This window comes from Stomoxys calcitrans, chromosome 5 (genome assembly GCF_963082655.1).
Source record: "Stomoxys calcitrans chromosome 5, idStoCalc2.1, whole genome shotgun sequence".
Taxonomy (NCBI): Eukaryota; Metazoa; Arthropoda; class Insecta; order Diptera; family Muscidae; genus Stomoxys; species Stomoxys calcitrans.
The window spans coordinates 43006935-43139685 of NC_081556.1; the positions used below are offsets into that span (position 1 = coordinate 43006935).

Below are 132751 nucleotides of genomic sequence, written 5' to 3' on the forward strand. Positions count from 1 at the left end.
ATACGGGCCGTAGGCTCGAAATGGGGCCTGAATCCGAGGATAGTCCACTGGCTCTAAGAAGCGTGATTAGATCAATACTTAGTTGCAGCTTTAAGACTTAAGGCGTTGGGAGAATGGAAAGAGGATAGGAGCAGCTTATACCATAGCGGTATAAACGAGGCGACGATTAGAAACCTGGAAAGAATGGAAGAGGTTTCCGATCGGATACCTGAGACGACATTTGAGGTTGAGTGCAAGGCAATGCTGCCATCGGCACAGTCTTGGATTGACGGAACCCTTGTATTGCCATCTGGAAGATCATGTTACACGGATGGATTAAAGCTAGAGAACAGAATGGGCCTAGGGGTCTACGGTGAGAAACCATGAACTGAGATCTCTTTTAGACTGGCTGAGTATAATACGGTCCTGCAGGCAGAGGTCCGGGCAATCACGAAATGTGTGAGTTGGTGTGGTGCTAACGCAAGGACATGGAGTGCGAACATATTTACGGACAGTAAACTGGCCATTAGGGCAATAACACCGGGACGGTGAAGTCACGAACAGTCTTGGAATGTAAGAATGAGATATACTCCTTCTTTGAGTATGACACGAAGGGGAAGTGAAAAAGGATACTATTTGGAAGTGAAGGGCAGAGGTCTGCGTCAACAAACTTGGTTATCCCGTAGCCTTTTGGGTCGACGCAGTCCGAGTTAAGAGCGTGAACACTGTAACACTGTGGAACAGTGAAGCGCTCGGCAGGAAACGAAAATCTTATGGGAAGATCCGGATTGTGAGAAGACGAGGCTATTACTGAAAGTAAGCAAGCAGGAGATCAGGGAAGCTTTCAGTATCATAATAGGACACATAGGACTACAAGCTCACTTGTGCAAAACCGGTGGGGCAAATGATAGCATGTGTGGGGCATGTGTAGGGCATGTGAGGAAGATGATGATACGTTGGAGTATTTTCCATGTCTTTACCTGGCTTTCTCGGCTAAAAGACACCGGTACTTTAGTGGGGATACAATACCAGACATGAACCAACTTAGGGTAGTGGTATGGAAAACAATTAATAATTTTGTAAATAGCGCCGAATTCCTAACTTAACGTTTTCTTTTTAGAGGTTACTTTTTAGTTTTTAGAGCGTACGACAAGCCGATTAATATCCTCACCCTCTTTTCAACCTAATGTAACCTAACTTAATCTATTCATTTTGTTTGTAACACCGCGAAATATTGATTTGCGACCCCATAAAGTATATAGGAAGTCATAACAAATCGGACAACATTTACGGCTTGCAGGAGCTCAAGAAGTCAAATCGGGAGATCGGTTTATATGGGAGCTATATCCAAATCTGAACCGACATGGCCCATTTGCAATCTACATTAATAAGAAGTATCTGGGCAAAAACTTAAGCGGCTAGCTTTACGCGTTCGACTGCTATCTTGATTTCGACAGAATGACGAACGGAAGGACATGGCTAGATCGACTAAGAATGTCGAGACGATCCAGAATATACATACTTTATGGAGTCGCAGATCAGTATTTCGAAGTGTTACAAACGATAAGTATACCCCCATCCTATGGTGGTGGGTATAAAAATACAAACATGACAAAAGTCTGAGAAAAAAACTGCAAATCAAAATCTGGAGGCTCGATTCTCATCGTAAACGTATGGTCTGATGGACATTTTTGCTCAACAAAATCCCAAGAATCAGAAACGCGAATGTTAATCGCATTACTCTAATGAGCAGATCTCCCGATTTAAAGTCTTGGGTCCATAAAATATGGTGTAGATCGGACTATATTTAGATGTAGCTGCCATATAGACCAATCTCCGGTTTAATGGTCTAGGTAAGTGAGGTGGGTTGGACCCCTTGACATTCCTGCAAGTTTGGTCGAAATCAAACAGTAATCCGATATAGCTGCTAAGGTGTCGTAATTGGTGTATTTTTCACCCGTCTTTCATGCACGGCGTATTTTTCACCAGACTTGCTTAAATGAGGTTAACACAATGCTGCCATGAAGGTGGTGGGTATCTAAAGTTCGGCTCCGCCGTTTTACTTCCATTTTATACCCTCCACCATAGGATGGGGGGTATACTAATTTCGTCATTCTGTTTGTAACTACTCGAAATATTCGTCTGAGACCCTATAAAGTTTATATTGGGTTGCCCAATAAGTAATTGCGGATTTTTTAAAAGAAAGTAAATGCATTTTTAATAAAACTTAGAATGAACTTTAATCAAATATACTTTTTTCCACTTTTTTTCTAAAGCAAGCTAACAGTAACAGCTGATAACTGACAGAAGAAAGAATGCAATTACAGAGTCACAAGCTGTGAAAAAATTTGTCAACGCCGTCTATATGAAAAATCCGCAATTACTTTTTGGGCAACCCAATATATTCTTGATCCTCGCGACATTTTATGTCCGTCCGTCCGTCTGTCCGTCCGACCGTCTGGCTGTCGAAAGCAGGCTAACTTCCGAAGGAGTAAAGTTAGCCGCTTGAAATTTTGCACAAAAAATTCTTATTAGTCGGTTGGTATTGTAAATGGGCCATATCGGTCCATGTTTTGATATAGCTGCCATATAAACCGATCTTGGGTCTTAACTTCTTGAGCCTCTAGAGTGCGCAATTCTTATCCGATCGGAATGAAGTTTTACGCGACGTGTTTTGTTATGATATCCAACAACTGTGCCAACTATGGTTCAAATCGTTTTATAACCTGATATAGCTGTCATATAAACCGATCTTGGGTCTTGACTTCTTGAGCCTCTAGAGGGCGCAATTCTTATCCGATTGGAATGAAATTTTGCACGACGTGTTTTGTTATGATATCCTACAATCGTGCCAAGTATGATTCAAATCGGTTCATAACCTGATATAGCTGTCGTATAAACAGATCTGGGGACTTGATTTCTTGAGCTTCTAGAGGGCGCAATTCCTATCCGATTTGGCTGAAATTTTGCAAAACGTGTTTTATTCTTACTTTCCACAACTGTGTCAAATGAGGTTCAAATCGGTTCATAACCTGATTAGCTGCCATATAAACCGATCTGGGATCTTGACTTCTTGAGCCTCTAGAGGGCGCAATTCTTATCCGATTTGCTTGAAATTTTGTACGACGGATTCTCTCATGACTATCAACATACGTGTTTATTATAGTCTGAGTCGGTCTTTAGCCTGATACAGCTCCCATATAAATCGTTCTCTCTATTTTACGTCTTGAGGCCCCAAAGGCGCAATTCTTATTCGAATTGTCTGACATTTTACACAGGTCTCCAACATATAATTTAATTGTGGTCCAAACCGGACCATATCTTGATATCGCTCTAATAGCAGAGCAAATCTTTTCTTATATCCTTTTTTGCCTAAAAAGAGATACCGCGCAAAAAACTCGATAAACGCGATCCATCTAGGAGGGTATATAAGATTCGGCCCGGCAGAACTCTGTACGCTCCCTCTTGTTATTCCCACCACCGAAGGATGGGGGCATATTAATTTTGTCCGTTAATACAACGAAATATCCATTTCCGACCCTATAAGTATATATATTCTTGATCAGCGTAAAAATCTAATCCTTCTAATCTGTCCTTCCGTCTGTTGAAATCACGCTACAGTCTTCAAAAATAGAGATATTGAGCTAAAATTTTGCACAGAGTCTTTTTTTGTCCATAAGCAGGTTAAGTTCGTAGATGAGCTATATCGGACTATATCTTGATATAGCCCCCATAAAGACCGATCCTCAGATTTAGGGTCTTCGGCCTATAAAAGCCTCATTTATTATCCGATTTTGCTGAACGTTGGGACAGTGAGTTGTGTTGGGTCTTTCGACATCGTTTGTCAATTTGGCCCAGATCGGTCCAGATTTGGATATAGCTGCCATATAGACCGATCCTCAGATTTAGGGTCTTCGGCCTATAAAAGCCTCATTTCTTATCCGATTTTGCTGAAATTTGGGACAGTGAGTTGTGTTGGGCCTTTCGATATCCTTTGTCAATTTGGCCCACATCGGTCCAGATTTGGATATAGCTGCCATATAGACCGATCCTCCGATTTAGGGTCTTTGGCCCATAAAAGCCACATTTATTATCCGATTTTACTGAAATTTAAGACAGTGAGTTGTGTAAGGCCCCTCGACATCCTTCTTCAATTTGGCTCTGATCGGTTCAGATTTGGATATAACTGCCATATAAACCGATTTCTCGATTTAATATTTTGGGCCCATAAAAAGCGCATTTATTGTCTGATGTCGCCGAAATTTGGGACAGTGAGTTAAGCCCCTCGACATACTTCTGCAATATCGCTCAGATCGGTCCAGATTTAGATATAGCTGCCATATAGACCCATATCTCGGTTTTAGGTTTTGGGACCATAAAAGGCGCATTTATTGTCCAATGACGCGGAAATTTGGAAAGTGAGTTGAATTTGGCTCTTCGACGTCCTTCTTCAATTTGGCCCAGATCGGTCCAGATTTGAATATACCTGACATATAGACCGATCTCTCGATTTAAAGCTTTGGGTCCATAAAATGCGCATTCACCGATATTTGATACAGTGACTTATGTTAGGCTTTTTTTATTTTTAGATATAGCTACTGTACTTATTCGTATTTGGTCCAAATCGGAACATACTTCGACATAACTGCTATAGGACATAAGGTATGAAATTTTCACCGAATTTTGATAAAAGGTGGTTACGTATATTTCAGAGGTGGTGGGTATCCAAAGTTCGGCCCGGCCGAACTTAACGCCTTTTACTTGTTTTTTTTTAATTAGCTTTGATAACTCAAACTTTTTCCAGTCGTTTTTTATTTATTTTGTTCACCCACCCAAAGCTGTAGTAAGCTTTTTTGTTGCCACATATTTCAAATAAAATTGGAGGCAAAAAGCTGTGGTGAAAGCTCTCTATGCTCGGAGAATTTTGATATGGCAAATTTTGGTGGCACGTGCAGCAAATAACCCCAAGAGTTGTTGGTTTTTCTTTATTATTCTTTAAATAATCAACAGAGCAACAGAACTCAACTCTATCTGCTCTCTGCTATGGAAGTTTTAGTAAACTTTGTTATGGTTGTTGCTGTTGTCTCTTGATGTTACTTTGCCATAGCAGAGAAAAATAAGGAAAACTAAACTCAAGCAGCCGTAACAGCAGCCTCCTCTTGTATGCTTAGCATACTTGCTGCCCCTCTGTTTGTCTGTCTGTCTGTCTGCATGCCTGCCTAAGGGGACCCAAGAAAAAGCCGCCTATGTTGTTTAGTTTAGTTCAGTTGTAGGCAGGATATTGCAGGCAAACGTACTCGACTAAGAAGCGCGCGTGTCGGTTTGCAAAGGTGCTTGTGCGTGGAAGCAGAAAAAATAAATAAATAAAAATAATAAAAAAAAATACAAAATAAAAGTGAATGTACCAGGGTAGCAAAAAAAAAAAAATATTAAAAAAAAGAAACGAAACGGAAATAAACTTAGTAGCCAAGAAGATGATATAGAGTATATGCATGCTTGTATATATATATAGGTACGTGGTAGGTTTGTGTGGAAATGTAAATAAAAAAATACCTGAGCGAAACTAAAAAAACGCAAAGGGGAAAAAGAATGCAACACTTTACCAAGAAAAGCCCTATAAAGAAACTGAAAGTCCATATACCATCAAAAAGCCAAAAAGAAGAAATGATCCCAAGTAAGGTCATGAATTTTCACTGCAAGAAAACAAAAAAGGAAAACAAGAAGTGAAGCTCCTTTGTGTTAATGATTAAATAATGCTGAGATTAAACGTGCCACAAAAGAGTCAGCGAGCAAGCGAGCATATTAATGGGCCACATTAACGCAGCGAGTCCTAGGCCTAGACTCAATGTGTACCCCATGTGGGCATGTGAATGTAGATTTACTTTAATGTAACTCCCACCTCACAGGGTGACAGAGTATAGCATGCAAGTCATCATAAATATAGCGTATGGCAAAGAGAGTACCATGGAATATATCTTTGCTAAACTGACAAATATAGTAGAAGAAGTGGCAATACCTTTGAAACACTTGCTTAAATACAAAGGCACATACATGCAAATGTAGTATAGTGTGTAGTATGTAGTAGTGGAGTGTTTCGGAGAGAGTGTGTGTAGCCAGCCAGCCCTAGACTAGGCTCCACTAGAGTACTTAAATTTTACATGGTTGTCTATGAAAACCCCACAACACACACCGACACACACACACACACACTCACACTCGTTGGGAGATAAAGAGCAAGTCAAGAGAGTGAGGATATAACTGTGCTGTTATGCTATGAGTAGCTATGGTGCCGATGCCGCGTACCGCATATCACATATTATTGACGCTTATGTCCTTGTGATTCTTTACATTTCCGCCACAACACAAACAACCACAGCAGCAGCAGCAGCAACAACACTACTCTATTCAAACATCAAACCTAGTCAGTCAGTCACTCACTCTCTTACACGCTTTTGTTGATGTTTTTCCTTGTTGTTTTTTTTTTGCTTTGTTTGGGTTTGGTGGGTTTTGTTACCATTGCTGTTGCTATTACTCTTCTGGATTCTTTGTTATTGTTGTCATTGTTGCTTTTGTGGTTGGTTACGGTGCTGTTGCTCTTGCTGTTGTGGCCTTTGATTTTATTAATATTGTTTGAGGTTTAATCCAACTCTCTCCTCTCTTTTTTTGCCCTCTGGTTCAGCGAATCTTTCTGTTGCTGCTGTGTATGGTTTTTTGTTAGAGTTTTATTGTACGTGAAAAATGATGATGATTTTAGTTTATGGGGTATTCCATGGAAAGAAAACGGGATATTTTCAATTAATTGTCCTATGGAATTACTGTGGGATGGGAGGGTTATCATAACATGGTAATATACTTGTAATAGCTAAATAAAGAGAATGTTAGCTTAACCGGCATGATATTCTTTAAGTCGATTTATAAATGCCCGACTTTTTTTGATATCATGGAAAAAGGTGTCTAGGGAAGAAGAGAAGCATACAGAAAGAATTTCACCATAGTAGGGTGTAAGGCAGTATAATGAAAAGAGGAGGGTAGGGGTAAGCAACGCCTACGGCAATGATGAAAGGAACCAGGCGACCCAGAGAAGAATTTTCATCAGTGAGAGCTTCTCCAGTCAGCTACTTTAGGGTGACAAAAGCACGAGTCACTGACACTTAGTACGAGGGTTGCCTTTTATATTCGGAATTAGAGAACAACAACATCGAAAACCGTCATCGAAAATCGCTTTATTGTTTTTCAAAATATTCCCTATTAAGATCTATACACTCATAGAAAAAAGTTTGCTAAAAACAAATTTCTCCAACAAAATTTCTAAAAAAAAATCTAAGAAATGGCTAACGTAATCAAAACAAGTAACAGGCAACCATAAAAAGTAGCATACGCAGTTTTTTTTAAAATATGTCCCATTAGGAACTATACACTCATAGAAAAAAGTTTGCTTAAAATAAATTTCTCCAACAAAATTTCTAAAAAAAATTCTAAAAAATGGCTAACGTAATCAAAACAAGTAACAGACAACCATAAAAAGTAGCAAACGCATTTTTTTTTCAAAATATTCCCCATTAGGAACTATACACTCATAGAAAAAAGTTTGCTAAAAATAACATTCTCCAACAAAATTTCTAAAAAAAATTCTAAGTAATGGCTAACGTAATCAAAACAAGTAACAGGCAACCATAAAAAGTAGCATACGAATTTTTTCAGCAGACTTGTGTACTCTAAACAGCAGATTTTGTTAGATGAAATAGCAGTAAGAAATAGTTGCTAAAACAGCAGCCCTATGTTTTCTGAAACAGCAGTAATGTCTGATTTCCCATTTTCAGCAGACAAAAATTGCTGTTTTAGCAAATATTTTTGCTGTTTTGAATAACAAATTTGGTTGAGTGTACACTCTTGCATGCGTTTGTACCAATTGTCGAAGCACTTTTACCACTCTGATTGAGGTATCTCCAAAACATGGATTCTGAAAACATCAACTGCTTCTTCAGGTGTCGAAAATGTTGACCTCTCATTTTATTTTTTACGTAAGGAAATAAAAAGAAGAAGTGCCAAATCAGGACTATACGGTAGATGACTCATCAAACCGATGTTTTGAGTGTTCAAAAATGTAGATGTTTCCAAATTTTTGGAGCATTTCTTTCGACACGAGCCTTTTTTTGAGAGATTGACAAATTGTGTGGGATCCAACGCGAACAAATTTTTTGACTGTCAAATGTTCATGCAATATTGAATGTATGCTGGTCCCACTTATGCCAAAGGTTGTCTCAATCTCACGATAGGTCACATGACGATCTTGCAGTATCAGTTGGCTCACACCATCAATGGTTTTTGGAACAAAAACTGATTATGCACGACCTCCACGAAATTCGTCTTGGAGTGAACTACGACCTCGGTTGAATTCACCATACCATCAACAATCACAGGTCCTTGATGGAGCAAAAATTTAATTAAGTTCATCGATGCACTGTTGTTGAGTTAGTTTATATCGAAAGTTGCAACAAATAATCGCACGAAAATGTTCAAGATTTAATTCCATTTTTTTGGCGAGATGAATCTTTTATGTTACTGTAAACAACACAAATATAGCTCGTATATCAAAATGTTCTCAGTACGTATAACCTCAAAAAGTCCAGCTTTACGATAGAGCTGTCAATTGGCAGATTGCAACCCAAGAGTTGTCCAATCCCGAAATATAAAAGTCAACCTTGTATCAGTTTCAGCAATCATAGCTCGAACCAAGGGTTGTAGCAGGGAGTTGGAGTAATTTTATACCCTACACCATAGAATGGGGGGTATAGTCATTTCGTCATTCTGTTTGTAACATATCGAAATATTGATCTGACACCCAACAAAGTATATATGTTCTTGATCGTGTTGATTTAGTCATGTCCGTCTGTCTTTCAACTAACTTTCGAAGGAATAAAGCTTGCCACTTAAACCTAAGACTCACTTAGACGTTTTCGTCCATTGTGATACCACACGAACTGAAGAAGAAAGATGCCTTCTAGTTCCTACCGTTGAAACCATTCAGGTCGCCTTAAAAAGCCCATCAACTTGCGAATGTTCATATCCGCTTATTCCGACAGGTTCTCAAAGAGAGAATGAGAAATTAAAGTGGAACTCCTTCTGACTGCCAGTGCGGGACACAGAAGGTGTTCTGTAGTCCCTTCTTCTTCGATATCCTCACGCACACACAGAAGGTGTTCTATAGTCTCTTCTTCTTCGACGTCCTCACAGCTTCTGCAAAAGTCGTTACTGGCAACCTTCAGTCTGTCAGCATACTTTCCGATTAGACAGTGACTTGCCATGACGAACACAATGACTCAGACGTCTGTCCTTGCCAGTGGGGGAAAACGGTAGACCTCTTCAAGTCTAGATAAGGCCACATAGTTTTGGAATGCTCACAACCCCCTCTTTCGTTGTCCTTCGTGTCTGATCCTGAAAACTTAGCTTAAATTTCGCTAGAGGAATAGCCACCGATTCCAGTTTTCCTGGAATGTGTAAGGTAGTTCCTAGTCTCGAAGGTTGACCGCTTTACAGTTCCTTGGAATATCTCTGTGACCCGGCACCTAGAACAGGTGAATTTTGAACTGAACCATCTCGTTAGGAGATATCTGCGACAGTCGAGGGCGTTTTTTGTGTTCAGAAATACGATCTCCAGGGATTTAATGGCTTCCTGGCTGTCTGAGAAGATGTTTATGCCAATCGTCGCGACTCCTCCATGTCGCGAGAAAACTGAAATATGCCTGTTCACGAGGAAGATGAAGGTGGGTCAAATCGACGCACCATATTTCCTCAACAAACGATTTCGATATCTGACAAGGTCAAATACTTAGGAGTGATCTTGGTTAGGAAACTTAATTGGAAGTCTCACATTCAGGAGCTTACTGAGAAAGCTCCCCTATGTTGAATCCGAATCCGAGGATAGTCTACTGGCTCTACAGGAGCGTGAGTAGTTTGGTGAACTGCTACGCCTCAGTAGTTTAGTGGAATGCTATGCACAAAAAAGTGAAACATCAGGACCATACCACAGGTTCAAAGAACATGTTGTCTTGCCATAGGCGGAGCGGTGAGGACCAAGCCCACTAGAGCACTGGAGACTATTCTAGATATCCGCCACTGCGGCTATGCGACTTAAAGCAATGCGAAAATGGATAGAGGAAAGAAGCAGCTCACACCACCGCGGTATAATCGAGGAAACGATAGAAAATCTGGAAGGAATGAAAGAGGTTTCCCATCGCATACCTGAAACGACACTTGTGGTGATGACTGACGAAACCCCAGTTTTACCATCTGGAAGATCATGTTACACGGGTGGATCTAAGCTAGAGGACAGATTGGGACTAGGGGTCTACATTAAGAACCCAAGGACTTATATCTGTTTTAGACAGCCTGATCATTATACAGTCCGCCTATGCCAAGACAACATGTTCTCTGAACCTGTTGTATGGTCCTTACGTTGCATTTTTTCTTTATCGCAGTCCATCAAACTATTGAGGCGTAAGTAAGTATTGGTCTTGTCACGCTCCTGTAGAGCAAGTGAACTATCCTAGGAATCAGGCGCCAATTCTAACCTACGGCTCGTCTACATAGTGCCCAACATCTGTGAGCCTTCTCGGTACGCTCCTGAATGGGACACTTCCAATTTCACTTTAACCTTGTCATATATCAATATCGTTCTATTGAGCAAACGTGGTCTGTCAAATTGGCCCACCTTCGTCTTCCTCGTGAACAAGCAAATTTCAGTCTTTTCTGGGTTAACATTGTGCCAGTCGTGTGCCGTATGCACGACCCTTTCGTCTCTTCTGCATAGCTGGTTCGGATCTTTCCCCCTTAAAAGTATTATAACATTGTCTACATATCATGCGGTTCAAATCCCTCCATAGTCAGACTCCGTAATAGGTCATTTATGGTGGTTCCCATAGGAGTGGCGGTAAAATGCCCCCCCTGTGGCGTGCCTTGTGCCACTTTCTCCCTTATATTTATGTCATGGGACACACAATGTATCTACCAGTTCCTTAGCATATGATTTATCCTGTCTCTAAGGACCGGGTCCACCTGATACTGGTCTAAGGATTAGATCAATGTGTCGGTCCGCACATTGCTAAAAGCCCCTTCGATTTGTATGTATTCCGCCGGTGTAACGTTTTGGCATCTAAGGATTCTTCGCTTTTATGCACAACCTCCTGCAGGGCAGTCTTCACTGACTTTCCCTTGACATAGGCATGCTGTTTGTATTTGAGGATGTTCGCTGGATGTCCTACTCTTTATCATGGTGTCGACAATACGTTCCATGGTTTAACCGTGTGCCGTGTCGAGCTTGAATATAAATAAAACCCTTGCTTCCTGCCAGGCTTTCGGAGTATATGCAAGTCCTAGGCACACTGTGAAAATAATGACCATATGAGGCGCCAAATAGTTGATCTCCTTTTGTAGTTATGCCTGAAATATTCCATCAGGTCAGAATTATTTGAATGGTTTGAAGCTCCTCAAGGCTTCCTTGATTATAAAGGGTGATTTTTTTGAGGTAAGGATTTTCATGCATTAGTATTTGACAGATCACGTGGGATTTCAGACATGGTGTCAAAGAGAAAGATGCTCAGTATGCTTTGACATTTCATCATGAATAGACTTACTAACGAGCAACGCAACAATCAGTGTTCGGTTCGAAATGTGTTCATTCACCGTAACGTTGCGTCCAACAGCATCTTTGAAAAAATACGGTCCAATGATTCCACCAGCGTACAAACCACACCAAACAGTGCATTTTTCGGGATGCATGGGCAGTTCTTGAACGGCTTCTGGTTGCTCTTCACTCCAAATGCGGCAATTTTGCTTATTTACGTAGCCATTCAACCAGAAATGAGCCTCATCGCTGAACAAAATTTGTCAAAATTTGAACACATTTCGAACCGAACACTGATTTTGGTAATAAAATTCAATGATTTGCAAGCGTTGCTCGTTAGTAAGTCTATTCATGATGAAATGTCAAAGCATACTGAGCATCTTTCTCTTTGACACCATGTCTGAAATCCCACGTGATCTGTCAAATACTAATGCATGAAAATCCTAACCTCAAAAAAATCACCCTTTATATATATCGCCCGATTTAAACTTCTAGAGTCACAGCAAGCGCATTTATTGATCAATCGTGCCAAAATTTTGCAAAATACTTTCCTCGACGACTGCCAAAGTATCTGAGAAGTTGAAATCGGTTCAAATTTGGGTACAGCTCCCATATACATATATGTTCGTCCGATTTTGAGAATTTGAGTAGTTTTCAATAATGTTGTAATTTGTCAATCGCAGTTACTACAGTTTGAACATATTTACTCGAAATTTGATAGGGATTTCTTAATAAACCATCTAAAAACATCCGCCAAAGCAAATCAAAACTGGATCTATTGGGTTGCCCAAAAAGTAATTGCGGATTTTTCATATAGTCGGCGTTGACAAATTTTTTCACAGCTTGTGACTCTGTAATTGCATTCTTTCTTCTGTCAGTTATCAGCTGTTACTTTTAGCTTGCTTTAGAAAAAAAGTATATTTGATTAAAGTTCATTTTAGGTTTTATTAAAAATGCATTTACTTTCTTTTAAAAAATCCGCAATTACTTTTTGGGCAACCCAATAGCTCCCACATTGTACTTATGGGATAGGTGTAAGGCATTATACAGTCGGCACCGCCCGAATGATGGCCTTCCTTACTGGTTTTTTACTCCATATGTCCACTAAATCCATGCTGCAAATTTACTAAAAATTTCGCATTTGAAACCATCTTTGCTCGAAAGTGATATTTTGGAGATTTTTGTAAAGAAATTCGTGTAGAATTTATTTTTTGTTTTTAAGGATACTTTTATCTGCCCAATTCAAGAGGATATCTTATTGCTTAGATATCTCTGTTCGATTTTTCTAAGAATATTTTTCAATTTGAATTTCGAAAATCGGTCCATAAATGAAGATTTGGCAGTTCCAATAAATTTTTGAAATACCGAGGTGACAAATTTTATGAGCCTCTTAAAAGGCGCTCGGAAAACCTAGGGCTTGAGATTTTGCACACGACCTCGCTAATATCTCAGTTAATATAGTTTCAAATTTCACAGAGATATCTTTACCCATTCTCGCACGGCATATTTTTATACCCACCACCGAAGGATGGAGGTATATTCATTTTGTCATTCCGTTTGCAACACATCGAAATATCCATTTCCGACCCTATAAAGTATATATATTCTTGATCAGCGTAAAAATCTAAGACGATCTAGCCATGTCCGTCCGTCTGTCCGTCTGTCCGTCTGTCTGTTGAAATCACGCTACAGTCTTTAAAAATAGAGATATTGAGCTGAAATTTTGCACAGATTCTTTTTTTGTCCATAAGCAGGTTAAGTTCGAAGATGGGATATATCGGACTATATCTTGATATAGCCCCCATATCGACCGATCCGCCGATTTAGGGTCTTAGGCCCATAAAAGCCACATTTATTATCCGATTTTGTTGAAATTTGGGACAGTGAGTTATGTTAGGCCCTTCGACATCCTTTGTCAATTTGGCTCAGATCGGTTCAGATTTGGATATAGCTGCCATATAGACCGATCCTCCGATTTAGGGTCTAAGGCCCATAAAAGCCACATTTATTATCCGATTTCGCTGAAGTTTGGGACAGGGATTTGTGTTAGGCCCTGCAACTTCCCTCGTTAATTTGGACCAGATCGGTACAGATTTGGATATAGCTGCCATATAGACCGATCCTCCGATTTAGGGTCTAAGGCCCATAAAAGCCACATTTATTATCCGATTTCGCTGAAATTTGGGACAGGGATTTGTGTTAGGCCCTTCAACTTCCTTCGTTAATTTGGACCAGATCGGTTCAGATTTGGATATAGCTGCCATATAGACCGATCCTCCGATTTAGGGTGTAAGGCCCATAAAAGCCACATTTACTATCCGATTTCGCTGAAATTTGGGACAGTGAGTTGCCTTAGGCCCTTTGACATGTTTCTTTATTTTGGTCCAGATCGGTTCAGATTTGGATATAGCTGCCATATAGACCGATTTCTTGATTTATGGTTTTGGGCCCATAAAATGCTCATTTATTGCCCGAAGTCCCCGAAATTTGGAACAGTGAGTTAAGTTAAGCCCCTTGATATACTCCTGCAATATCGCACAGATCGGTCCAGATTTGGATATAGCTGCCATATAGACCGATATCTAGGTTCTAGGTTTTGGGGCCATAAAAGACGCATTTATTGTCCGATGTCGCTGAAATTTGAGACAGTGAGTTTGGTAAGGCTCTTCGACGTCCTTCTTAAATTTTGCCCAGATCGGTCCAGATTTGAATATAGCTGCCATATAGACCGATCTCTGAATTTAAGGTTTAGGGCCCATAAAAGAGGCATTTATTGTCCGATTTCGCCGAAATTGGGGACAATGCTTAGTGTTAGGCTCTTCGACATGTTGACGCAACTTGGCCCAAATCGGTCCAGATTTGGATATAGCTGCCATGTAGACCGATATCTCGATTTAAACTCTTGGCCCCATAAAAAGCGCATTTATAATCCGATTTCACTGAAATTTGACAAAGTCTTATGTTAGGCTTTTCGACATCCGTGTCGTATATAGTTCAGATCGGTATGAGGTATATGAGTATAAGGTATGAAATTTTCACCGAATTTTGATGAAAGGTGGTTTACATATATACCCGAGGTGGTGGGTATCCAAAGTTCGGCCCGGCCGAACTTAACGCCTTTTTACTTGTTTACTATTTTTTTTTCGATTTTCTCCAACTGTGTGTTTGTAGAATGCAATGCCAAGTATTTACATTCGTCTGCATCAGTGCTTCCATTGTTCAGGAAGTGGACAACACGAGTAAGCTGGAGATTTGTTAGCGGATATCGTGCAATATGGATGAGGAAGACGTTAGCAACATGCATTAGATGAAACATTTAGGCCACCCGCCGGAAGTTGGAATAGGTATCTTCTATTCTAACTTCCGGCATCCTCTATTCCAACTTCCGGTATCCTCTATTCCAACTTTCGGTATGCTCTATTCCAACTTTCAATGGTGAAAATTCCACACTTTTTTAATGGAATATGCCATATGTTGCTATTGTTGCTGCTGCTACTGACCATTCTTGTGCTTTTTGTTTTTGTGATTTACCTTATCATATGTGTGTGTGTCTTTGTATCGGTGTGAGAAACATGTGTGCCGTCTCCGTTTATGTTTGCCTGATTTGTATTTCTGGTATTGTATTATTGTTGCTGCCTTTTTTGCCCCCAAACGTCTTGAAATTTTGCTTTCACTTATTGCGAGAGTTTTTTTTCATTTTCACTTTTCTTGTTGCCGAATGGATTGTTAGTTTTCCTTTTTCTTGCTGTCGGTGTTGGTAAGAGTTTTTGTTGTTGCAGAAAGGCTTTATCATAAATGCAATCCTATGTGTGTGTGTGTATGTTTGTATGTGAGAGGCAGGCTTTGTAGGTTTTTTATTTTGCCAAAGAAACGAAAACAAGAAACACAGTATGTGAAATGAAAAGAATTTCAAAGAATCATTGTGGTTTCAAAATAGCGTTAACTCAGGTGTATAATTTTGAGCAAACAACAAAAAGGACGCTGAAAGAAACTAAACACAGAGCACATTCGATTGAGCATCTGTGTGAGTGTGTGACTTTGTCTTTGTATGTTGGAATTTGTATTTAATAGTTGCCTTTGAACACTCACACACACATACATTGATAGTCATATCTTAACAGAAACCCATCAAACCAAATCGTTTTGTATGTGATGGCATAAAAGCTTTTGGGATTCTGCACTTCAATTGAAAATTTGATTGCTTAACATATTTTTAGGCTCCTATATAGAACGAAGGTATATTAAAGTAGTCATAACATTTGTAACAATTTGAAATCTTAAGCTGAGATCCCATATAAGGAATATATGTTTGGACATTCTGCCTTATAAACCGATTCCAAGAGTTATCTTCGCAAACCCCTTTAAGCCACATTTTTCTATCCCATTAGTATGACATTTTATTTAACAAATACGTTATTGAGTATCTTAGCCAATTCTGCTACGGAAGTGTGTGCTGTTTTCAATGCACTTTGACTGGCATGGTGGATCGCGATTTCTGATACACCATATACCTTCATCAACAACTTTCTCAAATGGATTAAGGTGCTTTACATGATTTTTGGAACATATTGTAGCGCGAGATCATATTCAATGGTATCTATTCAAAAAATAGCATGGCACAGGAATTATAAAAGTGAGGCAAGCGTGCGCTGTTTTCAATTCACTTTGAGTGGCATGGCGGATCGGGATTTCTGATACACAATGTACTTCATCAACAACTTTCTCCAATTGATTAAAGTGCTCTTCATACCCAACGACTATTGAGTCCAGGAAAGAGCATACTTTTGTTTTGAAATAGTCTTCTATAAGTCCTCTAACTCCCCTTAGCGCAGTAAGTTGAAGAGGGTGCAGATATTAATCTGCCCCATGCCGTTTAAGACATACGCCTAACCCAGTAATCGGCTTGTTGTGCGCTCTAAAAACTAAAAACGTAGTCTCAAAAACGAAAATTTAAGCTTCGAATTCCGTAGCACTTACCAAACCCTTAATTGTTTTTCATGCCACACCCCTAAGTTGGTTCATGTCTGGTATTGTGTTCCCACCAAAATGCCGGTATCTGTTAAAAAGCCGGGCAATGCCAAAGGAAATGCTCCAACGTCTCATCATCTTCGTAGTCCTAGTGTGCCCTCACGATACCGAAAACTATACCGACCTCCTTCTTACTTCCTTTCAGTAATTGCCTCGTCTTCTCACGATCTAAATCCCCCCATAGGATTTTCGCCGTCCTACCGACCGTTTCGCTGTTCTATTGGGTAGCATGCTCATTCGTCGCCCACGCCCTTAACTCTGACTGCATCCACCCGAAAGGCTTTGGGTTAACCAAGTTTATTGACCGCAGTCCTCTGTCCTTCTCTGCCAAATCTTCTGAACTCTTACTCCGTTGTGGTCCGGCACCCAAATGATGCGGATTTTGTCATTCTCAAAGAAGGCGTTAATCTCCTTCTTAGACTGCAAGAATGTTCGTGGCATCATCGTCCTGGTTGTTATTGCCCTTATGGCAATTTTACTGTCCGTAAAAATGTTCACACTCGATGTCCTCGCGTTAGCCCACACCACCTCACGCATTTCGTGATCGCCCGGAACTCCTCAGAGGCTGTCTCACATTTAACCAAACTACTGAGGCGTAAGTAAGTATTGGTCTAATCAAGCTCCTGTCGAGCCAGTGGAATATCTTCGGTTTCAGGCCCCATTTCGAGCCTATGGGCCGTCCACATAGTGCCCAACATCTGTGAGCCTTCTCAGAACGCTGTCCTGAATGTGACACTTCCTATTCAGTTTCCTGTTCAAGAACACACCTAAGTATTTGACCTTGTCAGATATCGAAATTGTCTTATTGAGGAAACGTGGTAAGTTAAATTGGCCCACCTTTGTGTTCCTCGTGAGCAGGCATATTTCAGTCTTCTCTGGGTTAACAATGAGACCTTTAGGTCTAGCCCAGTCATATGCCATATGTAAGACCCTTTTGGCCCTTCTGCATAGCTCGTTCGGGTCCTAACCCATTAGAAGTATTATAACATCGTCAGCTTAGCAGACGGGTTCAAAGCTCTCCTCAGTTAGCATCCGTAATATGTCATTTGTGGTGGTCACCCAAAGGAGTGGCCATAATATGTCCCCATGTGGCATGCCTTGTGTCATTTTCTCCCTTATATTTTTGCCATGGGACACACAATTTATCCAGCTGTTCCTTAGCATATGGTTTATCCAGTCTCTAACGACTGGGTCCACCCGGTACTGGTGTAAGGATTGAATCAGTGTGTCGCTTCGCACATTGTTAAAAGCACCCTTGATGTCAATGCATTGCCGTTCGTTTTCGCATCGAGGGATTCTTCTATTTTATGCACAACCTCGTGCAGGGCAGTCTCCACCGAACTTCCCTGGACATAGGCATGCTGTTTGTATTTGAGCAGTTCGCAGGATGTCCTACTCTTTATCGTGGTGTCCACATTACGTTCCATGGTTTTGAGCAGAAATGATGTAAGGCTTATAGGTCTGTAGGCCTTTGGTGTCGCATAGCTTGCCTTGCCGGGCTTTGATATAAACATCATCCTTGCCTTTTGCCAGGCTTTCGGACTATATGCAAGTTCTAGGCACGCTGTGAAATTTTTTTCCAGATGAGGCGCCAGATAGTCTGCCTCTTTCTGTAGTAACGCCGGAAATATTCCATCAGGTCCGGGTGACTTAAATGGTTTGAAGCTTCTCAAGGATTCCTTCATCATAAATTTCGTAATTATAAACCTTCGATCAACGTAATTTTTCCTAAATTCCGGTGTCTCCGTGAGTCCCGTAGTATCCTGTGGAAATGCGTTTTCATCAAAAGCCTCACCATATTTCCGTTGTCTCCGCTCTCACACCCATATCGTCTACTAATGTTTCAGTTTGGACATGGGTTTTTGAGAGAAACTTTTTTATCTTGGCGGCGTCATTAACGCTATCGACCTGTTCGCAGAAAAGCTTCCAGGAGGCACTTTTTGCCGCTCTGGTAATCTTTTTGTATTCCTTGAGCCGTGTCGGATTCGGCGTTGGCCGTGCTATTCTAAGCCTAATGTAGCGAAGGTCAGAGAAAAAGTGTTTCATGGAGACCCTCCAATCCTGAACCTCATCGATTAGATTTTCCCAACATATCGTCACATCTAATACCTTCTACTTAATCCTATTAACAAAGGTAGCGGTGTTGTCTACTAAGTGTTATAAGGTCGTTGGTATTCAAGAACTCTGCAGAACTTGGCCCCGCTTATTAATGTTGGTACTACTCCACGAAATGTGGTGAGAGTTCGCATCGCACCCTATTAGAACCTTGTTTCCTGTCTGTTTTACTTTCCTCAATAGATGTTGCAGCTCCGACGTGGGTGGCGGTTTCAGAGAGTCGAAAGGCAGATAAAGTGATGCCAGGTATGCTCCACCGTCTCCCTGCCTCACCACTGTTGCATCCGACGTTGACAACTTTGGGGAGAATATATGGTAAAAATTTTTATGACAAATAACGCTGGTCCATGGCCGAGTACCAGTGTTAGCATAGAACAATTGGTAGTTGATATGGTTCAGTCCAGATATTTTGTTCCGGATCATCCATGGCTTCTGATTTAAGGCAATATAAATCTTGCACTTGCTGATTTTCTCCATCAGAGCGTGTGTAGCAGTCTCGCCCCGATGGAGGTTTATCTGGATTGCCTCCATCATTGGTAGATGGGCATCTTGGAATCGTCTGCACACACTTGCCTAACTTTCACAAATTTTTTGCTTTGCTATATTTAGAATAGAAAGCATTGAATATGACCTAGAGCTAGAGTTTGTTCAAAAAATCACGAAAAGATTTTAGGAGGCCCCTTATCATCGAGCTTAAACTTGAATCGGACTGTACTCATTGATATGTGAGAAGTTTGCCCCTGTTCCTTAGTGGAATGTGCATGGGCAAAATTTGCATCGGGAAAGATAGGACTCTGAGCTCACTTATGCACAATTGGTGCGACCAATAATAGCATGTGTTGGCCATGTGGGGTTGATGATGAGGCGTTGGAGAATATCTTATTGCCCGGCTTTCGCGGATAACAGACACAATGTCAGACATGAACCAACTTAGGGCCGTGTTATGGAAAACATTTACGGATTTTGTTAACTGTTTGGAATATCAGACTTGGATTTTATTTTTCGAGGTTACTTTTGAGTATTAGAGCGCACAACAAGCCGACTAATGGCTTAGGTGTATGTCCATAGTGGCATTTATTTATTAATTCCCCAAAAAAGGTTGCTAACTTGTAGCCCAGTGTAAATTATTTTGGGAACCACAACAGTCTTTGACTGTTTTCTTTTGTATTGTGGTTGAAATTTATAACCCATCTAAGTCGCTTCTCCATGTTCAGCTCGTGCTATGGCCTCTTTCTTATCGCCTTTGACAGTTGATCCATGACAGTTGATCGACAACTGACTGTCTTCAGTATTCATTAGTCAACTGTGGTGTCATCATCAGAATTCTTTCGCTTCCTCTGAAGCCAATTTCCAGTATTTACCAAAGGGAAAATGAGAAATATTTTCTACCTTATATTCTGTTCGCGTCCCATCCGCTGGAAGAAGAAACCTTTTATAAGTTATATCAAAGAAGAACACTATGGCAAGTACCCAAAAGATTTCAATTTGAATAAGACGATAAGACGTTGACTATAATGCTTGATATTTAAAATTTATAGAGGTCTTTAAGTGATAAAACTGATATTGTTTGTGCATATGTATCTAGGTATTGATTTTTTTCAAAAAAATTGTCAAAAAATAAACATAAGCTATGAGATTACATAGATAAGTTCCCTGTGTATTTTGTGGTAAATATTTTTGTTAAAAAAAACGGAAATAGCGTGGCCCAAGTTACAGATTAAAAAAATTAATATAAAAAAGTTTCTCTATATTAAACGATATTTTTTTGATATTCATAAAATTGATGAAAAATTTTTTGTCATTGATATCTTTGCCCTTAAATCAAAAATGTTGGCCAAATTCTACACCAACTTCATAAAAGTAGCACTTTACCTAAAATGTGTTTTCGATTTTAATTGATTTACTAGCTGAAAGGCCCCTCACCCCTGCGCCATCTTTTGAATTATTTGAAACCAAAATTTCAAATCTATACTTCAATAGATGTGGCCTTAAAACCAAATCAAAAACTAACAAGTAAAAAGGCGTTAAGTTCGGCCGGGCCGAACTTTGGATACCCACCACCTCGGGTGTATATGTAAACCACCTTTCATCAAAATTCGGTGAAAATTTCATACCTTATGTCCCATATCAGTTATATCAAAATAAGTTCCGATTTGGACCAAATACTAATAAGTATACTAGCTAAATCTTAAAATAAACCGATCTGAACTATATACGACACGGATGTAGAAAAGCCTAATGTAAGACACTGTGTCAAACTTCAGTGAAATCGGATTATAAATGCGCCTTTTATGGGGCCAAGGCTTTAAATAGAGATATTGCTCTACATTGCAGCTATATCCAAATCTGGACCGATTTGGGACAAGTTGCATAAAAATGTTGAAGAGCCTAATACAAATCACTGTCCCAAATTTCGGCGAAATCGGACAATAAATGCGCCTTTTATGGGCCAAGACTTTAAATCGAGATATCGGTCTATATGGCAGCTACATCCAAATCTGGACCGATCTGTGCGATATTGCAGAAGTATGTCAAGGCCCTTAACCTAACTTACTGTCCCAAATTTCGGCGACATAGGACAATAAATGAGCATTTTATGGGCCCAAAACCATAAATCAAGAAATCGGTCTATATGGAGCTATATCCAAATCTGAACCGATCTGGACCAAATTCAAGAAAGATGTCGAAGGGGCTAACACAACTCATTGTCCCAAATTTTAGCAAAATCGGATAATAAATGTGGGTTTTATGGGCCTAACACCCTATATCGGAGGATCGGTCTATATGGCAGCTATATCCAAATCTGAACCGATCTGGGCCAAATTGACGAAGGATGTTGAGGGGCCTAACACAACTCACTGTCCCAAATTTCAGCAAAAACGGATAATAAATGTGGCTTTTATTGGCCTAAGCCCCTAAATCGGCGGATCGGTCTATATGGGGGCTATATCAAGATATAGTCCGATATAGCCCATCTTCGAACTTAACCTGCTTATGGACAAAAAAAGAATCTGTGCAAAATTTCAGCTCAATATCTCTATTTTTAAAGACTGTAGCGTGATTTCAACAGACAGACGGACAGACGGACGGACATGTCTAGATCGTCCTAGATTTTTACGCTGATCAAGAATATATATACTTTATAGGGTCGGAAATGGATATTTCGATGTGTTGCAAACGGAATGACAAAATGAATATACCCCCATCCTTCGGTGGTGGGTATAATAAGAAATCATTCGATCTAAAGTACACATCTATTAATTATTCTCTTAAATTTTATACCGATGAAGTGGCGAGAAGAATGAAAACAAATAAATATGTATATACTAAGTTCGACCCTGCCGAATCTTTGGGAATCCACCACCATGGATTCATAGGAGCTAGTCAGGTTATTCCTCGATTTTGACCATACTTGGCACGATTGTTGGTCATCGTAACTGTATTCTAAGTGGAAAATTTCAGCCAAATTTGGACTGATGTGGTCCATTTGTAATCCCCAAAGGCTTGCATCAATATAAATTATCTCTGAAGAATTTTGGTATGAATTTAAGAAAACATACATCAAAAATGTATGTTGGATAAAGAACACTGTGTACAAAAGTTCAGCCAAATCGAAATTAAGTGAACATTCCAGAATTATGTGGCCTAATCTGGACTTGAAGAGGTCTACTGATTTGTTGTCTAGCACAGACGTCTCAATCATTGTGTTCGTCATGAGACGCTGTCAGACTGAAGGTTGCAGGTAACGACTTTTGCAGAAGCTGTGAGAATATTGTTGAAGAAGACACTATAGGACATCTGCTGTGTATGTACCCGCACTGGCAGCCAGAAGTCTCTCATTTCTTAGAGTTGTTGGACTTTTCAAAGCAATCTGTATGGTTCAACGGTAAGAACTCAAAGACATCTTGCATTCCCTGTTCCAGTAGTGTCACAATGGACGAAAACATCGAAGTGAGCCTGATAGCAAACTGCCACTTAAACCAGGCCCAACCTAAGCATGGTAGTGTGTTCCCAAGATTCGGCCCGGCCGTACTTTTCACATTTGCACATGTTCCATTTTTAGTTGACCAATGTTTGTCAACTAACGTTATCCTGCAATATAAGGTTAGGCTAGTTGGAGGCCTTGCAACCTTAGTAGCAAACCGCTTTACTCGGTGCATTGGATTCGCCCTATAAGAAGAGAAAACAAGTGAAAAGGCATTCAATTCGGCTGGTATATAGGTATACCACCTTTCGTCATAATCCAGTGAAAAATGTATCATATATGCATCCATAGCAACTATATCGAAACATGGTCCGATTTGGACCACATTCGTGGTCTAATAAGTTTTGGCAGCTCTATCCAAATATAGATCGATCTGAACCATATAGGACTCGTTTGTCGAAAGACTTTACATTATTCACTGTGTCAAATTTCTGCAAAATCGGATAATAAATACGCCTTTTATAGGGCTACAACAGTAGAAGTCATTTCATGAGATCAGTTTATATAGGAGCTATATCCAAATCTGAACCGATATGGCGCAATTGCAATCCAAAATGGCCTACATCCATATTAAGTATCTGTGCATACTTTCAAACGGTTGGATTTACGCGTTCGACCGCTATCATGATTTTGACAGACGGACGGGATTAGCTAGATCGACTCAGTATGTCGAGACGATCAAGAATATATAGGTCAATATTTCGAGGTGTTTCAAGCGAAATTACTAGATTAGTATATCCCCATCCTATTATGGTGGGTATAAAAAGCTCCAAAAATCCAAATGGGGCGAAATCGGGGAGAATAATTATTTATATCTCCATGTATTTTAAAATCGCAGAAATTTGTAATTTTACGATATGAAAATATTTGGTTTTTATTGTGACAAAATTTGCAAAATTAGTTCAACGCCTAAAACAAATAGGTTTAAAGTTTCAAGATCATATGATTTATAGTTTTTCCGAAAAAATCTTATAAAAATTATACGTTATAATGTAAAAATAAAAAAAGTGCATGTTCATGAACCTGCATGCAACCAGGTTAAATAACCTAAGACCATATTTTTTTCCGGAATGTAAAAGATAAATTTGTACCCTTTCGAGTGGTGTATCATATTTTATTATAGCTTGAAATTTCAATTTTGAATTAAACGACAATTTTAAGGTCGAGTTCACCACAGTGCGCCAATCGGAATCGCCTATAAAAGGGAGGCCCCTTATGAGCTTAAACATTAATCGGACAGCACTCACTGATATGTGAGAAGTTTGGCCCTGTTCTTGAATGGAATGTTCATGGGCAAATTTGGATTTGCCTCTGTGCGAGGCCTGACTCATTTTAACCAATAAACCACTCTTTTCCCTCTTGGTTTGTTCTTACCTCGCTTCTGATTGCTTGGTCGACCCCTTTTATGATGCCGCATTCGCCTTGATGGTATCATATATCTTCACCTTTTTAGGCGATCCGACCCTTGAGAAGAGTAAGCTGGCTTCATAGGCAACTCCGTATCCTCATTTGATGGGGTCAAATCACCTATCACGCTTATTTGAACAACCTTCTGACCACGTTAGTGGTCAACTTAGCACTACGTGTTTTCTCCACACTTTGAGTAGTTCAAAAGACGTGTCAGCAGAGGAACACCTCAAGGAGGTGTACTTTCCCCTCTACTTTTGAATATAGCCATTAACAATATATTGTAGGCTCTGAAATAAAAAGGTGTAAAAGTGCTAGCGTAAGCTAAAGATGTAGCAATTGCGGTTAGGGCAAAGTTTCCCAGAGATATACTTCAGGAATTTCTATGTGCTACAGCAAAGTGGGCTACCGAAATTGGTCTAGGTATATATCCGTGCAAGACAGAAGTAGTTCTTTTCATCAGGAGATACAAGTTGCTTACAGTGGCATGTGTCTCTTTGGGAGGAGGGAATGTTCCATTTACAGAAAGCGCAAAATACCTGAGTGCTTTGCTGGACAGGAAATTGAACTTAAAATTCAACATTTTGTAAAGGGCAAGAAAGGCACCTCTTACCCTATACTCCCTCAAGAGAGCCACTGGCAAAAGCTGGGGGTTGAGACAGCCCGTCATGCATGGGGTATATACCGCAGTTGTCAGACCTATAATACTATATGGTGCTGTGGTCTGGTGGACGGCGCTTCAAAAGTTCACCTACTGCTCAATACTCAACCAAATCCAAAGGATGGCTTGCTTGTGCATCACAGCCGCACTGACAACGACATCATCTGATGCACTGAATTAAATGCTACAACTAATGCCTCTTGACATTATGGCTAGACAGATTGCTGCGACCACTGCCGTGAGGCGAAGGGAGCTTTCTCATTGACCATATGGTGGCTACGGACACTGTGTTATCCTTGATACAATGCCGCTTTTTGATAAAACGTACTGTACCACTATTCCTGAAAGAACTGATTGGAACTATGATATCTCTGGTAATCGAAGTTACATAGATTTCTATACGAATGGTTCCAAACTAGACGACCATGTGGGCTTTGGGGTATACTCTAAAGATAGAGAACTGATCATATCGAAGAGGTTACTCGACCACTGCAGTGTGTATCAAGCAGAGATCCTTGCAATTATGGAAGTGGTGGAATGGCTAAGATATAATGTCATTACGACGATTGGTAGCCATTAAATCCCTGGAGAACGAATATCTGAACACAAAAACCGCCCTCGACTGTAGCAGATCTCTTAACGAAATGGCTGAGCAGTTCAAAATTCACCTGCTCTGGATGCAGGGCCACAGAGATATCCCAGGGAATTCTAAAGCGCACGAGCTTGCGAGACTAGGAACTACCCTACACATTCTAGCGACATGGAAGCTAAATTTTCAGGATCAGGCCCGAAGGACAATGAATGATAGATGGTCACAAAGAAGAAGCTGTGATCATTTCAAAAGTATGTGGCACCTGCACGAAAACGTTTAAGTTAGTCTGCTGGCAGACTGCAAATTAAACCTAACCTAACCTAGAGTAAAAATTGCAAATTTTGCCCATCAACATTCCGCTAAGGAACACCTTGTGGCACCTTTTGTGTGTGTGTCCTGCATGGGCAGTCAGAAGGAGTTTCAATTTCGGTTATCATTTCTTTGAGAACCTGTCTGATTTAGCGGATGTGAACATTCGCAAGTTGTTGGGCTTTTTAAAGCGATCTGGATGGTTCCAACGGTAGGAACTAGAAGGCATCTTCCTTCTTCTGTTCCTGTGGTATCACAATGGACGAAAACGTTTAATTGAGTCTGCTGGCAGACTGCAAATTAAACCTAACCTAACCTTGGGTAAACATTGCAAATTTTGCCTATGAACATTCCACTAAGGAACAGTGGCAAACTTCTCACATATCAATGAGTGCAGTCCGATTCAAGTTAAAGTTCAATGATAAGGGGTCTCCTTTTTATAGCCAAGTCCGGGCGGCGTGCCGCAGTGCGACACTTCTTTGGAGAGAAGTTTTACATGGCATTGTACCTCACAAATGTTGCCAGCATCACAAATGTTGCCAGCATTACAAACGTTGCCAGCATCACAAATGTTGCCAGCATCACAAATGTTTGCCAGCATCACAAATGTTGCCAGCATCAGAAATGTTGCTAGCATCACAAATGTAGCCAGCATCGCAGTCCATCAAGTCCATCATTACAAAAGAAAGAGCAGAAAAACACATGCGGTGGAAAAGAACATCTAGAATGAAAAGTGTCAACTTGGTTAGTGTCATGCTTTCATCGTAAACATGTTTTCGCGGTATATTCGATAAAAGTACGGCTTACCATTGTATGGCTCTTGACGCCTCCATACCTAATGTTGTTGTATAAGTCCCATAACCAAGGACAAAACACCTCCCACAGTGATGGGTGTGTTGTGAAAAATCACAGAAAAATCTTTGATCATTAAGCTTGTCTTAAAACGAAAAATTATGAAAAGATAATCTTCGCCCTAACATTAGAGCTGGCAAACCATCGATAATTTCAACTTTGGATATTTTCTATAGTTTTAATAATAAATATCGACAGTATCGATACTATCGTAAATTTCCCATCATCTATATTGCAAACGGAAATGAGAAGTAAAAATCAGGAGATCGATTTATAGAGAAACAATGTCAATGTACAGACCAAATAAAACCAAGGTTAATAAAATTTATTGGGAGTTATGAGCGAAATCATTGTACAAAATCTTAGTCTAATCGGATGAAATTGCGCCCTCTATATGTGCAATGTGTTATTGTACAAAATATTAATCTAATCGGATGAAAATTGCGCCCTCTATAGGCGCAATGTGTCATTGTACAAAATCTAATCCATTTCTATCTTTAAATATTTGCGGTAACACAGTCTATTTAATTCCCATCTACATAAACTGTACTAGCTGGAAGCATGAGGCTGAAAAATTTGACTCCTTTTTATTGGATCTTGGCCCAACAAACTTTTGCCTAATGGGAGATATGAATGCCAGAATTGGCAACGTCCAGATTTTAGACAACAACATGATTCGTGGTATTTCTCATATTAATTCCGTTAGAAAGTCCAAAGATATAACTACAAACTCTCGTGGGAAACAACTATTGAACATTGTTGAGAACATTGGCGGTATTATATTAAATGGTAGGATAGATGGCGACGTTGAGGGAGAATACAGTTTCTGCGGTGTAATGGGTAACTCTGTTATTGATTACTGTATCTGTTCCACTACTTTCATTCATTATGTCGAGAAACTTGTGATTCCCCCTAAACCATATTCTGACCACATGCCTTTGTGCCTTCAAATCAGAATTCCTAGGCTAATGGGCAGTGGAGGCGATAACAACATTCAACACCGTCTTTATTGGAAAGGAATATATAAAGCACAGTATGTACGAAAACTTAATACCATGCTACTTGATCTAGGTCAAATGAATAGTTTACCTGTTGATGTTATGGTCGAGAGCATTTCCCGGGCAATTAGACAGGCTCATATCCACAGGAGGAATAGAAAATTTTTTGAACCTAGGCAAAGATGGTTTGATTGGTCTTGCTTCCGTGCACGGTCTGTTATGTACAGAAGGCTAAAATTGTACAAAAGAATGAATACGGAGAACAATAGGAGGCTCTATTACTCATCAAGGAAAAGTTTTCGAAGGCTGTGTAGTGAAAAGAAGTTGGAATATTTTAACAACAACTTGATGAGGTTAGACGAAGTAAAGTGTAGCAAGGAATGGTGGGAACTATCTAAATCATTAAGTACCAGTTCGAACAGCATGAAAGGAAACATTGATGCAAATGAGTTCAAACGATATTTCAGCTCGCTTTTGGATAAGTCTGGTCAATCCCAGGAAATTAGTTGGTGCATGCCGTTTTTCGTAGACCCGTTCTTAGATTCCCCTATTGAATATTATGAATTATATAATGTTATAAGGAAGTTGAAACCGAATAAGTCCCCAGGGCAGGATGGTATCCCTTATGAGTTCTACAGACATGCTCCCAGATGTTTCCTTCAAAAACTGTTATACGTTTTCAATCAAATCTTCCTTAAGGGAGACATACCAATCACATTCACTGAATCCATTCTGATTCCATTACACAAAAAAGGTGATGTAAACGTACCAAGCAACTACAGAGGCTTATCGCTTATTGACTCGGTTTGTAAAATTTTCAACTCTATTCTTTTGAATAGGATAACGAACTGGTTGTCAATGAATAGTATTTTGAATGAATTTCAGGCTGGCTTCAGAAAGGATTATTCTACGATTGACAACATTTTCAATTTAGTTAGCATTGTGAAGTTGAACCAGGCTAAAGGTAAGACCACTTATGCCTTTTTTGTTGATTTTTCCGCGGCTTTTGATCTTATCCCAAGAAACAGTCTGTTCTACAAACTCTCATCTTTAGGACTTTCAACGAAAATTGTATCGATAGTGACATTACTGTACAAGAATACTAAAAGCAGAGTATGGGATGGAAATACATACTCGGAATATTTTCCTGTAGAGTCGGGAGTGAAACAGGGATGTATTCTTAGCCCAGTTCTTTTTTCACTATATTTAAATGACTTACCCGATGCTCTAACTGGAGGAATAAATATCGCGAACACACACGTGAAGATACTACTCTATGCCGACGATATTGTGATCTTGTCTGATACACCTAAAGATTTACAGATTATGATTGACACTTTGCAGGAATATTGCAGTACATGGAGCTTAAAAGTAAACCTTACTAAGTCGAAAGTTATGGTTTTTAGAAAGAGTACTAGGATATCGTCCGGTCTTCGTTTCCGCTACAACGATGAAGATATAGAAATAGTTAACAGATATACTTATCTCGGTGTGGAAATCGCGTACAATTTGTCTTTCAAAGACCATTTAAAGAACAAATTATCGGCATCGAAAATTGCTATTAACTCCACGTGGTCGAAATATATAAATAACCCAAGAATCTCTCACGATAATAAATTAAAAATATTTGACTCTTGTTCAAAGTCTATCATGTGTTATGCTGCTCAAGTATGGGGTTACGAAAAATATGATGATGTTGAAAAGTTGTTTCGTTTTTTCATTAAAAAGATGTTTTACTTACCTAACAACACACCTAATTATATGTTGTATCTAGAATCCGGACTATACTCCTTATACTCCTCCACCCTTAAAACTCATTTTCTTTACATCAAGAGGGTACTTCAACTAGAAGTTAGTAGACTTCCTCGAATTCTAGCAGAGGAAATCCTTAAACTAAATATTTCCTGGGCAAAAGTGTGGTCGGAATTATGTCAGGATTTGAACTATCTGCCCGCCAACAATAGATTGCCCTTATGCGCCTATTGGAGGGAAATAATTGATGCCTTGAATGTAAAGGAACGATATAGTTTTGAATCGGCAGCCAGAAATTCTCAGTTTCACGATCTCTACCCACATCTTGATTATAATATGATCCCAACACTGACAGAGAATCTTTCTGCTCGTGCTACCAGCTTGATCATTAAAGCCAGAGGTGGATTGCTTGATCTGAATTCCAGGGCATTTCGAAGTAACACTACTGGCATATGTTCTATCTGTAACACAGATGAACCTGAAAATACTTTACATTTTATTGGAAAATGTCCTATTTTGAAAGAATTTAGGAAACTTTATTTTAACAAAATAAGTCTCGAAGAAAATGAAACATTAAACATACTAAATGGCACGAATCTTACCTCTCTGTACTCTTATTTAGAAAGCTGTATCAAATATAGAAAATTAATAATAAACTGTTTTGATGTTTGAAAATTATATAAATGATTAAATATTTTAACATGGCAAGCAGCATATGTGCTAAGCCATATATAGATTGTATGCTTAAGAATCAATATTATATACATGCATGTATTATTTTGTATTTCTTAATCAATCTATTAATAAATAATAATAATAATAATCATTGTACAAAATCTTAATCTAATCGCATGAAAATTGCGCCCTCTATAGGCGCAATGTTTTTTAAAGGATACATTCAGTGTCGAACTGCTTATTTTTGTCAAGGAGGCTATAAAATTGCGCCCTCTATTGGCGCAATGTGTCATTGTACAAAATCGTAATCTAATCGAATGAAAATAGCGCCCTCTATAGGCGAAATATGATATTGTACAAAATCTTAATCTAATCGCATGAAAATTGCGCCCTCTATAGGCGCAATGTGTCTTAAATGATACATTCAGTGTCGAACTGCTTATTTTTGTCAAGGAGGCTATAAAATTGCGCCCTCTATAGGCACAATGTGTCATTGTACAAAATCTTAATCTAATCGTATGAAAATTGCGCCCTCTATAGGCGCAATGTGTCTTAAAGGATACATTCAGTGTCGAACTGCTTATTTTTGTCAAGGAGACTATAAAATTTCGTCCTCTATAGGCACAATGTGTCATTGTACAAAATCTTAATCTAATCGGATGAAAATTGCGCCCTCTATAGGCGCAATGTGTCTTAAAGAATTCATTCAGTGTAGGACAGCTTATTTTTGTAAAGGAGGCTATACAATTTCGCCCTCTATAGGCACAATGTGTCATTGTTCAAAATCTTAATCTAATCGTATGAAAATTGCGCCCTCTATAGGCGCAATGTGTCTTAAAAGATACATTCAGTGTCGAACTGCTTATTTTTGTTAAGTTTTGCAAAAAGTTTAACTTTTGCAATAGGCCATCGAGAAAATATCAATCGATATTCAGCCAAAAAATTAAATATCGATACTACCATCGATATTTTGCCAGTCTTACCTAACAAGCAAAAAATTTGAATTATACTCGTACTTTTACGGCTCATTCACTAATCCTTATGTAGATTCGAAAAGTTTTTATTTGGCATATTTCCTTTATAGAGCTCTCAAATAAACCTATTTTAAGGCTTCATATATTGTAGTTTTGTGAAGAAGGCCCTTAGCTTTTAGTATTTTAAAAATAAATTTAAAAAAATATTTTTTGATATTTTTTTTTTTGGTTTCAATTCAAAGTCCAGCTGCTGTAGTTGTCTTAACAAAGAGCATCTCCATTATTATGCTTGCATGCTCGTTGTTTTTTGGCTTTTTCCAAAAAAATAATCCGCCATTTGAAAGGCTTCTAAACACATATGGCTTATAAAAACCAAAAGCTTCGAAAAAACAAAGAGTGGTATAAAAAGAAAAATAATTTGAATATATAAAGCCGCAAATAAATCAATTTAAATATCCGCTTCCTTTTCATCTCTTCCCCAAACAAATAAAAAAGCATGCACAATGTGGGCAAAGAAAGTGCTGAAGATGGTATGAAAATGTTGAAGATGGCAGCAAACAAGAAAATCCCCATCAATAACAAATGACACCGTAACAAAAAACCATCGAAAACAAGCAAAACCAAAAAAAAAGAACAAAATTTATGGAAAATGCCTGAAACTTAAGCGCAAGGATTTGCAAGAGTGTAATACCTTCTAAAAAGCCTGTGAACGGAATATATCGTCGTCAATTACGTGAATCAAACGTGAGTGAGTGTTTCTTCGCGCTACGCCATAGTCACTGCAATTCAAATTCAAACCGCCTTAAATTTTCTTAAAGTCCAAAATTCAAATGTGATGATGCCCATTCCCTTAGCTTAAATCAAATCCAAACTTAGAATGTGATGCCTATACTCGTACACTCGCACACACTCGCCTGCATACAGCACATATGGTTTTGTGTGTGTATGTGTGTTGGAGTGGTGCCTGCATTTTTGTTTATAGTAGTATTAATAATTTAACATAAGTGTTAGTAAGAGTGTGCTCGTTACCAAATGAGTGATCGCGTTAGCCTCAATCCAACGGGGCGTTATGCTCGCGTCAGCCCCTCACCGGGTCGTGGCATGAAGGTTGCCTATGCACCATGTCCCCTATTCGATGCTCAAGATGTGGAACTGGGCGGCAATTGTTTGGCCATACCCATGTCATCGTTACATCCACCACAATCCAAGTCTTCGAAAGCTTCCACGACGACGGCAACAGCAACGGCGGCAGCCAAACCTCCGGGGCCCAATGGAAATAAAAAAGGTTTGTTAAAGAAAACGAAAGAAAAGACATACAATTATTTATACAGCTCTTCGTTTATACATATATACATACAAAAATATAATACACATATGCATATCAAATAATGATTATCTTAATGTAAGGCTCTACTGAAAAGGATATAATTTCGAAAAAAAAAAAATGTTAAGGACTAGGTAGAATAATACCCAAAAATAGAGCTGTTTTAGAAAAATTATTATTTGTATTGTTTGGGAAAGAACCATCAATTTGGGTTTCTGGGCATTTGCTACAATGATTGAATGGATGTTTATTAATATACGGGTATAAGAACCCTTTTTTATGGAAGAATTTAAAAAAATTATGTAATTTTTAAATAGAAAAAATTCTAACAAACTATTTGGGGAGTTATTCTTGGAGTCCCTTGAATTTGAACAAAAAAAAATTCTCAAAAATAGCATCACGGGACGCATTTCGTCTTTGGTTAGAAGGCTTTTCAACCATATTAGATATATGACTTCAAGGGTCGTGCGTTGGTATGTTATATTTGAATCGTATTAATTGCGAAAACGCATCTATGATACAATTACCGCATTTACCACGCTCGACAACCCTGTCTATTAGCTGTACTTTTTCCCATTACATGTGTTTTTGTGTAATGACAGATTTTTTTGTCTGTGGCAATTACACTACTTCCGTTGTTCACATGATTCCGTGCATCTATTGGAAGTTGTATCGATGGGTTCGAACGGCCGAGCACTGCCGAATTGTTTCATTTTTCAAGATTTTTGCCTGTTGGGGTGCAGATTATTAAATTGGTTGGTGTGTGTTGCTATCCTTGGCTTTCCTTTTCCATTTGCAATCTCCGATCATTGAGCTCGTCTCGAAAGAGAAACAAACAAAACAAGTAAAACCGTGCTAAGTTCGGACGGGCCCAATCTTATCGCATGGATCGCATTTATCGAGTTCTTTTCCCGTCATCTCTTCTTAGGCAAAAAAGGATATAAGAAAAGATTTGCTCTGCTATTAGAGCGATATCAAGATATGGTCCGGTTTGGACCACAATTAAATTATATGTTGGAGACCTGTGTAAAATGTCAGCCAATTCGAATAAGAATTGAGCCCTTTGGGGGCTCAAGAAGTAAAATATAGATATCGATTTATATGGGAGCTGTTTCAGGCTATATACCGATTTAGACCATAATAAACACGTATGTTGATGGTCATCAGAGGATCAGTCGTGCAAAATTTCAATCCAATCGGATAAGAATTGCGCCCTCTAATAGCTCAAGAAGTCAAGACCCCAGATCGGTTTATATGGCAGCTATATCAGGTTATTGACCGATTTAAACCTAATTTAGCAAAGTTGTTGGAAGCCATAGCAAAACACTTTGTGCAAAATTTCATTCCAATCGGATAAGAATTGCGGCCTCTAGAGGCTCAAGAAGTCTAGACCCAAGATCGGTTTATATGGCAGCTATATCTGGTTATTAACCGATTTGAACTATTCTTGGCACAATTATTGGAAGTCATAATAAAACACTTCGTGCAAAATTTCATTCCAATCGGATAGGAATTGCGCCCTCAAGAGGCTCAAGTAGTCAAGACCCAAGATCGGTTTATATGGCAGCTATATCAGGTTATGAACCGATTTGAACCACAATTGGCACAGTTATTGGAAGTCATAACAAAACACCTCATGCAAAATTTCAGCCAAATCGGATAATAATTGCGTCCTCTAGAGGCTCAAGAAGTCAAGACTCCAGATTGGTTTATATGGCAGCTATATCAGGTTATGAACCGATTTCAACCATACTCAGCACAGTTGTTGAAAGTCATAGCAAAACACCTTAGGCAAAATTTCAGCCAAATCGGATGATAATTGCGCCCTCTAGTGGCTCAAGAAGTCAGACCCCAGAACGGTTTATATGGCAGCTATATCAGGTTATGAACCGATTTGAACTATTCTAGGCACAGTTATTGGAAGTCATAACAAAACACCTTATGCAAAATTTCAGCCAAATCGGATAATAATTGCGTTCACTAGGGGCTCAAGAAGTCAAGACCCCAGATCGGTTTATATGGGAGCTATATCAGGTTATGAACCGATTTCAACCATACTCAGCACATTTGTTGGAAGTCATAATAAAACACCTCATGCATAATTTCAGCCAAATCGGATAAGAATTGTCCCCTCTAGCTCAAGAAGTTAAGATCCCAGATCGGTTTATATGGCAGCTATATCAAAACGTGGACCGATATAGCCCATTTACAATCACAACCGACCTACACCTATAAGAAGTATTTATGCAAAATTTCAAGCGGCTAGCTTTACTCCTTCGAAAGTTAGCGTGCTTTCGACAGACAGACGGATGGACGGACGGACAGACGGATGGACAGACAGACGGACCGATATGGCTAGTTCGACTTAAAATGTCATGACGATCAAGAATATATATACTATATGGGGTCTTAGTCGGATATTTCGAGGATTTACAAACAGAATGACAAAATTAGTATACCCCCATCCTATGGTGGAGTGTATAAAAAAGATGCAAGTGATCGTCTGTACGTTTTCCAATCGCACTTGATAATGCTGCTGCCTGAGCAATATCTTCCAAAAATCTTGTTAAATGATATCCATTATGAGGGCTTTCACTTTCCTAGGTTTGTATTTTTATTTTCTATCATAATTTATAATTAAGTAAAGACTTATGCCAAAATAGTCCTTCCCAGTATAGAAGCCCAAACTGGCAAAAGAAACATTAACTCTCTATTGACATTTTATTATATATGGCTTTTTTTTAAGAAAAGGTTCCATTTAACTGTTGACCTTGTAATTGTTACAATAGATCTGCAAAAAGAAAATTTATCTTGCCTTACATTCTATTTCAATACATTCGTACACACAAACATACATATATAATTCTTGCTGTTATCACTTTTATTTGTATGTATGGGTACATTAAGATTGTGATTTATTGCAATTTATTGTATACGTGTGTACGCCCAAAGAGCAAGAGCCGTTGGTAAGTGCGTATGGGTATGTGTGTGTCTATGTCCTGCAGATGGTATGATTATTTTTTTTATTATTATGATTGTTGTTGATTATACGTACCAGGGTCCGTATATGTGTGCTTTGTATAAATATTACGTATACGCATTGCAGTACTTCTTTACTTTTTTTTTTCTTACTCCTCTTGGTCTTGGACTGGTTGGTGTTTTTGTTTTCGTTTTTTTTTTCTACCAGTCTGCCTTCTTTGCCGTCTTTCTCACATTTGTTTGCAATCCGTTAGAAAGATGTGAAAAATCATTGAAGCAATTTAACACAAAAATGCCCATCATTTTGTTCCGTTTATCATTAAGGAGCCATAGCAAGGAGAGACGAGAGAAATGAGAGGAGACAAAAAACCCAAACACTTTTATGTGAGTGCCAAAAAACTGTCAGCCAAATGAGAATGAATGGTTTTCTTATAAGTCAGGCAAACCCAACAAGAAAGGCAGCCAGCCAAGCAACCAAACCAGCCTGCCATTCAGGCCCAACTGAAACGAGCCGAACCAAAGCTAAGCAAAGCAAAGCAAATTGAGCCAAGTCAAGTCATTGAGCGGATGCGGATGTAGTCATATGTCACTTGGATTATACTAAACACTCGATATGGTATGAGCCTTTATGCCTTATGGCAAAAAATGGAGAAAAAGAAACTCAACGCATATATAAAGAAGTCATTGCCACGCCGTGGCTGTTGTTTTTTATGGGAAAATTTCTTTACATTTTAATTACTTACTACTGTGCTTTGGGTGCTGAGAGTGAGTGAGTGGGTGCGGCGTGCTGCATGCGGCTTAAGCGACCGCATGGGGTTGAGGGTTTTCATTTTCTCTAAAACGCTATTGAAGTTAATGATCCCTTAACGATGCGAAATGTTGCTAATTTTTTATTTAACAACCTAAAGTGTTATTTCGTTTTGGATTTTTTGTGCTGCCAGCAGATGTTCATTAAAATTAAATTTTAACTGTCCCGCGTTTCTTTTATGATGAAATGTGGGAAATTGTTAGGTGTTTTTGTTGTTGTTGTTGATTTCATAATGGCCCAAGTTTTGAATGAGCTCCCATTTCTGTCTTTCTCTCAGTGTGTTTGATGTGGGTGTTTATAATATAATTTTCTTATATATGAATTTGAAATTTGCGCTTTGAGCTTCTTTGACTTTTTTTGCCACACATCATCCTTTGACAATTTTAAAAAATTCCTTTAACAATTTTAATAAGCATATGTTGAGTGTTATGGTGAAAAGGGTTCTTGTGTTGTTGCTCGCTCTTCTGGTTGCATAATTATTTTGAATATTATTATTCATTATACGCACTATGGTCTTTCAAAGCCTTTTTGAATAAATATTACTAATACGCAGTAAAAGACATGGCATTCTTCGTTAAAAATTATATGACACATTAAAACAAAAACATAGGAGAATCTAAAGTCGATTGAGGCTTGTGGGGCTGCATCTAGTCACATTGTGGTATCAGATTATATGGGGGCTGAGAGATGACGGCAGAAGTGAGCGATGGCTTTGCTAAGCTCACAAGCAGACCGAGAAAGCGATTCGGTGCATGATGAAGGAGACAGAGGAGTATGTACCGGCACAACGCAATCGGGCGAAAGTGCAGGATGCTGGAAGGGATAGAACTGACATTCCAAGCACTTCTACGGAAGCTGGAAAAAGGATGAGATCTCCCGAAGAGCAAAACACTGCTAAAATGCTGAAGAAGAAAAAGATCTTCCCGCTTTCAAGTACTCAGCCATCTCGCAATGGAGACTCCAGACAGTGTTCTGCGGAGGGAGGCAAAGTCGGAAGAGGAACGAAGGAAGCGCGCACGGCCCCTGAGTCTTTATGATGGACTGTGACTTCCAAACTGAGGCCACAGCCATCACGAAAAGGGAAGAAGGTCGCTGTGAATGGTAAGGAGCCGCCCTCTTACTCCAGAGTGACAAGGAAGCACAACAGAGATGAGCTGACTTATGCAGTCATCAATATCGGCTACGCATCCGGTAGGATTCCACCAGATCATCGGTCCCAAGTGGAGGATTTGGTTTACGATTGGATTTTCGAACATGTGTAGAACTATATAGAGGGTCCACCCTTACAAATGATGGGCTGCGAGTATAGAGAGGACATCTTTACGTTGCGTTTTGCATCGGCGGAATGTTGTAATACGGCCAAAAAGCTCGTTGGAAGTATCCACACTCTCGTGGGCGCAAAGCTCGACCTTGTGGGAATGATAGACATCCCACAGCTCACAAAGGTGACGGTCTCCATCAAGGATGTGGGCGGGAAAATCGCGACGGATCACATGATAGCAGTCTTAAACAAGCAAACCCAAGATTTGGTCGTAAAGAAATGGGTGGTCTTGGACGGGGAGGAGAAGGAGGAAGGAACTCTTCTTGTGGTGGGCATTGATCAAGTCTCCGTGAGGAGTTTGGCTAAGACTAAAGGCAAAGCTATCTTTCTAAGATTGGGAATACTAGGATAGGCAGAAATTCTCATTTTCAGACATCAGGCCGTACAGTGGCATGTGACTCAACACCGCCCAACAAACAGGGGGCTGACAACGAGACAATCACGGCCTCTCTTAATATTGGAAAGACTAGGAGAAGCAAAGACACTAATACTAAAATATCAGGCAGTGCAGTGGTTAGAGACCCAACACAGGGACCCGACGATGGACCCATCACCGACTTCAAAATTCGGAATAGGTAACGGTCCTAATATTGAAACATTAGGCAGCGCAGCAACAGGAGTCTCAATGCAACCTAACGAACAGGGAACCGATGATGGTACCATCACCTACTCCTAAGAAGCCCATTTATTTAAGATTGGAAAGCCTAAGATAGGTAAAGATCCACAATTGAAACATCAGGCAGTACAGTTGGGCACTATGTAGACGGGTCGTAGGCTCGAAATGGCACCTGAATCCGAGGATAGTCCACTAGTTCTACAGGAGCGTGATAAGACCAATACTTACTTACGTCTCAGTAGTTTGATGGACTGCTATGGAGAAAAAGTGCAACATAAGGACCATACAACAGGTTCAGAGAACATGTTGTCTTGGTATAGGCGGAGCGATGAGGACCACGCCCACTAGGGCACTGGAAACTATTCAATAATTCAATATATCCTACCCATTGACATACATAGTGTGAAGCAGCCACTGCGGCTATGAGAGACTTAAGGCGATGGGAAAATGGATTGAGAATGGGAGCAGCTCATACCATGATATAATCGAGGCGATGATAGGAAACCTGGAAGGAAGGGAAGAGGTTTCCGATCGGATACCTGAGATGAACCTTGTAGTCGAGTGCGAGGCACTTCTGCCATCGGCACAGTCTTGGATTGACGGAACCTTAGTATTGCCATCTGGAAGATCATGTTACACCGAAGGATCAAAGCTAGAGGACAGAGTGGGCTTGGGGGTGTACATTGAGAATCCATGAACTGAGATCTGTTTTAGACTCCCTGATCATAATATGCTCCTGCAGGCGGAGATCCGGGCGATCAAGGAATGCGTGAAGTGGTGTGGTGCTAACACGAGGGCGTCGAGTGTGAACATCTTTAGCGACACTAAAATTGCCATAAGGGCAATAACAACCAGGACGGTAAGGTCACGAAGAGTCTTGCAGTGTAAGAAGGAGATTAACGCCTTCTCGGAGGATGGCAAAATCAGCATCGCTTGGGTGACGGACCATAACAGAGTAAGGGGGAATGAAAGGGCAGACGATATGCCAGTGAAGACCAGAGGACTGCTGTCAATAAACTTGGTTAATCCAAAGCCTTTCGGGTCGACGCAGTCCGAGTTAAGGGAGTGGGCGACGAATGGGCATGCAACAATTTGAAACAGCGAAGCGGTTGGTAGGATGACCAAAATCCTATGCGGGGATCCAGATCGTGAGAAGACGAGGTTATTATTGAAATGAAGTATTATTAGTTATTGTTATTGAAATAATTTTAAATATCGGATCACAATTCAAGTCCTTTGGCTTTCACTGCCAAATCATCTGCTTTTTCATTCCCCCTTACTCCGCTACGGCCCGGCACCCAAACGATTCTGATCGTGCCATTCTCAGAGAAAACGTTGATTTCCTGCTTACACTCCAAGACTATTGGAGACCTACCATCCTGTTTGTTTTTGCCCTGATGACCAGTGTACTGTACGTAAAGACGTTCACACTAGACTTATAGCAATTATTGGACATTTTTATACCCACCACCGAAGGATGGGGGCATATTCATTTTGTCATTCCGTTTGCAACACATCGAAATATCCATTTCCGACCCTATAAAGTATATATATTCGTGATCAGCGTAAAAATCTAAGACGATCTAGACACGTTGGTCCGTCTGTCAGTTGAAATCACGCTACAGTCTTCAAAAATAGAGATATTGAGCTGAAACTTTGCACAGATTATTTTTTTGTTCATAAGCAGGTTAAGTTCGAAGATGGGCTATATCGGACTATATCTTGATATAGCCCCCATATAGACCGATCCGCCGATTTAGGGTCTTAGGCCCATAAAAGCCACATTTATTATCCGATTTTGCTGAAATTTGGGACAGTGAGTTATGTTAGGCCCTTCGATATCCTTCGTCAATTTGGCCCAAATCGGTTCAGATTTGGATATAGCTGCCATATAGACCGATCCTCCGATTTAGGGTCTTAGGCTCATTAAAGCCACATTTATTATCCGATTTTGCTAAAATTTGGGACAGTGAATTGTGTTAGGCCCCTCGACATCCTTCGTCAATTTGGCCCAGATCGGTACAGATTTGTATATAGCTGCCATATAGACCGATCCTACGATTTAGGGTCCTAGGCCCATAAAAGCTACACTTATTATCCGATTTTGCTGAAATTTGGGACAGTGAGTTGTGATAAGCCCTTCGACATCCTTCTTCAATTTGGCCCAGATCGGTCCAGATTTGGATATAGCTGCCATATAGACCGATCCCTTGATTTAGGGTTTTAGACCCATAAAAGCCACATTTATTACCCGATTTTGTTGAAATTTTGGGACAATGAGTAGAGTTAGGCCCTTCGACATCCCTTGTTAATTGGCTCAGATCGGTCCAGATTTGGATATAGCTGCCATATAGACCGATCTCTCGATTAAAGGTTTTGGGCCCATAAAAAGCGCATTTATTGTCCGATGTGGCCGAAATTGGGGACAGTGGGTTAAATTAAGCATCCTCGACATACTTCAGATTTGGATATAGCTGCCATATAGCCCTATCTCGCGATCTAAGGTTTTGGGTTCCTTTTTACAGATCCAGATCTGCCATATAGACCGATATCCCGATTTATAGTCTTGGTCCCATAAAGTCGCATTTATAATCCGATTTCACTTAAATTTTACACAGTGACTTATGCTAAACATTTCGACATCCGTTTAGTACATGGTTCAAATCGGTTTAAATTTAGATATATCTACTTAAAAGACCAATATTTTGTTATACGCAATTAAAAAATGACTTGTACTTGTATGGGGCATAAGGTATGTATTTTTCACCGGATTTTGACGAAAGGTGTTTTACATGTATACCCGAGGTGGTGGGTATCCAAAGTTCGGCCCGGCCGAACTTAACGCCTTTTTACTTGTTTCAACTAAAATCCATTTTATGAATTTTCAAAATATTGAAAACAAAATTAGTTTTTTTTACATAGGCCATTTCTAAAGATGCCGAACACATTCATTGGGAGTTTTCTGCTGTACACAGTGGCGTATGACTGACGTATGCTTTGCAATGGCATAAAGTATACGTTCCATGGTCCCAATAACTATTGCTGGTACTTAATTTTTTACTCTTAGATAATTGAGAGAGAAAAATCCCACATATATTTGTATGTGTATTTGGTTTGTTTTGTTTATGTTTTTGTTTTTGTTTTTCTTTTAATCAACACAAACATATCAAAAATGATGACATTGACAAATTGACTCACTAATCGAGCTACATGGCTGAATGCAAACAATGCAATGCAATGGCAAACAAAGGAAACCCCGACAAATATTAGCACAGTTGGTATGACATCAGTGTCATATGTTGGCATGTTAGCGTCATTATTGTTGTTGTTGTCAATATTGCTCTTCAATGGCATATCCTTTAACATATGCAGCATTCCACTTAGCACACAATATTTGTTAAATATATTAAAATAACGATACCATTTTCACACTTATTCCACTATGGAGGCTTCTCACGTTTCACTCTACCTCCCGCATACGATGCCCTAGAACATGAAAGCCTATTATTGTAGGCGTACGATGATTGTGTGGCAATTGAAGAACCCTAGAGCGACTTGGTGAAATGTCATGCATCCATGACACAGCGGTGAAGGCAGCAAAGCATACCATAACACGCCCAAAATTGCAAATAATGTTCTTAAGTGTTTTTGAGAACATTCAAAATACCAACACATGGGCTTACATATACGAATTCATACGTTCATAGAAACACTCACACACATACATACACACACACATAAATACCCATTGAGAAAGACACATGGTTCTTTGGCAGTAACCCGCTGTTTTACATGTCCCTTCTTAATGGCTTTACAGCATATTTCTCACATGCCACTTGTGCTGAGACAGTGGCTCAAAAAAATTTGAGGGTATTAAACAAAATAGCGAATTTTAATTTAATGAACATTAAAACATTATTTTCAAGAAATGTTTTTCAAAGTATTACAATTTTACTTTTATAGAAAAGTCCTCAAATCTAGTTTGGCAATGTCCTACCTAAAAAAACTTTCTAAACGGGTACATGGACTGATCAGTGCAGTAATGGGATTTAAATGATATGACATAAAAGTAGGAGTTCGCCCCACTTCCAAGAAACTCCCCAGCCTAAGAAACCCCTAACCCTAATAAGCCTCTCAACGGGCACATAGTGGTCTGTGGGTACACATTGGATGCAAATAAAAGGTATTTAAGTGTTGAGTACCCATTGATAAGCATACCGATCGACTCAGAATCATTGTCTAAATCGATTTGGCCATGTCTGTTTTCCTGACCGTCTGTCTGTTTGTCCATTTTGACTTATGTACAAAGTACAGTACGCATTTTAGATTGGATTAATATGAAATTTAACATGGAGATTGATATGAATACAAATTGGTTCTGATTTATTGGCAAGTCCTCGATCCAAAACTATCTTGGAAAAGGAATACGGAGGAAAGTTGCCGCAAGGCAATGTGCATCTTCTACTTCTGCAGAAGGATGTTCGGTAGGAAGTGGGAAGTCAGCTCTATGATAATATACTGAATGTACACCGCCATTATGAAACCAGTGCTACCATATGGAGCATTGGTATGGTGGAAGGCAGGGAACTTCGAAAGGTGCAGCTGCTGGCCTGCTTAGGCATCACAGGTGTGTTAAGATCCACACCGTAGGACAGTCTGGAGGCGATGCTGACTATACAACATTTTGAGGTCTATAATCGGGGCTGTGCCGCTAAGGTAGCGGAGGCATGCTGAGAGAAGGCGTACGCGTCCACTGCTCCCTTCTGGATGCCATATATGCAGGGGGTAGACTGAATAGGGTCTCAGACAACATGTCACCGAGACCGATTTGGGAGTGTTTATTCCGGATTCCCTTTTCCGGGAGAGAGGAGTGGGAGGCGGATGCTATGTTTGAGTTGGATGAGACTTAGGTTTCACTGACGGCTCCAAGATCGTGTCAGGGACGAGAATGGGTCTCTACTCAGAGACACTCGAGAACGGTATATCAGTTAGACTGCCGGATGAGTGTACGGTCTTTCAAGCAGAGGTTTGTTCTATTAACGTTCCCGCAAAAGAGATCCGGAGGAAAGGTCCACCTTCGTAACTTAGGATATTATGGCGGACATCAGGCGTTAAATTCAAAGACGATGAGATCGAAGTTCGTGTCGGAGTGCCGTAATTATATTCGGACACTGTGCGATTGGCTTCCGGAAAGGAGGAGTAGGAAGCGAATGCTGTGTTTGAGTTGGATGAGGCCTCGGTCTTCATTGACGGCTCCAGGATGGAATCAGGAACAGGATTGGGGGTCTACTCAGAGACATTCGACATCGGTATGGCAGTTAGACTGCCAGATGAGTTTACGGCCCCAGGATTAAGTCAAGGACGGGATTGGTGCTCTACTCAGAGACACTCGACATCGGTATGTCAGTTGGACTGCCAGGCGAGTGTACGGTCTTTCAGGCAGAGATCTGTGCCATTACGTTGGGCGCAAAAGAGATCCGGAAGATGGACCTATAACCTTGGAAACTCAAGACATATACGATTATCTTGACAGTATGGCGGCCTTCAAGGTCTTAAATTCGAGGACGATGAGTTCGAAGTGCGTGTGTATGAGTTGGATGGGACCTCGGTCTTTATTGACGGCTCCAGGATGGAATCAGGAACAGGATTGGGGGTCTACTCAGAGACACTCGATATCGGTATGGCAGTTATACTGCCAGATGGGTTTACGGTCTTTTAAGCAGAGGTCTGTGCTATAAACATGGCCGCAAAAGAGATTCGTAGGACGGACCTATTACCTCCGAAACTCAGGACATTATGACTGACCACAACGCCTTAAATTCAAGGAAGATGAGGTCAAAGTGGGTGGAAGAGCTCATGAGTTTGTGTGTGTGGGTTCCCGAAAACATCGGTGTTCTGGGAAATGAGAAGGCGGACGAGTATGTCAAGAGGGGATTCTCCATGGCAGGCAAACCTGTGACCAGTCTTGTACACGCGTCTTTTGTTGAACTAATGAATATGGCAGAGGAGATGGCCAGTGCAGAGGGGGTGGAGAGATTAAAATCTGTGTATGGATGTCGGTGTGCCAGAAAACTCTGGAAAGCTGTTGACCAAAAAAAGACGAAGGAATCCGTGGATGGATGTCGGTTTGCCAGAAAACTCTGGCCAGCTGTTGACCAAAAAAAAAAAACGAAGGAATTGCTGGCCCTTTGTAAAGAGTCACTGAGTACGATTACAGAAGTCATAAGCGATCTCTGAGCGATAGTATCCCGGAAGGGAGGAGTGGGAAGCGGATGCCATGTTGAAGTTTTATGAGACCTCGGTCTTCACCTCCAGGATGGATTCAGGGACGGGTCTGGGGGCCTACCACAGAGGCACTCGACATTATTTCGTCTGATTCGTCTTCAGGTCCAGGAACTCTGCGACAAAGGTGGGGTGTGTTCAGAATGATCTGTGTCTGAGTCGAGTGGGTCTGCCGTTGTCATCAATTCTTGATCTGTAGGCGTTAAAGCGGATTCATTTGCCTGATTATAAAAGAGCCAGAACTACTCTGGTTTGTCAGAGATAGTCATTTTCCTCAGGTGCATTGGGAGACCGCCTTACTGCACGGACAACATTCACCCGACAGCTATTCACCATATCTGATACTGTGTCTGCATGAATGTTCCCTAGACCTGCTAGAGGTTCGCTCTCGCTCTATCATGAATATCCGCCTTAAAGTTTCTGCGCGGTGGATACCTATCCACAAGATGATGATTTGAATGGTCCCTTCGATAACAGTCCAGAAGGTATTGCTTGGACAGCATGTAGTTATGTCTTCGCAAGGTAAGGAACTTTATTTTCAGCCCGTCGCAATTCAAAGAAATACATTTTGACAGCTCTCAATATTATTTCGATGCGTGCCACATAGCTGACGAGACCACACTGGCGCTGCATAACTTACCACAGACAGGCCAATTCAAAAAGGTTTCTTTGTCAGCAACCCAAGTGCTGCCGGCAAGTGACTTGAGGGCCATGTTTTTACTTTTGGCTTTATAGCAAATTGCTGTGGCAAGTGAGGAGAATTCGTAAGAGCTGTCCCATGTGGCACTAAGTATTTTGGGACATTTGATGATCGGAAATATCACTTTGGCGACCATCACTTTCAGCTCCACACCCACTTCATGCGTGTATGTAGTGAAAAGTGTGGCTGCAGATTTGGTGGCAGATGTCTTCAGATCTCTTGTTGCGACATAAGAGGCAAGTTCGTTGTGCTACACGTTTAACCAATCGCAGATGTAATCAATGGTTGGGGGCCTGATGCCATGATCGTATAATCGTCCGCATATGGTACGATCTCTATGCCGTCTGGTAGAGGTGGAATGGAGTACAGTGCCGGTGTTTCGACTTCTAATCCCTAAATTCCGCAAATGACTGGCGACCACACAGATAATCGGCAACCCAGCATTTCAGGCATGACTGGAGGGACGTGTTGACGAAGTCCTCAAATGGTTTGGCATGGCTGGCCGTGTCGAATGTCTTCGATAAGTCCAGTGCAACGAAGACCGTCCTATTACATGGCTGTCGCTTTAATCAACCCAGGTGACATACAAAGCATTTGTTGTGCTATGCAGTCTTCTAAATCCATGGAAAGTCTCTAAAAAGAAGCTGGTGGAGTAGTAGTAGTTCTCTGAGAATGGCAAAATCCGCATCGTTTGGGTGCCGGGCCATAACGGAGTAAGGGGAAATGAAAGGACAGACGATTTGGCAGTGAAGACAAGAGGACTGCCGTCAATAAACTTGGTTAATCTGAAGCCTTTCGGGTCGACGCAGTCCGAGTTAAGGGAGTGGGCGACGAATGGGCATGCAACATTTTGAAACAGCGAAACGGCTGGTAGGATGACCAAAATCCTATGCGGAGATCCAGATCGTGAGAAGACGAGGTTATCATTGAAATGAAGTATTATTAGTTATTATTATTGAAATAATTTTAATTATCGCATCACAATTCAAGTCCTCTGGCTTTCACTGCCAAATCATCTGCTCTTTCATTCCCCGTTACTCCGCTTCGGCCCGGCACCCAAACGATGCTGATCGTGCCATTCTCAGAGAAGACATTGATCTCCTGATTACACTCCAAGACTGCTGGAGACCTACCATCCTGTTTGTTATTGCCCTGATGACCAGTTTACTGTACGTAAAGATGTTCACACTCGACTTTTAATAATTATTGGACATTTTTTCAACTACTGGTGGAGTAGTCCCCCAAGCGTCTGGGCTACTAGTGAAGGGAGACCGGGCTGTACAACACCACTTTTTCGGGTGCTTTCCGGGCTTCAGAAGAGAGATCACTTTGGCCATCTTCGAGACATCGGGTACTATACGAGTGTTCAATGGTGTCTGTGAATGGATATCATATTGCCAGAAAACTCGGGTCAGCTGTTGACCAGAAAAAGACTATCGAAATGCTGGCCCTTGATAAGGGTTGACTCAGTACGATTACAGTAGTCATAATTGTGCGACAGGTCACATGGTCGTGCGAATATCGGCCCCGCACAACCACTTTTACGGACACTGTCTTCATGAGAATGGGGAGGAGACAATCGAACACCTGCTCTACTTATGCCCAGGTCTACAGAGACATTTGCTTTCCATCTAGGTAGGTGGTTTTTCTGCTATTTCGGCGAACTTGCAGATGTGTCTCTGGGAGTCTACTCAGATATGTGGATAAGACGGGGTAGTTTCAACGAAGGAAGCCATACAATCTTTACCACAAGGCTCTGCCCTCTGTCTCCACCCTTTTTCTTATTTTCATTGACGATCTTTTGAGTCAGATTTCGAGTACGATCTTTTCATTTGAGGAGGACAGCAACCACTGTGATTCATAAGCTTTCGACTATAGGCCGAATCTTCAAGAAATTGTCGAAAAGAGACCAGGACTTGCTGGCCATTTCGGTGTGGGATAGAGTTGATTTGAGCAGTGTAGGTTTTAGTGAACGTAAGATTTTAATGAAAGTAAGACCCATTGCTGTAATATAAATGATTCCTTGACTCTTTTTGATCGTCATTATCTATCGGCGCTAAAGATGTTGATGCTCTGATTTCTAGGATTGAGCAAAAAATGTGATGTCCGCTGGTCAAAACATATACTAGATGTTTCGAAAGAAGTATTGAAGCTATTAGGCTTTCTTAAGTGGTGTAAGAAATACTCCACCTACTCTGATCTTCTCAATATCTATACAACATACATCAAGCCAAAGATGGAATATAACTAACATATAGGGACGGTGGCATCAAAGTCTTTCTAGGAGCTACTTGACCGGGTTCGGAGGAGAGCGATGGCGTTTATCGACGGGTATGCAAAATCTATTGTTTTCCTTGAGCACCGTGGGAATGTTAGTTGCTTGTTGCTGTTATCGATGCTTTCACTGTGATTTTCCCCGTAGAGATACGTCTTCGTAGCCCTGGTGTAAGGAGGTTTGCTATATCGGTTCTAATTTGGATATAACCATGCCAGCATCCATGTCTAATATGATCCGAGTCGCTCTATAAACATATTTAGACCCCATATAAACCGATCGGAGGCTGCCGTAGCACAGAGGTGAGCATGTCCGCTAAGACGATGAACGCCTAGGTTCGAATCCTGGCGTGAACGTCAGAAAAAAAAAATTAGCGGTGGTTATCCCCTTCTAATGCTGGTGCCATTTGTGAGGTACTTTGCCATGTAAAAACTTCTCCCCAAAGAGGGTCGCACTGCGGCACGCCGTTCGGACCTGAAAAGGAGGGTCTTTACCATTGATCTTAAACTTGAATGGGACAGCACTCATTGATTTGTGAGAAGTTTGCCCCTGTTCCTTATTCGAATGTTCATTGGAAAATTTGCATTTGCCAGTTTTGACTTCCTGAGTCCCTAGAAATCTCAATTTTCATTCGATTTGACTGAAATTTGGCCATGTGCATGTGTAATGACTTCCACCATCCTTGTCAAGTACGATTTTAGTTGGCCTAGAAACTGATATTAGGAGGCCACCGTAGCGCAGAGTTTAGTATGTCCGCCTATGACGCTGAACGCCTGGGTTCGAATCCTGCCGAGACCATCTGAAAAAATTTTTCAGCGGTGGTTTTCTTCTCCTAATTCTGGCAACATTTGTGAGGTACTATGCCATGTAAAACTTCTCTCCAAAGAGGTGTCGCTCTGTAGCACGCCGTTCGGACTCGGCAATAAAAAGGAGGCCCCTTATCATTGAGCTTAAAACTTGAATCGGACTGCACTCATTGATATGTGAGAAGTTTGCCCCTGTTCCTTATTGGAATGTTCATGGGCAAAATTTGCAATTTTATAAACTGATATTGCCCCCATATAAACCGATCCTCGGATTTGATTTCTTGAGCTCTTAGAAGCCTCAATTCTCATCCAATTTGGCTGAAATTCAGAACAAGGACTTGTGATATAACTTCCAACATCCGTGTCAAGTACGATTCTAGTCGGTCTATAAACTGGTATAGCCCCCATATAAACTGACCCCCTGTTTTGACTTCTTAAGCCGCTAGAAGCCTAAGTTTTCACTTGATTTGGTTGAAATTTGACCCATAAACCTATCTTATGACTTGAAACATCAGTGCCAAGTTTTATCTTAATTGGTCAATATGGAGATATAGGCTCCCCAAGTACCCTAATCACTAAATGACTTCTTGAGACCATGGAAGCCTCAATCAATTACCGATTTGATTGCTAAAAAATAATGCAAACAGAAACTCCGTAAGAGAGGGCACGTTTTAAGCAGAAACCATGATGATGGGTACCCAATATTTGGCCATGTCAGTCCGTCTGTCAGTCTGTCTGTGAAAAGTACGCTTACTTTCGCAGAACAAAGGTAGGCGCTTGAAAGTTAGCATAAAAACTTTCTATTACTGTAAGTCGATATCCCGAATTGACTTCTTGATCCTCTCCGATTTTTTTTTTCTATGACATTTAGCAGATGTATCAAGTATGGTTTGAATCGGTTCAAACCCTGATATAGCTCCCATATAAACCGGATAATACTTCTCGAGCCTATAGAGGGCGCAATTCTTATCCGAATTGGCTAAAATTTTCACATTTCGATGAAATTTGCCACAAAAACTTCTGTTATGACTTTCAACAACCGTGACAAGTACTATCCTAATAGGTCTATAACGTGCTATACATAGCTCCCTCATAACCTGAAATCCCGATTTGTCAACCTGACCCCTTGGAAGCCGCAATTGTTATACGATTTGACTGAAATATTGCGTCTATTACTAATTCCAACATCCAAAGTAGGTATGGTCTAAATCGGTCCATGAGTTTCCAAGATTTAACCCGGCTGAACTTGGCAAGTTTTTACTGTTTTTGACCTCCCATTATTCTTTTTGTCAGCTTCTTCTATGACATTTAATGGATGGATTCATTAGTACGAATCGGTTCATAACCTGATATGGCTTCTATATAAATTGATTTCTCGATTTTACTTCTTGAGCCTCTAGAGGGCGTAATTCTCATCCGGTTTGGCTAAAATTTGGCATAGTGACTTTTCTATGACCTCTAACAAACGTGATAAATTTCGGTCCCTAACCTGATATAGCTACCTTGTAAAACAATTTGCCGATTTAATTTTTTGAGCCCCTATAGGCTTTTGCACAATGGTATCTACTATGGTCTCCAACAACCAAGCCAATTATGGCTCGAATCGGTTTATAAGCTGATATAGCTCCAAAGGAATAAAACTATCCGCACAAATACTTCTTATAAGTGCTGATAGGTTGGGATTGTAAATGGGCCATATCGGTCCATGTTTTGATATAGCTGTCATATAAACCGATCTGGGACCATAACTCCTTGAGCCACTAGAGGACGCAATTTTTATCTGATTTGGTTGAAATTTTGCATGACGTGTTTTATTATAACTTCCAATTACTGTGCCAATTGTGGTTTAAATCGGTCCATAACCTGACATAGCAGTCATATAAACCGATCTGGGGTCTTGACTTCTTGAGTATCTAGAGGGCACAATTCCGTTCCGATTTGGCAGAAATTTTGCGTGCGGTGTTTCGTTATGACGTCCAATAACTGTGCCAAGTACGGTGTAAATCGGTTCATAGCCTGATATAGCTGCCATATAAACCGATCTTGGATCTTGACTTATTGACCCACTAGAAGGCGCAATTCCTATCCGATTTGGCGGAAATTGGCATGAAGTGTTTTGTTACGACTTTCAACAAATGTGCTAAATATGGTTCAAATCGGTCTATAAAATGATATAGCTGCCATATAAACCGATCTGGGATCTTGACTTCTTGGGCCTCAAGAGGGCGTAATTATTATCGGATTTGGCTGAAATCTTGTACAACAGCTTCTCCCATGACCTTCAATATACGTGTCAAATATGGTCTGAAACGGTCTTCAGCCTGATACAGCTCCCCTATAAACCGATCTCCCTATTTTACTTTTTGAGCCCCTAAAAGGCCCAATTTGTATTCGATTTCGCTCCAACACTTAATTCAATTAGCATAGTAATTCTTTTCTTTTATCCTTTGTTTGTCTAGAAAGAGATACCGCGAAGGAACTCGACAAATGCGATCAATGGTGGGAGGTATATAAGATTCGGCCCGGCCGAACTTAGCACGCTTTTACTTTTTTAGTTTAAAATTTTAAAAATTTTAGGCAAATGCGTTGTCAAAAACACCTTAGGTCGTTTCCGAACTTTTTGAGAATTCCAAATTTGTAAATAAATTTTCACTGCATTAAGCCACTGTTAACACTACAAAACCCCTAGAAGGTTTCGTGGAGACGTCACCATGTTCTCCATACTAATTTAAGTTGCTGCTGCTGTTGCTGTAACACACACACACAAATAAAGGATGTTCTGGTTGGGTGTTGGCAATCAGGCAATAGTGGCAGCAACTAAAGCTGCTGCTGCTGTTGTTAGTCGATTCAACCAAATTGAAAAACATTCTGTGGCAATTACACACGCATACACAAGTATGCCAACAACCATGCAACCATCCACCGATTCGCATTGGCACACCTGCCAATTGCAGTGATTGTGCGAAAGCTTAAAACCAAAGAGAAGGTAAGGTGGGAAGCGGGTCGTTGCGGGCCAGCACCTAAGTATTTGAATCCTGTGAACAAATGTCTCAAACCATATCGCAAAAAAAAACCAACAACTCTAAAACACATGAAATGTTTTTCAGTTCAGTTCAGTTCAGTTTCCTTAACCACAGCACCACTACGTTAACGTCTATATTTAGAAAGTCCCCAAGAATATTGAGAGCGGAAAAAGAGAACATTCTCAAGCGAATAATCACAAAGGGGTAGATGTTGAGTGGTTTTTGGTTGCTTGGTTGGGTTAGGATATCATGGTGTGTATGTGTTGCGGTATTTGCACGTTTTATGATGACAATGATATTGTTGCTGTTGTTGTTGTTGTTGTTGGAAAGTAAACAAACTTTTAATTAGGGTCAAGTGCGAGAGCATTTGCATAAATCACAGCCCATCATTATCATCATAATCAACATCGTCGTTGTCGCCAGTGCAAATGTTCACACATGCATTCCTATGGCAATTGCTTGAGAACACTTGAGTGTTCATTCATTATGAGAAAATTGCTTGCAAGACAGGAAGGCAGATATGTGCATGCATGAGTCTACGAAGCTCGACAGACAGACAAACGGATGTTTATGCATACACTTAGAAGAATGTTTAAAATGCATGGCTTCTATAACAAAAAATATGGGGGTTTTAAAAAATAAGATTTCCGGTATACTCAGTATTCTAAAATCAGTAAGGAAAGGAAAAATTCGGGCTGTGTAAACTTTATAATACCCTACACCTGCCCTATAAGTACAGAGTGGGAGCTATATCTCCCAAGTACAAGGCCGAACCTATTCATTCTTCGCATGCCTATAATTTGCCTAGGCCATCGGCCTTCCCTGGCAAACCAACACGCTCTTTAAAAGGTTGAATTAATCGAAGACGCATCGCTCTCAGGTTTATTGAGAGGCTTGGTGCGAATGATATTAAGATTCTCACTAATAAAGAGAGAGACTCCCTAAATTTGGCTTGGGATTTCGTTGCACAGGCTATCCCAAAGACTACATGTCTCGATTCGGAAACTGCTCCGCCGTCAGCCAAAAGGCTGCGGTCAGCTGGAGGGCATCCCATGCCTAAAGGAACTAGGGCGAACAACAGTAAGATGGGTCCAAGAACCTTTGGACAGTTTGGTGATGGCAGTTGTGGACAAGGGAGAAGAACAGGGCTGCATACCTAGGAATAATTGGAGTGGGATAGTCAATGGACTGTCATCAGTATACTCCGATATCCTTGCGGAATTTCCTGAGTCCCCTCCAGTTTGTGAGGATGCAGGCTGATATCGAGGCCGATACAGACCAATTGCTTTCGGAGATCAACGCTCAATTGAAATGTATCGTTGTGCGCTAAAAAAGATTGGTGAGATCTGGCCAGGTGCAGCACTAGATTGAGTCAAGAAGGAAGATATTCCTTCTCAACCAATGGCGCATGCTTGAATACCAAGGATTCCCTCAGATCCTGAATCCATACTTGGAAGACTAAGGGATTGTAATTCCAATCATTCAACCACCAACTGGAAGATTGGTAGATTGGATGAGGCTGATGGTGACCGGAGACATGCAATATTCGTATTGAACTCCGGCTGTCTCGCAGACCTCAACAAGTCTGAGGGGGTTGTATCCTACGGATTCAACAAGTTGAAACTGAAGGTCTATAGAAGCCGTGGGGTTGGGGAATCAGGAGACGACTCAGCAGTTGTGGCTGAACACTTGCCTGAGGCACTATCGACCACATCGCTAAAGTCTGACGGATTGCAGGAGATTGAAAATCCCCCTGCCACAATCGACACAGTAGGGGATGACATTGAAAGGGGTTTCGACAAGCCCTGTGCGGGTGGGTCACAAAGTTGGACTGGGCTCAAAGTGTGCGCCAGCGGGGAAGCACGAAACTCAAAAAGTACTTTGACAGCAGCAGTTAGTGAAGTATCTAAGGAGAAATCGTGCACACCGCAAGTGTCCAGTGTCTTGAGGAAGAGTGGTTCCACAGCCTTCTCAACTGCCCCTGGATGCGTACGGAAGCTCATCATGACAAGTTGTAACGAATCTTGTGAGGATGAACTCATGGTGGAATCAGAAGACGAGGCAGCATTGGCGGAAGTTCTGAATCCTGACTATGGTTTCTGCAAATAAATCTCCACCATCCAGGAACCATGGGTGTGTGGAGGAATGGTACGTAGACTAAGAATTCCGGGATTTAACTTCTCAAGGGTACGGGGAATGGGAGACAAAGAGCCTGTGGTCCATAGTGGTCAAGCGGATCACGAAGGCCCTGAATGACTCGCTTATGTCAGCATGCCCTAGTGCCAAGCCAAGGGGCAAACAGCGACCGCCATGGTGGACCCCAGAGCTGGTTGGTCTAAGGAAGGACTGCAGAAAACTCTTCAACAGAGCACCACACGATTGGGACATCTATAGGGCTGAGTTAAGAAAATATAAGGGCGAGCTGAGAAAGGCTCACAACAAGTCCTGGGTGGAATTCTGCAACTCCGTGGAGGATACATCTGAGGCCTCTAGGCTAAAAAAGAGTCTGTCCTCGAGACCTATTATATTTCGAGGGCGAGCTGAGAAAGGCTCACAACAAATCCTGGGTGGAACTCTGCAGCTTCGAGGAAGATACATCTGAGGCCTCTAGGCTAAGGAAGAGTCTGTCCTCGAGACCTATTACGGTGGTGTATATCCAGAAGTAAGAGAATGTAAGGTCTAGTGAGGAAACACTAGAACTACTCGTTGATACACATTTCCCGGGAATTTCTCCAACGGACAACGTGGCACCAGAAGAGGTTGTCACTGATATGCATTTGTCGAAGTCCCTTAGGGAAATTTGTCGAAGCTGTGAGGATATCGAGGAAGAAGAGTCTATGGTGCATCTGCTGTATGTGTGTCCTCATTTCTTTGAGAACATGTCTGTTTTTTTTTTTCTATCAACCAACACGCAGGGGATGTCCCCTATGAATGCAGTGCATTGCGTTGGCGAAAGGAAATTAGGAATGGGATGGGGGAAAAGGATGTAGTGTTTATTGACATTTGTCTTAAATCTCTGCATGTCATAGTCGGAGGGAAAAGCATTAGCCGGAAGTCGATTCCACATACGAACGGTTCGGGCGAAGCAAGACATTGTCGACCGGACAATGCACATCGACCGTTGGGCAATCAATTAAAAACGAGTGTGAGTTTCTGGAATGTCTAGTATCTCTGACAAACGTCCTTATATAAGGAATAAGAAGACGAATATCAGACGGACACACACCATGGAAGTACCGATAGAACAGCGCCAAACAACCCACATTGCAACGATGTTCAAGAGAGGCAATAGACTGTCTTCAATCAACGCCATCACTTTCCTCTATACACGGTCCAGTAGCTCCAGGGATGATTTTGAAGCTTCAGCCCATACATGTGAGTTGTTTTCCATTTTCGGCTTAATGAAAGTGGTGTAGATGTTAAGAAGATGAAAAGGAGTGAAGTAATTTTTACACCGTTTAAGGAAGCCTAAACACTTGATAGCTTCTTTCGACACTTCAAATATATGTTTAGCCCAACGGACATCACTTTGTATTTTCATGCCCCGAACATCAAGAGCTTCTGATTGTTCAACATCTATACCGTTGATAGACAAAGATGATCGTAATGGATCATCGAATGGTTTGTGTGACAACAAACAGCACTAAGTACTCCGTGCATTCATTCAACCAGCAAATCCTGGCATAGTGTATCGTCCATAACCAGCCTCTTGTCCTCAATCTCTCAAAGACTCGGCCTATGGTCCAATGAGTACGAATGACAGAGATTACTGTCATCCGCAAATTGGTAGATCGGATTCGATGTCTAACTCAAGAGATCGTTGGTGAAAATATGAAAAAGAGAAGGAGAAAAGGCAGAGCCCTGGGGTCAATTTATGTCTATTGGATGCGAACCCATCTATAACGACTCATACAGTGCAATCTCTGAGAAAGCTCGAAATAAATCGAACGAAGTCAATGCAAATTTTGCCCATGAACATTCCACTAAGGAACAGGGGCGTACTTCTCACATATCAATGAGTGCAGTCCGGTTCAAGTTTAAGCTCAATGATAAGGGGCCTCCTTTTTATAGCCGAGTCCGAACGGCGTGCCGCAGTGCGATACTCTTTGGAGAGAAGTTTTACATGACATTGTACCTCACAAATGTTGCCAGCATTAGGAGGGGAAAACCACCGCTGAAAATTTTTTTCTGATGGTCTCGCCAGGATACGAACCCATGCTTTCAGCGTCATAGGCGTACATGCTAACCTCTGCGCTACGGTGGCCTCTATTATCGATACCAAATGCGACAAGCTTTGATAGTAGTGCACAGTGCCAGACCCTATCAAAAGCCTTGGAGATATCGGTAGGAACTAGAAGGCATCTCCCTTCCGTTGTTCCTGTGGTATAACAATGGGCGAAGAGGTCTTACTGAGTTCGATGGCAGATTGCATCTTAAACTTAACCTAACATATATCATGTAGTGTAGGGTATTAAAATGTCGGCTTTGTCCGACTTTATTCCGTCCTTACTTGTTTCAAAATAATTCTAATAAAATTTTGTTTCTTATTTTTACCCATTCTTACAAAGCTTGACAGTTAGAAAACACCCTTCATCATTCTGTTATATTATATACAAATGTATATTTTTGAATTCATGACATTTTAAGTCGATCTTGCCATGTCCGACCGTATGCCGAAAGTGCATCAATTTTCGATCAAGTAAAGCTAACCAGGCGTAATTTTGCATAAATAGCCCGTATGTAATACCATCTCCATTAAAAACCCCTAAAATGTGTAATTTTTCTTCTATTAGCACAAAAGCTTCTGGAATTACTTACAGAATGTATGCCAGGTATGATCTGAATTGGCTCATAACCCATGGGAAACAATTTCTCTATTTTAATCCTTAATCCTCTAGAGGTCGCATTTTGTTTGCAATTACTTTTTATGACCCCCAAATGAGTAATTTTTCTTCAATTAGCACAAGCGCATTTTTTTGCAATGACTTTTTATGATCCCCAAATGTGTAATTTGTCTTCAATTAGCACAAAAGCTTCTGGTATTACTAACAGAATCCATGCCAAGTATGATCTGAATTGGCTCATAACCCATGTGAAACAATTTCTCTATTTTAATCCTTAATCCGCTAGAGGGCGCATTTTTTTTTGCAATGACTTTTTATGACCACCAACATCCATACAGAGAATGGTCAAAGTGGTCTTAACCTGAAATACCTCCAATAAAAATCGATCTTCTAATTTAACATCTTGAACCTCTAGATGTCTCATATCGCTTTGTTCACATATTGTAAGCACTTAATTTTTCCCAGTGTAAGAGATTGTTGTCATTCGAAATTTCGAAAATACTTCTACAGCCAGATGATCTAGTTTTGTTGACAGAGCTTTGGGAAGAACTATATATGTATGTATGTTTGTATTGGCCCAGTGGTCTTGATGATCTTGTTAATTTTCTTGCAAAAAAAAATGTGTTGCTCTTTTTTTTTGTTTTCTACTTAAGCTTTCAGTTGACAAAATTTTATTTCACATATGGCTCTCTTAGTTCTGCTTATGAAAATATCACTTTGGTCAGTCAGATTTCAGAGGTCCGAATGTTCAAACCACAAAAAGACACATAAGCGAGACGCGATCGATACGAAAAGATAAAGAAAAACATTAGCAACGGCAACAACAAACATATATATTGAAATAAAAAAATACAAAAAATCAAAGCTAAACGTATAAACTATACACATATGTATGTATGTATGAATACATATATATGTATGTAAAAGAGAAAGAAGAAAGCATTCACTTGCTACTTTGTTTCAAAATTAAATTTCTGTAGAAAAAAAAATATAAAGCCAATTAGTGAACCAATTTACCAATCAACGAAACAATTGCAAACAAGTTCTAGCACGCTTCCTCAAACGCACTGACAAAGAAAAAGAAAATTGCTTGAATTATACATAATAAAGCGAAAGAAAAACCGCAAAAAGCAACGTAACAGAAAGAAAATTAACGGCCATTTCGAATTAGAGTGACTCCATGAATTACTACTACTCTGTATGTATTAATTGTGTGGAAAGCAGTGAGAAAGTATAATCATGAATAACAGCTGTTCTAAACCGGTGAAATTGTGTTCAATATCTCTCTTTCTCTCTACTGCACCCACCTAAACTCACACACACACACACACACAAACACATATGTACAAACACTCAACAACCAACTAAGCAAACAAGCTAGCTATCAACCACCCAAGCCTCCCTCTCTCTCAAAAACAAAGAGCAAATGCATGCTCCATTCATAGGCATAAATGCTGGAAATGATTTATAGAAGTAGTAGACAACACACCGACATGCATATAAACAAAGCCTACATATCCTGTTATTTTTCTTTTTTGTGTTCCCTACAAACATTTTGCAACATACATACACATTCCCAGCAATGTTCATGAACTCGTGTTTGTGTGTTCAAACTTTGCTAGATAAACAAAAAACAGAAAAAAGAACGAAAGCAAAAACATAAACAACAAGCCTTCAAAGGAAAGGATGAACTTTTGATTACATCCACATGTGTGTGGACTCTGAAACGCATCTGTTCAGATTTATTTTTAAACACCTCGGTTTCGCCTATTCACAGCACACACTCGCATACGCACACGTGTGTGTGTGTGTGTTTGTGTGTGGTTGGTTAGATACTTACATACATTCCTTGTTCTTCTTCATTCTTCTGTTATTTTTTGCCGTTCTCTAAATGTTGCTGCAATCAAGGTCAAGGGCTTTGTCGTTGTCGTTCTCATCCACATCATCGTCTAGGCATAGCAAAAACAAAGCTAAAGCCAAAAGATCTCGGTAAAAAAATGAGAAAACAAAAACAAAACAAATAAGTTGACAAACTAGAAAGAAAAAACAAAAACCACACTTTTTCACACGCACTCACAGCGAGTCAGTGCTGGCTGTTTGGCTGCTCATTAAACAAATCAAAATTAAGCTCTCTCTAGTTTTGCTCTTCGTCTCCTTATTAAGATGTGCTAGGAGAGAGTTGCCGTGTTGTTATTGCCTAATTGAGATAAAAAAGATAACTAAATAAGATAAAATAAAAATAAATACAGTTAAAGAAAAATAAAATAATAATAAAAAATGAAATAAAAAAAAAATTAAATAAAAAAATTCAAATAAAATAAAAATAAAGAAAAAATAAGATAAAATAAAATAGAACAAAATTAAATAAAATTATATTAAATAAAAAAAATAAAATAAAATAATAATAAAAATAAAAATGAAGAAAAAATAAAATAAAATTAAAAAAAAAAATAAAATAATATATAAAATAAAATAAAAAAACAAAATAAAATAAAATAATAAAAATTAATTAATATAAAGTAAAATAAAATAAAATGAAATAAAAAAAAACAAAATAAAATAAAGTAAAATAAAATAAAATAAAATAAAATAAAATAAAATAAAATAAAATAAAATAAAATAAAATAAAACAAAATAAAATAAAATAAAATAAAATAAAATAAAATAAAATAAAATAAAATAAAATAAAATAAAATAAAATAAAATACAATAAAATAAAACAAAATAAAATGAAATGAAATAAAAAAAATTGAATAAAATGAAATAAAATTGAATTAATAATACTTGGCATCCATGGCAAGTAAATATGATTTGAATCAGTTAATAAACAGATATAGCCTCTATATAACCCCATGCCCGGTTTTGTTTCTGGGCCCACTAGAAGCCTCAATTTTCATTCGATTTGGCTGAAATTTGGAACAAAGACTTGAGTTGTGACTTCCAACATCCATGCCAAGTACGATCCTAGTCGGTCTATAAACTGGCATAGCCCCCATATAAACCGATCCCCGGATTTGACTGCTTGAGCTCCTAGAAGCCACAATTTTCATCTAATTTAGTTGAAATTTGGAACAAGGACTTCCAGCAACCATGCCAAGTATGATTTGAATCAGTCCATAATGAGATATAGTCCCCATATAAACCGATCCCAGGATTTGACTTCTTGATCCCCTTGAAACCTCAATGTCCAACCAATGTGGCTGAAATTTGAAACAAAGACTTGTGTTTTGACTTCCAGCATCCATGCCAAGTACGATCCTAGTAGGTCTATAAACTGGTATAGCCCCCATAGAAACTGATGCGCTAATTTGACATCTTGAACCCCTAGAAGCCTTAATTTTCATCCGATTTGGCTGAAATTTGGAACAAAGACTTCTATTATGACTTCAAACATCCATTTCAAGTATGATCAGAATCGGTCTATATACAGATATAGCCCCCATATAAACCGATCTCTCGGTTTTGATTTCGTGATCCCCTAGAGGCCTACATTTTCACCTATTGGTTGAAATTTGACCCTAAAACCTAACCTATGACTTATAACATAAGTGCCAAGTTTTATCCGAAATCTATGGTGGTGGGTACCCAAGATTCGGCCCGGTCGAAATTAGCACGTTTTTACTTGTTTTCATCTTTAAGTGTACTATGAGTTTTATGTCAAAAAGCGTTGAATATGGCAACTCTAACTCCCTTACTCGTATGCAAACAAACTTTTTTAAGTTTGGCGCACATTTGCAGCTCTTCAGATTCTTACGTACAAGACACTTGTCATATCAACAGCATCCACCTATCGCATATGGGCAAACACACACACACACAAACACTGGCAGACACAAACAATCGACAACAATGCCAACAAATGGTACTCAATGTGTTGAGAATAATATTGCTACTCGTATTGTGATTGTTGTTCATAGTGCTGTTATTGCATTGTGCCCATCGGCAATTTGCCATCATTTTATCTACTTTAGATTTTGCAGCACAATGGGTTTTCAGATAATGATAGTTGAGACATTGTCTCAATGAGACATTTTGTTGTAGTGTGCAAATTAAAAAAAAAATCAAACAAAACAAGTAAAAATGCAAAGAGTTCGGCCAGGCAGAAATTTTGAATACCCCTACCATGGATATAAAAACTTATTGAACAAATATTCTTCAATACGGTGACAAATGCATTATTTACGAACCCATAGCATCTATATCGAAATATAGTCGGATCTGGACAAAACTCGATATCAAAGGGTTTTACACCACTCTTCCAAATTTCAGCGAAATCGGCTAAAAAATGCTCCTTTTATGGGATAATTAATGGGGAGTTCGGTATATTTCGCAGCGGTGGTTATCCCCTCCTAACGCTGTCGACACTTGTGAGGTACTATGCCGTATGGAAACTTCTCCTTAAAAAGAGATTTCGCACTGCGGCATGGCGTGCGGACTCTACGGTAAAGAGGAGGTCTCTTATCATTTAGCTTAAATTTGAATCGGACAGCACCCATTAAAATGTCAGATGTTTGCCCCTGTTCCATAATGAACAAATTTGCATTTGAATTGATGTAAAAACAACCAAACAGTTTCTTTCTGCAGAACTTACGTAATGTTAACAAGTAAATACGTGCTAAGTTCGGCCGGGCTAAATCTTGGAAACCAACCACCAAGAATTCTGCTAAAAATTTGCACATACAAACGTGCACATGCGTACTTTGCGTACCGAATTTCTGTTAAATCAGTCAAAAAATTAAACTTCTAGGGGTCGTAGAGGGCTAATAGCTAGATTGGTTTATATGGGAGCTATAAAAGGTTATAAACCGATTTGACACGGTTGTTGGAAGTCATAACAGAACACCACTTGCAAAATTTCAACTAAATCGGACGAAAATTTAAGCTACTGGTCAAAGTCAAATCGGAAGATCAGATTATATGAGAGCTATAACAGGTTATAAAACTATTTGGACAGTACTTGGCACAGTTGTTGGAAGTCATAGCAGAACACTACATGCAAAATGTCAACCAAATCGGACAAAAATTGCGGCCTATATGGGCTTAAGAATCCAAATCGTGAGATGGTTTATATGGGAGCTATTGGGTTGCCCAAAAAGTAATTGCGGATTTCTTAAAAGAAAGTAAATGCATTTTTAATAAAGCTTAGAATGAACTTTAATCAAATATACTTTTTTTACACTTTTTTTCTAAAGCAAGCTAAAATTAACAGCTGATAACTGACAGAAGAAAGAATGCAATTACAGAGTCACAAGCTGTGAAAAAATTTGTCAACGCCGACTATATGAAAAATCCGCAATTACTTTTTGGGCAACCCAATATACCCAAATCTGAACCAATATGGCCCATTTGCAATCCCAAACGACCTACATCACTAAGTATTTGTGCAAAACTTCAAGCTGCTAGCTTTACGTGTTCGACCGCTATCGTGATCTTGACAGACGGACGGAAGGACGGACGGACATGGCTATATCGACTATATAGAAATTCGAGGCGATCAAGAATACGTATACTTAACGGAGTCCTAGATTAATATTTTGCGGTGTTTTAAACGGAATGACTAGATTAGTATACACCCATCCTATGGTGGTGGGAGATGTATCACAAAATTTAAAAAAAAACAGTAAGGAAAGGCAAAAGTCGGGTGGTGCCGACTATTTAATACCCTACACCACCTAATATATGCAGTACTTTTTATATGTAGAACTTATCTCGAAATCTAGTCAGACTTTAATTTGGATACCAATTAAAAAAGCAATTTAGAACTTTGTAAAATTTTCCTACCATAGGACAAATGATTTGGATTTCCACATCTTTAAAAGGCCATATCGAATAAATGATTATATGGCAGTTACATCGAAACGTGTGCCAATTTAATTGACACATACCGGGACATGAAATAGAACATCTCACGCCCTATATTGTAGAGGTATGAGCAAAATTGTGAATTTTGCTGCCTTAAAAGTCCATATCGTATGAAAAATACACATTGGAGCTATATCTAAATTAGGACTGATTTTAATGAAATTTTGCGCACGTATTGGAACGTCAATTTAAACATCTCATGCAAAATCGAACGAAAATTGTGGATTCTAAAGTTTAAAAGGCCATATCGGATGAACGATATATATGGGAGCTATATCTTAATCTGGACCGATTTTCATGAAATTTTCCACACATATTAGGACATCAAGTAAAAAACCTCGCGCAAAATATTTTAAAGATCGGACTAAAATTGTGGCTTCTATAGCCTTAAAAGGCCAGATCGGATGAAAGATATATATGGGAAATTTTGTGCAGATCGGTTGAAAATTGTAGCTACTACGGCCAGTTAAGTGCAAATCGGGCGATACATATATATGGGAGCTATATCTAAATCCGAACCGATTTCTATGAACACACACATATGGATACGTCAAATAAAACACCCCTTGCCAAGTTTTGTAAAGATCGATAAAAAATTGTGGCTTCTACAGCCTTAAACGGCCATATCGGATGAAAGATATGTATGGGAGCTATATCTAAATCTGGACCGATTTTCATGAAATTTTCCACACATATTAGGACATCAAGTAAAACACCTTGCGCAAAATATTTTAAAGATCGGACTGAAACTGTGGCTTCTACAGCCCTAAAAGTCCATATCGGACGAAAGATATATATGGGAGCTATATCTAAATCTGAACCGATTTTTTCAAAATCAATAGCGTTTGTTCTTGGATCAAAAAAGTGAAATGTGCAAAATTTCGTGACAATCGGACAACAAATACGACCTGCACTTTCATTACAAGAATACATGGACTCACAGACGGACATGGCTAAATCGAATCAGAAAGTGATTCTGAGTGGATCGGTATACTTATCAATGGGTCTAGCTCTTCTCCTTTTTAGCGTTGCAAACAAATACACAAATCTATAATACCCTGTACCACAGTGGTGGTGTAGGGTATAATCATAAAGAAAATTAGAAAAGGCTATGAACCGATTTAGACCTTCTTGTACATTTATTGAAAGTCAGAACAAACCACTACATGCTACATTTCAGCCAAATCGGATAAGAATTGCGCCCTGTAGAGGGGCTCAGATCGGTTTAAATGGCAGTTATATCAAAACATGGACCGTAAATGGACCATTACAATCCCAAGTGACCTACTAATAGGATAGGATGACTAATAGGAAGTGTTTCAAGTGCCTAGATTCAATCCTGCACAAAGTTTCAGCGCAATCTTTATTTCATCATACAGATAGACAGACGAACAAGGATCAAGAATATATCTACTTTGGGGGTCGGAAATGGATATTTCGATGTGTTGCAAACGGAATGACAAAATAAATACACCGCCGCCCTTCAGTAGTTGCTACAAAAAGGAATTTTCTATTGTCTTTTTATATTACACTTGAACACATCATAGATTTGTTGAGCCATAAACTCTCAAAGCCCCTTCGGTGTATAAACACTCATTGTGTGATTTCATTTTAAATGTTCACATTTCATGCAGAAATTAAATATTTATCGCAAAGCCTTTTGATATTTCTTCAAATTTCCCCATAGTGAAGTTTAGTATCACCCAGACGATAAGCAAATACTGTGGCATGACGTTCATATATACTCTACTATGGCACACTCATCAACTTGTGTGTGTGTGTGTGTGTGTCCATTTGTTTAAAATTTTTCTGTGTGGATTTATGAGAGAGCGCAAAGGCAAAGCAAAGCAAAGGCTTTGTGTGTGACATCAAGTCTAACGGAATAAACGATCTCATAAATCACATATCCATTCGTAAGAGGGCGGCAAAGAGTCAAACATACATTCACACAAACACACTGACAAACATCTGTTGATAGTTATCGCATCATTTATTTGGGTGTACGCTCATATCTACTGCATAGTATGTTTATCTTGTTATGTGAGAGCGAGTGTATATCTGTTTGTCTGTCTGTCTGTCCGTCTTTGGGTATTTGTCACTTTGAATGGATTAATGTTAGATATGGATGTTTATCTATTAAAAGAGAGCTTAGTGTGCACTCAAAACATTTTTATTGTAGCTTTTTTGTTTTTGTTGTATTTTTTTTTTGACTTTTTGTTTTGGTTTCGAATGCCAACAAACACAGTTTTGGGCAGCAGTATCGCCTAATTTATATGTTGTAATATTTAATGGCAGCAAGCAAATAAGCAATGCAGACAAGCCAAACAGCCTAGCCAGCCAGCCAGTTGGCCAACTAATAGACCATGCAGTCTAAAAGAAGAAGAAAAAGTGGGAAAAAAAACAAAAACAAATACTTGTTGCTTTCTAGCAATCATTCACCCCAAAGAAATGCTTAAAATTTTTTTCAAATTGCACGGTATTATGAAAAAAATAAAAAAATCTCAATAATTGAAAAAAAATCACACACAAAGTGGAATGACAAAACTCATTTGCCATAGACTGAAATGAATAATAATGAGAATTTCTAAATTTAGCCAGAGACAAGTGTATGTCCATAGTCGAGTCCTTATTTCATGTGATGGTTTGCTTTAGAAACTTTTTGTATGGGTGTGTGAGTTAAATATAAATATCCTTGATATGGTTTCATTTTTGTTGTGTGTGTGTGTGGTTTTTTTGGTAGATTGAATTAATAACGCATTGACGTCACCACAAATGATTGTTATAATTTAAAAGTATAATTTTAGGTTTTTTTTTAACCCCAAGGTGGCTCTGTTAAGTCTGTCTATATTTAAAAAATTTTATCGATTTGAGTGTGTGGTCACTTATGCAGGGCAGCGTATGAGTGTCAAAAGAGTGGCCAAAACCGACAATTTCCTTAAAGGGCATAAATATCCAATGGCTTTTATTTGAAATTTTAAGTGAATGGGGCTTGAATCCGAGAATAGTAAACTGGTTATACAGTAGTTTGGTGGACTGCTATGGAGAAAAAGTGTAACATATGGACCATACAACAGGTTCAGAGAACTTGTTGTCTTGGCATAGGCGGAGCGGGCCATGAGGACCACGCCCACTAGGGCACTGAACACTATTCTAGATATCCGACCCATTGACATACAAATTAAATGTGAGGCAGCCACGATGGCGATGGGAGAATGGATTGAGGATGGGAGCAGCTTATACCATCGCTGTATAATCGAGGCGACGATACGAAACCTGGAAGGAAGGGAAGAAGTTTCCGATCGGATACCTGAGATGAACCTTGAAGTCGAGTGCGAGGCACTGCTGCCATCGGCACAGTCTTTGATTGACGGAACCCTAGTATTGCCATCTGGAAGATCATGTTACACGGTTGGATCAAAGCTAGAGGACAAAGTGGGCCTGGGGATCTACATTGAGAACCCAGGGACTGAGATCTGTTTTTAACTGCCTGACCATAATACGGTCCTGCAGGCGGAGATCTCGGCGATCACGGAATGCGTGAAGTGGTGTGGTGCTAACGCGAGGACGTCGAGTGTGAACATCTTTACAGACAGTAAAATTGCCATAAGGGCAATAACAACCAGGACGGTGAGGTCACGAACAGTCTTGCAGTGTAAGAAGGAGATTAATGCCTTCTCTGAGGATAACAAAATCCACATCGTTTGGGTGCCGGGCCATAACGGAGTAAGGGGAAATGAAAGGGCAGACGATTTGGCGGTGAAGGCGAGAGGACTGCCGTCAATAAACTTGGTTAACCCAAAGCCTTTCGGGTCGACGCAGGCCGAGTTAAGGGAGTGGGCGACGAATGCGCATGCAACATTGTGGAACAGCGACACGGTCGGTAGGACGACGAAAATCCTATGGGGGGATCCCGATTGTGAGAAGACGAGGCTATTACTGAAAGGAAGTAAAATGGAGGTCAGTATAGCTTTGGTATCATAACGGACACAAAGGGCTACAGGCTCACTTATATAGAATCGGTACGGCAAGTGATAGCATGTGTAGGGCATGCGGGGATGATGATGAGACGGGATTTTGTAAGTAGCCCGGAATTTCTAACTTTCAATTTTCTTCTTCGAGGTTACTTTTACGTTTTTAGTGCGCACAATAAGCCGATTACTGGCTTAGGTGTCTCTGCACCCTCTTTTCAACCTAACCTAAGTGTAAATGATACCACACACTCATCTGCAAACTTCGGCAGATTGCATCTTTTTAGGAGCTTTCTTGAAACCTTTGCCGATATTTTGCTGTATAGTTTGTCATGGAACTTGGGTACAAAAGCAACTTTGCATATGTAGCCCATAGAACAGCCTATAAAAGTAAACACGGAGGTTGACTTAGTGTAAATGAAGCTACACATTCATTTAAAAGTTTCTGCAGATGAAATGTTTTTGGTTTTTAATTTTTGCCAATGGGTGCCATCACTGTGCGTTGGAGAGTTTCCTGGCAAATGTGTATCAACGAGTAGTTCTAGTGTTTCCTCACTAGACATTGTATATGCATTCTCCGGCTTCTGAATATATCCCACCGTAATAGGTTTCGAGGATAGGATGTCTCTTTAACCTAGAGGCCTCAGATGTATACTCCACGGAGCTGCAAAATTGCAACCAGGATTTATTCTGAATCTCTCTCAGCTCACCCTTGTATTTTCTAAGCCCAGCCTTATTCCCAATTGTGTGGTGCCCTTGTGGCTTTCGCTCTGTTGAAAAGTTTTCTGCAGCCATTCCTTAGACCAACCAGTTCTGGGGTACACCATGGCGATCGCTGTTTGCCCATTGGCTTGACACTAGGACATGCTGACAAGAACGAGTCTTTCAGGGCCTTCGTCAATCGCTTGACCATTATGTTAATGTCCTAAACAGTTTTTATTTCTTTTTCTATTATAGAAGGAATAGTGGTGCAGAATTTGTGCCGAAAATTATCCCAATCCGACTTTCTTCTGTTTAGCCGAAGGCCCACTTCTGTAGTGTTTTCTCCAAGACTGAGAAAATTATATCTATAATTAGAGAAGCTGTGGTTATCCAACACTTCCCAGTCGCATATTCTTCCGCTTCTATGCTACGGTACAAAAGTTATGTTTAGTACCTCCTGCCTGTTCCTGATAATAAAGGCCGGTTTATTCCCTAAATTACAAATTGCCAGATTGCAACTTATATTGGGTTGCCCAAAAAGTAATTGCGGATTTTTCATATAGTCGGCGTTGACAAATTTTTTCACAGCTTGTGACTCTGTAATTGCATTCTTTCTTCTGTCAGTTATCAGCTGTTACTTTTAGCTTGCTTTAGAAAAAAAGTGTAAAAAAAGTATATTTGATTAAAGTTCATTCTGAGTTTTATTAAAAATGCATTTACTTTCATTTAAAAAATCCGCAATTACTTTTTGGGCAACCTAACATATTCAATTAACAGCTCGCCCCTTGCGTTGATTTCTTAAATTCCCTAAATCTAGTGATGTCCATTAACATCTCTTCTTATAATGAGGCTTTATACCTTAGCATATGGCTTATCCAGTCTTTAAGGTCCCGGTCCAACCGAATCTGATCTAAGGATTGAATCAATGTGTAGATCCTCATATTTTTTAAAGGCCTCGTTGTCAACGCACACTATTAAAGTAAACATTTTGGTATCGAAGTATTCTTCTTTTTTGTACACAACGTCGTGCTGAGTGGTCTCCATTGAGCTCCACATATGCATACTGCTTGTATCTGAGCTATTCGCTGGGCATCGCTATACGCTCCAAGGTTTTGAGTAATATAATATATATAATAACGTAAGGCTTACAGGTCTATTGGACTTTGATGCCAGATAACTTGCCTTGCTGGGATTGAATATATTAGCCACACTTGCATCCTGCCAGGATTTTGAAGTATATCCAAATACTCCGCCTTCTTTCTGAAGTAATGCCGGAAATATTTTACTTTTTCAATATATTCTAAATTCGAAACTTCATAACATTTCTATATCCATATTTGGATTTAATACCGATCCCAAAATGCCTTCTAAACCATCTAGCAACAAAAACAATAACTGGAAATCGTGCTTAAGTTATCCCTTTTTGGGCCATACAACATTTCGTTGAGCCGGGAATAACTTTCTTGGACCACGAAAAGGTCTATTTGACATATTTAAAACAAACATCATATCAAATTTCGTAATATTATATCTTACCGTTCAAAAATGACATATTATTTTTTATTTGTTTTGTTTCCGATACCACTGTGCTTCCCTGGATATGTTTGACTGGATATGGGTCAAAAATATTTAAATGGCAAATATTGCTAGATTGAAGTTTGAAGATTGATTGCCTAACAATTTTTGACAGATATTTAAGTGGAAAGCCTTCGGTGCGTATACTTGTTGTAGACGAAAATCCTTACAAAACTCATACGCCACAATGGCACCATTTGTAAACATCTCTACAAAATGCCTAAATATTAAAAACTAATTTTTGTGTTTGGAATAAAAGGAACGATTTTTTTATGGAAATGGAACAAAAGCTCATAAAATCCTTCAATGGCGTTGATAAATCATATGAAGTAGATTTATGTTCTAAATAGATAATGAGATCGAACTTGACGTTGTTGTTGTTGTAGCAGTTTATAGTGTTCTATCTTTCGTCTGCTTGATTCTGTTGAGTGTCAAGACCCAGGAATTCTGCGACTAAGTTGGGGTGCGTTCACAGAGACCTGGGTCTGAGTTGAGGGGGTCTGACCGGGCAGTTAAACAGGTGACGTGTATTGTGCGGTCCCTGGTTACAATCGGGACATACATCTCGCACGTCGGCATCACTCCTAGCTCTGTAGGAGTTGAGGCGGCTGCATCTGCCGGCACGTAATTGAGCCAGAACTACTCTGGTTTGCCGAGGGAGGTCAATTTCTTCAGGTGTAATGGGAGGCGGTCGTTGTCCAAGGACTACATTCACTCGGTGGCTTTTTACCGCATCTGCTACCGTGTCTGCATGAATGTTGTCTACATCCGCTTGATAAGCCGCTTGATCTAGAGGTTCTCTCTTGTAGCGCTAAACCTCATGCTCTAGATCATGTAGATCTACCTTAAGGCTTCTGGGCGGTGGATAGCTATCCAGAAGATGATGATTTGGATGGTCTCTGCGATAACAGCCCAAAAGGTATTGCTTAGACAGCATGTATTGTAGTTATGTCTTCGCACTGGTAGGATCTTTGTCTCCTGATGGAGGTGGTCCACATGAGAACTGAGCAGACAGCCCGTCGCAGTTCGGAGGGTGGCTTTCTGCCAGATCTGAATAAAATTACACTGCGTGTCACAGAGCTGGCGCTGCACGCTTACCACAGACCGGCCAATTGCTTTGGACGTAGTCAACAAAGTTTCTTTGTCTGCACCACAAGTGCTGACGGCAAGTGACTTGAGGACCTTGTTTCTACATTTGACTATATCGTAAATTGCTGTGGCATGTGGGGAGAATATGTAAGAGCTGTCAAATGTGACGCCAAGCATTTTGGGACACTTGATGGTCGGAATCATTTCTCCATCGACCATCACAGTCAGCTCAGTATTCACCTCACGCGAATTTGTGGGGGGCCTGATGCCATGATCGTACAATCGTCCGCATATGATACGATCTCTATGCCGTCCCACAGATGTACAGAATGTAAAAAAATTTACTAATAAGTTGATTATTTTTACTAATAAGTCGCAGCAGGGCACGCCACAGGGAGGCATTTTATCGCCACTCCTAAGGGTGACCACCATAAATGACCTATTACGGATGCTGACTGAGAACGAATTTGAACCCGTCTGCTACGCAGACGATGTTATAATACTTCTAAGGGGTAAGGATCCGAACGAGTTATGCAGAAGGGCTCAAAAGGTCTTGCATATGGCATATGACTGGGCTAGACCCGAGACCTCTGGGTTTCTTAATCCAGAGAAGACTGAAATTTGGCTGTTCACGAGGAAGACGAAGGTGGGCGAATTTTTCGCACCACGTTTCCTCAATAAGACGATTTCGATATCTGACAAGGTCAATTACTTAGGAGTGATATTGAACAGAAAACTGAATTGGAAGTGTCACATTCAGAAGCGTACAGATGTTGGGCACTATGTAGACGAGCCGTAGGCTCGAAATGGGGCCTGAATCCGAGGATAGTCCACTGGCTCTATAGGAGCTTGATTAGATCAATACTTACTTACGCCTCAGTAGTTTGGTGGACTGCTATGGAGAAAAAGTTCAACATAAGGACCATACAACAGGTTCAGAGAACATGTTGTATTGGCATATGCGGAGCGATGAGGACCACGTCCACTAGAGACTATTGTAGATATCCGATCCATTGACATACAAATTAAGTGTGACGCAGCCACTGCGGCTATGAAACTTAAGGCGATTGGAGAAAGGATTGAGGACGGGAGCAGCTCATACCATCGCGGTATAATCGAAGCGTCGATAGGAAATCTGGAAGGAAGGGAAGAGGTTTCCAATCGGATATCTGAGATGAACTTTGAAGCCGAGTGCGAGGCACAGCAGCCATTGGCACAGTCTTGGATTGACGGAACCCTGGTATTGCCATCTGGAAGATCATGTTACACGGATGGATCAAAGCTAGAGGACAGAGTGGGCCTGGGGGTTTACATTGAGAACCCAGGGACTGAGATCTGTTTTAGACTGCCCGACCATAATACGGTCCTGCAGGCGGAGATCTCGGCGATCACGGAATGCGTGAAGTGGTGTGGTGCTAACGCGAGGACGTCGAGTGTGAACATCTTTACAGACAGTAAAATTGCCATAAGGGCAATAACAACCAGGACGGTAAGGTCACGAACAGTCTTGCAATGATGGAAGGAGAATAACGCCTTCTCTGAGAATGGGAAAATTTGCATCGTTTGGGTGCCGGGCCATAACAGAGTAAGGAGAAATGAAAGGGCGAACGATTTGGCGGTGAAGGCGAGAGGACTGCCTTCAATAAACTTGGTTAACCCGAAGCCTTTCGGTTCGACGCAGTCCGAGTTAAGGGAGTGGGCGACGAATGCGCATGCAACATTGTGGAACAGCGAAACGGTCGGTAGGAAGGCGAAAATCAATGGTGGCATCCCGATCGTAAGAAGACGAGGCTATTACTGAAAGGAAGTAAAATGGAGGTCAGAATGGCTATTGGTATCATAACGGGACACAAAGGGCTACGAGCTCACTTATATAAAATCGGTGCGGCAAGTGATAGCATGTGTAGGGCATGCGAGGATGATGATGAGACGTTGGAGCATTTCATTTGTCATTACCCGCCTTTCGCTTCCAACAAATACCGGTACTTAGGTGGAGACACAATACCAGACATGAACCAGCTTAGGGGAGTGGCATGGAAAAAAATGAAGGATTTTTTAAGTAGCACAGAATTCCTAACTTAAAATTTTCTTTTTAGAGGTTACTTTATAGTTTTTAGAGCACAAAAAAAGCCGATTACTGTCTTAGGTGTATGTCCATAGTGGCAAGGGGCGGATTAATATCTGCACCCTCTCTTCAACCTAACCTAAGTCGCAGCTTTTGATCAAACATTTGTAGTAAAGGATAAAAACATACATCTGGCCGTTTTTGCAAATGCAAATTTCGCCCATGAACATTCCACTAAGGAACAGGGGCAAACTTCTCACATATCAATGAGTGCTGTCCCATTCAAGTTTAAGCTCAATGATAAGGGGCCTCCTATTTATTGCCGATTCCGTATGGCGTGCCGCATTGCGACAACTCTTTGGAGAGAAGTTTTACATGGCATAGTATTGGGTTGCCCAAAAAGTAATTGCGGATTTTTTTTAAAGAAAGTAAATGCATTTTGAATAAAACTTAGAATTAACTTTAATCAAATATACTTTTTTTACACTTTTTTTTCTAAAGCAAGCTAAAAGTAACAGCTGATATCTGACAGAAGAAAGAATGCAATTACAGAGTCACAAGCTGTGAAAAAATTTGTCAACGCCTACTATATGAAAAATCCGCAATTACTTTTTGGGCAACCCAATACCTCACAAATTTTGCCAGCATTAGCAGGGGATAACCACCGGTGAAAATTTTCATGATGTTCTCGCCAGGATTCGATCCAAGGCTTTCTGCTTAAGTTAAGTCGCAGCTTTTATCAAGCGTTTGTAGTAAAGTATAAAAACATACATCTGGACGTTTTTGTAAGTGCAAATTAGCCCATGAACCTTCTATAAAGGAACAGGGGCAAACTTCTCACATATCAATGAGTGCTGTCCGATTCAGGTTAAAGCTCAATGATAAGGGGCCTCCTGTTTATTGCCGAGTTCGAAGGGCTAGCCGCAGTGCGACACCTCTTTGTGGAGAAGTTTTTACATGGCTGCCATACCAAATGGTATGCAAATGCAAATTTCGCCCATGAACATTCCACTAAAGAACTGGGGCAAATTTCTCACATATCAATGAGTGCTGTCCGTTTCAAGTTTAAGCTCAATGATAAGGGACCTCCTATTTATTGCCGAATCCGAACGGCGTGCCGCAGTGCGACACCTCTTTGTGGAGAAGTTTTAGCATGGCTGCCATACCAAATGGTACAGTACCTCCGAAATATCGACAGCATTGGGAGGGGACAGCCACCGCTGAAAATTTTCGTGATGTTCTCGCCAGGATTCGATCCCTCGATTCAGCGTCACGTGCGGACATGCTAGCCTCTGCGCTACGGTGGCCTCCGTTTTACTTTACTTTTGACTATGACAGAACATTTGTCCCATCTCGCCGTAGTGTTTACCTGAAATGCCAGCATTACGCTGAATCGGAAGCCTTGTATTTTCAAGAATTTCCAAAAGGTTGGGATACTTCAGCTCCCCTTCGGTTTTTTTCCAATAACATTCAATGTTCCGCTATATAATAATAGTCCAACACCATGTCATCAGGTGAAGCACACATAATCGAATTGCGCAAATGGATGTGTTTCAATATCCAAATGCCTAAATGAGAGTCATCATATTCATGCTTGATTATTGAAAATCTAATCAACCTATTTCTCAATTTTTGGGTGAACAAAAAATGTATTTTCACTTCAAGGACACTTTAGCGTTTTTCCATCGTTCATTCATCCATTCATTTATTTGGTAACGAAAGGCAAATTTTATGCCACAATTTAATAAAGTGTGCAACACACACACACACACACAATATTTATACAAGTGTGTGCTTAATGATTGCTCAATCTCCATTATCCATCTGCCTCTAGGTGAGAGGGAGGAGGGAGACAGGGCAAGAGCAGAACCAAAAGCCAATTATAGCCATGCGAACTTTTGTCCCTGCATGTGAGGAAAGGTTCATAAAGTTCAATTTTCTTTGCCCAAAACATGGTTAATTTACGGCTATGCCTTTGTGCGTGTATAGGAGAAATTTACCAAGAAAAATAAAATAACAACACAGAAAAGTAGATTTCGTTAAATGCTATGACTTCCTGTAGGGAATACTATAACCATTTCCTTCCATTCAAATCCACTTAATACACAACGTTGACGATGCGGGGAGGGGTGCGGTGCAAAGGCTACGACTCATAGATTTGTTTAATTTATTACAACAATTATATGGCATGTATTGTCAGAACACAACAAATATGGTTATTGTTATTTTGATTGTATTCTTATATTATACTACGATTAAAGTAAATAAACAACCTGCCATTTTGCTTAGTCCTTCCGAAATAAACAATCATAGCCACACACAACCAACACCATGGAAATTGAATTTGAATTTCTATAAATACAATGGATATGTGTCGGCGTTTATTAAAGTATGAGTGTGTGTGTGCGTGTGTTCAATGTGAGTGTGATAGGCAATTTGGCGCACCAAGTGGTGATAAAGTTTTGAGAACCGTCTTATATGGTACAGGGTATTGTTTGCAATGCTAAGAAGGAGAAGAGTTATACCCATTGATAAGTATACCGATCTACTTCGAATCACTTTCTGATTCGATTTAGCCATGTCCGTCTGTCCGTCCGTCCGTCTATCTGTCTGTGAGTCCATATATTCTTGTAATCAAAAGGCAGGTCGTATTTGTTGACCGATTGTCACGAAATTTTGCACATGTCAATTTTTTGGCCCAAGGACAAACGCTATTGATTTTGAAAAAAAAAAATCGGTTCAGACTTAGATATAGCTCCCATATATATCTTTCATCCGGTATGGCTATTTAAGGCTGTAAAAGCCACAATCTTCTTCCGATCTTCACAAAATTTGGCATTGGATATTTTATTTAAGGTCTACATATGTGTACAAAATTTCATAAAAATCGGTTCAGATTTAGATATAGATCCCATATATATCTTTCATCCGATTTGACTTTTTAAGGTTGTAGAAGCCACAATTTTGGCCCGATCTTTACAAAATTTTGCATGAGGTGCTCCATTTGACATCTTCATATGTGTGCAAAATTTCATAAAAATCGCTCCAGATTTAGATATAGCTGCCATATATATGTATCGCCCGATTTGCACTTAAATGGCACTTAGTAGCTAAAATTTTCAACCGATCTGCACAAAATTTGGCACTTTCATAAAAATCGGTTCAGATTTAGATATAGATCCCATATATATCTTTCATCCGATTTGAACTATTAAAGCTGTAGAAGCCGCAATTTTGGCCGGATCTTTATCAAAATTGGTGTGGAGTCATTTTTGTGAAGTCTCAATGTATGTGCAATATTTTATAAAAATCGGTTCAGATTTAGATATAGCACCCATATATATCCTTCGTCCGATTTGGCTTTCAAGGTTGTAGAAGCCAAAAATTACAAAATTTTGCATGAGGTGCTTTATTTGACGTGTTCATATGTGTGCGAAATTTCATAAAAATCGCTCCAGATTTAGATATAGCTCCTATATATATGTATCGCCCGATTTGCACTTAAATGGCACTTAGTAGCTAAAATTTTCAACCGATCTGCACAAAATTTGGCACAGACTGTTTTGTTACTGATCTTAATATATCTGGAAAATTTCATAAAAATCGGTTCAGATTTAGATATAGATCCCATATGTATCTTTCATCCGATTTGAACTATTAAAGCTGTAGAAGCCACAATTTTGGTCCGATCTTTATCAAATTTGGTGTGGAGTCATTTTTGTGAAGTCTCAATGTATGTGCAATATTTCATAAAAATCTGTTCAGATTTAGATATAGTTCCCATATACATCGTTTATACGATTTGGGTTTTTAAGGTTGTAGAAGCCACAATTTTGGTCCGATCTTCAAAAAATTTAGCATTGGGTATTTTATTTAAGGTCTGCATATGTGTGCAAAATTTCATAAAAATCGCTCCAGATTTAGATATAGCTACCATATATATCGTTCATCCGATATGGCCTTTTAAGACTGTAGAATCCACAATTTTCGGCCGATTTTACATGAGACGTTTTAATTGACGTTCCAATACGTGCGCAAAATTTCATTAAAATCAGTCCTAATTTAGATATAGCTTCAATGTGTATATTTCATCCGATATGGACTTTTATGGCAGTAAAATCCAAAATTTTGGTCACATCAACGACACATACTGGGACGTCAATCTCTATTTGACGCCCCAGTATGTGTCATTAAAATTGGCAGAGGTTTCCATATAAATCCCATATAATCTTTTATCCGATATGGCCTTTTAAAGATGTGGAAATTCAAATCTTTTGTCCTATGGTAGGAAAATCTTACATGGTTCTAAATTGCTATTTCAATTTGTATCCAAATTAAAGTCTGACTTGATTTCGAGATGAGTTTTACAAAGTACTACAGGCACTTGGTGGTGTAGGGTATTATATAGTCGGCACCGCCCGACTTTTGCCTTTCCTTACTGGTTTTCTTTTGACTTGGGTTTTCTTTTGACTACTATTAATAAGACACTAATAGACTTTCGGAAAGCACAAATGTTGATTGCAGTTTTGAGTTTAGATGTGTATCGCACAACGAAGTTTTACATAGTCTTAGATCAGTCAAGTCAAATGCCATTAGAATTAGGATATTAGTTTCTAAACTTCTACCTTATTTTACTCATCTCTTTAATTCAATTCTAATCTCCCGTGCATATACAACTATTTGGACAACAATCCCTAAATCGAATAGTGATTTCCGTCCGATTTCTATATTATGTTACCTCTCGAAAGTTTTCGAGAAGATTTTGCATAAACAAGTGTCCGAATATCTCCATGATGAATCTTTGTTGTCCGATAAACAATCCGGGTTGCGTTAGTATATTAGTTGAAGTTTCGGAATCAATTAGAAGTGAAATTGATGATGGCAATGTTGGTTTTCTCGTCCTACTAGATCACTCAAAGGCTTTCGACTCGGTTGATCATCATAACATATATATGAAGTTCAGAAGATTTTCATTTTCATATCTTAGTAATAGGCAACAGTCAGTGTACGTAGGATATTCAATATCAGAGCCAATTCTAGTACCCAAGGGAGTTCCACAAGGCTCAATAATTGGTCCGCTCCTTTTTTCGCTCTACGCAAACGGGCCGGATCCATAGCTAAGCTGTCATTTTCCTTGAAAAAGTGTACTCAAACTATCCTTGGAAAAGTGTACTCAAACTATCCTCTAAGAAGCTGCTACAACTGCCTATTTCCTTCGAAAAGGGTACAAGAAACTATGTTTCCCTTAGAAAAGGATACTAATACTATCTTTTCCCTTAGTCAAGGATACTTAAACAACCATTAACTCTGGGTTGTACTCAAAACTACCCCTTTCCTTAGGAAATGTTAGTAAAATAACCCTTTTCCTTTGGAAAAAGTACTAAAACCAACCTTTGCCTTAGGAAAGGGTACTAAAATTACGCTTTCCCATAGGAAAGGGCTATTAAAACTGCACTTTCCCATAGTAAAGGCTATTAAAACTGCCCTTTTCCTTTTGCCAAGTGACCTAAAACTACCATTTTCCATAGAAAAGGTCTAAAACCACTTTCTACTTGAAAAAATTTACTAAAACTGCCCTTTTCCTTAGAAAAGCATACTAAAACCTGAGATTCGCAGCGAACCGGAGCGGGGCCACAGGGCCTTATTTTCACGGGAATGTTAGCAGAATTCCCACAATTCGGAGCTAAACGGTTTCCAGTCTCAATCCCGCTCTGTCTATTATGCTCCCTTCTAAGCTATCACTTAGCTCCACTCCGACCCGCTCCAAATCCCTGAATAAAACTTCCCCTTTAATTGGGAAGGGGAACTAAAACCAGACTTTTCCTTAAGAAAGATTACGAAAACTACCTGTCCCTTTAGTATTTATTTACGGTACTAAAAAATTTTTTCCTTAAAAAAATGGTACTAAAACTATCATTTTCCCTAAGAAAAGGGTGCTTAAACAATCCTTTTGCTAATGAAAGGATGCTAAAACTAGATTTTTCCTTAGAATGGGGTAATTGAACTACCCTTTTTCTCAGGCAAGGGTACTAAAAGTACCGTTTTCCCTAGTAAAAGATATTTCTTTTTCCTTGGAAAATGGGAAAGGTTTTAAAATTACCCTTTTCCCTAGGAAAGCATTCTAGAAGTAAATTTTTCCTTAAGAAAAGGTAATAAACTTACCTTTTGCCCAAGGAAAGGGTACTAAACCTGCCCTTTTCCTAAGGAAAGGGTACTACAACACTCTACAAAGGGGACTTAAAAACCAAGTTTTTTCTTAGGAAATGTACTAAAACTACTCTTTTGCTAGGGAAATGATACTAAAACTACAGTTTTCCTTAGAAAAGGGAAATTAAACTACCATTTTCTGAGGAAATGGTATTAAAAGTGCAATTTTTCCTAGAAAAGGTACTAAAAGTTCCATTTTCTTTAGAAAAAGGTACTAAAAGCACCGTTTTCCTTAGGAAAATGTTACTTATAGTACATTTTCCTAAGGAAAACGGTGCTTTTAGTACCTTTTTCTAAAGAAAATGGTACTTTTAGTACCTTTTCTAGGAAAAATGGGTACGAAAATTACACTCTTGCTTGGGAAAGGGGGAACGATACTTGGGGAACGATACTTAAACTACTCATTCACTTGGGAAAGGGTACTTAAACTATCATGTCATGAACACTCTACTAAGGAATTGGGGCAAACTTCTCACATATCATTTAGTGCTGTTCGTTTCAAATTTAAAGCTCAATGACTAGGGACCTCCTTTATATAGCCGAGTCCGTATGGCATACCGTAGTGCGCCACCTTTATGGATAGAAGTTTTTATATGGCATAGTAAATCACAAACGTCGCCAGCATTCGGAGTTGATAAACACCGCAGAAAATGGTTTCTGATGTTCTTGCTAGAATTCGAACCCTGGCGTTAAGCGTCATAGGCGGACATGCTAACCTCTGCGTTAGGGTGGCCCTCACTTAAACTATACTTTCACTTGCAAAGGTATCAAAAATTACTTTTACTTAAAAAAGTGTACTAAATCTAGCCTTTCGGTTGGAAAAAAAACTAAAACTACCTTTTCCCACGGGAAAGGGTTCTAAAGCTACCCTTTTACCTGGGAAAAGGTAGCATTAGAACACTTTTCCAATGAAAAGGGTATCAAAACCACCCCCTTTCCATAGGAAAAGGTAGTAAAACTACCCTTATCCTAAGGAAAGGTTACCAAAACTGCTCTTTTCCTTAGAAAGGGGTAATAAAAGTACCGTTTTTCTTAGGAAAGCGTACTAAAACAATCCTTTTCTTTAAGAAAGGTTACTAAAACTATGCTTTTCTATAGAAAATGTCAATTAAACTGACCTCTTCCAAAGGAAAGAGTACTAAAAATACCGTTTTCCTTACGAAGATTACTAAAACTACCCTTTTCCCTAGGAAAGTGTACTAAAGCTACCCTTTCACTTTGAAATGGAATTAAAACTGTCGTTAATCTTAGAAAAGGTTATGAAATTACCCTTCCACTTGAGAAAGCTTTTAAACTTACCATTTCACTTGGAAAAAGTACTAAAACTCCCCTTTCAATTGGGAAGGGGCAAAAATGTGCCACAATTACTTTTACTTAAAAAAATTTACTAAACTACACTTTCAGTTGGCAAAAGATACTAAAACTAACCTTTTAATTGGAAAAAGGAACTAAAACTACCCGTTCGCTTGGAAAAGGGCTCTAAAATTTTCCTTTCACTTAAGAAAGGGTAGTAAAACTACCCTTTCACTTGGGAAAGGGTACATAAGAGCTACTCTTTCACTTGGTAAAGTCAACTTAAACTACTCTTTTACTTAGAAAACGTACTTAAACTAACATTTTGCTTGGGAAATGGCACTAAAGCACTTGGCTTGGTTAAAACTATCCTTTCACTTGGAGTAGGGTGCTAATAGTTACACTTCCACTAAGGAAAGTGTGCCAAAAATTAATCTCTCACCTAGGAAATGGTACTAAAACTATCATTTTACCTGGGAAAATGAACTAAAACTACATTTCTCTTGGAAATGGTTTTAGGGCTGCCATTTAACTTGGGGAAAGTTTTAGTACACAACCTTTCACATGACGAAGTGTACTAAAACTTCCCTTTGATTTGAAAAGAAGAACTGAAACATGATAAATTTATATTTGCCCCTATCAAAGGGCGCTAAAACAACCACCTTGTAAATTAATTTGTACTAAAACTACATATTAGACACCCTTTCCCAGGGTAAATGATAGTAAGACTACCCTCTCCAAAGGAAAATTGTAGAAAATCTATCCGTAGTACCCCACAAATGTCACTGAACACCTGAGTTCAAATCTTGGAAAGAACATCAGAAAAAATTTTCAGTGGATAATAATCGCTGTAAATTTTTCTGATGATCTAGCCAGGATTTGAACTCGGGTGTGCAGCGAAATTTGTGGGCTGGTATGGATAGATTTCCTACAATTTTCCTTTGGAGAGGATAGTCTTACTATCATTTACCCTAAAAAAGGGTAACTAACTACCATTTTCGAACTCAGGTGTTCAGCGTCGTAGGCGAAGGGGCTAACCGCTGCGCTACTGGGGCCTCCTAAAACTTCACTTTCCCTAGGGAAGATATACTAAAACTACCCTTTTTTCTTGGGAAGTGGTTCTTAAACTTCACTTTCTGCAGGAAAATGGTACTAACGCCACGTACTCTCTCTCTCTCTTTCTCTCCCCTCTTTCTAAGAGGGGGTTTCCAAATGTTTTCAATAAAAAAATTTCAACTTTTTTTAATTAATTTTTTGCCTCCTAAACCAAAGCAACAACAAAAGTCGGTTCAAGTGCCCCTTATGGTTTTTGGCATCACTATACAAAAGTATAAAAATTTCCAGACACGTATTTGGTGTTGCATGTTAGTGGTGAACATAAATTTCGCTAAAATTTCCAAAAGGAAATCCCTTAAATCCTTTACTGAGGGATATTAAGTGATTTGAAAGTTAACACCCAAAATCCTTTGGCCTAAAGTTAACTACAAATAGGCAGGCATAGCGGATATTAATCATTTCCGGTTTCCGGCAAACGCAAACATTACTGAAATGGCCAACAAAACTCATGTGCAGTCAAGCGAAAAAAAGAAAAAAAAACTAGCGTATAAAAGCTGTTGCATGTTAAAATATTTTTTTTTAAAGCTTTCAAAGTGTGAAGAACGCAGACCTCTGAAGAAGAACAATAAAAAAACACAACAAAAGAAAAAAGTGAAAATCTAAAACAATACCTTAATTGGTTGAATTGGCCTTGCAAAGAAACAAAAATTTCAAAAAAAAAAAACAATACAGAAATTTTTATATACAAAAAAATTCAAATCAACATCAACACCATACCCTTAGATAGTATCCATCAAACAACTTTACCTGCACTTGAGCGCACTGTCACCCCCACCAAAATACCACCTCCCCGTTCACTGCACCTTAGACCAGCAGTTAGTTAGTGAAGCTTGTGCTTCGGGCCGCCGTCATCAGTCAAAGGCCATTCATTACATCCATTTTGGTTTTTACGAAACACACCCACCTCCTCCCCCCTCAAAAAAAAAAAAAAAAGAAAAAATCAAACAAACACACATAAACAAAGAGAAAAACGAAAATAATCAAAAACAATGAATTTAATGTTTCGCAAGAATTTTCGTGAGGGTGCCAGCGGAAAATCCGGTGGTGGCGGTAGTAAGCTACAATCGAAAGCCAATCGTACCAAACGTTCGCGTGACATGGGCCTCACATCGCAACCCGAGGAAATTCACTACAGGACACATCTGTTTTTTGCACCCAATCGTCCGGGTTATGATGTGGGCGAAGGTAGGCGCTCACTCTTTCCATACCAAAAGAAAAACGTACACAATCGAAAAATAATCTCTCTCTCTTACACACACACACACACACTCAAGTACATACTGACACTATCACATATGTATAAGCAAAAAAAAAAAACAAAACTCATTACACTACTCACAACAACAAATCACATTCAAGTCACTGTAATACTAATGAGTGTGCGTGTCACACATACACACTCTCGCTGTACTTGCTGTCACATACAATGGAAAATAAAAAACAGCCACGCACACACACACAATAACAACAAATGAAACTAATATACAACATAAGGATTTAGTCCCCATGTACATATCAAACGATTCTCATGTGAGTAATTTAACCAAATTATGTAATCTTACAATATTTCCATAAAAATTAGGTTTTGTATAAAAGCAAATTGGAATAGAAACGGAGACAGTAAGCGTTTGGGTTTATCTGATTACATATTCAAATATTATAACAAAAGTAATAGGACTAATCATTGAACGATATGTGGTCAGAAAACTAAAGCAACAGTTAAACTTAACTCAGTTTTTTTAAGTATATCTACTTGGAAGTTTTTATTCCAGTGTTTACCTGACCACAGAAACTCAAAATTTCTTTGTTTTTGTTTATATTCCCATTGGACAGGTTTTAAAACTATCCCTTGCTGAGTTTTTAAAAAGAGAAGCAATGAAAAGGAAGAAATAAACTTAACCTCCTAAGGAAACTGGTACAAAAACTGGTTCTTAAATTAACAATTTTCTAGGAAACTTGTACGAAAGAGAGCGCTTTTCCAAGAAAATGATACTAAAACTATCCTTTCATAGAGAAATGGTACTAAACCATTCTTTCCTTATAGAAATTGTGCCCAAACAACCCTTTCCTAGGGATATGGTACAAAAACTATCCCTTCATAACTAAATGGTACTAAAACTACACTTTTCTAAGGAAATCGTATCATGAAAATCTTTTCCTAAGGAAATGATACAAAAACTACTCTTTACCAAGAAAAATGATACAAGAACTAAACTATCCCAAAGGAAATGGTACTAAAACTACAACTCCTAGGGGTAAGGGTACTAAAACTACACTGCTCTAAAGGAACTGGTATTTAAATTACCAATGCTTAATGAAAATAGAAGGTTAGGTTAGGTAAGAGTGGCAGTCCTTTACAGACTCACTTAGACAATTTTAAGCCGATTGTGATGCCACAGTAGCGACAGACCAAGTCTTCTGGCGGGAATCGAACCCATGACCCCTGCACTGGTAATCCAAGCACGCTACCAACTCAGCTACCGGGGCGCCAACGAAAATAGTAAGAAAAACACCATTTGCCAAGGGAACTGATACTAAAGCTAGCTTTTGCCAAAGGGAGTGGTGCTAAATCCACCTTTTCCCAATATAATGAAGAAATGGAATGGCATTAAAACACTTTCCCAAGGGAAATGGTACTAAAACTACCCTTACCCAAAGAAAATGGTACTTAAACTACACTTTCCTAAAGGAACTGGTATTTACATTACCATTTCTTAAGGAAAATCGTACCAAAACTTCATTTTCCACTGAGAAATGGTACTAAAATTACATTTTGCCAAGGGAAACGTTACTAAAAACTCCCCTTTCTAGTGAAAGTGTACTAAACTAAAACTACTTCTTCTCGAAGAAAATGCTACTCATGCTACCTTTTCCCAAAGGAATGGTACTCGAGGTACAATTTCCCAAAGGATTGGTACTAAAATAGCCACTTCCCAAAGAAAATGGCATTAAAATTACCACTCCTAAAGAAAGTTGTATTAAACTATCATAATCCAAGGAAAAACTACCCAATGAAAATGGTACTAAAACTACCCTTTCTTAACTGAAACGTTACTACAACTAACCTTTCCCATGGGATATGGTATTAAAACTACTCTTTCGCAAGAGAAATGAAAACTACCAATTCCCAAAGGAAGTGATGATAAAACTGCCATTTTACAAGGTAAATGGTACTAAAATTACACCTACCGATGGGAAATTGTACTAATATTACTCCTTCCAGAGGGGAATGGTTATAAAACTATCCGCTTTCAAGGGGAATGGTACTAAAACCTCCCTTCCACAAGGGAAATTGTAGCAATACTATTTTTTCACAAATCTATCCTCTCCAGGGAAAGTGGTGCTAGAACTTACCTTTTCCAAGGACACCAAACCTTTTCCAAGGACACCAAAACAAACCATTTTAAAGGAAAATGGTACGACAACGGTAAGAAAAAAATAGTGCTCAAACTATCCTTTCCCAAGGGACGAGGAACTAAAACTATTAGTACAAAGCTTGCTTTAGCGAAATTGTACTCAAACTACCCTTTCTCAAGGGAAATGGTATTTAAACAAAAATGTCCAAAGGGAACTGGTATTAAAACTCAAATTCACCAAGGGAAATGGTAATGAAAATTCCATTTCCCATGAGAAATGCCAATTCCTTTGGGTAATGGTACTAATATTTATATTTCCTATGGCAAATTGTGCTGAAACGTACATTTCCTATGGAAAATTTTACTAAAACTTTCCCAAAGGATATGGTAAAAAAAAGTTCATTTCCCAAATGAAATGGTACTAAAACTTCCATTTCCCATAGGAAATGGTACTTAAACTTTCACCTCCCATGGGAGGAAGTGGTGCTAAAACTACCCCATCCCAAGAGAAATGGTACTAAAACTATCCTTTACCAGGAGTACTAGGACTACACTTTGCCAAAGGAAATGTTACCAAAACTGCCCTTTCCCCGAGAAATTGAACCAAAACTACCATTTCCAAAGAAAAACAGTACCAAAACTACACTTTCCCAAGGGACATGGTACTAAAACAACCTTTCCCCAAGGAAAATGGTATAAAAACTACCTATCCCTAAGAAAAGTTGTACTAAAACTACCTTTCCCCAAGGAAAGTGGTATTAAAACTACCTTTCCCCAAGGAAAGAGGTACTAAAACTACCTATCCCTAAGAAAAGTTGTACTAAAACTACCTTTCCCCAAGGAATGTGATACTAAAACTTCCTTTCTCCAAGGAAAGTGGAAGTAAAACTACCTTCCTTCAGAGAAATGGTACGAAAACTACCATTTCTCAAGGGAAATGGTATTTAAACACCTTTTTCTAAAGGAAAATGGTACTTAAACTAATATCATTCCCAAAGGGAAATATTACTAAAACTTCCATTTTCCATGAGGAATGCCAATTCTCTTTGGGAAATGGTTCTAAAACTTTCATCTTTTATGAAAAATGGCATTTAAACTTCCATTTTACTTTGGAAATGATACTAAAACTTACATTTCCGATGGGAAATAGTACTAAAACTTCCATTTCCCATAGGAAATAGTACTGAAACTTCCATTTCCCATGGGAAATGGTACTAAAATTTACATTTTCCAAGGAAATTGTACTAAAACTTCTATTTCCCAAAAGAAGTGGTGCTAAAACTACCATTTGCCAAGGGAAATGATTCTAAAACTAGGTTTGCCTAAAGAAAGTAAAGCTACCTTTCCTTAGGGAAATGGTACTAAAGCCACCCTTTTCAAGGGAAATGATACCAATACTACAATTTCTCAAGGGAAATGGTATTAAATGATACTAAAACTACCCTTAGTACCCTTTCCCACGCGTAATATTTATAAATGGTATACAAATTACCACTTTCCTTGGAAAATGGCACAATAACTATCTTCACTTAGAGCAAATGGTACTAAAACTACCATTTCCAAAGGGAAGTAGTATTAAAACTGCCCTTCTTTAGGAAAATGATATTTACTCTCTCCTCTTCAAAGGAAATGGTACTAAGATTATCCATTTTTAAAGGAAATTGTACTCAAGCTACCATTTCTCAAGGGAAAGGGTACTAAATTTACCCTTTCCCAAGAGAAGTGGTGCTAAAATTACCTTTTCCCAAGAGAAGTGGTACTAAAATTACCCTTTCCCAAGAGAAGTGGTACTATAACTAGCCTTTCTCAATAGAAAGTGTACTAAAACTACCATTTCTTAAGGGAAATTGTATTTAAAACACTCTTTTCCAACGGAAATAATACTCAAACTACTCTTGCTTTAGGGAAATGGTACTAAGTTACCCTTTCCTAAGGGAAATTGTATTTAAACCAGCCTTTTCCTTTGAAAAAGGGTCATTAATTACTACTATTTCCCTTGTATTAAAACTACAATTTTCAATGGGAAATGATACTACAACTACTGTTTCCCCAGGAGAATGGTACTAAAGCTACCAAGTCCTAAGAAGATTGTTACTAAAACTATCAGCTCTCAAGAAGAATGGTACTATTTATAACTACCACTCTCCAAGCCGGGCACGGGATAGCTGTGAGCACCACACAGGCCGGAACACTGAGGTCCGATCTGTGTGGTGTTCATTGCTGGCACGAAAAGCTTAGCTGCGAGCTACCGGGCGCATCCACAGGTTGAGCATAGTGGAATACTCCATATGGAGTAGCTGCAACGGCAGCCGCGGACAAGCAGCGGTATCGAGCGGAGAGTCTCAGTGAGAGGCTGGGCGGCACCGGCTTTTACACAAATACGGAGTGCCTATGATGATCAATATGACAAGGCGAGTTATTGGCGCCTTTAAATAACCAATGACCACCCTGTTTCCCCGTCGATCGGTACTATGGTTCGGAACGAGCTTGCTCACCAATAGGCGCTTGATGGGGATCGCCACATCCATATAAAAATTTGGCTACAACAACAACAACCACACTCCAAGAGAAATGGCACTGAAACTATGTTTTCTAAGGGAAATGGTACTAAAACTACTCTTCTTCAAGGGATATAGTACTAAAACTAACCTTTTCCAAGGGAAATTCTACTAAAACTTTGCATTATGAAGGGGAATGGTAATAAAACTACCCTTTTCCAAGGGAAATGTTGAAATTATACTAAAACTACCCGTTCTGGAGAGAAATGGCACTCAAAAAACTACCACTTCCAAATCGAAATTGTACCAAAACTACCATTTTCCCAAGGAAATGGCACAGAAGCTACCTTTTATCGAGAGAAATGGTACTCAAACCACTATTTCCCAAGAAAAATGCCACAAAAACTAGCATTACTCAATGGGAATGGTACTAAAACTACCATTCGTCAATGGAAGTTGTGCTATATTAACCATTCACCAGGGGAATTGGCTCTAAAACTACCCTTTACCAAGAGAAGAGAAAAAAGTTTTCCCTCACCAAAGAGAAATGGTAATAAAACTACCCCTTTTCTAAGGGGAATGGTGCTTTAACTATCTATTCCCAAGGGGAATGGTACTAAAACTATCCATGCTCAAAAACTATCCACTTCCAAAAACTGCACATTCCATGTTTTAAGAGAAAATGTACTTAAACTACCCTCTTTCGCAATAAAGAAACAAAAACTGCCGCTTCCCTTGGAACTACAGATTCCCTTTACTTAGAGAAATGGTATTATAACTACCCTTTCCCAAGGGACGTGTTACCGAAACCGTCCTTACCATAGGAAAAGCGTATAAAAATTTCGAAATACAAAAGGAAAAAGTTCTAAGGCTATTTGTACTCTTTTTCCAAGTCTCAATAAGACGATTTCAATATCTGACAAGGTTAAATACTTAGGTGTGATCTTGGACAGGAAACTGAATTGGAAGTGTCACATTCAAGAGCGTACTGAGTAGGTTCACAGATGTTGGGCACTATGTAGATGGGCCGTAGGCTCGAAATGGGGTCTGAATCCGAGATTAGTCCACTGGCTCTACAGGAGCGTGATTAGACCAATACTTACTTACGCCTCTGTAGTCTGGGGGACTGTTATGGAGAAAAAGTGCAACATAAGGATAAGTTCAGAGAACATGTTGTCTTGGCATAGGCGGAGCGATGAGGACCACGATTTTGTTTTTCATAAAATTTTATTTAAATTATGGAAACAAATCTACTATACATGGAATTATTGTAAGAATGACTTTAAGGTGTTATGGATACACTGCCTAAATTGTTTACCCGAGAACATTGGTCAGTGTTTCCATGGTTACACTACTCACTTATCTCAACAATATCGAATGAGGTTACACATAATTCAGTTTCACATTTATTTGTTAACACATCCACTTTGTAACATACATCTGTACATACAATTGTTAACACAATAACTCTATTAATCTGAAACAAAAATTAACAATACTGACATCAATATAAACAAATAACAAAAAATAACCAACTATGGTGTGGACAATGACTAGAACAATGACTGGATAACTCTACCAATGATGCTGATGATCAGTGATTTAATGAAAAAAAAAAGATGTGTAAAAATTGTATTAGAAGTTATTGTGCTACTAAAATTTGTTAAAAAAAATAGTTATTGGTTTGAGTAATATTTTATAATTTATTGTCTGAGAAGTCTTTGTCTGTCTACATTTGTCTTTCTGTCTTTGTCTCGATTAACCACACAAAAATTAACAACAAAAAAAAAAACAGCTTATTTATAGAATCAAAAAACTATTCAAAAAGCAAGTTATAACTCCATGTAAGTTAAAATTTTTCGTCTAATATGAATTCCAAAATAGAATTTCGCATACATAGTTATCACAGCATTGGCATTATAAATAAACTCATTGCAATTGGTAGTTTAGAAAATTATTTTTTAAGTCCTCTCTCAATTTCCAATGGACAAATTTAAACTTTGACATTTGCATTATCCCTTTTTTGTGCGGAAGCAGCTATCATCAATAGAAAAATCGTAAGCTAATAAAAAAAAAGTAGAATTGAAAAGAAAACTCGAAATTTATCGATATCTTTATTTTCTAGGAGATTCAAATCATATTTAAAGAAATCGATAAATTTTAAATCGAAATTAACGAAAAAAATTGTTGACTCAACAATTGCTGTGTTTTATTTTTGTACCATACAGCGGAAATAACGGTTAATTGGTTGTTATTGTCTGTTATCGCCTGATTTCGATGACAATCCAGTACAACTTTGCACTGAAATTCCATCCAGAACATTTTATCTGTACTGGATAGGACTAAAAAAACACAAAACAAATCGTTTTATATGTCATTAAATCTCACAAGAGTTCGCGAACCAAATTTATCGAGTTATCGAAAGTTATATTTTGCAAGGACTCCATATTAATTAAAACAAGTAAAAGCGTGCTAAGTTCGGCCGGGCCGAATCTTATATACCCTCCGCCATGGATCGCATTTGTCAAGTTCTTTGTGCGGTATCTCTGTTGTGTTGTTTCAGGCTACAGACCGATTCAGACCACATTTGACTAGTATGCTGAAGGTCATGGGAGAAACCGTTGTACAAAATTTCAGCCAAATCGGATAATAATTGCGCCCTCTAGAGGCTCAAGAAGTCAAGATCCCAGATTCGTTTGTATGACAGCTATATCAGGTTATGGATCGATGTGAACCATACTTAGTACAGTTGTTGGATGTCATAACAAAACATGTCATGCCAAATTTCAGCTAAATCGGATGAGAATTACGCCCTCTAGAGGCTCAAGAAGTAAAGTAGGGAGATCGGTTTATAAGGCAGCTGTATCAGGCTATAAACCGATTCGGACCACATTTGATATGTTGAACGTTATAGAAAAAGCCGTTATTCCAAATTTCAGCTAAATTGGATAATAATTACGCTTTGTAGAGGCTCAAGAAGTCAAGATCCCAGATCGGTTTATATGCCAGCTATATTAGGTTATGGACCGATTTGAACCATACTTGGTACAGTTGTTGGATATCATTACAAAACACTTCGTGCAAAATTCGATTTAAATCGTATAAGAATGGCGTCATCTAGTGGCTTAAGAAGTCAAGACCCAAGATCAGTTTATATGACAGCTATATCAAAACATAGACGGACTGACATGTCTAGATCGTCTTAGATTTTTACGCTGATCAAGGATATATATATATATACATTCTTTATAGGGTCGGAAATGGATATTTCGATGTATTGCAAGCGGAATGACAAAGTGATTATACCTTAATCCTTCGGTGGTGGGTATAAAAACTAATCGATGATGATCGATAATCTAAAACTCCATAAATTATCGATAAAAATTAACCAAAACTCGATAATCAACCAGTTAAGAAAATGTGTTTAATTTATGTGTTTTGCCAAAATAATGGAATATTGGGACAATCATATTAATCAAATCGGCTATTATAGATCGATAATGATCGAAAATATAAAAATCGGTAATCGTTAAAAAATAACTCAACTGAAATTCGTGGAATCTAAGAAATTGTAAAAATCCACAAAGATGAGAAAAGGTTTGCTAAAGTAGTCGATATCTTCGGCAAATACTTCCATCGTAGGAGGGCAAGAGACTTTCAACCTCGGTTATTAGCCGCTTCATACGGAGGTTCATTCCAATCGCCCTAGAAGAAGTTAGAATAGAATGCTGAAAAACAGATAGGAATATACCACATCGCGATACAAGCCTGCAGTGAAAACAAAAAAATTAAACCAAGGCTCAGGAAAAAAAAACTCTCAACACCAATTTAGGCCTCTACAGAATTCCAGAATTACAATTTGACTAAGATCCTGAAGGGAATTCAGGCACGAAAAGAAGTGTTCACCCACTTCTTTTCGTCACCCACTTCTTCTCGCAATTTGGAGAGCAGTGACACAAAGGGTGCTCAAACGTCTTCCTGCAGAAGACTGCCTCTTTCTGCGTCCAGCATGATGACAAAGACCTGAGGTTGTAGTGATCAGTCCAGACTCCTTTCAGTAGTTCGAAGTCATGCTTCCTCAGTCCCAGAATAGAGTGATGTACTGCAAATTTCCTCATGAATAGAGATGGGTTTCTACTGGGTAAATACCCAATGAATAAATTTTTGGGTATTTATTTGGTTATTTATAAATTTTCAGATATTTTGGGAATTGAAGTCATTTTCCTAACAATTTTTGATGATTTCGTATTTTTTGTATATAAACCTGACCTTCTGATATCATAAAATCGGAATTTGGCTATATATAGCCGCTATTGACCGATCTCCAAACATAAAGTTTTGAGGCAATAAATTGGTAATTTTTTCATCCTATTTCGATAAAATTTCATAGTGAGTTCTGGTAGACCCCTAGCAAATTTTGTGAGGTTTAGTTCAGATCGGACTATATTTGGATATAGCTGCCCAACAGACCGACAGCCCGATCTCCGGTATTGGGCTTTTAAAATGGCAATTTTTCATCCGATTTCGATAAAATTTGACACAATGAGTTCTGGTAGACTCCTAGCCATACCTTTCAAATGTGGTCCAGATCGGATGGTATTTGGATATAGCTGCCATATAGACCGATCTCCCGATATAGTGTTTTAAGCCTATAAAATGGGAATTTTTCATCCGATTTCTATGAAATTTGGCACCTTGAGTTCTGGTAGATCCCTACACCTATTTGTTGAATGTGGTCTAAATCGGACCATACTTGGATATAGCTGCCATATAAACCGATCTTCCGATATAGAGTATTGAGCTCATAAGAGGGGCATTTTTTAATCGATTTCGATGAAATTTGCTACAGTGAGATTTTTTATTAAATGTGGTCCAAATCGGATCATAGTTGAATATAGCTGCCATATAGACCAATCTTCAGACATAGGGAATTGAGTCCATAAAAGTCGTATTTTTCATCCGATTTGGATGAAATTTGAAAGAGTGAGCTTTTTCACTCCTGTACACCTTTTTCTTGAATATCGTCCAGATCGGACCATATTTGGATGTAGCAGCTATAAAGATCGATTTTCCCATATTAAGTATTGAGCCCATAAAAGGAGAATTTTTCATTTGATTTCGATGAAATTTGAAACAGTAAGTTCTTATAGTTCGAAGAAGCTCTTTGCACCTGTACACAAGCCTGACTTCCAGGAATTCAATGAAACCTTCTGCTCCGGTTCCCCTATCCAATTAAGACCTATGCGTATATACAGAAGTTTCAGAGTAGGTCGGTGTAACCCCAGCCCGATGATACCTTTTCAAAAAAACGACGTCCAACCCTTCAACAAGGAAGAGCTCCTCTGACATCGATAAAGACAAAAATTGATAATGAAGTTATCGGTTAACCTAAACGATTAAAAATTGCCGAGTTTAATTTAAGCGCTATTCAGTGTAAATCGGGTATTATAGGCTGTTATCGATATCATGCGATTAAATTATCGTTGAGTCGAGCTAAGTTGACCAAGTAAATGAACACCACAAGAAATTAATGATTTTTTATTGATTACGGAAAAGAAATTGCAAGACTACAGATTAATTTGATCACAGGCAACCCTCTACTTTGTAGACATTTCGTAGCGGGCAGACTACTCTTCAGTAAAGTTGTGTTGCTCTCTAACCTCTTCTTCTATTGGGCCTATAGTTCATAGCATGTTATTTTGTAGTTTTGAAATCAGATCCACATTTGCATTTTTTCGTTATGTCTTTCAAGTGTTAAAAATTTTATTTTTCTTTAAACTCAATATTTCTTTCGATAATTATAAAGAAATTATCGAAATGAAGTTTTAGAAATAACAAAGTTATCAAACTAAAGTTTCGTAATTAAAGAAGTTATCGAAATTAAATAAAGTTGTGAAATTAAAGAAAATATTAATTTAATAGGTGCTTAAATTTAAACGTTTGATCGTGGAATATCGAACTTTTTCGATGATTGCAATGAAGTTATCGAATAAATGTTTTAAAAAGGATTACGAAAGATTTTAGACACACCGGAAAGTTATCGTAATTTTTGTAACCGCTTTAATTATTTAAATGGTCTTATGTAAACGATTATTTCTTTGCCCTTGTGTAGGATGAATTTAAAACATAAACTAACTTATTGTTACAATTATCCAAAAGCATCTCAAAAATGGTGCTTAGCTGTAGACCACCTTGCTGCTTTCTAGGCGCACTAACATTATAACCCAAGAAAAAAAGTGTTCAACATTTATTCTCCAAAAAAGGATATTCAAGCTTTCTGTCATACTACATGCACAATCATATAACCCCCCACCAGCAATCATTGCATTGCACACATACACCGACACCCTCATCATGCACTAGCCAAAAACACATACGCCATAGGCATGTGGTATTCACTTGAATGCCGAAAACATGCGCCACCCATGTACTTCTTGTTAAAGAGAAGCAAAAAAAAATAAAAAACCAAAAAAAACAAATTCAAAATCAAAAGAGAAACAATGAATCAATCGAAACCCAAAACTCATTGCAGAACGGTGCAGTGGCTTCACAGGTGCTTGTACTCCAACCACCACCACCACGCTTCCACTGTCACCCATGCAGCATGAAATGGATGCACCGCAGCCTTTAGTTGATCGCAAGCCTTCCATATCGCTTTTAAGATGGAACAACGGCAGCAGTAACCACAACTCAGCCTTAGCAGCCGCCGCCACCACCAACAATACCAACAACAACACTACTACCACCACCATACTCAACCAGCAAACACCGTATAACAGTAGTATTAGAAATCAGTTCGATTACATACCAATGACAGAAAGCAACCGCAACTACAACATCGGCATTAGCAACAGCAACATCAACTACAATGTGGGCAGCAGCAACAGTTACAACTATAATGCCAACACAGGGTCCACCGGTGCTGCTAGGCAAGGTTTGAAATTGATCAGCCAATTTGGAATGAAATTCTACTTCTACTTCTCAACTTCTTTAATAGCTCTCCATTATAATTGAATATTACCAACACATACATACACACCTATATAACTATATTTTATACAGCCGACACAAATACATACACACATATAAACTAAACTGATGAATACAATATGAAGAGGACATTGGTATGCATAATGGAGGATATCATCGTGGATATTTAAAAACAGATATTTCCGGTATGAAACTTGAGAAAGATAAGTAACATCATTTGGGGAGTAAATGAGCATTGGAGTCGTTAGAACTCAGGTCATAGGGTCTACGATAATTTTTTGAAGTCAAAATCTTACGACCGTATTCCCAAAACTTAATGAAGCCTTAAAATAGGTTTATTTGACAGTTCTAAAAAGGAAATCTGTCAAATAAACTTATTTCAAAGCTACATTAAATTTTGTGAATACCGGCGTTAAAATTCATATATAATTGTACAACATTTTGAAAAGATTGGTTCGATTCCCGTCGATAACACCAGAAACAAAAAATTTCAGAGGTGGTGGCGACATTTTTGAGGTACCATGCCATAATTGCGCCTGTTATGGGTTAAGACCCCATACCGGAAGATCTGTCTATATGACAGCTATATCCAAATCGGTTCCGACCGGGACCATATTGGGTGTGGTTGCCAATAGGCCTAATACAAATCACTGTTTCAAACTTCAGTTTAACCCTGTAATAAATGCGCCAGTTATGGGATTAACCCCCTATAGCGGGAGATCGGTCTATATGGCACATATATTCAAATCGGATCCGATCGCGAACATAATGTCCAGAATATTTATAAGCTAACAGTTTTAAATTTGGGAGACATCGGGTAACAAAAGCGCCTCTGCTTAGGACGCCATAACGGGAGATCAGTCTATTTGGTAGCTATAACTAATTAGAGGCCGAGAGGAACTACTTCCGATTCGGATGTTGAGGGGATTAACATAACTCTCTTAACTTTAACGAATAGGGGTAATAAAGTGAAGTGAAGCTTGTGCATATCACCAGATATGGGGAAGTTTGGGGTGAGCTGCCTATCGAATAAATTGTAAGTTGCAATCTGGCGATCTGTAATAAAGGGAATAAACCTACCTTTATTATCACGAACAGACAAGAGGTGCAATCATTGTATCGGCAGATATAAGCGGAAGGATATGCGACTAAGAAGTGCTGGATGAATACAGCTTCTCTGATCATCGTTATGTTAGTGTCATCCTCGGAGAAAATACTGCAGAAGTTGAGGGGTCACTTCTGCAGTATTTTCTCCAAACAGAAGAAAGGCGAAAGACTACCCTTCTAGACCGGAAAAGGAAGTGGAAACTGCGGAGAACATAGACATAATGGTCAAGCGGATCATGAAGGCCCTGAATGATTTGCTTGTGTCAGCATGTTCTAGTGCCAAGCCAAGGGGCAAATAGCGACCGCCATGTTAGGTTAGGCATGGTAAGGTTGAAAAGTGGCTGCAGATATTAGTCCGCCCCATGCCACTGTGGACATACATCTAAGCCAGTAATCGGTTTGTTGTGAGCTCTAAAAACTAAAAAGTAACCTTGAGAAAGAAAATTGTAAGCTAGAAATTCCGTGCTTCTTATAAAATCCTTTATTGTTTTCCATACCACTCATGTCTGGGATCGTATCGGCCGACGAATACGCATGCAACCCTATGGAACAGCGAAATGGTCGGTAGGGCGGCGAAAATCCTATGGTGGGGGTCCAGATAGTGAGAGGACTAGGCTATTACTGAAAGGAATAAAGAAGGAGGTCAGTATAGCTATTGGTATCATGGCGGGACACATAGGACCACGAGCTCACTTATGTAAAATCAGTGCGGCAAGTGATAGCATGTGTAGGGGATGTGGGGAAGATGATGAGACGTTGGAGTATTTCCTTTGTCATTGCCCACCTTATGCGGCTCTTAGGTGGGGACACAGTACCAGAAATAAGCCAAGTTATCGGCGTGACATGGAAAACAATTAAGGATTGTGTAAGTAGCACGGAATCCCTTACTAAGATTTTCTTTTTTTACGTGACTTTTTTTAGTATTGAGAGCGCACAAGCGGATGACGGGCTTAGGTGTATGTCCATAGTGGCATGGGGCGGATTAACATCCGCAGCCTCTTTTCAACCTAAACTAACATAACCTATGGTGGAGTAATTTGCAAATTTGCCTTAGAAAAAGGGGACAAATTTCTGACATATCAATGAGTGCTGTCCGATTCAATTATAAGGGGAGAAGTTTTTGCATGAATGAGATAACAACCGCTCACAATTTTCTTGAAGTTCTCACCTGGAAACCAGGCGTTCAACATCATAGGCGGACAGTTTACCTCTGTGTCACGATGGCCACTACCCACCACCATGGGATGGGTCGCATACTTATCTAGCCATTCCGTTTGTAACACTTCGAAATATTGATCTACGACCCCGTACCGTATACACATTCTTGATCGCCTTCACATTCTGAGTCGAAACCACGATAGCGGTCATATGTCGAAATCACTAAAGCGGTCGAACGCATTAAGCTAGTCGCTTAAAATTTTGCATAGATACTTCTTACTGATGTTGGTGATTGGGGAGTGTAAATGCGCCATATCGGTCCAGATTTTGATATAACTTTCATAGAAACCGATCTCCCTACTTGACTTCTTAAGCCGCTAGAGGTCTTAATTTTCATCTGATTTTTATGAAATTCTGCACAAAGACTTCTGTTCCGACTTCCAACATGTATGTGCCATGTATAATTCAAATCCGTCCATTACCTGATATAGCTCCCATATAAACCTACTTCCCGATATGATATCTTGAGACCATGGGAGCCACAATTGTTGCCCCATTGGGCTGAAATTTTACACGTAGTATTCTTTTGTAACTTACGGCTGTTGGAAGTTATAATTTAAATCGGTCTATAACCTGATATAGCTTCATATAAATCGATCTTCAGATCAGAATTATATGGCCCCTAGACGCTTGAATTTTTGCCTGTGTGGCAGAAATTCGGTACATAAAGTACACATATGCCCTTAAATTAATTGCATTTGTAGTCAATTTTAGCAGAATCCAAGATTCGGCCGGCTGAACTTAGCACGAGTCTATTTGTTATAGAAACGGAAACCCCTATGGTCTGCAGTCGTACAATATCCGATTGTATGAACTGTTTCAAGTCAAGTAAATGTAAATCGGGTGGTACCCCAGACGCTTGGCCCTGAAAACATATCAGCATCGTGCTTTTCTCTCAAATACCATTTATTTAAACCCCATATTGCCATTGGTTTCGAAGAGGAGTTTACAGGATGAGGCGTCCCCAAAACACATGACCCCAAAATTGGTTATCAAATTCTAATTCTAATCTTTCATTTGAGCCACATATTGGCATGGTCGAAAAATTTTTACCCTTGGGGTGGTGTTTAGGGGAAGGGGTGATGCCCTAAATACATGGGCCTACATTTGGATATAAAATTCGTATTCTACTCCCAAATATCTTTATTTGAACCCCATATTGCGTTGGTCAGTAAAAAATTGCTCTTTGTGGGGTATTTTGGGAAAGGGGTAGACCCCTCAGTGGGTATCAATTTTTGCTCAGTAAAAAATTGCTGTTTGTGAGGTAGTTTGGGAATGGGGTAGACCCCTCAGTGGGCATCAATACTTGCTTTGGCCCCAATACCTTTCATTTAAGCCCCACATTGACATGGCCGGCAAACATGACCGGTTTGGGTGGTGTTTTAAGGATGGGGCGGTCACACAGTGACTTGGCTTTGAAAATGTATATCAGATTTGTGTTTTACTCTACAAAACCTTCTATTTGAGCCTCATATTGCAATGGTCAGCAAATACTTCCTACTTGGGTGGTGTTATGGGGGTGGGGTGGCCTCATGGACATTTTTCCCAATATTGGTATCAGATTTGTGCTTTACTTCCGAAAACCTTTCATTTGAGCCCCATATTGCTATGGTCGTAAATTTGTCCTCTTTGGTGGATGTTCCCGGGGATGGGCTGTCCCCAAACACTTGGTGCCACATCTGGATATCAGAATCGTATTCTACACTAAATACCTTTAATTTAAGCCACATATTGCCATGGTCAGTAAATAAGTCCTGCTTGGGGGTGTTTTTGGGAAAGGGTGGACCCTCAGAAACTTGGTCCCATATTTGGATATTAGATTCGTATTCTACTCGCAAATACCTACCATTTGAGTCCCCTATTGCCGTGGTCGGTAAATATGTCCGATTTAGGGGTGTTTTGGGGGTTGGGGTGGTCCCCCAAAAACACTTAATCCGACAATTGGATATCAGATACATTTTCTAATCTTAAATACCTTTTATTTGAGTCCCATATTGTTGTGATTGGTCTATATATATATTTTTGGTAAGTTTTGGGGGTGGGGCGGCCCCCCTAGGTACCCCATCTGAAATTTGAATACCAAAATTTTCTTTTAAGTTACTAAAAGAGAGCACGCAAAATTTCGGTTAAATCGCAACACCCATTTCCGAGTCTGGCGTTTCTGAAATTTAAGGTAAGGGGAAGGGTCCCCTCCCTTTCAGATATCAAAAAATGTACTGCCCTATTTTCACCACGGAACCATTATGCACCATCGGCGTAAATTTCAAGAAAATTGGTTCAGCCGCTTCTAAGTCTATAAGGAACACACAAACAAACAAACACAAATTGATTTTTATACATAAGACAGTCCGATTCGGACCATAAGTGAATTGAATGCTGAACATTGTAGAAGTCATTGTGAAATATATCAGTCCACACGGATAAGAGTTGCGCCCTGTAGGGGCTCAAGAAGCAAAAGCGGAAAATCGGCTCAAGAAGTTAAGATCCAAGATCGGTTTATATGGCAGCTATAGCAGATTATGGACCGATTTGCGTCATACAAGACACAGTTATTGACACAGTTATTTGCATGATGACACAGTTATCATGCAAAATTTCAGCCAAATCGGATGAGAAGTGCGCCCTCTAGCGGCTCAAGAAGTCAAGATCCAAGATAGGTTTATATGGCAGCTATATCAAGTTATGGACTATTTAAACTTATATTTAACACAGTTGTTGAAAGTCATAACAGAGCACGTCATTCAAAATTTCAGCCAAATCGGATGAGAATTGCGCCCTCTAGCGGCTCAAGAACTCAATATCCAAGATCGGTTTATATGGCAGCTAAATCATGTTATGTACCGATTTGCACCATACTAAGCACAGTTGTTGGAAGTCATAACAAAACATCTCATGCAAAATTTCAGCCAAATCGGATTAGAATTGCGCCCTCTAGCGGCTCAAGAACTCAATATCCAAGATCGGTTTATGTGACAGCTAAATCATGTTATGTACCGATTTGCACCATACTAAGCACAGTTGTTGGAAGTCATAACAAAACACTTCATGCAATGAGAATTGCGCCCTCTAGCGGCTCAAGAAGTCAAGTTCCAAGATCGGTTTGTATGGTAGCTGTAGCAGGTTATGGACCGATTTGCGTCATACAAGACACAGTTATTGGAAGTCATAATAAAACATCTCATGAAAAATTTCAGCCAAATTGGATGAGAATTGCGCCCTCTAGCGGCTCAAGAAATCAATATCCAAGATCGGTTTATATGGCAGCTATAGCATGTTATGGACCGATTTGAACCATACTTAGCACGGTTGTTGGAAGTGATGCCCAAACACCATGTGCAAAATTTCAGCCAAATCGGATTAGAATTGCGCCCTCTAGCAGCTCAAGAAGTCAAGATCCAAGATCGGTTTATATGGCAGCCATATCCATAACATGGACCGATTTGGCTCATTTACAATCCCAAAAGACCTACACTAATGAAAAGTATTTGTGCAAATTTTCAGGTTTACTCCTTCGAAAGTTAGCGAACAGAGGGACGGACATGGCTAGATCGACTTAGAATGTCATGATGATCAAGAATATATATACCTTATGGGGTCTTAGACACATATTTCGAGGTGTTACAAACAGAATGACGAAATTAGTATACCTCCCATCCTATGGTGGAGGGTATAAAATATAAAATAAAAGTAACTGTTCAGAAATTAGGGAAATTTCACTAAAATCCAATCTGAGCCCAAATTTTAATGAAATACCAATTTTAGATCAATTATATGAAAACCCCAATTTCGACTGTGGTGGTATTTAAAAATAATTAAAAAGCTCTTTATTTACATCAAAATTTCCTCATTGTCTTCAAAGCTCCAGGTGATATCCTCTATATATGCATACAATTCATAGTTGTTTTTAAGTTATGGTTTCGTTCGAGTTAATCGTTGTTATTCGTTTCAATGGGTTTCTTTTTTTATTAAAAAAAAATTCAATAACACATTGCTACAATACTTCCCCCTTCAATACATTTAAAGCCCCCCCCACCATCATTTCCACCATACATCACTGAATTCCTAGTCCATTAACTGAGTCCTATCTTAATATATAAAGTGGAAAACCTGATGAAAACTAAAAATAAAGAGAACATCAGTTTAAATGTAAATTGTTGTGTTTATAATAAAAATGGTGTATAAATATAGAAAGCTTTAAAAGCTTTAGAAAGCAATGTTCCTTGTTTAGTTTTGTGTTTAATCAAACAGCTTTTAAGCCTGCCCCTAAAAAAACTACTTCCTTGAAAGCTTCAGCTTTGCCTTAACAACATTGAAACAGTGTGTGAAGCAAAGCTTTTGTCATTGTTGATTTCCCATTTAAAGCTTAAATATGTTAAGCTTTTGTTTAGTTTTAAGCTAATGACCATATTTAATGCTTTTTGTGTTTTTTTTTTAATTTTTTTCGTACATTTACCAAGGAGAAAAACCTTTTTACTAAATTGTTAAAATTCATACATTTCAGCTAGCTATGGCATAGGCGGTACCGGCACGGGTATTGGAGCCAACAATGGCTTAGTGCCCATGACAGCGGGCGGTGTACGCACAGAGCCCATATCATTGGCCACCTTGGATAGGGATTGTTTTATAATACCTGTACATAGTGTTGATCGTTTTCTACCAGCTGGCATACCGGTAAGTAAATTGGGAAAAATATTAAATAAAAAGTTCGAATAACCATAATCATTTAACACACCGTCTACTCATTTCGTTTGTAACATCTCGAAATATTGACCTGTACCCCACAAATCATGACTTGATATTTTAAATCGATCCAGCCATGTCCGTCCGTCCGTCCCTTCGTCTGTTGAAATCACGATAACAGTCGAACGCTTGAAATTTCTTATTGATGTAGATAGGGATTGCAAATGGGCCATATCGATTCAGATTTGGACATAGCCCCCATATAAACCGATTTTTTGACTTCGTCAGACCCAGTAAGTCTCCATTTTGTCCTGATTTGGCTGAAATTTGACTTAAGGACTTTTGTTCTTACTCCCCACAACCGTGCCTGGTATGATCCGAATCTGTATACATACTGATGTAACCCCCATATAATCCGATCCCCAAATTTAACTTCTTGAGTACGTAGAAGCCTTACCTCTACCACATAGTACCTCACAAATGTTGCCAGCATTAGGAGGGGAAAACCACCGCTGAAAATTATTTCTGATGGTCTCGCCAGGATTCGAACCCAGGCGTTCAGCGTCATAGGCGGACATGCTAACCTCTGCGCTACGGTGGCCTAATAAAAAGATATAGGCACCTTCAAAACCGATTCCATGATAAGGCATCATACGACCATGGAGGCCTCATCAATTCCCGATTTGATTTTTTATACCCTCTACCATAGGATGGGGGTATACTAATTTCGTCATTCTATTTGTAACTCCTTGAAATATTCGTCTCAGACCCCATAAAGTATACATATTTTTGATACCCATTACATTTTATGTCGACCTAGCCATGACCATCCGACTGTCTGTCGAAAGCCCGCTAACTTTCGAAGGAGTAAAGCCAGCCGCTTGAAATTTTGCACAAATACTTCTTATAGGTGTAGGTCGGTTGCTATAGCTGTCATATAAACCGATCTTGGATCTTGACTTTTTGAGCCACTACAGGGCGCAAATTTTATCCAATGAGGTGTTTTTATGATTTTCAACAACTGTGTTAAGTATGGTTGAAATCGGTCCTTAACCTGATATAGCTGTCATATAAGTCGATCTGGGGTCTTGACTTCTTGAGCCTCCAGACGCTGAAATTTTGAACGACGTGTTTCGTTACGACTTCCAACAAGTGTGCTAAGTATTGTTCAAGTCGGTCCATAACCTGATATAGCTGTCATATAAACTGATCTTGGATCTTGACTTATTGAGCCACTAGATGGCGCAATTCTTTCCGATTTGGCTGAAATTTTGCATGAAGTGTTTTGTTATGATTTCACTAACTGTGCCAAGTACGGGTCTAATCGGTCCATAAACTGATATAGCTGTTATATAAACCGATCTTGGGTCTTGACTTCTTGAGCCTCTAGAGTGCGCAATTCTTATCCGATTGGAATGAAATTTTGCGCGTAGTATTTTATTATGATATCCAACAACAGTGCCAAGTATGGCTCAAATCGGTTCATAACCTGATATAGCTGTCATATAAACAGATCTGGGGTCTTGACTTTGTGAGCCTTTAGAGGACGTAAAACCTATCCGATTTCGCTAAAATTTTGAACGACGTGTTTTGTTATAAATTTCAACAACTGTGCAAAGTATGGTTCAAATCTGTTTATAAACTGATACAGCTGCCATATAAACCGATCTGGGATCGTTACTTCTTGAGCCACTGTAGGGCGCAATTATTATCTGATTTGGGTGAAATTTTGTACAACGGCTTCTCCCATGACCTTTAACATACGTGTCAAATATGGTCTGCATCGATGTATAACCGAATACAGCATCCCAATAAAACGATCTCCCCATTTTACTTTTTGAACACACAATGACTTCTACTGTGATCTCCAACATTCAATCCATTATGGTCCAAATCGGACCATAACTTGATATAGCTCCAATAGCATAGCAATTCTTTTCTTTTATCCTTTAACCGATAACTCCGTACCGATTAAAAACCCACCCTGTGTTACCCCTGGGAAAGGAGGTCAGTATAGCTTTTGGTGTCACATCGGGACACACAGGACTACGAGCTCACTTATGCAAAATCGATGCGGCAAGTGAAAGAATGTGGGGAAGACGATGAGACTTTGGAGAAATTCATTGTCATTGTCCGGCTTTTGCTGTTAAATATTTTGTAAGTAGCACGGAATTCATAATTTAAAGGTTTCTTTCTAGAGGTTACATTTAAGTTTTTAGAGCGCACAACAAGCCGATTACTGGCTTAGATGTATGTCCATAATGGCATGGGGCGGATTAATATCCGCACCCTCTTTTCAACCTAACCTAACCCTATAGATTATCCATACCACCTTCATCGTATCTGCATCCAGACCTCCGCATGCATACTCTACGCTGCTGCGTCCAGGTCTACATTCTTCCTTCGCAGTACTTGTTCGGCATATCTCATCACCGCCTTTTAGTTCCTCTTGTCTTCCAGCAGCCTCGGGACTATTGTCCTAGGTGAGACGTCGCCAATCGCTGTTTCCAATTCCCTGCGTCTTTCAACCCAGTGCTCGCAGTGGAAGAATGTGTATTCCACATCGTCAGCAATATCTACCTCCTCATAAATGCACCTGCTTGAGGAGCATTTGCCCATTCTAAGCAGGTATTTCCGAAAGTAACCATGGCCTGTCAACAGCTAGTTGACGTCACCGTACTTCCTATCTCTTCACATCCGTACATCGGTTAGTAGTCGTCGCGTCCACCTTGCCCGATTCTCTTTTGTCCACCTTTGTTGCCAACTCTCGATAGTCCTTTCTCGTAGGACGCGTATATGATCCGTTTGAATTTTACTCTGTCCTCTCTGGGCCTTGCACTTCGCGGTGAAGAGCTTCGCTCGCTCCATGACCTGTATGTCTATCGGAACCATTCCGGATATTACAATGGCTGTGGGCTCCGCCACTGTCCGGTAGGAGAACCCTGTCCGGTAGGAGAACAGGGGTTTCGCTCGGCATGCTGTCTGCAGTGTCTGGCCTCATATGTCCCCATTTGTTCACCTTTGTTGCCATCTCTCGATAGTCCTTTCTCGTGTGACCCGTATATGATCCGTTTGAATTTTACTCTGTCCTCTCTGGGTCTTGCACTTCGCGGTGAAGAGCTTCGCTCGCTCCATGACCTGTACGTCTATCGGTACCATTCCGGCTATTAAAATGGCTGTGGGCTCCACCACTGTCCGGTAGGAGAACAGGGGTTTCGCTCGGCATGCTGTCTGCAGTGTCTGGCCCCATATGTCCCCAATTGTCCACCTTTGTTGCCTGCTCTCGATAGTCCTTTCTGGTATAACCCGTAAATGAACCATTTCAACCATTCCGGCTATTATAAGGGCTTCGCCACTGTCCGGTAGGACGATATGACTCTAAAAGCCGCCATACTCTATACCGAGAACAGGGGTTTCGCTCGGCATGCAGTCTGCAGTGTCTGGCCCCATATTTTACTCCCATAGAGAAGGCTGCTATTGCATGTCTTAATTTAGAGTCTGCGCCTGCTCGAGAGAGGCCCATCTATGTTTGCCATCAGTCGACTCAGTTGCGTCGTTATCTTCGCGGCCTTTGTTATCGCATGCCGAATTTGATCTGCATAGGTCAGCTTTATATCTAGACGGATCCCTAGATATTTGACCTATCTCTTGGTCTTCATCAATATGTCGTCTATGCGCACATCCACTTGGATATTTTTTCTCGTTAGGATTAGCATAATTTGCGCTCTACACCTTCCGTGTCTCTTGCCGTGAAGACTGCCGCGATGTCGCGCATATCTTATTAGAAAGGTTCCGTCTAGCATTTCTGTTCGAAGTATTCCATCATAACTGGTAATTCAAAGATCCGGCGCCGCTTTTCACTCGTCCCATTCTGGGAGTTATAGATAAGTATCCTGTCACCAAGTAGGGTTAGGTTAGGTTAGATTATGATCCCAATAGCTATACTGACCTCCATCTTGCTTCCTTTCAGTAATAGCCTCGTCTTCTCACGATCTGGATCCCTCCATAGGATTTTCGCCATCCTACCGACCGTTTCGCTGTTCGATAATGTTGCATGCGCATTCGTCGCCCACTCCCTTTATTCGGACTGCGTCGACCCGAAAGGAGTTGGGTTAACCAAGTTAATTGACGGCAGTCCTCTGGCCTTCACCGCCAAATCGTCTGCCCTTTCTTTTCCCTTACTCCGTTATGGCCCGGCACCCAAACGATGCGGATTTTGCCATACTCATAGAAGGCGTTAATCTCCTTCTTACACTGCAAGACTGTTCGTGACCTTACCGTCCTGGTTGTTATTGCCCTTATGGCAATTTTACTGTCTGTAAAGATGTTCACACTCGATGTCCTCGCGTTAGCACCACACCACTTCACGCATTCCGTGATCGCCCGGATCTCCGCCTGCAGGACCGTATTATGGTCAGACAGTCGAAAACAGTTCTGGGATCCCTGAGTTCTCAATGTAAACCCCCAGTCCCACTCTGTTCACTATCCTTGATCCATCCGTGTAACATGATCTTCCAGATGCCAATACTAGGTTTCCGTCAATCCAAGACTGTGACGATGGCAGCAGTGCCTCGCACTCGACTTCAATGTTCACCCAAGTAACTTCTCATTACGCTAATCAGATACGCCGGGATATTAAAGTCCTCTCTGAACTATTGGCTATTGGATGCGTTCTTCACATCCAGTGTTGCCAAGAGGACAATCGGCCTGGAGTAGTGGTTAGTTTGCCTTCTCATCTCTACTATCTTCACCACATCTCTGATAGCTTTGACAGTGGACATTCCTGCCCGGAAACCATGTTATCTCATCGAGAGTCCACCTGCCTCAATGATAGCGTTCTGGAGCCGAGGCCTTATAAGCCGCTCCAAAAGCTTGCCGGCCGTATCCAGCATACATAGTGGTCTGTATGAGGATGGGGATGTTGGATTGCCTTTGCCCTTGCTTATGAGCACCAGTTTTTGTCTCTTCCATACCTCCGGAAAAACAGCTTCCAATAGACAACGGTTAACCATTTTCAGAAGAAATTCCGAAGAAATTCTACTATATGCCTTAAGACCTTCGCCGGTATTCCGTCAGCACCGGCTGCTTTTCTGTTCTGAAGGCTGCGGGCTGCATTCCTGAGCTCCTCTATCGTAAACGGTGGCCAGTGGGCAATTCATAAACTTAATTTTCTCTACGATCGTGTAGGGGAAAGAGTGTGTGGACTATATTATTCATTTTTCTCTCGTCCGTTACTGCAGATGAGCTCCGTGTACCGAGTTTTACCGTCACAATTTTGTATACGAGGCCCCAAGGGGTTTGGTTAATATCTTCTCTTAATTCCTCCCACTTTTCTTTTTTGCTTCTTTCTATTTGTCCCCTTGTACCTCCCCCTTCCCCTGACCCCAATTTTCAGAAACATCAGATCTCGGAGATGGGTGGTGCGATTAAAGCGAAATTTTGTGTGCTCTTATATAGTACTCTAAAAATAAAAAATTTGTATCCAAATTTCGGATGGGGTACCCCACCCTAAAACCTACCAAACATATATTTGGACCAATCACGACAATATGGGACTCAAATGAAAGGTATTTAGGATAAGAAAACGTATCTGATATCCAATTGTAGGACCAAGTGTTAAGTGGACCACCCCAAGCCCCAAAACACCCCTAAATCTGACATATTTACCGACCATGGCAATATGGGACTCAAATGAAAGGTATTTGAGAGTAGAATACCAATGTGATATACAATATGGGACCACGTTTTCGGGGGTCCACCCCTTTTCCAAAACACCCTCCAAACAGGAAAGGTATTTGAGAGTAGAATACCAATGTGATATCCAATATGGGACCACGTTTTCGGGGGTCCACCCCTTTTCCAAAACACCCTCCAAACAGGACCACGTTTTCGGGGGTCCACCCCTTTTCCAAAACACCCTCCAAACAGGACTTATTTACTGACCATGGGAATATGGGCTTAAATAAAATGTATTTGAATGCAGAATACGAATCTGATATTCAAACATGGGACCAAGTGTTTGGGGGCCGCCTCTCACCAAAAACATCCCCCAAAGGGGACAAAATTAAGACCACAGCAATATGGGGCTCAAATGAAAGGTCGTTGGGAGTAAAACACGAATCCGATATATATTTTCAAGGCCAACTCACTGAGTGGCCCCCCATCCCCCAAAACACCCCCAAGCCGCTCATGTTTGCCGACTATGGAAATATAGGGCTCAAATTAAAGGTATGTGGGAGTAGACCACGTATCTGATATCAACATTAGGGGCCAACTGTCTAGCGGGCGTCCCACCACCATAACAACCCCCAAGTAGGAAGTATTTGCTCACCAAGACAATTTGGGTCTTAAAGAGAGTGGAACTAAATATTGAAAGTTTTTAGGGCCAATACCCCAAACCGGACATATTTGCTGACTTTTGCAATAAGCAGTTTAAATGAGATAAGAAAACGAATTAGATATCCAATTTTGAGGGCAATGGCAATGATATATGAGAATAGAGCACGTTGCTGATATAGAATTTGGGGGATCACCTCACTCCCCAAAACACACCTAAATAGGGCATATTTACCGACCATGACAATGTGGGGCTTAAATGAAAGGTATTGGGGGTAGAGCAAGAATCGATACGCATTTTCGGAACCAATATTCTGGGGGTCTACCCCTTTCACAAAATGCCCCAAAAACAGCAATATTTTAGCGACCATCGCAATATGGGGCTCAAATAAAGGTATTTGGGAGCAGAATACGAATTTTATATCAAAATTTAGGACCATGTATTTAGGGCATCACCCCTTTCCCAAAACACGCCCAAAGGGAAAAAATTTGTCGAACATAAATATTCCAAGGAAACTTTTGTCCCATATTAAATAAAAGAAGGTACAGCGGAGCGGGGCCGGGTCAGCTAGTATATATATACTTTATGGGGTTACAGATCAAACGGATTGACGAAACTTGTATACCTCCATTCTATGGTGGAGGGTATAAAAAAAGTTTGTGGTCTAGGCTTCATCCTTATGTTTGGGCTTATAACTTCGCAAAATAATTTCAATATTTATAATATCCATCAATTTTCTTTTTATAGCTGCCTCCACCACCGGTCGATGGCCCAACAACGAAACCTTCCAGTCCCCTTAGTGTTCTGGAAGTCTCCGATCCAAAACTATGCATTTTGGTTCATTTAATGAGTCCTTTAGAGCCCATAGATCCTGTCCTTGAATCACCCCTCTCTCATCCACTGCTCAAGCAACGTTCTGTGGCCTCAGAGCTGGTAACCGAAGTGCAACAGGCCAACACAGCTGTGGGTGGCATGCTGTTGGCCAATATGGAAAAGATTTGTAAGTAGTAGAATTATGACACCATTACTATAAACATTGCCATTAATTTAAATTTAAATTTTATTGCCCTTTTTCTATTTCCATGTCTTTGTCTTAAATGTTTACATTTTCATTGTTATAGCCGAATTTCCCTTTATTGCCTATTATGTTATAAATACAATGCAAACGGATCCCTCAAATTTTTATGCGGGCATGAGAGTTTCATCTTTATCGAAATTTGAGCCAAAAAATTTAAGGTGAGTGGGGCTGAATATAGAAAAAATAAAAATAAAAAACGAAATCTTTCCTAAAAATAAAAAACAAAAAAAAAACTAAAGATGTTGGGCAATTTGAAGGTCTGTGATAGGCTCTAGATGGGGTCTTACTTTGAAGATAGTCCACTGGCTCTACAGGAGCATGGTTAAACCAATACTACACAGATAAAAATGATGTTGAAAAAAAAACAACTTTTGTCGCAAAACAGACGACGAAATTTGTTAATTTTCTTGCAACAATTTATTTGGAATCGTAACGACCCAAAGTACAAATTAGTTATTGAAAGGCACAACGACTCCACACATTTGCTTGATTTGCTGCATAGCTTCGGTGTGTGTGGTTGGTGGTTAGTTTTATTTTCTTTGTTCGGCTTCCGCTGCTTTTTTGACAACTACCTCAATTAAAGAATTTGTTGAAAATCCGAAAAATTCAGTTTTTTTGTCCGTCAAGTCTCTACAAACCTACTTCAACAAATAATTTCTTGTATCGTATTCGAATGTCTTCAATGCTAAAATTCGTTGAGAATTTTAAGTTTCACATACTGCTGTGGTTCGGCCGATTCTAACCTATGGGCGTAGCACCGGGCCCTGGACAGAGAGAGTCTTCGTGATATGATTAAGAGGGTACAGGGTATTGCGACGATGCTGATATCGGAGTCGAGGACTGCCCTCAGACTAAGTGAGTGGGACACATTGCACTATTCGAGTATTTGTCTGTTCTGCAAAAAACCGCTGGGGTGGAACGAGTACGTGGCATTGGCGAAGCGACGGGCTATCTGGAGTTTATCTTGCCGTAATGCGATCTTTAGGCTTGGTTCGTTCTGCCCTTGTTGTTGTTGTTGTACCCACTTTTTTGTGGAGGTGGCGATCCTCGTCAAGCTCCTGTAAGAGAGCAAATGAAATTCTGGAAAGGGATTTCTCCTCTTCAAAAATCAGAATTTATGTGGACAGTATGGTGCCCTAAAGGAATTGGAAAGGAAAGGAATTTGAGGAATTGAGGTTTAGAATCGCTAAATAGACTACATGCTCTCTACATACAACTAACTTGGGTACTAGGATACGATGGTATTCCGGGAAAGGAGCGTACAGACAAATATGAACGGAAGGGGCTTACAGTGCAGTCAGCTAACCAGTCACCGGTTTTGCATACGTGCCATTTGTCGAATTACTGAACGTAGTAGAGGGGCAGGTCAATGCGGAGTCGGCGGTAACGTGGAAGTCTGTTCATATATGCCGATCTGCCAAGACATTATGGCCTACATTCAATCGAAAGAGATAAGAAGTCATTGAGGACCGGGGACTGTGCGATATGCCATATGAGCACGCACATGGAAATCCCGCATAATGATTAATGCGGAAGTTGAGGATGATTAGGAGACGATCGAGCACCCTGCTCGGTTCATATCCGGGTCTAGAGGGGCACAGATTATTCTCCATGGAGAGGCGTCTTCTTTTCGATCTCGGCGATCTTGCGGATGTGTCTCTGGCAAGTTTCCTCACGTACGTGGATAAGACAGGATGGTCTTGACGCATGGGAGTTTTCTCTTTGATCATCTGGCGGCTACGGACACTGTTTTATCTTTGATACAATGCCCGATGTCCCAGGCAGTGTGGATTACAAATTGCCTGAGCGGCATTTTGATAGAAAGTTCTGTACCTCTATTCCTGATAGAACCGATTAGAACTACGATATCCCTGGTAATAGAAGTTACATACACTTCTCTAGAGATGGTTCCAAACGAGGCGACCTGATGGACTTTGGGGTGTATTCTAAAAATCTAGAACTGGTCATATCGAGATGGCTACCCGACAACTGTAGTGTTTATCTAGCGGAGATCCTTGCAATTAATGAAGTGGTGGAATGGTTGAGCTGCAATGTTATAACGACCATTCGCATTAATATCATCTCAGACAGCCAGGTAGCCATTAGCCACATCCCTGGAGAACGTATTTCTGAAAATCCGCCTTCGACAGTCGCAGATCTCTCAACGAGATGGCTGAACAGTTCAAAATTCACCTGCACTGGGTCCCGGGCCACAGTGATATTCCAGGGGAACTGGAATCTGTGGGTATGCCTTTAGCGACATGTAAGCTAAGTTTTCAGGTCGTTGCCCGAAAGGCAACGAATGATAGATGGTCGCAAATGGGGGGTTGTAAACGTTTCAGAATAATGTGGCCCATTTAGACTTGAAGAGGTTGCTGTCGCTGGCAAGAACAGACGTCTCAGGATTCGCGTTCACCGTGATAGGCGCACATGCTAACCTCTGCTATAATACTATTGGGTTGCCCAAAAAGTAATTGCGGATTTTTCATATAGTCGGTGTTGGCAAATTTTTTCACAGCTTGTGACTCTATGCCGATCTGCCAAGACATTATTGCATTCTTTCTTCTGTCAGTTATCAGCTGTTACTTTTAGCTTGCGTTAGAAAAAAAGTGTAAAAAAGTATATTTAATTAAAGTTCATTCTAAATTTTATTAAAAATGCATTTACTTTCTTTTAAAAAATCCGCAATTACTTTTTGGGCAACCCAATACCTTGTTCGGTGCGCTGAAGTTGGTGCCCAAAATATTTAGACCGGGCTATTGGTCGTTCACGGTTGCACATAGCCTGCAACGACCAATAGTCCGATCTAAATATTTTGGGCACCAGCTTTAGCGCACCGGACAAGGTAGTATTAAAGCGGTTAGCACACAGTAATATGAGGTTAAGTTGGTCATCGTAGCGCAGAGGTTAGCATGTGCGCCTATCACGATGAACGCGAGAACAGCGCACCAGACAGGGTAGTATTGAAGAGGGTTATGCATAGTAATATGAGGTTGGGTTGGTCATCATAGCGCAGAGGTTAGCATGTGCGCCTATCACGATGAACGCAAATCCTGCCGAAAACAGAAAATATTTTCAGCAGTGATTATTCCCTCCTAATGCTTGCGACATATCTGAGATACCATGCCATGTAAAAACTTCTCCCCAAAGAAGTTTTGCACTGCGCCATGCCGTTCCGACTCGACTTTAAAAAGGAGATCCCTTACCATTGACCTTAAACTTGAATCGGACAGTACTGATTCATTTGTGAGAATTTTGCCCCTGTTCCTTAATGAAATGTTCATTGGTCACTTTGCAAAAGGTTATGAGCAATTTGGAGCACAGTTGCTATGAATAGAACGATTCCGAACATATATGGCGAAAATTATAGCAGAAGTCATTGGGCAAAAGACAAATGGGTTAAAAATTTAGACCACTTGGGGCTCAGGAAGATCGAGGGATCGGTTAATATGGGAACTATAAGAGGCTAAAGATCGATTTGGACAAAGGTTTGGGTTAAGGTTAAGGTTTTCTGCCATCTTGAAGTTTCAGAGTCCCAGATTGGCCGGGGCCCATTGTTGAGCCTTTAAGGTTGGCCTTCAATTTTCTTCGGGCTGCGAAATTTATATTCCAGCATTGCACTAATTTCCCCATCTTTCGCTGAAACATTTTCTGAAGTTTTTGTCAGCAGTTTCATCCATGCCACTACCCATTTTAGTTTCCCCCCTCAGCTTTTCTTTACCCACTTGATTTGGTGTAGTCCTCAAAATCATCTTAGTTCAAAATATTGCCCATGTACTCTATTTCTAACATTTCTACTTTGTTAGAATCCCTCCTTGACTTGCTGTCCTAAGAAGCCATTTAAAAATATCTTGGCCACAAATTGAAAACATTTGTGACCAATTTACAAGCTTAATACGCCGCTTTTGTGGCTATGTACTTTTGTTTTTTTTTTATTTCTTTTTGTCTTTCGCATTTGTGTGGTTGGTCAGTAACAAGTTCATGAATCTGAGATAATAATTGTTGGACTAGTTCCAGAACACATGGCAAGGGCGGCCAGCATTTCCCGTCAACGTGCTGTGTGGGAAATGCTTTCCTTTATCAGAATTTCCTTGCCACCGAGAGAGGGTGGCAGAGAGAAGGCAGAGCATTTTCGTTTTCATTTGTGCTTGATTTATGTTGGCCATATTTTTATCACAAACTCTATGGTTCGTTGGCTTTTCATTTCTAAAAGGTAGCGGTAGGGGGTTGGGGGTCGGGGGTAGTGGGGAATGCAGAGCCACAATTGATGACAATCGTAGCCAAATGAGTGCATGTTGGCCCAGTTATTTTGAAGCTGCAACAAAGAGTTTTGGTGTTGGTCATTCATTTTTGGGTTTTATGGGCCAATATATCTTAGGGGTCCTCCATTGTTTTGTGTTGACAAGGATATAATTTTCATTTTTTCAGGACATTTGGGTTTTACAATTCTCTTTTGTTTTTTCTTTTACAACTTCCTAATATATTTCTTCTATATATTTTTTTTTTAAATATTTTTAAATCTAGATACACTGCCGCTCATACTCTAGATTTGTATAGTGAAGTGGCTGCCATATGTCGTCCTCCATTGCAATTGGCCCCCAGCGAAAGTGGCAGCTTTAAGAAGACACAAACTCCGGCCACCGGTTACATAATATCAGTATTTAAGGTATGTATGCAGGACAACAAAAGAAGTTCTTCTCATTGTTTATTCACCCTCCCATGGTGAGAGTGAGTTGATGTTTTCTGTTCGGTTACCTTTTTCGTGCCACCTATATTCGTTTGTGTGTACTGTAGGGAGTTTATAGATCCAACTCATTTTAAATTTAAAAGTTTTTTAACAATTTTTTTTACTCGGCTTGCTACTGGTACTGGTTATTATAATGTAATGCATTGCTTTGTTACATCCAAAAGATTGGTGAAAAGGTGTATAATTGTCTCAATGGTAAGACATACTTATCTCCTACTTACCACACCTCAGACGATCCGGATCTCTCCATTGGATGTTCGCCAACTTTCCCAATCATAGCCCATTTCACACAGTGGGATAGAATCGAAAAAAAAACTAGTAAAATATATGCCAATGGAGAACGGATATAGATAACTCTTTCAACCCATTACCATTTGTATGGTCCGAATAGGTCTATAACCTGATATAGGTCCGATATAAACCGATCTCCCTGTTAGCCTTCTAGGGTCCATAGAAGCTTCAATTTTTACCTGATTTGACTGAAATTTTAAAACACCTGCTCTTCAAATCAGTTCATTTGAGTAAATTTTTAGCTAAATCCATGGTGGTGGATACCCAAGATTCGGCCTGGCCGAGCTTAGAAAGCTTTTACTTGTTTTCTTACAACTTGACTGGATTGGAAGTGATTTCGGATCGTATACCTATGACGCAACTTGAGGTTGAATGCGCGACACTGGTGCCAGTGGCACAGTCTTGGTCTGATGGATCTCTGATCTAACAGTTTAACAATATAAGTGCCTTTATCTGAATCCCATATGATCTTTATTGGTCTACGAATTTAAGTTTGGTTTAAGTTTGGATGTAAGGTCCACGAATTTAAGTTTGGATGTAAGGTGCACTCCATTCTTAAAATACTTCATTTCAGTCCGATATTCTCATGATGTCTGATTAAGTGGTGTTTTCTTCTCTCAAATACCATTTACTTAAATCCCAAATTGCCATTGGCTTAGGGGAGTTTACAGGATGAGGCGTCCTCCAAACACATGGTCCCAAAATTGGTTATCAAATTCGTTTTCTAATCTCAAATACCTTTCATTGGAGCCACATATTGGCATGGTCGAAAAATTTTTTCCCTTTGGGGGTGTTTTGGGAAAGGGGTGATGCCCTAAATACATGGTTCTACATTTGGATATAAAATTCGTATTCTACTCCCACATACCTTTATTTGAGCCCCATGTTTCCATAGTCGGCAAACATGACCGGCTTGGGGTGTTTTGAGGGATGGGCGGCCACTCAGTGAGTTGGCCTTGAAAATATATATCGGATTCGTGTTCCACTTTAAAACCCCTCTTATTTGAGCCTCATATTGCAATAGTCAGAAAATACTTACTATTTGGGTGGTATTGTGGGGGTGGGGTTTGGCCCTATAGACACTTTTCCCGAATATTGATATTAAATTCGTGCTTTACTCCCAACGACCTTTCAGTTGAGCCCCATGTGGCTATGGTCGTAAATTTGTCCTCTTTGGGGGATGTTTTTGGTGAGAGACGGCCCCCAAAAAACTCTTGGTCCTACATTTGGATATCAGATTCGTATTCTACTTGCAAATACCTTTCATTTGAGTCCCATATTGCCATGGTCGGTAAATATGTTCGATTTAGGGGTGTTTTGGGGCTTGGGGTGGTCCCCCTAGCACTTAGATACGTTGGATATCAGATACGTTTTCTTATCCTAAATACCTTTCATTTGAGTCCCATATTGTCGTGATTGGTCTAAATATATGTTTGGTAGAGTGCGCAATTCTTATCCTATTGGAATGAAATTTTGCACGACGTGTTTTGTTATGATATCCAACAACTGTGCCAAGTATGGTTTATATCGGTCCATAACGTGGCATAGCTGCCCCATAAACCGATCTTGGGTCTTGACTTCGTGAGCTTTTAGAAGGCGGAATTCTTATCCGATTGGAATGAAATTTTGCACAACGTGTTTTGTTGTGATATCTAACAACTTTGCCAAGTATGGTTCAAATCGGTCCACACCCAGATACAGCTGTGATATAAACCGATATTGGCTTTTGACTTCTTGAGCCTCTAGAGGTCGCAATTATTATCCGATTTGTCTGAAGTTTTGCATGACGTATTTTATTTTTACTTTTAACAACTGTGGCAAATAAGATTCAAATCGGTTTATAACCTGATATAGCTGACATATAAACCGATCTGGGATCGTGACTTCTTGAGCCTCTAGAGGTCGCAACTATTATCCGATTTGCCTGAAATTTTGTACGACGGATCCTCTCATGACCATCAACATACGTGTTTATTATGGTCTGAATCGGTCTATAGCCCAATACAGCTCCCATATAAATCGATCTCTCTATTTTACTTCTTGAGCCCCCAAAGGGCGCAATTCTTATTCGAATTGGCTGACATTTTACACAGGTCTCCAACATGTGATAATATAATAATAGCAGAGCAAATCTTTTCTTATATCCTTTTTTTGCCTAAGAAGAGATGCCGGGAAAAGAACTCGATAAATGCGATCCATGGTGGAGGGTATATGAGATTCGGCCCGGCCGAACTTAGCACGCTTTTACTTGTTTGGGCTGCAATTTTTGTTCGATTTGGCTGAAATTTTGCAAGTGGTGTTCTCTATTACGACTTATAGCGACAGTACCAACTACGGTTCAAGTTAGTTTATATCCTGATATAGCTCTCATGTAAACCGGTCCGTCGACCATCCGCGTTCGGTTCCTAGTGGCTTTAATTTTCGCTGTTTTGACAGAACTGAATTTATTTTGTATGAATTTTTAGCAGTATCAATAATGGTGGTGGGTTCCTAAGATTCGGCACGCTTTTACATGTTTAATTTGGCCCAGATCGGTACAGATTTGGTTATATTGGGTTGCCCAAAAAGTAATTGCGGATTTTTTTAAAGAAAGTAAATGCATTTTTAATAAAACTTAGAATGAACTTTAATCAAATATACTTTTTTTACACGTTTTTTCTAAAGCAAGCTAAAAGTAAGAGCTGATAACTGACAGAAGAAAGAATGCAATTACAGAGTCACAAGCTGTGAAAAATTTTATCAACGCCGACTATATGAAAAATCCGCAATTACTTTTTGGGCAACCCTATATTTGCCATATAGATCGATCTCTCGATTTAAGGTCTTGGGCCCATAACATATGCCGATTTTGCCGAAATTTGGGACAGTGAGTTTTGTTAGACCGCTCGAAATCCTTCTTCAATTTGGCCCTGATCGATTCAGATTTGGGTATATAGACCGCCATATAGACCGATCTCACGATTTAAGGGTCTTGGGCCCATAAAATGCGCATTTGTTGTCCGAAATTTGGTACAATGAGTTGTATTTGGCAACTCGATATCATTTTTTAATGTGGCTCAAATCAGTTCAGATTTGGATATAGCTGCCATATATACCGATTTCTCGATTTAAGTTCTTGGTCCCATAATAGGCGCGTTTATTGTCCGATTTCGCCGAAATTTGGACACTGAGTTGTGCCAAGCCCTTCCTCGACATGCTTTTTTTTAATTTGGTCCAGATCGATATAGATTTGAATATAGCTGTCATATAGACCGATCTCTCGATTTAAGGTTTTGGGGCCCATAAAAGGCACATTTATTGTCCGATTTCGCTGAAATTTGACACTGTGGGGCTTTTAGACATCCATGTTCCATGTGGTTCAGGTCGGTCTCAGTTTGGTTGTAGCTGCCAAAAAGACAAGTATTTTGTTCAAACAAAATTGAACAATGACCACTCATAAACTATGCATTTTTCACCGACGATTACGATTACCCGAGGTGGTGTTTATTCAAAGTTCGGCCCGGCCGAACCTGTTATTTATACCCCTGAAGATGCAGTGTTTCCGAAAGGTCGACTTTGGACAACTTTTTCAACATTCCCTTTTTTTTTTGATTTTTCAATTTGTTCTCATCTCATCATTGTTGTTGTTGCTTTCCTTAGTCTATTTGAACTTTAAATAAACAACAAAAAAACTTTGTGCTCTTCACTCATTTAAGGTTTTCGAAGGTGATGACGGCGAACGTTTCGAAAAGAATTGGCTGTATTGGACTGGAGCTAGAATGCTATACAGGTGAGTATCGTTCCACCACATACACCTACTGAATGTTTAATGCAAATAACGTGGAAAAATTTGTAATTCCAAGAGCATCGATGTGACGGGTGTTGAAAATTAAGTGATTTGATTTTGTAATTTGCTGTTAACAAATTTTTTCCATTATGAACTGACGACATTAGACATGCATGTTATGGCATTGATGATGTTCTGTTAGTGTTTCTATTCGAAAGAGGGTGGCTAATGTACCTACTGTGGAATATTGAAAAAATTTTGATGAATTTCAACAGCCTTATTTACAAAACGGAATGCAGATTTAAAGTAGGTTTATTTCACAGATGAACTTTATAGAACTGTCAAACAAATCTATTTTAAGGCTCCCAGGATTTTTTGGCCATTTCCGAATGGGGTAGAATGAACAGAGTAGACTTTAACGCACAGAAGACGCAGTGCTGTTTCTTGTCTCACAAGCGATTCACTGACCCACTACAATCGTTGGTATCTATCGTCAGTATAGATATTGAAGAGTCCGATGCTCTTGATGTTCTGGGCATGAAGCTACAATGTGCTGTCCATTGATCAAAACACGTATGCGAAGTGTCGAAAGAAGCATTTAAGTGTTTGGACTTTCTTAAGCGGTGCAAGAAATATTTCACCTCTTCTGATCTTCTCAATATCTCAATACATCCTACATCAGGCCGAGGCTGGAATATAACTCTCATATATGGTAAGGAGCTCCACAATCATTCTTGGAGCTACTTGATCGGGTTCAACAGAGAGTGATGGTGTTGATTGGGGACAGTAGGGTATCCAACTCTATTGCTTCCCTTGAACATCGTCGGAATCATCATTGCTATTCGGATATTCGTCTTCTTATCCCTGACGTTAGGATGTTCACCAGGAATACAAGACTTGCTAGGAACTCACACCCGTTTATAATTGATTGGCCAGTCGACTGAACCATGCATTACCGAGAAAATTCATTTTTCGCCCGAACTATTCGTATGTGGAATCGACTTCCGGCTAATGTCTTTCCCACCGACATTGACGTTCAAAAATTTAATACTTACAAGAAGTCAAGACCCAAGATCGGTTTATATAGCAGCTATATCAGGTTACAAACCGATTTGAACCATACTTCGCACAGTTGTTGGAAGTGATATCAAACCACTACGTGCAAAATATCAGTCTAATTGGATAAGAATTGCGCCCTCTAGAGGATCAAGAAGTCAAGACCCAAGATCGGTTTATGGGGCAGCTATACCAGGTTATGGACCGATTTGAACCATTCCAATCGGATAAGAATTGCGCACTCTAGGGGCTCAAGAAGTCAAGACCCAAGATCGGTTTATATGGCAGCTATATCAAACATGGACCGATATGGCCCATTTACAATACCAACCGACCTACACTAATAAGAAGTATTTGTGAAAAATTTCAAGCGGCTAGCTTTACTGCTTCGGAAGTTAGCGTGCTTTCGACAGACAGACGGACAGACGGATGGACGGACAGACGGACGTACATGGCTAGATCGACATAAAATGTCGTGAGGATCAAGAATATAGGTACTTTATTGGGTCTCAGACGAATATTTCGAGTAGTTACAAACAGAATGACGAAATTAGTATACCCCCCATCCTATGGTGGAGGGTATAATAAACCCAGCTATATCCAAATCTGAACCGATCTGAGCCAAATTGAAGAAGGAAGTCGAAAGGCTTAACACAACTCACTGTCCCAAATTTCGGTGAAATGGGACAATAAATGCGCTTTTTATGGGCCCAAAAGCTTAAATCGAGAGATCGGTCTATATGGCAGCTATATCCAATTCTGAACCAATCTGAGCCATATTGCAGAAGTGTCTGGAAGGGCCTAACACAACTCATTGTCCCAAATTTCGGCGACATCGGACAATAATTACGCCTTTTATGGGCCCAAAACCTTAAATCGAGAGATTAGTCTATATGGCAGCTATATCCAAATCTGAACCGATTGAGGATAAATTTAAGATGAATGTCGTGTGGCTTAACGCAACTCACTATCTTAAATTTCGACAACATCGGTCAATACATGCACCTTTTATGGGCCCAAGACCTTAAATCGAGAGATCGGTCTATATGACAGCTATATCTAAATCTGGACCGATCTGGGCCAAATTGAAGAAATATGTCAAAGGGCCAAACAGAAATCACTGTCCCAAATTTTGGCAAAATCGATCTCCCTTCTCTCACCAGTGGCAAAGACGCTCGGAGCATTACTCCTCCCGAGCCTCGTAGGAGAATTTTCATTCGCCGAGCATCAACATGGATTTCGAAGACTGCATAGCACAATAACGGCTTTGCATGCCACCACCGCACACATTTGCCATGGCTTCAATCAGCCCAGGTCATGTGATAGGACGGTCCTTGCGGCACTGGACCTATCGAAGGCATTCGACACGGTCAGCCATGTCAAATTATTTGAGGACATCGCCAACATGTCCCTCCAGCCAGGCCTGAAATGATGGGTCGCGAATTATATGTGTCGTCACCAGTCATTTGTGGAATTTAGGGATAAGAAGTCGAAACACCGTAGAGTGAAACAGGGAGTTCCCCAAGGTGGTGTGATATGTCCGGCACTGTTAAACCTCTACCGATCCTCCATTCCACCCCCTCCAGGCGGCATAGAGATCGTAACATATGCGGATGATTGGCATCAGGCCCCCCACCCACTGATGACATCTGCGATAGGTTGAACGTCTTCCTCAATGAACTTGCCTCATATTTCGCTGCAAAAAATCTGAAGATATCTGCCACCAAATCTTCAGCCAAATCGTTCACTACAAAATACGCGTGAGGTAAATACTCAGCTGACTGTGATGGTCGATGGAGACATGATTCCGACCATCAAGTGTCCCAAAATACTTGGCGTCACATTTGACAGCTCTTACATATTCTCCCCACATGCCACAGCAATCTGCGATAAAGTCAAAAGCAGGGCTGCGGAGTCTAGCTCTCGACTCCGACCCCGATTCGGAGTCTAAGTCGGAGTATTAAGCCAGAGTCGGAGAGTAGTTCGGAGTCGGGGCTAACGTGCTCAACTCCGAATCAAACTCCGTCTCTGGCTCAATTGTCTGACTTCGACTCCGGCTTCAAAAACTCAACTCCGGTCGACTCCGCAGCTCAGGTCAAAAGTAGAAACAAGGTCCTCAAGTCACTAGCCGGTAGCACTTGGGGAGCAGACAAAGAAACTTTGTTGACCACGTATAAAGCAATTGGCCCGTCTGTGCCAAGTTATGCAGCGCCAGTGTGTTCTCGTCAACTTTGTGACACGCAGTGGAATAATATTCAGATCTGTCAGAATGCCGCCAACCGGACTGCGACGGGCTATCTCCTCAGTTCTCATGTGGACCACCTCCATCAGGAGACAAAGATCCTACCAGTGCGAAGACATAACTATATGCTGTCTAAGCAATACCTTTTGGGCTGTTATCGCAGAGAACATCCAAATCATCATCTAGTGGATAGATATCCACCGTCCAGAAGCCTTAAGATAGATCTACATGATCTAGAGCATGAGGTTCAGCGCTACAAGAGAGAACCTCTAGATCAAGCGGCATATCAAGCAGGTCTAGACAACATTCATGAAGACACGGTAGCAGATGCGTTAATAGGCTACCGGGTGAATGTAGTCCTTGGATAACGATCGCCACACATTGCCCCTGATGAAATCGACCTCCCCCGGCAAACCACAGTATTTCTGGCTCAATCAGCCGCCTTAATTCCTACAGAGCTAGGATTGATGCCGACGTGCAAGATGTATGTCCCGATTGTAACCAGGGACCGCACGATACACGTCACCTGTTTAACTGCCCGGCCAGACCCACTCGACTCAGACCCAGATCCCTGTGGACGCACCCCATCTTAGTCGCAGAGTTCCTGGGTCTTGACACTCAACAGAATCAAGCAGACGAAAGATAGAAAACAATAAACTGCTACAACAACAACAACAAATTTTAGCAAAATCGGATAATAAATGTGGCTTTTATGGGCCCAAGGCGCCAAATCGAGTGATCGGTCTATATGGCAGGTATATCAAAATCTGAACCGATCTAAGCCAAATTGAAGGAGGATGTCGACGGGTCTAACACAACTCATTGTCCCAAATTTTGGCAAAATCGGACAATAAATGCGGCTTTTATGGGCCTAAGACCCTAAATCTGCTGATCGGTCTATATGGCAGCTATATCCAAATCTGAACCGATCTGGGTCAAATGGCAGAAAGATGTCGAAGGGCCAAACACAACTCACTGTCCCAAATTTCGGCAAAGTCGAATAATAAATGTGGCTTTTATATGCCTAAGACCCTAATTCGGTGGATCGGTCTATATGGGGGCTATATCAAGATGTAGTCCGATATAGCTCATCTTCGAACTTAACCAGCTTATGGACAAATAAGAGAATCTGTGCAAAATATCAGCTCAATATCTCCAGTTTTAAAGACTGTGGAGTAATTTCAACGGACAGACGGACGGACATGGCTAGATCGTCTTAGATTTTTAGGGTCGGAAATGTATATTTCGGTGTGTTACAAACGAAATGACTACATAGAAATAAATCACTGTTTGAATATTTAAAATTTGTGTGTCAAATAATTCTAGTCCGTATTAACTTGGTCTGCCTCTCACTCCTACAGCTGGTCAATCATTATGCCTTCTTTTTCCCCCCTCTCTCTTTGTCTTGGATAAAAGTTATGGCTTAATTAAAATTTGTTTTGATAGTTTTTATCTGTGTTCCATGATTCCTTTATCCATTTCTGTTTTTTTTTCGTTGTCTTCCACAGATATTTGCCACGTACTGCCGGCCTACGGCGTATATCGCTACACAAAAGCACATCACAGCGAGGTGATAAAATGTACCTGCTCATCTGCGAATGTGCGGAACTTCTAAAGGATATCAATGCTGCTGCCGTCTTAATACCTGCCCTAAGAGCCCGTCTATGTGGCTACACAGGACTGTATAGACCAATACAAGCATTTTAGTTATACATCCCATGCACACACACACACACACAAACACACTCTCAAACGCACATACAATACACACAAAACTGCCCCCCGTACAGTAACATCATAATGTTAGACTCTCACAATGGGGGGAACCGGAAACAATTTTGTAAAAAATTAGCACAATTCCTTGGGTGATAAGTAGCAATCAAATAAGAACAAGCAACAAAACGAAAAACAAAAACAAAGCAAAACAACATGACAACAACAATTAATAAAATACAACAAATAAAAAGGCATATAAAATTAATTTAATTTTCTTGTTTAGTTTAAATTTTGATAAAAAAAAAGCAAGGCAGTAAAGGAGAAATAGACGAGGAGGGAAAATTATCGTTTTAAGAGTTTTTGATGGCATGGCACAAAATAAGTTTCTTTCACATGCGGAGTCCTTTTGCTGGTAGTTTAGTAATATTAAACCTTTAAGTTTACTTTATTTATTGTTCTAATTGTAAGGGAATCCTATTTCAAAGATTGGGTTATTTTAAAACCTTAAAAATCCTGCAAATATTTTTGTTTAAAATTCTTAAAGCCTCAAATATTTTTCTCAATTTTAGCTTACAAAGAGAATTTCTAAAAAAAAGAAAGTAAAATTAAAAGTAGTTTTTGGTACTGTCTTTTGTTTGGTTAAATTTTGAGGCTAAAACATTAAAAAAATTAAAAATATTGCTTTTTTTCAAGCTTTTTGCCTGTTAGGGCGAACATCATTAAATTTTACAATTTTTGTTTGTTTCTCTTTCGAGACGAGCTCAATGATCGGATAGCAACACACACCTATCACTATCGGACGCGTTTCGTCTATGCTTAGAAGACTTTTCAACCATATTAGGTGTGATGGCTTCAAAGATGGTACGTTGGCATGTTGTATTTGAATCGCATCTATGATACAATTACCACATTAACCACACTCGACAACCTTGTCTATTAGCTATACTTTTCCCAATGCATGTATTTTTGTGTAATGAAGCCATCGGCCTACATCTCTAGACCTAAAGCGATGGGAGAATGAATTGAGAATAAGAAAAGACCATTCCAACGCAATATAATCGAGGTGACGATAGGAAGAGATTTCCGAATGGATACGGGAGATAACATTTGAGGTCGAGGGCAAGGCAGAGCCTTGGATTGACGGAACACTGGTATTGCCATCTGGGAGATCATGCCATACAGATAGATCAAAGCTGGAGAACAGAGTGGGCCTGGGGATTTACATTGAGAACCCATGCACGAGATCTGTTTTCGACTGTCTGACCATAATACGATCCTGCCGGCAGAGATCCGGGCGATCACGGAATGTGTTAGGTGGCCCTCGCGTGAACATCTTTAGTGACAGTAATTTGGCCAGAGACTGGAAAACCATATTCTAAAGAACAGGTGGATTATTTGAGTGTCCCATGGCATAGTCCACTGGCTCTATATGAGCGTGATTAGACCAATACTTACTTACGCCTCAGTAGTTTGATGGACTGCTATGGAGAAAAAGTGCAACATAAGGACCATACAACAGATTCAGAGAACATGTTGTCTTGGCATATGCTAAGCGATGAGGACCACGCCCTCTAAGGCACTGGATACTATTCTAGATATCCCACCCATTGACATACAGATTATGTGTGAGGCAGCCACACTGCGTCTATGAAACTTAAAGCGATGGGAGAATAGGAGCAGCTTATACCATTGCGGTATAATCGAGGGGTTTCCGATCGTTTACATGATGATGAACCTTAAGGTCGAGTGCGAGACAATGCTGCCAGCGACACAGTCTTGGATTGGCGGGATCCTTAGTATTGACATCTGGAAGAACATGTTACACGGATGAATCAAAGCTAGAAGACAGAATGGGCCTGTGGGTCTACATTGAGTATCCAGGGACTGAGATCTGTTTTGGACTGCCTGACCGTACGATAATACGGTCCTGTAGGCGGAGATCCAAGCGATCACGGAATGCGTGAAGTTGTGTGGTGCTAACGTGGGAACGTAGAGTGTGAACATCTTTACGGACAGTAAAATTGCCATAAGGGCAATAACAACCAGCGCGGTAAGGTCAAAAACAGTCTTGAAGTGTTAGAAGGAATTTAACGCCTTCACTGAGAATGGCACAATCCGCATCGTTTGCACACGATTTGGTAGTGGAGGCCAGAGGACTGTCATCAATAAACTTCGTTAACCCGAAGCCTTTCGGATTGAAGCAGTCCGAGTTAAAGGCGTGGTCGACGAACGGACATGTAACACTGAGGAACAACGAAATGGAAGGTAGGACGGCGAAATATTATGGTTGCCCAAAAAGTAATTGCGGATTTTTCATATAGTCGGCGTTGACAAATTTTTTCACGGCTTGTGACTCTGTAATTGCATTCTTTCTTCTGTCAGTTATCAGCTGATACTTTTAGCTTGCTTTAGAATAAAAGTGTAAAAAAGTATATTTGATTAAAATTCATTCTAAGTTTTATTAAAAATGCATTTACTTTCTTTTAAAAAATCCGCAATTACTTTTTGGGCAACCCAATATTATATTTTTATATTTTATTTCTAAGGAAAATTTGTTTAAAAATAACTGTCTAAATGAAGTTTTCTCAAATTTGTGTTTCTAGTGAAATTTTGTCAAAATTTCAATATAAAGAAAATTTGTCCAAATTCAAATTTTATTGAGGAATTTTTATAAATTTTTTTTTTTAAATTTCATTTGTGTAGAAATTTAAAAAAAAATTATTTCTAAGGGAAATTTGATTAAAATTACTCTCTATATGAAGTTTTTTCAAATTTGCACTTCTAGTGACATTTTAATATAAAGAAAATTTGGTCAAAATTCAAATTTTATTGAAAATTTATATTATACAGTCGGCATCGTCCGACATTTCCGCTTCCTTACTGATTTCAGTATTGAATTTGAATATAGTCAACATTATATAGGGTTGCCCAAAAAGTAATTGCGGATTTTTCATATAGTCGGCGTTGACAAATTTTTTCAACGGCTTGTGACTCTGCAATTGCATTAATTCTTCTGTCAGTTATCAGCTGTTACTTTTAGCTTGCTTTAGAAAAAAAGGCTAAAAAAGTATATTTGATTAAAGTTCATTCTAAGTTATATTAAAAATGCATTTACTTTCTTTTAAAAAATCCGCAATTACTTTTTGGGCAACCCAATATATGTTCATCCGGTTTTGAGAAATATTGCAAAAAAGCGCTCATTTGTTAACCGATTCTTTCGAAATTCGATAGGAAGGATTTTCTTATGACTCTGGACATCACTGGTGAATTTCATAGAAATCGGCCCAGGTTTAGATATAGCTGTCATATATGTATATGGCCCGATTTTCACTTTTAGAGCCACAGCAAGCGCATTTTGTGACCAATCTTGCCAAAATTTTGAACAATGCCTTCCTCGACGACTACAATAACATCTAAAAGTTAACTCGAAATCGGTTCAGATTTAGGTAAAGCTCCCATATATATGTTCGTCAGATTTTGGGTAATTCTCAATGATGTTGTCATTTGTCAACCGTAGTTATTACAGTTTGAACTTATTTGCCCGAAATTTGTTTGGGGATTTTTAACAAACCCTTCTGAAAACATCCGCCGAGGTCCATCAAAATTGATTTAGAATCGGATATAGCTCCCACATTGTACTTATAGGGTAGGTGTAGAATATTATACAGTCGGCACCGTTCGACTATTCCTCTTCCTTACTGATTTCAGTATTGAATTTAAATATATTCAACATTATATTATTTTGTCAACCTTTGACTTCTTTGTGCGACTTTGTCAAAATTTCAATTCTATAGGACATTTTGTTAAAATTTCATTTCTAAAGGAACTTTTGTTACAATTTTACTGCATCAGACTCACTTAGACGTTTTCTTCCATTGTTATACCCCACAGGAACAGAAGAAGGAATATGCCTTCTAGTTCATATCGTTGAATCATCCAGATCGCTTTAAAAAGCCCAATAACTTGCGAATGTTCACATCCGCTAAATCAGACAAGTTCTCAAAGATATGAGAACCTAAAGTGGAACTGCTTCCGTGCGGGACACACACACAGAAGGTGTTCTTTAGTCTCTTCTTCTTCATGTCCTCTTGTCCTCCTATCAGACAGTAACCTGTCATGACGTACACAATGACTGAGATGTCTGTTCTAACCAATGACAGCAAAGCGGTAGACCTCTTCTAGATCTAGATTAGGCCCCATAGTTTTGGTATGCTCACAGTCCCCTCTTTGTGACCATCTATCATTCGTTGTCCTTCGGGCCGGGTCCTGAAAACTTAGCTTATATGTCGCTAGAGGCATACCCACAGATTCCAGTATCCCTGGAATGTGTAGGGTAGTTGCTAGTCTCGCAAGATCATCTGTTTTACCATGGTTCGGAGGCAATTTTGTTAATTTTTTTGTCGTAGGAAACAGAACATGGATCGTTTCAAAATATTTATTTTTAAAAATTTTTTTTATATATTTTTTTTAGTTTCTATGGAAAATACTTGTATTGCCGCAATTTTAATTCTAAAAAAAAATCTCTCATTTTCTTTTCCATTGAAACTATTGAGACATTTTGTACTTAGATTAGATATAATAAATATGTAGTCATCCAATGATATTGGAGTAGTATAATTTTAGAGCCATATCCTTAAAAAAAAAACCGTTTATAACTTTCGTTGTAAATTAGCCCTCTCCCCTATCCTTTTGACCAATTGATAAAAATTAAACTATTAAATAATTAATAACAAACATAGAAAAAATTAAAATTTAAAAAAAAACTTCAACAACCAACAAAAACTAAGGTGATATCCATAAACTCTTCCAAAAACTAACAAAAAAAAAAAACCATAACAAATACACAGAAACGAAATACCTAGAACTTATGAAGCGCAAATATCCTATAGGACCATATTCAATGAAACAAAAACCCCTCCCCCACATTTAATACAAGATGACGAGAGATAACCAACAAATACACCAACCAAAAAATAATAAAAAAAAAACTATTTATTATAAAAAAAGAATAAATATATTTTTAAAATAAACACCTTTTTTGAGACCAGTCAAATTAAGCTTGTACAACAATAAAAAATTGCAGCAATAACAAACAATAAAGTAAAAAATTAAAAAAAAAATAAATAAATAAATTCTAACAAAACTTTTTTTCTAGGCTAAATTAAAAAATTTTTTCCAAAAATAAAGCAATAAACGCATTCATGCTTTTTTTATATATAGAAAATTGAAAAAAAAAATCACTAAAAAAATTAAAAAACCCCCCTTCATAGACATACAAAAAACAAAAAGATCCCGAAACCCTTAACCAAGCCAATCTTTAACCAACCACTCACTCAATCAATCAAACAAACAATCAGTTACTCAATTCAGTCAATGAATCAATCATAAAGTGCTAAAAGAGAAATCATTGAACAGCTAGCTATAAGGACACACCATCCTTTGCCACGAAGGATATCAGCCATGTTGCATGTGAGCTGAATATAAGCGAGTGTTTGTTTGCCTCTTTTGTATTTGCCATTAAAATAATTAATTAAAGCTTAAGGACAAACAAAAGAAAATGCACAACAAAGAGTGGCACAAACAAACAATAAAACAAACATTACGCACACACATGTTCACACACAAATCTGTGTGTGAGCAGTCACATGTGTGCGTGTTTGATGAACATCAAAGAATTCTTCAAAAACTTATTTCAATTCTCTCGACAAAGCAAAATAAGAAATTATAACACACACACACACACACATCTGTACTCACAAAGAGATTGAATCAAAAGAAAGATTTTTTCGTTGAAAAAACTTGTTTTGGGAAATAACTTAAAAATAAATTTAAAAAAATATTTATATGGTAGGAAATTTTTAGACAAAATTCTATATTAAACTAGCTGACCTGGGCCCGCTCCGCTACGCCTTCTTTTACTTTATATGGAACAAATGTTTCCCCGGAATATTTATTTTCGACAATTAAAGATCTTTTAGTGAAATACCATGGTAACTTGACTAACAGTTTAACAATATAAGTGCCATTGTCTGAATCCCATATGATCTTTATTGGTCTACGAATTTAAGTTTGGATGTAAGGTCCACGAATTTAGGTTTGGATGTAAGGTGTACTCCATTCTTAAAATACTTAATTTCAGACCGATATTCTCATGATGTCTAATTTAGTGGTCTTTTCGGGGGAGAGGTGGTCCCCCAGACACTTGGCACTGAAAAAATATCAGCATCGTGCTCTTCTTTCAAATTCCGTTTATTTAAACCCCATATTGCCATTGGTTTAGAGGAGTTTACACAATGAGCCGTCCCCCAAACACATGGCCCCAAAATAGGTTATCAAATTCGTTTTCTAATCTCAAATACCTTTCATTTGGGCCACATATTGGCATGGTCGAAAAATGTTAACACTTTGGGGAAGGGGTGATGCCCTAAATACATGGTCCTACATGTGGATATAAAATTCGTATTCTACTCCTAAATACCTTTATTTGAGCCCCAAATTGCGATAGTCAGTAAAAAATTGCTGTTTGTGGGGTATTTTGGGAAAGGGGTAGACCCCCAGAAAATTGGTCCCGAAAATGGGTGTCAATTCTTGCTCTACCCCCCAATACCTTTCATGTAAGCTCCACATTGTCATGGCCCGTAAATATGCCCGATTTAGGGGTGTTTTGGAGAGTGGGTGGTCCCCCAAATTCTAAGCCCTGAAAATATATCCGCAACGTGCTCTATTTTTACATATTTATATATCATTTATTTAAAATCCATATTGCCAATGCCCTCAAAATTGGATATCAAATTCGTTTTCTAATCTCATTTAAACTCCTAATTGCAACAGTCAGCTTATATGTCCGGTTTGGGGTATTGGCCCTAAAAACTATGAATATTTAGTTCCACTCTCTTTAAGACCCAAATTGACTTGGTGATCAAATACGTCCTATTTGGGGGTTGTTGTGGTGGTGGGAGGTCCGGTAGACAGTTGGGAAAGGGGTGGACCCCCAGAAACGCGGTCCCACATTTGGATATCAGATTCGTATTCTACTCGCAAATACCTTTCATTTGTGTCCCATATTGCCATGATCGGTAAATATGTCCGATTTAGGGGTGTTTTGGGGGTTGAATGGCGTTGTGGGGGTGGGGTGGCCCCATAGACACTTTTCCCGAATATTGATATCAGATTTGTGCTTTACTCCCAAAAACCTTTCATTTGAGCCCCATGTGGCTATGATCGTAAATGTGTCCCCTTTGGGGGAGGTTTTTGGGGAGAGGCGCCCACCCAAACACTTGGTCTCATATTTGGATATCAGATTCTAATTCTACACTCAAATATCTTTTATTTAAGCCCCATATTCCCATGGTCAGTAAATAAGTCCTGTTTGGGGGGTGTTTTGGGGAAGGGGTGGGTCCGCAGAAACGTGGTCCCACAGTTGGGGTGGTCCCCCTAGAACTTGGTTCGACAATTGGATATCAGATACGTTTTCTTATACTAAATACCTTTCATTTGAGTCCCATATTGTCGTGATTGGTCTAAATATATGTTTGGTAGGTTGGGCAGCCCTCTAGATACCCCATCCGAAATTCGGATACCAAATTTTTATTTTTAGGGTACTATATGAGAGCACACAAAATTAGGATTGTTTTCAACACCACTCCCCTAAGTTGGATTATGTCTGCTATTGTGTCCCCAACTGGTATTGTGCCCCAACTAAGTGTGTCCCCCATAGGATTTTCGTCGCCCACTCCCTTAACTCGGACTGCGTCGACCCGAAAGGCTTCGGGCTAACCAAGTTTATTGACGGCAGTCGTCTTGCCTTCACCACCAAATCGTCTGCTCTTTCGTTTCCCCTTGCTCCGTTATGGCCCGCCACCCAAACGATGCGGATTTTTGCCATCCTCAGAGAAGGCGTTAATCTCCGTCTTGGTTGTTATGGCAATTTTGGTGTCGGTAATGCGTTAGCACCACACCACTTCATGCATTCCGTGATCGCCCAGATCTCCGCCTGCAGGACCGTATTATGGTCAGGCAGTCTTAAACAGATGTCAGTCCCTGGGTTCTCAATGTAAACCCCCAGGCTCACTCTGTCCTCTAGCTTTGATCCATCCGTGTAACATGATCTTCCAGATGGCAGTCGGCAGGTTTAGTTCGGACATAGGCTATATCGGACTGCCGATCGAACCGATCTGCCGATTTAAGTTCTTAGACCTATGTAAGCCACATTTATTATCCGATTTTTTTTTTTTTTTTTTTGAAATTTGGGACAGTGAGTTGTGTTAAGCCACTCGACAACCTTCTTTAATTTATTCCGGATCTGTCCAGATTTGAATATAGGTGCGACATAGATCGATCTCTCCATTTAAGGTCTTGGGCCCATGTAAGGCGTATTTGTTGTCCGATTTCGCCGAAATTTGGGACATTGAGTTGTGCTAGGCCCTTCGACATCGTTATATTTTTTGATGTGCTTCAGACCAGTCCAGATTTGGATATAGATGCCATGTAGATCGATCTCTGGATATAAGGTTTTGGGCCCATAAAAGGCTCATTTATTATCGATTTCGCCGAAATTTGGGACAGTGAATTGTGTTAGGCTTTTCGACAACTTTCTGCATTTTGGCCCAGATCGGTCCAGATTTGGATATAGCTGTCATTTAGACCGATCTCTGGATTGAAAGTCTTGGTCCCTATATGGTTCAGATCGGTCTTTATTTGGATATAGCTGCCAAAGAGACCAATGTTTTGTTCTACACAATTGAACAGTGATTTGCATTGTATAAGTACTTTCTATTAGTGTAGGTCGATTGGGATTGTAAATGGGCCAAATCGTCCATGTTTTGATATAGCTGCCATATAAACCGATCTTGTGTCTTGACTTCTTGAGCCTCTAGAGTGCGCAATTCTTATCCGATTGGGATGAAATTTAGCACGACGTGTTTTGTTATGATATCCAACAACTGTGCCAAGTATGGTTCAAATCGGTCTATAACCTGATATAGCCGCCAAATAAACCAATCTTGGGTCTTGATCTGGGGTCTTGACTTCTTGAGCCTCTAGAGGGCGCAATTCTCATCCGATTTGGCAGAAATTTTGTACAATGGCTTCTCTTACGACCTTCAACATACGTTGGTTATATGGCCTGAATCGATCAATAGCTTTTGATTTTGCTTCTTGAGCGATTTTGCTTCTTGAGCCCCTACAAGGCGACATTGTTATCTGAATGAACTGAAATGTTACACAATGAATTCTACAATGTTCTGAATTCATTTAAGGTACGAATCGGTCTATAATTTGATATAGCTCCAATGGCATAACAGTACTTATTCATTATTCTTTGTTTCTCTAAAAAAAGATACCGCGCATAGAACACGACAAATGCGATCCATGGTGGAGGGTATATAAGATTCGGCCCGGCCGAACTTAGCAAGCTCTTACTTGTTCAATATGGTTTAGATCAGTCCAGATTTGGATAAAGCTGCCATATAGACCGATTTCTTGATTGAAAGTCTTGGCCCCATAGAAGGCGTATTGACTTATGTTAGACTTTTCGACATCCGTGTTCTATATGATTCAGATCGGTCTTTTTTTGGATATAGCTGCCAAAGAGATCAATATTTTGCTCTACACAATTGAACAGTGACTTGTATTTATAAGACCACTCAATGAATTTGGTCCAAATCGGACCATATTGGGATATAGAGGCTATTGGGGCATAAATTATGCATTTTTCACCAGACTGTGACGAAAGGTGGTTTGCATATGCATATACCCTAAATGGTGGGTATCCAAAGTTCGGCCGGGCTGAACTTTGCCTTTTTACATGTTTAAATTCAAAAATTTTTCTGTTACTTTTTCAAAAACGGTGATTGGTATTATCATATTTGTGATTAAAGCAGTTTCAACTCAAAAGTTAATTGGGTCAATTAATTTCGTGATTGAAATCGATTTTTATATTTTTTTCCGGGTATATTTGTCTCTTTTTGCGTTTAAGTAAAAGTAAGCCTAAATAGTGCCGTTTCGAATGTGTGTCGAAAGGTGTGATTATCAAGAGTACCATAACCCTTTGGACAAGTCTCTTGAAAACTATCGTGGCCAAAAAAAGAAGCCGAATACGAGTAATCCTTCACATTCTTGAACCACAGCACACTCTTGCCTAAGTTTTTCAGAACCCTTTGCTTTGTCTAAAACTGGACAATATTTTGAATTATTTCTGGAAATATGTCTTGATATTCTTCACCAAGCTGTTCAATATTTTCTCCTAAACCAACAAAAAATAGAAAAATTTAAAGAAAAAAAAAACACAAAAATAAAAATGCTGTGATACTTAAGAATACTCACACAGAAAAAGTAACATAGGTAATGTTAATCACATTTAAAACAAATTAAGCTGCTTTAATCTACCTTAAAAATAAAACAAAACACAATCGAAAGATATAATAAATAAAAATTAAAAAAAAAACAAAATCGAAAGATATAACAAACAATCAATTAATTATATATGCACTTAAAAACATAATTAAAAAAATAATAAAAAAGAAACAAAAAAACAGCATGACAAAAGCGAACGCAAAAAAGCTTCAATTTTATTACAAAAATTTCTTATAATTAAATAGAGGGAAACTTAATAACACAAAAAGAAAAACTTATTCTACAAGAGATAAAAAAGAAACAATTTTTAAAACAAATCTTATACATACTCACCAAAAGGGCATACATACTTCAAATTGAAGCATTTCGATCGATTATATGATCGAGTCTAACTTTCATGTAAAATAGTTTTTTTTTTAATAAAGCAAAGCTAAAAAACAGAAACCTTTAATACCCTAAATAGCATTATTGGCAATAAATTTAGAAATTAAATTATTGAAAAAACAAATTGAAAAGTTATGCCATATGCAATGAAAACGATTTGAATTGCCACACCTTACAATATGAGATTCAATTAATTAAGCTTACTTTAGAGAGGAAAACTTAAAAATGCAAAAACAAAAACTAAAGGAAAAGCCTAAAAGAATATAATAAAACGTATAACAAACGATTTTTTTGTGATTTTATTTGAGTCAAAAATAGCAAAGTGGTCCCAGCTGCTGTTTTATATGAAAGAAGCTCCCCTTGAGAGTTGAGAGTCCATGGGGCTTGAGACTTGACCACCTCGCGTCACCGATCGGCTTGATTCTGTTTTCTAATGATAGAGCTAGTTAAACTTGCAGAAATGTCCGTAACATCTCTAACGGGTTAAAAGTTATTGGACTTATTGGGTTGCCCAAAAAGTAATTGCGGAATTTTTAAATGAAAGTAAATGCATTTCTAATAAAACTTAGAATGAACTTTAATCAAATATACTTTTTTTACACCTTTTTTTAAAGCAAGCTAAAAGTAACAGCTGATAACTGACAGAAGAATGAATGCAATTACAGAGTCACAAGCTGTGAAAAAATTTGTCAACGCCGACTATATGAAAAATCCCCAATTACTTTTTGGGCAACCATACAATGATGTTTATACCCTCCACCATAGGATGGGGGGTATACTAATTTCGTTATTCTGTTTGTAACTACTCGAAATATTCGTCTGAGACCCCATAAAGTACATATATTCTTGATCGTCTCGACATTTTATGTCGATCTAGCCATGTCCGTCTGTCCGTCCGTCCGTCCGTCTGTTCGTCCGTCCGTCTGTTCGTCCGTCCGTCTGTCTGTCGAAAGCACGCTAACTTCCGAAGGAGTAAAGCTAGCCGCTTGAAATTTTGCATAAATACTTTTTATTAGTGTAGGTCGGTTGATATTGTAAATGGGCCATATCGGTCCATGTTTTGATATAGCTGCCATATAAACCGATCTTGGGTCTTGACTTCTTGAGCATCTAGACTGCGTAATTCT

At 39.5% G+C, this 132751-nt stretch overlaps 1 protein-coding gene across 13 annotated transcripts; it reads left to right on the top strand.

The window, feature by feature from the left end:
* Nucleotides 1-5249: 5249 nt before the first annotated feature.
* On the top strand, nucleotides 5250-121152 carry LOC106087156 (uncharacterized). Of its 13 annotated transcripts, none has more exons than XM_059369184.1 (10): nucleotides 56674-56818; nucleotides 56909-57159; nucleotides 80331-80990; nucleotides 92192-92593; nucleotides 99476-99645; nucleotides 106739-106991; nucleotides 107113-107227; nucleotides 111594-111735; nucleotides 115803-115876; nucleotides 120680-121152. In XM_059369184.1, the coding sequence occupies exons 3-10, from the start codon at nucleotides 80795-80797 to the stop codon at nucleotides 120876-120878; spliced, it is 1551 nt and encodes a 516-aa protein (XP_059225167.1). In that variant the 5' UTR covers nucleotides 56674-56818; nucleotides 56909-57159; nucleotides 80331-80794; the 3' UTR covers nucleotides 120879-121152. The 13 variants fall into 13 exon arrangements, with proteins under 13 accessions (XP_059225166.1, XP_013107537.2, XP_059225174.1 ...); XM_059369185.1 differs by having other exon boundaries at nucleotides 56909-57126; XM_059369189.1 differs by having other exon boundaries at nucleotides 56909-57126; nucleotides 80816-80990.
* The last annotated feature ends 11599 nt before the right edge of the window (nucleotides 121153-132751 follow it).

What these genes read in the sequence shown, in the direction of transcription:
- LOC106087156 (XM_059369183.1), top strand. Translation starts at nt 31,983, where the DNA reads ATGAGTGATCGCGTTAGCCTCAATCCAACGGGGCGTTATGCTCGCGTC. An exon ending in TTCTACCAGCTGGCATACCG is followed by an intron (nt 99,646 to 106,738) that starts GTAAGTAAATTG and finishes TTCTTTTTATAG; the next exon opens with CTGCCTCCACCACCGGTCGA. An exon ending in ACATAATATCAGTATTTAAG is followed by an intron (nt 111,736 to 115,802) that starts GTATGTATGCAG and finishes CACTCATTTAAG; the next exon opens with GTTTTCGAAGGTGATGACGG.